At 43.4% G+C, this 144,179-nt stretch overlaps 2 protein-coding genes, 1 non-coding gene and 1 pseudogene across 7 annotated transcripts in view; 2 read left to right on the top strand and 2 right to left on the bottom strand.

Moving 5' to 3' along the window:
* Positions 1–8,884: 8,884 nt before the first annotated feature.
* Positions 8,885–8,939, top strand: LOC116354895 (U7 small nuclear RNA). The gene has a single exon (XR_004204105.1). It is a non-coding gene; the product is annotated as a U7 small nuclear RNA (small nuclear RNA).
* A 50,926-nt stretch (positions 8,940–59,865) lies between these two features.
* Positions 59,866–116,781, bottom strand: LOC109908802 (protein FAM49B-like). Its single transcript, XM_020507503.2, has 12 exons — positions 116,452–116,781; positions 102,124–102,215; positions 83,210–83,292; positions 82,730–82,851; positions 82,381–82,486; positions 72,652–72,791; positions 68,862–68,939; positions 66,591–66,707; positions 66,358–66,437; positions 61,470–61,596; positions 61,306–61,376; positions 59,866–60,661 (listed from the first exon to the last, which is right to left on the bottom strand). Exons 3-12 carry the CDS (start codon positions 83,280–83,282, stop codon positions 60,592–60,594), a joined length of 984 nt encoding a protein of 327 aa, XP_020363092.1. The 5' UTR covers positions 83,283–83,292; positions 102,124–102,215; positions 116,452–116,781; the 3' UTR covers positions 59,866–60,591.
* A 14,551-nt stretch (positions 116,782–131,332) lies between these two features.
* On the top strand, positions 131,333–134,642 carry LOC109909333 (elongation factor 1-alpha-like; annotated as a pseudogene).
* A 397-nt stretch (positions 134,643–135,039) lies between these two features.
* The window catches only part of LOC109908803 (arf-GAP with SH3 domain, ANK repeat and PH domain-containing protein 1-like), a 76,421-nt gene continuing 67,281 nt past the window's right edge, over positions 135,040–144,179 (bottom strand). For 2 of the 5 annotated variants that reach the window (XM_031796205.1, XM_020507504.2), the window contains 7 exons: positions 142,382–142,450; positions 141,273–141,410; positions 138,272–138,350; positions 138,076–138,140; positions 137,441–137,943; positions 137,056–137,178; positions 135,040–136,480 (listed from right to left, as the gene is read on the bottom strand). In XM_031796205.1, coding sequence (XP_031652065.1) covers positions 136,406–136,480; positions 137,056–137,178; positions 137,441–137,943; positions 138,076–138,140; positions 138,272–138,350; positions 141,273–141,410; positions 142,382–142,450 — 1,052 coding nt within the window. In that variant the 3' untranslated portion in view covers positions 135,040–136,405. The remainder of the gene's footprint in view (positions 136,481–137,055; positions 137,179–137,440; positions 137,944–138,075; positions 138,141–138,271; positions 138,351–141,272; positions 141,411–142,381; positions 142,451–144,179) is intronic. The other 3 variants (XM_031796206.1, XM_031796207.1, XM_031796208.1) reach the window with 2 other exon arrangements.

Raw genomic sequence — 144,179 nt, 5'->3', positions numbered from 1 at the left:
GATGAAACGTGGCTGGGTCTTTCAGCATGACAATGATCCCAAACACACCGCCCGGGCAACGAAGGAGTGGCTTCGTAAGAAGCATTTCAAGGTCCTGGAGTGGCCTAGCCAGTCTCCAGATCTCAACCCCATAGAGAATCTTTGGAGGGAGTTGAAAGTCAGTGTTGCCCAGCAACAGCCCAAAAACATCACTACTCTAGAGGAGATCGGCATGGAGGAATGGGCCAAAATACCAGCAACAGTGTGTGAAAACGTTTGACCTCTATCATTGCCAACAAAGGGTATATAACAAAGTATTTAGAAACTTTTGTTATTGACCAAATACTTATTTTCCACCATAATTTGCAAATAAATTCATAAAAAATCCTACAATGTGATTTTCAGGATTTTTTCTCATTTTGTCTGTCATAGTTGAAGTGTACCTGTGATGAAAATTACAGGCCTCTCTCATCTTTTTAAGTGGGAGAACTTGCACAATTGGTGGCTGACTAAATAGTTTTTTGCCCCACTGTGTGTGTGTATATATATATATGTATATATATATATAAGTTGAATCTACATAAAGTTCTTCATACATGAGTTGTCATGCAGTCAATATGCTGTTCTGACCTTGTGTGCAAAGTCAAATGGCACGGACAAATCAATACGAACCAACTTCTGAAGTTGTTGAGTATTGTGAGGTTGACAGTGTTTTGATATGCAGTTGGGTAAACGGTTAACAGCACAAATGTTTTGCATGTTTATCCATGTAATGTATCAGAACAAGTTATCCTGATTATTATATATATATATATATATACAGTGCATTCAGAAAGTATTCAAACCCCTTGACTTTTTCCCCATTTTGTTACATTACAACCGTATTCTACAATGTATTAAATAAAACAATTCCTGATTCATCTACACACCCCACAATGAGAAAGCAAAATCAGTTTTTCAGAAATGTTTGCAAATTTCGAAATAAAATACCTTATTTACATAAGTATTCAGAGCCTTTGCTATGACACTTGAAATTAAGCTCAGGTGCATCCTGTTTCCATTGATCATACATGAGATGTTTCTAAACTTGATTGGAAATTATTTGGAAAAGCACACGCCTGTCTATATAAGGTTCCACAGTTGACAGTGCATGTCAAAAACCCAGCCTTGAGGTCAAAGCAATTGTCTGTAGAGCTTCGAGACAGGATTGTGGGAAGGGTACCAAAACATTTCTGCAGCATTGAAGGTCCCCAAGAACAGAGTGGCCTCCATCATTCTTAAATGGAAGAAGTTTGGAACCACCGAGACTCTGTCCCCAGCCAAACTGAGCAATCAGGGGAGAAGGGCCTTGGTTAGGGAGTTGACCAAGATCCCGATGGCCACTCTAACAGAGCTCAAGACTTCTTCTGTGGAGATGGGAGTGGTTACACGTGGCAACAGCTCTGGTGGACATTCATGCAGTCAGCATGCAAATTGTACGCTCCCTTAAAACTTGAGACATCTGTAGCATTGTGTTGTGTGACAAAACTGCACATTTTAGAATGGCCTTCTATTGTCCCCAGCACAAGGTGCACCTGTGTAATGATCATGCTGTTAACTCGGCTTCTTTATATGCCACACCTGTCTTGGCAAAGGAGAAATGCTCACTAACAAGGATGAGTTTTTTGGGAAAAATAAGATTTTTGTGAGTATTGAAAATGTCTGACATCTTTTATTTAGTCTCATGAAACATGAGACCAACACTTTACATGATGCATTTATATTTTTTTCGGTATATATACACAGTACTATAGGCTACAGTACGATACAAAATACAGTATCCAGTGGCACACTGACTCACCTAACGATGAAGATGAAGCCATGACTGGCCGACTCGCAATAGCATATCTCAAGATGAGCTACTTTGAAAAATAGTACTGCTGTTCGCAAAAAAATGGAAGTTGTAGTGAAATTTTTGGTTCTACAGACAGATTAATCTTCTCTTTTCAGCGGTAGGCATTTTCTTTCCATACTGTACATTTTCCTCGCAATTGTACAGCCGCAACCAACCATAGAAATATAATCCATAGATGGCAGTTCCCATTCAAGTCAGGGCTGGCAGACATTGCCAGTGTACCCATGAGCTTAACACTGAAATTGCCAGCGTAAGAGGTTCCAAAACCATTCTATGGATTATATGTCTATGGCCACGACGCAGCAAGCTCTATGTTTGGTGCACACACTGTCAAATTGTGGCCTTCCCGACTAGGCAAACGGTAACTGCCAAGATTGAGGAAACACTTGAATAAATGAGGGATACAAATTTTATGTTATGGTGTGTGGGGGGGCATTTTCCCGGCATGGTTTAGGTCAACTTGTAGAATCTATGCCAAGGCGCATTGAAGCTGTTCTGGTAGCTCGTGGTGGCCCAAAACCCTTTTAAGACACTTTATGTTGGTGTTTCCTGTATGCATGCACTTGTGATAAAAAATATAATCCAGTCATTTTTTTTAAACTATTGATCCTCTGTGGTTAAATTAAAAACTATTAAATAACAACGTAATTGTTTTTTGTTCATTTTCTGACTCATGGGCCCCCTGTGGGCTTGGACCCAGCCCCCAAAATATGAATCAGTTACCCAATCAAGGGAGGGCCCCCAATTACCCACATGGGTCCCCTGCCTCTTCTCCTCCCCCATCTGACAATTACAGTAGCAGAGCTGCAGCAGTCTGTCTGTCTCTCTCATGAATGTATGTCTCTGTCTGTCTATCTGTCTACCTACCTGCCTGTCTTGTCTGGTTTCTCTAACACTGTCTGTCTGTCTGTCTGGCTATCTGTCTGGCTGGCTGTGAATGTATATGTCTGTCTGTCTGTGAATGTATATGGCTGTCTGTCTGTCTGTGAATGTATATGGCTGTCTGTCTGTCTGTGAATGTATATGGCTGTCTGTCTGTCTGTGAATGTATATGGCTGTCTGTCTGTCTGTGAATGTATATGGCTGTCTGTGAATGTATATGGGTGTCTGTGAATATATATGGCTGGCTGGCTGGCTGGCTGGCTGGCTGGCTGGCTGGCTGGCTGGCTGGCTGGCTGGCTGGCTGGCTGGCTGGCTGGCTGGCTGGCTGGCTGGCTGGCTGGCTGGCTGGCTGGCTGGCTGGCTGGCTGGCTGGCTGGCTGGCTGGCTGGCTGGCTGGCTGGCTGGCTGGCTGGCTGGCTGGCTGGCTGGCTGGCTGGCTGGCTGGCTGGCTGGCTGGCTGGCTGGCTGGCTGGCTGGCTGGCTGGCTGGCTGGCTGGCTGGCTGGCTGGCTGGCCTGGCTGGCTGGCTGGCTGGCTGGCTGGCTGGCTGGCTGGCTGGCTGGCTGGCTGGCTGGCTGGCTGGCTGGCTGGCTGGCTGGCTGGCTGGCTGGCTGGCTGGCTGGCTGGCTGGCTGGCTGGCTGGCTGGCTGGCTGGCTGGCTGGCTGGCTGGCTGGCTGGCTGGCTGCTGGCTGGCTGGCTGGCTGTCTGGCTGTCTGTCTGTCTGTCTGTCTGTCTGTCTGTCTGTCTGTCTGTCTGTCTGTCTGTCTGTCTGTCTGTCTGTCTGTCTGTCTGTCTGTCTGTCTGTCTGTCTGTCTGTCTGTCTGTCTGTCTGTCTGTCTGTCTGTCTGTCTGTCTGTCTGTCTGTCTGTCTGTCTGTCTGTCTGTCTGTCTGTCTGTCTGTCTGTCTGTCTGTCTGTCTGTCTGTCTGTCTGTCTGTCTGTCTGTCTGTCTGTCTGTCTGTCTGTCTGTCTGTCTGTCTGTCTGTCTGTCTGTCTGTCTGTCTGTCTGTCTGTCTGTCTGTCTGTCTGTCTGTCTGTCTGTCTGTCTGTCTGTCTGTCTGTCTGTCTGTCTGTCTGTCTGTCTGTCTGTCTGTCTGTCTGTCTGTCTGTCTGTCTGTCTGTCTGTCTGTCTGTCTGTCTGTCTGTCTGTCTGTCTGTCTGTCTGTCTGTCTGTCTGTCTGTCTGTCTGTCTGTCTGTCTGTCTGTCTGTCTGTCTGTCTGTCTGTCTGTCTGTCTGTCTGTCTGTCTGTCTGTCTGTCTGTCTGTCTGTCTGTCTGTCTGTCTGTCTGTCTGGGAATGTATATGGCTGTCTGTCTGGGAATGTTTATGGCTGTCTGGGAATGTATATGGCTGTCTGTCTGTCTGTCTGGGAATGTATATGGCTGTCTGTCTGTCTGGGAATGTATATGGCTGTCTGTCTGTCTGTCTGTGTGCTAATCCTTAGTCTTGGGCCATGGCAGGAACAGGGTTGTGTGTAGTTTGTGGTAGGGCTGGCTGCTGTGCTGCGTGGCCTGTCAGCTGCCTCCTAATCCCTCTCCAGCACTCTCCTCTCCTCGCAGTCATCCACCCAACCCCTTGACCTCGGCTAGTGAGGTCTAACTAACTAAGCCCTCTCCCCCTGGTACTCTCCTGCCACCTAAAGCACGGAGCCAGAACCAGAGTACCACAGCCTAGGTGGCTGGCATCCCTGCCTTGAACAGCAGCCTGCCCTGAAGGATCACCTCTCCTCCCTGTCGGAATAATAGTGGTGCGGAGTATACGAAAGGTAAACATATCGGCTTTGCGAGTATTCATTTGAGCTACTCTGCCACGTGATGCACGAAGCGCAGTAAAAGTTTTAACACCTCTCATCACTTTTGATGACTTTCCGATGTGTTATTGCCCATTATCATATGATATTATTGTGTTTGCATAGCATTGCATTGCACAACAACACAGAAAATGCACTGCATGGTCTTCCCCTATCGAATACTCCCATGTCGTCGTTGGTTGTTCCTTGAAACCCCTTCTCTCAATTCAAATGCATCGCTCGCCTAATAGGAGCTGTCACTTTATGCGGATATTTACCCGGGACTGTGTGTCGCTATGAGGAGCGTAGGTGTTCACTCTGGGGCCCACATGTAATGAATGCGAAAACAATGAGACACCCAGTGGCTCCCTTTCTCCATGAGCCGACCTGGGTCTGATTCGCCTTAGCAAGTGGGACAGAGACCCAAAACAAAGCTGAATGAGGGGTTCAGAGGTCAGGCACCAAGCCCCGCTAACAGGACCATTTCTCCAGTTTGGGCTTCCGAATAGGAAGAAGACACAGAGGCCCAGAGACAATGGGATAAAAGGGACCCTCTAAAACCATTATGTTCTGAGGAAGTGATGGCCGTGAATGATGACTGAGTGAATAGGGACTGTTGAGGTGGGAGGTTGGTTCCATTAAGGGCCGTGGACACTCCATTATGGCAACACGGGGAGGTGGTATTGAGGTGGGACATTTTCCCTATTAGGCCTCTTTCTTCACAACACTCTGTCCTCTTGGAGATAGGGACGCGTTAGATTCAAGCCCTTCAGATCTCCCCTCGGGACACTTGGAATGTTATTTATATTTTTCATAATTAATAAACAATACTTTCTTTCTAAATGCAGAAAATCCAATGCTTCTATGTCAAACAGTTTTGTTACATTTCAATCTTCTGTGATGTACTTAAAGTGTAATGTTGGGATGCAAACTCAAAATTGAATACATTTTAACTCTATATCTTGGTACAGGGGTCTTCTTTTTTTTAAGCCCATAACCATGTGTGTGAGGTGTATAATTTTGTTTCAAAGTAGATTGGAAACACTCTGTGTGACCCTGTTCTAGCCGTACAATGTTATACAATCTTATTCATTATGATCTAAAAAGAGAAACTGATCAGCACTCCTACTCTGAGATGCTTTTTGAATACAGGGCCCAGAACTCTGAGTTGATACAGTGCCTTGCGAAAGTATTCGGCCCCCTTGAACTTTGCGACCTTTTGCCACATTTCAGGCTTCAAACATAAAGATATAAAACTGTATTTTTTTTGTGAAGGATCAACAACAAGTGGGACACAATCATGAAGTGGAACAACATTTATTGGATATTTCAAACTTTTTTAACAAATCAAAAACTGAAAAATTGGGCGTGCAAAATTATTCAGCCCCCTTTAAGTTAATACTTTGTAGCGCCACCTTTTGCTGCGATTACAGCTGTAAGTCTCTTGGGGTATGTCTCTATCAGTTTTGCACATCGAGAGACTGAAATTTTTTCCCATTCCTCCTTGCAAAACAGCTCGAGCTCAGTGAGGTTGAATGGAGAGCATTTGTGAACAGCAGTTTTCAGTTCTTTCCACAGATTCTCAATTGGATTCAGGTCTGGACTTTGACTTGGCCATTCTAACACCTGGATATGTTTATTTTTGAACCATTCCATTGTAGATTTTGCTTTATGTTTTGGATCATTGTCTTGTTGGAAGACAAATCTCCGTCCCAGTCTCAGGTCTTTTGCAGACTCCATCAGGTGTTCTTCCAGAATGGTCCTGTATTTGGCTCCATCCATCTTCCCATCAATTTGAACCATCTTCCCTGTCCCTGCTGAAGAAAAGCAGGCCCAAACCATGATGCTGCCACCACCATGTTTGACAGTGGGGATAAAGTGTTCAGGGTGATGAGCTGTGTTGCTTTTACGCCAAACATAACGTTTTGCATTGTTGCCAAAAAGTTCAATTTTGGTTTCATCTGACCAGAGCACCTTCTTCCACATGTTTGGTGTGTCTCCCAGGTGGTTTGTGGCAAACTTTAAACAACACTTTTTATGGATATCTTGAAGAAATGGCTTTCTTCTTGCCACTCTTCCATAAAGGCCAGATTTGTGCAATATACGACTGATTGTTGTCCTATGGACAGAGTCTCCCACCTCAGCTGTAGATCTCTGCAGTTCATCCAGAGTGATCATGGGCCTCTTGGCTGCATCTCTGATCAGTCTTCTCCTTGTATGAGCTGAAAGTTTAGAGGGACGGCCAGGTCTTGGTAGATTTGCAGTGGTCTGATACTCCTTCCATTTCAATATTATCGCTTGCACAGTGCTCCTTGGGATGTTTAAAGCTTGGGAAATGTAAACTTTCAACTTCTTCACAACAGTATCTCGGACCTGCCTGGTGTGTTCCTTGTTCTTCATGATGCTCTCTGCGCTTTTAACGGACCTCTGAGACTATCACAGTGCAGGTGCATTTATACGGAGACTTGATTACACACAGGTGGATTGTATTTATCATCATTAGTCATTTAGGTCAACATTGGATCATTCAGAGATCCTCACTGAACTTCTGGAGAGAGTTTGCTGCACTGAAAGTAAAGGGGCTGAATAATTTTGCACGCCCAATTTTTCAGTTTTTGATTTGTTAAAAGTTTGAAATATACAATAAATGTCGTTCCACTTCATGATTGTGTCCCACTTGTGTTGTTGATTCTTCACAAAAACATACAGTTTTATATCTTTATGTTTGAAGCCTGAAATGTGGCAAAAGGTCGCAAAGTTCAAGGGGGCCGAATACTTTCGCAAGGCACTGTAAATGTGATTGTGTGTAATCTTGTCGATTCAGATGGTGTTCCACACAATGTCTAGACCCTAATAGACTGTTTCACTGAACTCCAAAGAAGGTTGCCACATGTTTCGGAGCACTTTAAAGCTACGCTCCACAGCTTGTCTGTGACTCGCTGAGAGTCTTCTATGCGAAGGAAGAAGAGGTCTCTAGATATGCTCAACAGAGTTTCTTCTTTCTTTAACCAAAGAAAATGTGTCCGTCGGGCCCAAAAAAACACACTCCACACTGTGTCATGGGGATTTAGTGATAAAAGGTGATTATATTCACATCAGGGGAATTTAGCGTGTGTCAGCCTATTGTCAGCCTATTTGCAACACACCTCCATGTAATTGCATTTCCATTTTCATGTGTTGCACTTACTTTCAGTAGTGTCTATGAATCACTTGATTATGAAGGCATAAATGTATGAAAGGGGTGTTAACTCTGGTGTCCTGACTAAATTCCCAATCTGGCCTTCATACCATCATGACCATCTAATCATCCCCAGCATCCAATTGTCTTATTCATCCCCCTTCCTCTCCCCTGTAACTATTCCCCAGGTCGTCGCTGTAAATGAGAATGTGTTCTCAGTCAACTTACCCGGTAAAATAAAGGTTGAATAAAAATATTTAAAAAATGTAGTTCTGTCCTTGTGATGTACTTGTCTATTAATGTTATGTATTATATGTTTTATGATTTTTGTGGACCCCAGGAAGAGTAGCTGCTTTAGTTTAGCAGTAGCTAATGAGGAACCGAATACAATAAAAGAAAAAGATACAAATGAACGTGAAAAACTTTAATGTGAAAAAAGATTCATGAGCAATTTCACAATTTTTCAGCAATTTTACTTTCTCACATGTTAAAAGCCTTTGTCGAAATGTTGCATCCCCAATGTTGCCACGTTTCACATAAAGTCATGTGCTCAAATGTGTAGTTTCATATATTCATGTTGAAATGTTGCTTCTCCATGTTGTCACATTTATTTCACATGAGACCATGTTTTCACATGTGTAGTTTCATGTTATCACATGTTGCTTTTACATGTTGTCACGTTATCACATTAACTTCACGTAAGATTATTACATGTGAAATTCATGTTTTTTTTCTGTAAGGAGTATGATATGTTGTTGTCTCTTCACTGTGCAGTGAAAGTGACTTGAAAATGCCATGATGCATTGCGAGCTGTAGTGTGCATAATCTCTCGTAATGTGAGTCTTGTTATACCAATGGCCCTTGCTCCAAGCATGAGAGAGAAATGGAATCACAGTCCACAGCTTCTACACGTTGGAATCAGGATTTATCTAATCAGAGCATCACCATTGAAACTCATCTCCAGGCGAAACACACATTCTGTCTACCAGTCAGCAGAGATTCCTGCTGTTAGCATATTCCAATTTGCGCCACCCATAAGTGAGCGACCTACATGCCAAGTATAGACCATATATTGAGTTCCCTACAGGTTATAGAGAAGAGCAGAAGTGTGGAACTCTCCGCTCAGAACCCAGTCCTACTTACCTACTTACCTACAGTTTATGGAACATTGTCTCTTTTAGTATTTCTCTAGTAGGTTTCCTCAAGGAGAAAGCCGTCCACTTCTACGTCAAAGATTATAAAACAAAGAAATGCACAGTAGAAAATGACAGACAGGAGCAAGTGCTGCTGTTCAGTCAATTGAGTACAACCTCACATTAGAGTAAAATATCAAGGATGTCGGTAGACGTCTAATGCTGCCCTTATTGAAAGCACTATAACTGCCTTTGCTTATTAAATAAATTATTATTTATTTATTGTTTACACTCTCATTAAAGGAGAAGTTAACTTTTTTACAACCAAATTTGTATTTTGGATGTAAACGGTATGTTATTGAAGTGTCCAGACACTTTTTTGCAATTTGACTTGTTTTTCAGAAACTGACTCCAACCAGTGATTGACTTCCTCATCCCCGTTCTGCAGGAATGGGGCTAAAATATAAAAATGAACAAAAGCTCCTGAAACGGCAGGGTAGCCTAGTGGTTAGAGCGTTTGACTAGTAATTGGAACAAGAGCGTACAGGTCACAGTGGTGGGTAATATATGGGGCTTTGGTGACAAAACGGATGGCACTGTGATAGACTGCATCCAATTTGTTGAGTAGGGTGTTATTTTATCGCTGAAGTCAAGGATCGGTAGGGTGGTCAGTTTTACGAGGGTATGTTTGGCAGCATGAGTGAAGGATGCTTTGTTGCGATATAGAAGCCGATTCTAGATTTAATTTTGGATTGGGGATGCTTAATGTGAGCCTGTAAGGAGAGTTTTACAGTCTACCAGACACCTAGGTATTTGTAGTTGTACACATATTCTAAGTCAGAACCGTCCAGAGTAGTGATGCTGGACGAGCGGGCAGGTGCGGGCAGGGATTGGTTGAAGAGCATGCACTTAGTTTTACTTGCATTTAAGAGCAGTTGGAGGCCACAGAAGGAGAGTTGTATGGCATTGAAGCTCGTCTTTAGGTTAGTTAACACAGTGTCCAAAGAAGGGCCAGAAGTATACAGAATTGTGTTGTAGAGGTGGATCAGAGAATCACCAGCAGCGAGAGCGACATCATTGATGTATACAGAGAAGAGAGTTGGCCCGAGAATTGTGGCACCCCCATAGAGACTAGAGGTCCGGACAACAGGCCCTCAGATTTGACACACTGAACTCTATCAGAGAAGTAGTTGCTGAACCAGGCGAGGCAATAATTTGAGAAACCAAGGCTGTTGAGTCTGCTAATAAGAATGTGGTGATTGACAGAGTCGAATGCCTTGGCCAGGTTGATGAATACGGCTGCACAGTAATGTCTTTTATCGATGGCGGTTATGATATTGTTTAGGACCTTGAGCGTAGCTGAGGTGCACCCATGACCAGCTCTGAAACCAGATTGCATAGCGGAGAAGGTACGGTGGGATTCAAAATGGTCGGTAATCTGTTTGTTGACTTGACTATCGAAGACCTTAGAAAGGCAGGGTAGGATAGATACAGGTCTGTAGCAATTTGGGTCTAGAGTGTCTCCCCCTTTGAAGAGGAGGATGACAGCGGCAGCTTTCCAATCAATCTCAGATGATATGAAAGAGAGGTTTAAAAGAGGTTGAAATCATGTCCAACCAATTGGAGGATGATCAAGGATGATCAATGTAAACAGGATGCACCTGAGCTCAATTTTGAATACTTAAGGTATTAAATAAGGTATTTCTAAAAACCTGTTTTCACTTTGTCATTATTGGGTATTGTGTGTAGATTGATGAGTAAAACAAATAGTTTTATGCATTTTAGAGTAAGGCTGTAACAAACAAAGTCAAGGGGTCTGAATACTTTCCGAATGCACTGTATGTATGAACATAAAACTTATATCCTTTAAATTCTGCGATAGTAAACTTGAACAATATCATTTGTATACCATTTTCTTTCTTGATGGCATCCTGGCTTGTGGAGAAATGTCAACGTGTCACATTTCTGGGAGGCTGTTAAGTTGAATTGAGCAACACGGCCTAACCTTTTACCAAAACCATTCACCAATCATCTATTTATAAAGAAGCCCACAAAGGTCAAGTGACAGGGCTAGGGAGAGAGATTATTTGAAATTAAATGAGGATTGGTGGATTCCACTAGCATCACCTTGATTTGTGTCCACTCAGCATCTTGCTCAGAGACTGGGCTGCTTGCCAGTGACGTAATGGGATAACTATGCAGCAAGGCAACAGACCCTCACTGTGTGTATATCTCTACCTGTTCTCCACTGTCTTCAAATCCTGTAATATGTGTGTTTGTGTTTCTCTCTCCGCTAAGACACAGTCAACTTGGAGACCCTCAAGACGACAAATTACACACAAGGAAAAGTGCTCTTCCAACCCAACAGAGACAAGAATTTCCACGTCCACATGTCCTAAAGTAGAATAGTCACCAGAATGTCTATGCATCCCTAGATGCCAGTGGCCAACCGTGACTATTGGACCTAGGACTTCAGTGGGGATAAATAATTACAACAGTGGCACATCAACGTTGACAGGTGTAACGGCGTTCTTCGTTTGTTGAAAGAGAGTCGGACCGAAATGCAGCGTGGTGGTTACTCATGTTTTTAATGAAAAAAAGTGACGGTACATGAAATAACGATAAATACAAAAAAACAACAAACGGAACGTGAAACCTAATACAGCCTATCTGGTGAACACTACACAGAGACAGGAACAATCACCCACAAAAGACAAAGCATAACTCAGGCTACCTAAATACGGTTCCCAATCAGAGGCAACGAGAATCACCTGACAGCTGATTGAGAACCGCCTCAGGCAGCCAAGCCTATACAACACCCCTAATCAGCCGCGATCCCAAATACAACAAACCCCAATACGAAATACAACACGTAAACCCCTGTCACACCCTGGCCTGACCAAATATATAACGAAAACACAAAACACTAAGACCAAGGCGTGACAGAACCCCCCCCCCCCAAGGTGCGGACTCCCGGACGCACCTCAAAACCAAAGGGAGGGTCCGGGTGGGCGTCTGTCATTGGTGGCGGCTCCGGCTCGGGACGTGGACCCCACTTCATTAATGTCCTCGTTCCTCCCCTTCGCGTCCTGGGATAATCCACCCTCGCCGCCGACCATGGCCTAATAGTCCTCACCCACAACCCCATAGAACTAAGGAGCAGCTCGTGACTGAGGGGCATCTCGGGACTGAGGGACAGCTCGGGACTGAGGGGCAGCTCGGGACTGAGGGGCAGCTCGGGACTGAGGGGCAGCTCGGGACTGAGGCAGCTCGGGACTGAGGGGCAGCTCGGGACTGAGAGGCAGCCCGGAACTGAGGGGCAGCCCGGAACTGAGGGGCAGCCCGGAACTGAGGGGCAGCCCGGAACTGAGGGGAAGCCCAGTACTGAGAGGAAGCCCAGTACTGAGAGGAAGCCCAGTACTGAGAGGAAGCCCAGTACTGAGATGAAGTTCATGTAGGTAGTAGGCTCCGGTAAATCCTGGCTGATTGGCGGATCTGGAAGATTCAGGTTGACTAGCAGATCTGGAAGATTCTGGTTGACTGGCGGATCTAGCTGCTCTATGCAGACTGACAGCTCTGACTGCTCCATGCAGGCTGACAGCTCCTTGCAGACTGGCAGCTCCTTGCAGACTGGCAGCTCCTTGCAAACTGGCAGCTCCTTGCAGACTGGCAGCTCCTTGCAGACTGACAGCTCCTTGCAGACTGACAGTTCCCTGCAGACTGGCAGCTCCTTGCAGGCTGACAGCTCCTTGCAGACTGGCAGCTCCTTGCAGACTGGCAGCTCCTTGCAGACTGGCAGCTCCATGCAGACTGACAGCTCCTTGCAGACTGGCAGCTCCTTGCAGACTGGCAGCTCCTTGCAGACTGACAGCTCTGGCTGCTTCATGCAGACTGACAGCTCCTTACAGACTGGCAGCTCCTTGCAGACTGGCAGCTCCTTGCAGACTGACAGCTCCTTGCAGACTGGCAGCTCCTTGCAGACTGACAGCTCCTTGCAGACTGGCAGCTCCTTGCAGACTGACAGCTCTGGCTGCTTCATGCAGACTGACAGCTCCTTGCAGACTGGCAGCTCAGGCTGCTTCAAACAGGCAGGAGCCTCCGGCAGCGCAGGAGAGGAGGAAAACGCTGGCTGCGCTGAACAAGCGGGAGACTCCGACAGCGCAGGAGGGAAGGAAGGCTCTGGCTGTGCTGAACAGGCGGGAGACTCCGACAGAGCAGGAGAGGCGAGGCGCACTGTAGGCCTGATGCGTGGTGCGGGCACTGGTGATACTGGAGCGAGGACACGCACAGGAAGCCTGGTGCGGGGAGCTGCTACCGGAGGACTGGTGTGTGGAGGTGGCACAGGATTGTGCAAGGCTAGGGATGTGCACAGGAGGCCTGGTGCGTGAGGCTGGCACCAACTTCACCAGCCGACTAACACGCACCTCAGGACGAGTATGGAGCGCTAACTCAGGTGCCATCAAATCCCCGACACGATCCGTCGGACGAATATGATATCTATAGCACCAAGCTAGCAACTCCCTCATTACTCTCCACTCCACTTTCCCCATTAACTCCTTCACAGTCTCATCTTCGCTCACCTCTAACACCGGCTCTGGTTCTGGTCTCCTCCTTGGCTCCTCACGATAAACAAGGAGAGTTGGCTCAGGTCTGACACCTGACTCAGCCACTCTCCCTCTGAGCCCCCCCCCCCCCAATACATTTTTGGGGCTGCTTTTCGGGCTTCGCTCTGCGCCGCCGTGTCTTTCTTTTCTCCAACTCCATTCGCATATAGCCTTCTTCGCACTGCTCTAGCGAATCCCATGCGGGCTCCTGCACTCTCTCTGGGTCGGCCGCCCACCTGTCGATTTCCTCCCACGTCGTATACTCCATGCCATCCAATACGTCTTCCCCTGTCCATTCCTCCTTTCGCTTTTCCTGCCGTCGCTGTAACGGCGTTCTTCGTTTGTTGAAAGAGAGTCAGACCGAAATGCAGCGTGGTGGTTACTCATGTTTTTAATGAAAAAAAGTGACGGTACATGAAATAACGATAAATACAAAAAAACAACAAACGGAACGTGAAACCTAATACAGCCTATCTGGTGAACACTACACAGAGACAGGAACAATCACCCACAAAAGACAAAGCGAAACTCAGGCTACCTAAATACGGTTCCCAATCAGAGGCAACGAGAATCACCTGACAGCTGATTGAGAACCGCCTCAGGCAGCCAAGCCTATACAACACCCCTAATCAGCCGCGATCCCAAATACAACAAACCCCAATACGAAATACAACACCTAAACCCCTGTCACACCCTGGCCTGACCAAATATATAACGAAAACACAAAACACTAAGACCAAGGCGTGACAACAGGCTCCTGGTGCTGAAAGGACAGCGACTGTAACGTGCACACGCCGTGTACGAAAGAACAACTATTACTTCCCATTGCAAACATATTTTATCACGTTCAGCACGCAAAGTAACCGGTGATCTAAAGTTTAAATGCAACAATGTTTCACATGCATTATTTTCAAATAGATAGCTAACAACAAGCGAGCTGCAAAAAAAAGGTGTCAGTCATCAAATGATGATCTGAAAATGTACTTATTAATGTTTAAAGCTAATCTTGAAGGACGATGTTAACGAATTAGCAAAAACATCATATGGCTTGCAGTCGCCTCACACTACAACACAAGCTAGCAAGATTGTGGGAAAACTAGGCTTCTGCTCACGCTCTCAGGATTAAGTATGGTAAATAAACGTATTTTACTCAACATATATTAAATTCAATACAAAACAGAGCCCACAATAACGGACCTTCCTACATAGACACAATCACTCACAAACAAATATGGGGGAACAGAAGGTTAAATAATGAACAGGTGATTGGGGGATTGAAACCAGGTGTGTAAGACAAAGACAAGACAAATTGAAAATGAAAAGTGGATCGGCGATGGCTAGGAGGCTGGTGACGTCGACTGCCGAACGCCGCCCGAACAAGGAAAGGGACCGACTTCGGCGGAAGTCGTGACAGTACCCCCTTGACTCGCGGCTCTGGCAGCGTGCCGACACCAACCTCGGGGACGACCCAGAGGACAAGGCGCAGGGCGATCCGGATGGAGACAGTGGAACTCCCACAGCAACAAAGGGTCCAAGACGTCCTCCACCGGCACCCAGCATCTCTCCTCCGGACCGTACCTCTCCCACTCCACAAGGTACTGAAGGCCAGAATATGCCGGGGCCCCCTCGATGTCCAGGGGGGGCGGAGGAACCTCCCGCACCTCACACTCCTGGAGTGGACCAGCCACCACCGGCCTGAGGAGAGACACATGGATTAATACGGTAATCTGGGGGAAGCTGTAACCTTTAGCATACCTCGTTCAGGCTCCTCAGGACTCAGCCCCACAAACCGCGGACCCAGCTTCCGGCAGGGCAGGCGCAGTGGCAGGTTTCGGGTCGAAAGCCAGACCAGGTCCCCCGGTGCGAACACCGGGTCCTCACTGTGGTGGCGGTCGGCGCTTGCCTTCTGCCGCCTCACGGCCCGTTGCAGGTACACATGGGTCGCGTCCCAGGTCTCCTCCAAGTGCTTAAACCATTTGTCCACCGCAGGAGCTTCGATATGGCTCTGATGCCGCGGTGCCAGAACCGGCTGATACCCCAGTACGCATTGGAAAGGAGAGAGGTTAGTGGAGGAGTGGCGGAGTGAGTTTTGGGCCACCTCTGAACGCCGGCCTCTCCCCCGGCCGGTCCTGACAATATGACCGTAGAAACCTACCCACATCCTGATTTACTCTCTCCACCTGCCCGTTACTCTCGGGGTGAAAACCTGAGGTGAGGCTGACCGAGAACCCCAGACGTTCCATGAACGCTCTCCAGACCCTGGACGTGAACTGGGGACCCCGATCAGAGACTATACCCTCAGGCACCCCGTAGTGCCAGAAGACGTGTGTGAACATGTGTGAACAGGGCCTCCACAGTCTCCCCGTAGGGAGATCGGGCAAAGGGAGGAGACGGCAGAACTTTAAAAAACGATCCACAACGACCAGGATTGTGGTGTTGCCCTGTGATGGAGGAAGATCTGTCAGGAAGTCCACCGACAGGTGCGACCACGGCCATGTGGAACGGGTAGGGGTAGTAACTTCCCTCTGGGCAGGTGCCTGGGAGCCTTGCAGTGGGCGCAACCTTGGCCAAGGTGGACTACCAGTACTTCCCAGGGTGACGTGTGGGCCCAATAGATCAAACGGTCGCGGACAGCAGACGGAACGTACAGGCCCCCAGCTGGACACTGGGGGGAATGGACTCTGTGTGTAATGCCCGCTCTATGTCTGCATCCAAATTCCACACCACCGGTGCCACCAGGCAAGAGGCCAGAAGTATGGGAGTGTGATCCATGGACCGCTCCTCTGTGTCATGCATCCGGGACAGTGCGTCTGCCTTAGCGTTCTGGGAACCTGGTCTGTAGGACAGAGTGAAAACAAAATGGGTAAAAACATGGCCCACCTTGCCTGGCGAGGATTTAGTCTCCTCGCTGCCCGGATGTACTCCAGGTTACGGTGGTCAGTCCAGATGAGAAAAGGGTGTTTAGCCCCCCTCAAGCCAATGTCTCCATGCCTTCAGAGCCTTGACAACAGCAAACAGCTCCCGGTCCCCCACATCTTCGAAAAGAAAGCACAGGGGCAGAGCTTTGGTGGCGTGCCCGAGCGCTGAGAGAGCACGGCTCCTATCCCAGCCTCGGACGCGTCCACCTCCACTATGAACGCCAAAGAGGGATCCGGATGAGCAAACACAGGAGCAGAGGTAAACAGAGCCTTCAGGTGACCAAAAGCCCTGTCTGCCACAGCCGACCACTGCAGCCATACCGGTCCCCCTTCAGCAGTGAGGTAATGGGAGCTGGTACCTGACCAAAACCCTGGATAAACCTCCGGTAGTAGTTGGAAAACCCTAGAAACCGCTGCACTTCCTTTTCCGTGGTGGAAGTCGGACAATTACGCACGGCTGAAATGCGGTCACTCTCCATCTCCACCCCTGAAGTGGGAATGCGGTACCCTAGGAAGGAGACGGACTGTTGGAAGAACAGACATTACTCAGCCTTGACGTACAGGTTATGCTCCAACAGTCAACCAAGCACCCTGTGGACCAGGGACACATGCTCGGTGCGTATAGCGGAGCGTATCAGAATGTCGTCGATATATAACACTACACCCTGCCCGTGCAGGTCCCGGAAAATCTTGTCAACAAAGTCCTGGAAGATGGAGCATTCATCAACCAGTACGGCATGACGAGGTACTCATAGTGCCCAGAGGTGGTACTAAATGCTGTCTTCCATTCGTCCCCCTCCCTGATACGCACCTAGTTGTAAGCGCTCCTGAGATCCAGTTTTGTGAAGAAGCGCGCCCTGTGCATTGACTCGATCGATCGCACTGGCGATGAGAGGCAGCGGGTAGCTGTACCTCACAGTGATCTGATTGATACCTCGATAGTCAGTACACAGCGCAGACCCCCATCCTTCTTCTTCACAAAAAATAAACTCGAGAAGGCTAGTGAAGTGGAGGGCCGAATGTATCCCTGCCCCAGGGATTCGGAGACATATGTTTCCATAGCCACCATCTCCTCCTGTGACAGAGGATGCACGTTACTCCTGGGAAGTGCTGCGTCTACCAGGAGATTTATCGCACAATCACCCCGTCGATGAGATGGTAATTCAGTTGCCCCCTTCTAACAGAAGGTGAGAGCCAAATCGGCATATTCTGAGGGGATGCGCACGGTGGAGACCTGGTCTGGACTTTCCACCGTAGTCACACTGATGGAAAACCACACACACCTCCCTGAGCACTCTCGTGACCAGCCCTTGAGAGCCCTCTGTTGCCACTAAATAGTGGGGTCATGACAGGCCAACCAGGGTAGGCCCGGCACCACGGGAAACGCAGGAGAATCAACAAGGAAGAGACTGATTCTCTCCGTATGACCCTCCTGCGTAACCATGTCTAGTGGAGCAGTAGCCTCCCTAATCAGCCCTGACCCTAATGGTCGACTATCTAGAGTGTGCAAAGGGAAGGGCATATATCCACAGGGACAAAGGGGACCCCTAAACTATGGGCAAATGAACGGTCAACGAGCGCCGTATGCTGGAAATCCAGAGAATGAAATAAACACATCATGTGAGCAACAGGGGGCTCTGGGTTAGCCTGGTGTCGACTCACCTGGGGTGACACGATAGTGCCCTGCCTGCTGCCTCGACTCCCTGAGGTACCCCCCCAGCACCCACCAGCAGTGTGCCCTCTGTAGCCACAGATGGTGCAGGGAATGGCCCCTCCTCTGGTCGCCCTAAGTGCAGCACCTCCCAGCTCCATGGGCGTCGGAGTGGAGGTGCTGGGGGATGGATACTGACAGGTCCCGATCCGGACGTCCACGGGACGTCAGCAGGTTGTCCAGCCGGATGGACATGTCCACCAGCTGGTCTAATGTGAGGGTGGTGTCTCGGCAGGCCAATTCACGACGGACGTCCTCTCACAGACTGCACAGGTAGTGATCGATCAGGGCCCTGTCGTTCCATCCCGCGCTGGCAGCCAGGGTCCGGAAGTCCAATGCAAAATCCCGCGCGCTCCTCTTCCCCTGCCTTAGGTGGAACAGTCGTTCACCCTCCGCTCGAACCGCAGGCAGGTGGTCGAAAACTGCCAAAGCGGCAGGTGAACTCTGCGTAATGGTCCAGGTCCAATGGTCAAGGTGTCTCCCTCATTCCATACGGCGTTGGCCCACTCCAGGGCTTTGCCTGAGAGGCAGGAGACGAGGGCGGACACGCTCTCACGTCCCGAAGGAGCCGGGTGGACGGTCGCCAGGTAGAGCTCAAGCTGGAGTAGGAACCCCTGGCATCCAGCAGCCGTCCCATCATACTCCCTCGGGAGCGCGAGCCGGATCCCGCTAGAACCGGGTGAAGGAGGGGTGGACAGTGGGACCTGCTGTAGTGGGGCTGGTGGAGGCGCTGGACGACCTCCTCCTCTCTCCCAACGATCCATCTTCTGCAGCACGCGATCCATGGCAGTGCCCAGATGTTGCAATATGGTTGCGTGCTGCTGGATGCGCTCCTCTATCTCTGAAGGGAGGGCGTCTGCTCTTGCTGACTCCATTCTTTCGGGTGAGTGATTCTGTAAGGAAGTCTGTATGTAGCTGGTGTAAAGGAGTCAGGCACAGGACAGCAGATATGAGTAAATAAACGTATTTTACTCAACATATAATAAATGCAGTCCACAATAACGGACCTTCCAACATAGAAACAGTCACTCACAAACAAACGTGGGGGAACAGAGGGTTAAATAATGAACAGGTAATTGGGGGATTGAAACCAGGTGTGTAATACAAAGACAAAACAAATGGAAAATGAAAAGTGGATCGGTGATGGCTAGAAGGCCAGTGACGTCAACCGGCGAACGCCGCCCGAACAAGGAGAGGGACCGACTTCGGCGGAAGTCGTGACACTGATTGGGCTGCACAACAAGTCGATAAGCTGGCGACCAGTGCACCCCGCATTGTATCGATGTGTTTCCTACTGGGCAGCTGTATCAAGGCAGCTGTATCACGGTCATGTCGCAAACGGTAGCTAGCGTGGGGGACAGTCACAGTACAACGCATGAAGCAACAGTACCACCATCATCAGTACTTTTAATACAAAATCAAAAATGGATCATTTTATAACTGAAAATGTATAAATATTTTTGTAAAACTAACAGTGAAATACAATTCAGACTTATCCTTTTGCTTTAAAACAGAAGTCCAAACTCTCGCAATATGGTAGTTCATTGTACGGTAGTTGCATGGTAAGAAACAAAATCAATCAAAACATCTAACCTATAATAGCAGAGTGCTTTTGACAAAACCACTCCTTTCCACACGCACACGACTACCCCCCTCTCCTCGGGTGTGACATGTCTAGGCCTTTGAGAAGGCGGAAGTAAAAAATACAGTAACAGTCAAAAGTTTGGACACACCTACTCATTCCAGGGTTTTTCTTTATTTGTACTATTTTCTTCATTGTAGAATAATAGTGAAGACATCAAAACTATGAAATAACACATATGGAATCATGTAGTAAAATTTGCAGCGGCCCACGCATCTGAATGCACTTGTCACTCCTACTCCTGCTCCCTCCCCCCAGCGCTTGACCGCTGGTCTACTAACCACCGGTCCTGGCAACCCAAGATTACGCACACCTGGCAACCATCATGCGCTCCCCATCGTTTAGCACCACCCTGATTATTCTCCCTTCATATAGCCCTCGGCAGCCTCAGTCGTTAGGCAGTATTGGTTTTCGTTCAGTATCCTTCTCCTGTTTACTATTTTCTTCATGTTCATTATTATTAAGCTCACCTTCTGTACCTGCTCCCTGACTCCCTGCATATACATTACAGCTCTCATGACTCCATTCTATGGACACCAAAATTATGACCTTGTGAAAGCCTAACACTGTAAGATAGCATTTTATAATTTAGCTAGTCATGTTGGTAATAGAACAAGCTTTCAAATTATGCCCACCTGACTCAGGTGATAATGGACCATTTTTGGATTGCGTAAACAACAACAGTAATTGTGTAAAGGCGTGGATGCAGGGCTGTGTTCTAAACTAACAACTACGTGTGCTTGCTCTAGTTCTTCAATGGCACAGCTACACTCATAGAAAAAAGGTGTGATCCTGAACCTAAAACGTTTTTTTTGACTGTCCCCATAGGAGAACCCTTTGAATAACCCTTTTTGGTTCCAAGTAGTACTGTTTTGGTTCCAGGTAGAACCCTTTTGGGTTCCATGTAGAACTCTTTCCCCAGAGTTGTACATGGAACCCAAAAGAGTTCTACCTGCAACCAAAAAGGTGTCTCCTATGGGGAAAGCCAAAGAACCCTTTTTTTTTGTAAGAGTTTTTTTGCAAGACTCTTTGAGTCATAAAAGTGCATTGAAATTACTTAGGAACTGTGCACACTTTGGAGAGGTATGTGGCTACTTGGAAATACCAATTAGACCTCTCACTTAAACCCTTGTAATTGTTTGATCTTATGTTGCAAGGCCAGACAAGGCCAGCAATACAGGCGGTTTGATGAAAGGCCCCGTGCCTTTCATCAAACCGCCTGTATTGCTGGCCTTGTCTGCTTTTTGGAAAGTCTGAGCCTTGGTCGAAAGGTGGGTACAATGACCTGAAGAACATAGATTGTTCAGCTAAACGGCAAAACAAACGCAGGGAGCATACATATAAATGCCCACATCAGATTCAAGCTTCTGGGGAAAAGCTGCATCGATCACGACGAAGGTCTGCGTATTTAAACTGCGCAACACAACGAGAAAGTGAGAAGAAACAGGGATGTACCTAAAGCGGTTTAGCAACACCACTGCGTTTTGGGGCATGCAAGAAATTGCCTTTAGAGGCCAAGACGAGTGGGAAAGTTCCCGCCAACAAGGGAACTATAAGGAGCTTGCAGAGGTAATTGCACGCCACGATGCTTTACCTGGTGAACATATCGAACTTGCAATTGTCTTTTCTGGGATGTCGAAAACTATTCTGAATGATTTGATAGCTTCCATCGCATCATCCATTAAACGTTTGATTAGTTTTTTAGACATTTTCGCGTGGGCTCAAGTAGGCTTTCCACTTTCCTCCGGTATTTATATAGCCAAGTTGATAACACAATCAATCCGGACAGACACAAGCAAAAACTCAGGCTACAAAAAGGCTAGGCTACACCTGAACATCCCATACAGCATGTCAGAAATCTGACATCTGTATGGGATGAAAACGAGACAGTTGTTCAGTCTGATCAACTGTAGTCTACTAATACGAGAAGCTGCATACAGCCTGTGTGCTGGTCAGGGTAAACTAATTGGTAACATTATGTAATAGTCCATTTGTGTGTCCGGAGAAAATGTGAATGTGATGAAATTTAGTTTATATTCAAAATTGGGCTTGCTAGGCTGCCTATACATTTTTAATCCGAAATGATCAAATGGAATGAATCAATCAACCTAATAGTGATGACAGATGTGAGTAAATGTTTTATAAGGCCTACCGTTGCATACATAGGCCTGCATGATGAAAACATGCATAAAGCCTGCTCAGCCCTGTGAGTTCTATTGTCTGTCAGTTGTTGTCTATGTGCCTCGGTAGAGGAAATCCCCCTCCTAATCTGGTCTAAATATACTTTATAGGAACAAATATAAAGTATATTTAACCCCCCCAGGAGTTAAAAAACCATGTGGCCTGATTAGGAAAAACTGGTCCCATCATAGCCCATTTAAAACCTTCTTACAGTGGATTAATCACTGTCATACCTTTATAGGGTCCACATTTTTCCTGGTTAGGTTAACAGATAAGGAAAACTCTGAGCCCCAGGAGGTAAGAATTGCCCCACCGCTCTAGGGCCTATGGTGGCACCAGTCTGCTTGCAGTTGTCACTTTCTATCGTCAGGTATGTGGATGATCAGGGCTTTATTCAGGAATGTTTCTTGGGCTTTGATGTGTCAAGTGGGCGAGATGTGCAATCGGTTTGACTTTATGAATGTTGAGATGTCTGAGTTTAACTTCGTAGAGAAACTTGTTGTCCAAACCTACAATGGCACAGCTGTAATGGAATGTATCTGCTGTTTGTATTTACAACCAAGTCCCCTTCTGTTCCCTGACTAAGAGGTGATGACCACTCCACTCCCCTTCAACTTTCTCCTCACGTGAACTTATGCCACGTCTCATGTGCCCGCTCATCCACTGGCACTTTGAACATCTCCCCTCCAAGCACTGTGAGTATCCCTCTACACGTTCTCTCATTGCAGTATGTAGAGTCAATCACACACAAACACATTCACATTGTTACACATCAAAGACTGATTTGACTCCTTGCTTGGACTAACTCATTCTTAGCTCTTTTGTCTGTGTATGTAGTGTGTTGTGTTATTGTTTTTTTGTCTTCCAAGTCAAATCCTATCCTGCACTGGTCAAGCCTCTGAACACTTCAATTTATGCCCCATACCCTCATTCAATCGCTGCTGTGACACCTTTCCAACGCTGAGTAAGTAGCCCTCTCATTCCCATTCCCCATTGTTCTATACATGTCTTTATTAAATGCTTTAGGTTACAATCATTTGTATTTGACGATGCGTTCCGCACCTACTCCGTGGGTCTCCCATCCTCCTCAATCTTTCAATTCACCAGCCTCCACTGGTCCTCACCTTTAGTCTAATCATTTTCCCATAATGTCTTTGTAATTGCTACCATGGTTATGCATAATGCTTTCCATATTTATTTTGAAAGAAACATTTCCATATAGCCCTATTCATATAGCCCAATTCCTTTGGAGATGTGTAAGATGTTAAACAAAAACTATAAATCATTTTATAAATCCTTAGGCCTTCTCTGAGGGCATAAAAGGCCCTTGCGGTTCACCACTGCTAGATGCCCATGTTGCGTGTGAATATGGGAGGTGGCTTTGGGAGGTGGCTTGGCTAGTGGGCTTTAGTTTCTATGGGATTCTCAGTAGCTAGTTCTCAGTACTGTAGCTGGCGTGTGTGGACTGACAGATGATTGCCCTGTGGTTTTAATCTTGTTAGGGATTTTTAAAGGTGCTGTGTCCACTCAGATCTGGAGATCGAGCTCTGCTCATCCCTTGTGTGCAAATTCCAACAGTCCATAAAAAAAGCACAAAGGGCCACCTGGTGATATCATTCCCGTGTCAGCACCCACCCAGGGACCCCTCGGGCATGAAGCAGGACGGGAGGGACACACTATGACTATGCACAGGGTCCCAGAGGGTTCTTCTGTATACCCCCAGTCTCTCACTTCTCTACTCTATTCAGTTGCAAAGGGCCTCATAAAGAGCCTCAAGTTCAAGTCTGAAAGCAGAGTTGAGGAGCCAATCTGTACATTCCAACTGCTTTGAAGGAGTCAAGCAGGCTAAATCTATCAATAGCCATTGAAAGCCACACAAAGGATCTATGGATGTCAGAATGTTTCTAGTATAGCGTGACACTCTGACATAACTTCTGCTCATATTCGATTGCCATCAGTACCATGAAACTGCAGCTGCCCTACTGCCCATGTGGACATGTTACATACCTGAATTTCTATATTTAACGGAGCAGTGCGCTTTTTCCATTTCAACACAATTGGCTGTCCATCCACATATTATTCCACACTTTGCTGAGTAGATGAAGCATCTATGTGGATACGATCTACCTCGCCCACACTCGGGTGCAGGGTATTACCATAGCAGAATAACCTCAGCCAATTATACCTATCAGAACAGTAGAAGTATGTATTCATTTTACTTTGATGTTTATCTGATTTATATCAGCTCAAATATGACAGACCGACCTTTACAGTGCCTTGCAAAAGTATTCATCCCCTTTGTGTTTTTCCTATTTTGTTGCATTACAACCTGTCATTTAAATAGATTTTTATTTGGATTTCATGTAATGGACATAAAGAACATAGTCCAAATTGGTGAAGTTAATGTTTTTTTTAAAAGTTACTTATTTAAAAAAATGCACCAAAAAATACAACGGAAAAGTGGTGCATGCGAATGTACAGTTGAAGTTGGAAGTTTACATACACATTAGCCAAATACATTTGTGACGTAGAAGTCCGTCACTGGCCGCGGGCAGCATTTGGTTCTTTAACGCACACACATATTCATCACTCCTCCCTGCGCCATTATACCATAAGTTAACAATGTGGGTCGACACACAATTTAACTTCTGTCTTGGTGCATGCATTTCACACTTGTCAATGTTCATATTTGAGAGATACAATAATTATTATACTTATCAATGTTGTGGATGAGCGCATTGTTTGTTTGTTCTGTTCCTCTCTCTCCATCTCTGTAGCTTCTGGGTATGCTGGAAAAGGACCCGAGCTAAGGGAATTGGGTTGGCTTTATAGTGTCTGTCCCAAATGGCTCATTAATGCATATGGGCATATTGAAAGATATTGTCAGTAGTGATGTAATGTTGTAAATGTTATGTTGTGATATTGTTTAAAACCGTGTTGCAATGTATATCCTTTAGTATGTTTAGTTCATGGAAAATGTAGGTTTGTATTGTTAATTGATTAATTAATTAGGGTTAGTTGTTCTGAGGGGAGGGGCTAGCCCTACAAAAGGAGCCTCTCTCCAGTCTCTAAGGGGGATTTTTTGGATTGAGCTGTGGATGGGGCAGCATTGTTGTTAAGCTGTCCAATAAGGTAGACGTTGATGGCAGTACAGTTTTTTCTGTTCCGGAATCACTTGTAAATAAACACCTTTGCACAGATGAACTATTGCGGTTCCGCCATATTTTTATTTTTATAGAGGTTAGGTTATCCAGTTTAGCCATCTGGCCTACTCTACGTGACAACATTTAAACTCAGTTTTTCACAATTCCTGACATTTAATCCTAGTAAAAATTCCCTTTCTTAGGTCAGTTAGGATCACCACTTTATTTTAAGAAGGTGAGATGTCAGAATAAAAGTAGAGAATGATTTGATTCAGCTTTTAATTCTTTCATCACATTCCTAGTTCGTCAGAAGTTTACGTACACTCAATTAGTATTTGGTAGCATTGCCTTTAAATTGTTTAACTTGGGTCAAACTTTTCAGGTAGCCATCCACAAGCTTCCCACAATACGTTGGGTGAATTTTGGCCCATTCCTCCTGACAGAGCTGGTGTAACTGAGTCAGGTTTGAAGGTCTCCTTGCTTGCACACACTTTTTCAGTTCTGTCCAAAAATGTTCTATAGGATGAGGTCAGGGCTTTGTGATGGCCACTCCAATACCTTGACTTTGTTGTCCTTAAGCCATTTCCCACAACTTTGGTAGTATGCTTGGGATCATTGTCCATTTGGAAGACGCATTTTGACCAAGCTTTAACTTCTTGATACTAACCATCCCGGATCCGGGAGCGTAATCATAGCCTCAAACTAATTAGCATAACGCAGCGGACATAAATCTTCCTTGAACATTTTCCTATTCATGAAAATCACAAATGAAATATATTGAGACACAGCTTAGCCTTTTGTTAATCACACTGTCATCTCAGATTTTTTAAATATGCTTTACAGCCAACGCTAGACAAGCATTTGTGTAAGTTTATCATGGCATAATGCTATGGCTAGGCTCTGCTAGCATCAGGCAACATTTTTACAAAAATAAGAAAAGCAATCAAATTAAATAATTTACCTTTGAAGAACTTTGGTTGTTTTCACTCAGTTTTCACTCATGTTCCTTTTTTCCAAAAATATTATTTTAGTAGCCGAAATGTCTTGTAATGGCCTAGTCAAAGCCCAGACCTCAATCCAATTGAGAATATGTGGTATGACTTATTAAAGATTGCTGTACACCAGCGGAACCCATCCAACTTGAAGGAGCCTTGAAAAATTGGTAAAAATCCCAGTGGCTAGATGTGGCAAGCTTACAGAGACATACCCCAAGAGACTTGCAGCTGAAATTGCTGCAAAAGGTGGCTCTACATAGTATTTACTTTTGGGGGGTGAATAGTTATGCACGCTCACGTTTTCACTTTTCTGTCTTATTTCTTGTTTGTTTCACAATAAAAAATAGTTTGCATCCTCAAAGTGGTAGATATGTTGTGTAAATTATACAACCCCCCCCCAAAAAATACATTTTAATTCTAGGTTGTAAGGCAACAAAATAGGAACAATGCCAAGGGGGGTGAATACTTTCACATGCCACTGTATATTGAAAAACTACCCTGTGTGTACCCCCCCCCCCCCCCCCCCTGGTACTTTTTCATGTAGCAGCATGCAATGTGAGTGGTGTTACGAGGTCAACATTCCCCCATAAACTGCCTCATAAATATCCACTATGTGTGTGAACTCAAACAAATGTGTCCCAAGTTAGCAGGCTTGTTGCCGGTAAAAGTCTGTGTGTGTGATGATGTAGTGCGCGTAAAAATATTCCATCACATTTTCGACTATACTGATGGTTCTATACAACTATACAAAACATGTTGCGTTATATAGGGAATGTGCCCACACTGGTATTTGCACGTGCACTCTAGTCAATAGCTTGCAGATACAGTGTGGTTATAGCCTACATGTTGAGATTATTATGGACATTATTATGGATGGCAGCCAAGCATCGATCAACATGTCACCAGAATATTTACTGGAAAGGAGCATCAAGGTCATCATCTTGCACTTTCACCACCGTGTGAAGTGTATCATAACTTATACTATCTGTAGCCTAATAAACTGTATGCTTTCTGAGTCGTAGTGGGAGGACCACACAACATGTCATCGCTTGACTCCAAGTTTACTTTGATATGATGGTTATTATATCAATATTTAATTTCCAATGCCATTTCTCACATTAAGAATTTTACAGACACAAAAAGGTCCCACCTTGTTTAGTGTATTTTGTTATGTTGACATTTACCGACAAATTAGCTATTTCCATCAGGCCTGTCCTGACATTCTTTTTATTGGACGGTTGGATGGAAACCTGGTTACTGTGATTGTTTTCAACTAAAAAGGTAAATAAGTGTCACGCCCTGGCCTTGGAGATCCTTTCTTCTCTATTTTGGTTAGGTTCGGGTGTGACTAGGGTGGGCATTCTAGTTTATTTATTTCTAGGTTGGCTTGGTATGGTTTCCAATCAGAGGCAGCTGTCTATCGTTGTCTCTGATTGGGGATCATATTTTGGCAGCCATTTCCCCACTGGTTTTTGTGGGATCTTGTCTATGTATAGTTGCCTGCGAGCACTACATTAGAGTCACAGTTCGGTTTGAGCTTGATTGTTTTCTGTGTGTTTCACTTCTAATAAAAGATGATGGAACCAGACAACGCTGCATTTTGGTCCAATTCATATTACGACCATGTTCGTGACAATAAGAAACAAACATAGCTTCTTAGCAAACTGCAATCTCTCAAGCAATGATTTTGCTGGGACTGTCTGGGAGTGATCTGAGTGGGGAGGGGAACATTTTAAATGAGCTGTTATTGGCAGAGAGATTTGGAACTCTTTCTTATTGGTCTATTAACTAATTTACTGCATGGTAATGTCACCAAAACTTCATCCCACCAAAACAGGCAGAAAATGTTCAAACAGCTCTTACACTTAAAGGGTATTATCATAATTTTCACAATTTCATAGTATTATTCCAACCTTATACCATGGAAATGTATATAAAAACACAACATTTTTGACTGCACTAGGTCTTTTAAAGCAGAGCTGTTCCTGACTACTGTAAAGCATTTGTCTGAACCCATAAGCCGCATTCTGTCCCAGACACAACCACAACAACAGACATACATCAGGTCCCACGGAGAGGGAGACACACTCACAGAGAGGGAGACAGGCAGGCCAGACAGTGCGGCGGTAATGTGTTCTGACGGATATTAGACAAGCGTCCTCGGGGTCTGCTGGCCTTGTGTTGTGAGTGACCATGGATGTCTCTTCAGGAGGGCCTCTTTCTGGATAGATGACCCCCTTCAGACAGCCCATAATTCATATCGTCCTGGAGACCACCACGCTGAAGCCTGCAGTCTCACCAGGACAGTGTTACGGGGTTTGGGTGTTGTGAAGGCTAAATATACTGCTCTGTTAGGCTTCTTACTGTGGCCGTTCATGTCGGTATAATGCTTTGCATTGACACCTAATTGTTGTCAATTATAGTGCTCTTCGATGCCTCAGGGGAGGCGATATGTTCCATGATAGCTGTGGTGTTATTCGGGTTAGCTGCTAATTGGCAATTAATTTATCATGTACTGTATACACACCAATTACGGGTACATATTAGCGGTACATTTAGGCTGCTAGGAACTACTGCAGTTAGTTAGTAGCGGCCATAATCATAGTGTGTATAAGGTCATAATTAGTGTACCATTGTGCCCTGTTGACCTTTCTATACGCTTAATCATTATGCAAACAGAACATAACAGACGTACACTGGTTGTAGTACAAACACTGACTTACTGTACTCCAGTGTAGTTACGTCTAATAACCATGCGTGTAGGACATGTTATTCTAACTCAATTATAAAGTACTTCATTACTCCAATCACACACTGTGTTAAAGGGGAGTGGAGAGGAGGACACCGACTTTTAACATGGAAGCAGAATTAGTCATTTTCTGTGCCCTTCAGTCAGATCCTTTCAGAGACTGGGGATACAATCCAAGTGTCATCCTATTCCCTATATATGGCGCACTACTTTTGACCAGGGCCCATAGGGATCTGGTCAAAAATATTGCACTATACAAATAGGGTGCCATTTGGGATGCAGCCATGATCTCGTGTTAGAGTAGAGACAGGAAATGAGAGCTCAGCCAGACTCCAATTCCAGACGATGAGACATCATTTCTGTTGCTTTTCTGTAGGGGCACTAGATTCTCAAAGAGTCCCTGAACACCGATACAGTTAACCTCTGGCCAGATGGAAGCCTGCTCATGTTCAGTGACTACTAAACTACACAGAGAGCTAGGCTGCATGCTGCTGCTGCTGCTGTGTGACGTGGGTTGTGAGACACCACGACCACCTGTAATGGAGTGTTGACAGATGCATCTCTAAGAGGAAGCCAAGGACGGTAAACCACAGCCATGGAGATTTGGCTGCAAATTTACATTGACATTTTAGTCATTTAGCAGACACTACATTTAGTGCTTTCCTCTTAAAGATAGCTAGGTGGGACAACCACATATCACAGGCATAGAAAGTACATTTTCCCTCAGTAAAGTGGCCATCAGTAGAGTCAGAGCTAGAAGGGGGGGGGGGGGGTCAAGTGCAAGTGTATACTTTATTCAATGGGAGGCTCTACTGTTTGAAGAGGTAGGGTTTCAGATGTTTTCAGGTTGGGGTGTAGGGTGTAGGGTTTGAGCATAGCATGAAGGTAGGGAGGGGCAGTTCCTCTTGCTGTTCCGTAGGTATGCACCATGGCCGTGTAGTGGATGCGAGCTCCGACATGAAGCCAGTGGAGTGTGCAGAGGAGCGGGATGACATGAGAGATCTTGGAAAGGTTGAAAACCAGGCGGGCTGCAGCGTTCTGGATAAGTTACAGGGGTTTGATGGCACAAGTGGGGAGCCCAGCCAACAGTGATTTGCAGTTGTCCAGACGGGAGAGGACAAGTGCCTGGATTAGGACCTGCACCGCTTCCTGTGAGAGGTAGAGTCGTACACTACGGATGTTGTAGAGCATGAACCTGCAGGAGCGGGTCACTGCTTTGATGTTGGCAGAGAACGACAGGAGTCACGACAGGGGTCACGACAAGGTTTTTTGCACTCTGAGAGAGCGACACTGTGGAGTTGTCAACCGTGATGGAGAGGTCTTTGAGCAGGCAGGCCTTCCCTGGGAGGAAGAGCAGCTCCGTATTGTCAAGGTTGAGCTTGAGGTGGTGGGCCGACATCCAAGTTGAGATATGTCTGGCTCACAGAGATGTGTGTCGTCAGAAGGGGGCAAAGAGAAAAGTAGTTGAGTGTCATCCACATAGCAATGATAGGAGAGACCATGTGAGGATATGTGACGGACCGGCTCGGTTCAGTCTTATATAGCAAAATTTGAAATTGTGTTTTTTTATATTGGATAAAAGTAGAGACCCAGAGCTAGAAAATTGTATATCATACACTACAGTTGAGAAACAATGGGAAAGTAATTCGGCTTCGAAAGATGATAAACTTGTCACCTCACTTTTGAGAAAATGGCCCTTGAATGTTTTGGTGATATCTTTAAAAAAAGTTGCGTTAAAAAGGATTACCGTAATTGCTGGACTATTAAGCGCACCTGAATATAAACCGCACCCACTGAATTATTAAAAAATATGTATTTTGTACATAAATAAGCCGCACATGTCTATAAGCCGCAGGTGCCTACCGGTACATTGAAACAAATGAACTTGGTCACTATCTTCCTCCTCCTGTGCACTGAAACCACTGAAGTCATCTCCTTCGGTGTCGGAGTTGAATAGCCTCAGAATTGCTTCATCCGATGTTTCATTGTCGCTCTCGTCACTTTCATCTGGAGGCAAATACCCCGCTGAGCTCATGCTGCCCCTTCAACACGCAGCAGTTCAGCCTTTCGATACCCGTTGATGATAGTGGATTTTTTGACAATGCTCCACGCTGTCAGGACCCACTGGCAGACTTGACCATAAGTTGCTCTTCGCATGCAGCCCGTTTTAGTGAAGGATTTCTCCCCACTTGTCATCCAAGCCTCCCACTGAACAAGGAGCGCCACCTTAAATGCACGATTTACACTGATGTCGAGTGGCTGCAAATACTTTGGGCCATCTGCTTTTCTTCCCTCTGAAAGCTTTTGTTGTCTTTTTGCACTGAGTCAGTTCCTCACGCTGCTGTTTCCAACGTCTTATCATCGACTCATTAAGGCCAAGCTCCCGTGCAGCAGCTCTATTTCCTTTTCCAACAGCCAGATCGATCGCCTTCAACTTGAAAGCTGCATCATATGCATTTCTCCGTGTCTTTGCCATGATGAGGGTGACAAAATTACTACCGTAATCAGAATGATGGGAAGTTTGAGCGCGCTCGATTTACGTCACATTATGTGACGATGCTCAGTTTTTTGGCGGCATGAATCTTGTGAAAGCGGGAAAAATCCATAAATTAGCCGCGTCATTGTATAAACCGCGAGGTTCAAAGCGTGGGAATAAAGTAGCGGCTTATAGTCCAGAAATTACGGTACCTACACATACTGACCAGCTAATGTTATAGACAGAAGCATGAAAAATGCCTCTCCGGCTCTCCTGATGCGCCACATAGGACTAGTTTCCTAAAACGAGTCACATATGACGGAGCCAAGTAACTTGGTGTATAGAGAAGAGGAGAGTGCCTAGAGGCCTTGGGGGACACCGGTAGTGAGAGTACGTGGTGCAGACACAGATCCTCTCCACGTCACTTGGTATTAGCTGCCTGCCAGGTAGGATGCAATTCAAGAGTGTGCTTAGCCTGAGAATCCCAGCCCTGACTGAGAGGGTGAAGAGGAAGATCTGATGGTTCACGGTGCCGAAGGAAGTAGATAGATCTAGGAGGATGAGAACAGAGAGAGAGTCAGCTTTGGCAGTGTAGAGAGCCTCCGTGACACAGAGAAGAGCAGACTTGGTTGAGTGACCCATCTTGAAGTTAGGGTCAAGAAGATTGTTCTGAGAGAGATAACGAGAAAGTTTATCAGAGACAGAAAAGATAAGGTTCTGTAGTTTTTTTTATTATTATTTTTAATTTAACCTTTATTTAACTAGGCAAGTCAGTCAAGAACAACTTCTTACGTACAATGGCAGCCTACCAGGGAACAGTGGGTTAACTGCCTTGTTCAGGGGCAGACCAACAGATTTTTAACTTGTCAGCTCGGGGAATTGATTCAGCAAACTTTTGGTTACTGGCCCAATGCTCTAACCACTAGGTTATACCTGCAGCCCCAGATGAGTCAAGTGTTAGTTTCTTGAGGAGTCAGATGGGACGCAGCCAGTGGTCAGTCATGAGTTGATGAGGGAAGATCTCCAGTGATGGTCTGGAGGAGGGGATGGGGCCAAGTGGGCAGGTTGTCGGGCGGCCAGACCTCACTAGTCACAGGATTTCATATAGAGAGAGGGGGGAGAAATAGGTCGAGGCATAGAGTAGTTCTGTGTGAGTGAGACCAGTGGACTCAATAGGCAGAGTGAATGAGTAGCGGATGTCATCAACCTTTTTTTCCAGTGGTTGACAAATTCGTCCTCAGAGAGGGGGAGGGGTGTAGGATTAAGGAGGAAGGAGAAGGTGGAAAATAGTTTCTGAAGGTTAGACGCAGAAGTTTGAAATTTAGAGTGGTAGAAAGTGGCATTAGCAGCGGATACAGAGGAAGAGAAGGTATAGAGGAGGGAGGGAAAGGATGATCGGTTCTCCGGAAGCTTAGTTTTCCTCCATTTTCTCTGAAATTGAAAGCGGTTCACTTCCTGCAAACAGGCGATACAAGTAGTGTCAGGGCCTCTGATCCTGGGCTGATGGTTACAGTACCCTGACTCAGAACCCTAAATGTTTTGCCCACACTGCAGACAGATATATCGGTCTGCTCATACAGGACTATTAAAGGCCCAGTGCACTACTGTCTTTGTATTACATGTATTTTTTGTTCTGATTTTTCAGGCACCCTCAGCACCGCTACTCCCTGCAGCTATGGTGTGAACCATTTAGACAGGGAGGTAGCTGGTAGTGGTAGAACTACTGTATCAGTATTAGTGTATACTCTATCCATCTTCTAGGGTAGTGCATTCTGACTCATTGAAAGCCATAGCTCCATATTAGGACAACCTCAGCAGGAGTTGCCTCAACACTGTTCTTTACTTTTACCTTAGGGACATGGAACCTTTTGGGAGATTTGAAGGTAAACACCCCCCCCCCCAACTTCTTAGCAGTTTATTTAAACACATGCCATTTTTTATTGTTCTCAATTCCAATATTATATTATGTCTTACAAGTCATAAAATAAAACTCTTATTCCTTACTTTAACCATAGCCATTTTGTTTTCCCCCACAGGTATTCCCATACTTCACAATAACACAGCATCCATGGTAACAGGTGGTGTTTAATGTTCTGCTTTCCAAGGTTTCTCTGAACATCTGGACTACATGGTAACATAGTAGCTCAACTGAAATCCCTTAATGACTGCCATGTGACAGCTGTATTGTGAGACCATAATGCTGAGACTTCTGTTTGCAATAAGGACGCAGACTTTCTCGTTTATATTGGAACCGGTGGCTTTGATGTGAATGAACACTAGCTCCACAATGCATTCATTAAAAAGTGAAATGCTTTTTTTCCTCAAAATTCATCATCCAGGGGCTAAGAGCAATCCTAACTAGAACCCCTGTGTTGCACTTTCAGGCTTTACAAAGAGCCCCAACCACCCTTAAAGAGGACAAAGGCCACGTTGTCTCGTAAACACTTGCATTTGGGCCATTTAATGATGCCTGCTCAAATAGCCCCAAACCAAAGTAAATAGCCTTGATTGCTGGTTAATTTATTAGAGACAAATACCACACTGAGATCAAACGGGTCGTGCTCGCACATAGTACATTCAGAGCAATGAATTTGCTGACCCCACAGCCCTCTGCATATTTCCATAAGGGGCCTGGGAGGCCGGAAAGGAGTAGCCCGGAGGAGAAGGGGGTACTGCGTTCACGAGGTTTAGGTTTTCCTCAGAGAAGCCTGTAAATCAACTAGATGCGTGGCCCTCTGTACTGCACTGTGGCTGGGAACAGGATCGCCAGACATGCAGACTGACATCCAGGACAAGAAGGTTACCTATTCCTCATTGCCATGACAACCACCCTTCACATAACACACAACAGTCCCATGGCTTCAGACAGACAGTTGCTGTGGAGGTACAGACATGCATGTACTCTTAAGAATCCAATCATATGACTCACTTATGCATGCGCACACGTGCACACACACACACACACACACACCCTTACAAAAAAAGTCCTGTAGGAATTCAACCCTTTGTGAAGGAATTGTGCAGGTGTGGGTTTGACAAAATCCTGCAGGAAGTCCTTGATGCTCCTGCAGGACTCCTGCAGGAGTATGACTTGTCCTGCACAAATATGGTAATTCCTGCAGGACCAATTTCAGCACGAATCCTGCAGGACTTTTATATTTTATTGAATAGTCAGACTGCTGAAGGAGGATATAAAGTGTATGCTGAGGTGAGTGCACAACATTTGTATATAGCTACCAATTTTGTTATTGCCTGTCCTTTACAATTTACAACAAGAAGACGAACGGTCATGTGACATCTTGCTCACCATAGCATAGCAACGGTTGACAGGCAGTTGAGGAAATGTCTGTTAGGCAGTTTAGCTAGTTTTTCTACAGGTAAGGAGTCAGGGACACATACTAAAACCACAAAAACGTTTATATGAACATGTTTTATATGAACATGTTGTGTTGAACCGACTTGTGCCACTTCTGTTTCTCCCATGACCAAAAGACATTGCTGATCCATCCTTATACTCTGCATTTACCTTAGTGGTTCAGACACATGACTGTCATGAAAGTTGTCAATCAGGATTCGCAGGGAGTCTGTATACGCTTATACTTCACCCATATCACATTTGTCGACATTCAGATTATGTAATGCTCCTGTAATTGTGTGGAGATGTACCTTATGAAATTTTGAATAGACTTTTCCATCAATTGAGGCTGGTCTGAACAACAACAACAAAAAACATGGAAGGGAAATAAAAGGAAAATGCATTTGATTGCACAAGTGCTCCATATGAAGCCTTATAACAGTACAGTGCTGTACAAGCCCCGTAAACCACCCAGTAGCCTGCCCTACAGTATGTATCACGTTCTCTAGATTGTAGTTGGTCAGATTCACAGTGTAGCTCAGACACAACATGCCTTCCGCTCAACCCACCCTCTCGTCAAGCCGATCATATGAAAGTGCAATGCCCCGGAGAGGTATATATTTTGAATGAGAAAAAGCTTTAAAGAGAGTGAGACAATGGCATTCACATCCTTACTGTACTCATAGTGTAATCTACCCTCTTAGAGCCATGGAGCATATGACCGGTAAAACAACACACAGCTTGGGGTATATAGAATAGTGTACTGGGGGTACGCAAAAATGGGACGTCAGGCTCACCCTATAAACCCAACACTAAATGCCAGAAGCAGAAAAAAGATAATATAATAATTAATTCACCATATAATTCACCTGCCTTGGCATCATCCTTGCCCGAGCCAAATCAAACAGCTAGACTGGAGGATTTTAACATTCTCAAAAATATTTTACTGTCATTTTTATGTATCCTTTATTTAACTAGGCAAGTCAGTTAAGAAAAAAGTATTATTTATAATGGCAGCCTACCCCAGGCCTCCCCTACCGGCCAAACCCTCCCTCCCCTAACGACGCTGGGCCAATTGTGCACCGTCCTATGGGACTCCCAATCACGGCCAGTTGTGATACAGCCTGGAATCAAACCAGGGTTTGTAATGACACCTCTAGCACTGAGATGCAGTGCCTTAGACCGCTGCCCTACTCGGGAGCTTTGATGGACCATTGCCCTGAGTGAGGTTAAAGGGATACTTCGGGATTTTGACAATGAGGCCCTGTATCTACTTCCCCAGAGTCAGATGAACTTATGGATACCATTTTTATGTCTCTGTGTCTAGTATGAAGGAAGTTCGTTTTGAGAGCCAATGCTAACTAGCATTAGTGCAATGACTGGAAGTGTATGGGCCTCATTGCCAACATCCTGAAGTATCCCTTTAAGGTATATTGACGTAGACTGCATCCGAAATGGCACAGTGTTCTCTATATAGTGTACTGTGGGTCCTGGTCAAAAGTAGTGCACTAGGGGCCTCCCAGTGCTAGCTGTGCCATCAGAGGCTATGGGTTCGAGCCTAGGCTCTGTCGCGACCGGGAGGTCCATGGGGCGACGCACAATTGGCCTAGCGTCGTTCGGGTTAGGGAGGGTTTGGCCGGTAGGGATATCCTTGTCATGGTGTTTCCTCCGACACATTGGTGCGGCTGGCTTCCGGGTTGGATGCGCGCTGTGTTAAGAAGCAGTGCGGCTTGGTTGGGTTGTGTTTTGGAGGACTCATGGCTTTCGACCTTTGTCTCTCCTGAGCCTGTAAGGGAGTTGTAGCAATGAGACAAGATAGTAACTACTAACAAATGGATACCATGAAAAGGGGGTAAAAGTCACACAAAAAAGTAGTGCACTAAATAGGGTATATGGTGTCATTTGTTCTAGGGAGGAAATTGATTTACTGTACAGTCGGTTCTGACACTTATTCACAGTCTTTAGCGTTTCAAACACTGACCTGACTGAAGGAATGATATCCTCTCAACATATTTTCGACTGGGAAGAAATTGGTCTAAATTACAGGTATGTAAATCAACACATCAGAGGCTTTTAGATGGTTAACTGTGTAAGAGGCAGCTGTTGGATGCAGCTGTTGGATCTCAGCTGAATAATAAACACTAAGGCCAGGGAGATTATCCTAATGCCCCACAAATCCACAGTTATATAATCACAAATGCTTTGATTGTTTTCATTTCTCCCACCTTACCACTTCATGGTCCATCAGATGTATATCTATTTAAAACCTTGGTATCCTAAACAGCCTTGTCTCTTTGTGGGTTTTTCACATGCAATTCCACATGTGACAATGTAAATTAGATTATTACATGTGGAAGTTTTTCAGTGAATCTGCAAATGTCACACGAATCTGCAATTTACATGTGAGGTGATGTTTTCACTGCAAAATATGTTTGTAATGGAAATAATTAAATGGTAAGGGGGTTTTAAGGTAAGTGGTATGCTGGTATGCTGTATGTGGTATGCTGTAAAATAGTGTACAAATCTTTACATGATCACTTAGCACTGACTTTCCAATTTGATGAACTGACAACCTCTAGATTTAGGGTAAACTGATCTTTCTGCTGCACCACAAAGTCTCACAAGTCCCCCTACATATTCATTACCTATAATACACCTCGGAACTTAGCGAAAGCGTGCCATCTGCACTGCTATTTTAGTTATCAGTGAATCTGACTATTCTCTCATCATTTATTGATTTGACTTATTTCAGAAATCTTAGCGTTTTTTGTAGAGTTGTCCAATGATGGTGGGTCATATTATACCGTTTTTAATGTTACTCCTGAATCATTATGATAAATATAATAGTTTTTCTTACAAATGGAGATTTACTTTGAAGTCCAAAGTGTGGAAATACAGGAGAAATCAGTCATTGACACAGACATGGTAGCACAGCAGGAAGATCAGAATGCTGGGAATCAGGAGGTGGTGAGTTCAAATCTGAGATGAGGACATGTTGAATAATTACTGTATAAATTAACACACAAAATCTGTCAAATAAGTAAGCTGTAAACAATGTGACTATTTCGTGAAGTTCTGGAGACACATTGTTAATATTAATGTGTCAATTTGAATTAACATAAAAGGTTATGAAATTCAAATGTGAAGTATTCCAAACCCACATGTGGAATTTTCACATGAAATCTTGTGATTTTCCTCATGTTTTTTTCCCCGAAAGAGTTCACAGTTGGGTTGCCCATGAAATAATTCTGAGTTCATGCTGTGTGTGCCCAAACGTATGGAAGTGCACATCCCTTTAAAGAAAAGCAGTCAGAGTGCAGTATATCTGCTGTTAGGGTACAGTATACTGCCTCCAACATTTGTACTTCTGTAATGTTGTAGTGTAACTGCAATTACAGTGCAGTATAACTGCAGTTCAACTGAAGTAGACTGCAGTTATTCTGTAATTACTGCATCCAAAATATCGCAATCGACTGCAGTTACTGCACTTTTACTGCAGTTTCAAAACTGCAATATTTTTTTGAGGGCCCTACCCGTTGTGCCACGCTATGGCAAGTAGCCTGGGTACCAGATGCGCAACACCTGCACTCATATGCTCTCTGCTATCCTTTCATGCTCTCTGCTATCCTCTCATGCTATCTGCTATCCATAACACATCTGTATCCAAAGAATGACCTGTCATCACCACACAATGAGATGTCAATGTTCTCTTGTGTACAACAGGAAGAAAAAAAACATTTTCATAAATTTAACATGCACGCTGAAACCTACTGTACGATATGCAGATTCATTCTAGTGGCCAGAAATGTGGCATTGGTTTTAGTCTGTGTTTTTCCTGTAGCATTATCCCTGTTTGTGCTGGAGACCAGAACGCAGGTGCTGTGCATCTGATCCAAATTTGAAGCCTGGTACTGTCTCCTAGCAACAGCACCAGTAGAGCAAAGGCCGACCAGTTAGAAGGGCCGGTGTTATTTATCAGATTCTCCTCTGGCTGTGTTTGGCTGTTTGGGGAAAAAGTAGGCCACTGGCACTGGTGCGGTAGCTGAGCTGTTAGCAACAGAGTGGGATAGAGGGAGAGAGGGATGCCAACCAGTGGAGAGGAAGGAGAGAGAGAGAGAGAGAAACAGAAAGAGAGCCACCCTTACAAAAAGATTACCAGTGAAAGTGCGATAACTGCAGTCGACTGTTCTATTTTGGAGGCAGTAATTGCAGAATAGCTGCAGTGTACTGCAGTTGAACTTCCGATATACTACACTGTAACTGCAGTTACACTGCAGAAATTACTGTGATTAACAAAACAGTATTATTTTGGACGCAATATTTGCAGCATATTGCAGTTAGACTGCACTCCAACAGCAGTTATACTGCACTCTGCCTGCAATCTTTTTTCAGAAGGGGAAAGAGAGGGAGTTAAAGAGAGAGGGGGGAGGGGAGAGAGAGGGAGCGCTAGATACCAGCCAGTGGAGAGGGCGAGAGAGAGAAGAAGAAGGATAAAACAGATGGGGTCAGCGCTAGATGCCAGGCAGCCAATGGCGTTCTTCCTTGTGACAGGCAGTTCATTGGGTCACTGGGCTAAGGCTGAGCGAGGCCAGCTTCTCCATTACCACTCTTTTATTGCCTCTCATTGCCCAGCCACGCACTCGCCGCTATGAGATCATCCCATCGGTTGTTTTTCTCAGATGTTGTTTTCATTTTTCTGTGTGCACGTCTTAATGATGAAATGTGCAGAAAAATCATAGGAAGATAAAGCATATAAGGATTCTAATAAGATATAAGGATATTTAGGGAGCCATGTACATTATTTTTTGTTCAAGATAGTGAGCACAGCCTACCTCGGTTCTTTAAGCATAATTTGATGCAGAGGCTTACATGTACTCTGAAATATCATCCTATCAGATATATATTTTGAATCCGTAAATTGCTTTGGCTCTTTTGTGTTTGATAAAGAACATTGGCCCCTTTCTCTTTCTCATTGGGCCCTCTTGCTTTCCCTAGCAGTTGAGATTAGGCCCTTGACTCATGAATGAAGGTGACTAGTCGTGAGAGGTGATCAATCTTTTCTAAATTCTTTCTCCTCCTTGTGAATGAGAAGGGGGTAAATCTGAGAATTCGTGTAATACCATTTGAGCAGTAGAGGAAACTCTTGAATCCACCCCAGCTCAGCAGGCTCCGGGGGGGGGGGGGGGGGGTCTCTTTGACAAACGACATCCCCGAATAGGAAATAGAGCCTGTGGATCAGTGAAAGGCTCTAATAAAGGAGAGAAGGCGTGATCCTATCTGCTGCTGGCATCATAAAGCTTTCACACGCTTTCTGTTAAGCCAAGTCCCTCTGGTACTTCTCTGCTCTGTTGACTGGTCTTTAAATTCCCTGAAAAGCGTAGGTCTGAGAGAACCAGTGACATGCATATACAGTACAGTAGGTCCCTCAGTCTTTATGGGTCTGCATGGGTGTCTAAGTTTAATTTAAATGGGTGTCTGAGGTTGGTTGCCGATTCAGTTAGCGGGAATACTTTTTGGTCTTTGAAGCTGTGAAGTTAAACATATTGTTATAAAAATGTGTCATTGTTCAAATTTGTTTTGATAGATCAGGTCAAACTCAGGGCCATGTGGCCTCGTTTATAAAAATGTTCTTAGATTTATACTTGAACTTACTTGAACGTTAGATTCTAAAACGTTACTGAGCATAAAAAACCTTGCTTACGCAGGTTCTAAGAAGTCCATTTGACTTGTCCATTTGACCTATGATCTATGTATCTCAAATTAACTTAAAATTGACAGCACCTGAACGTACCTTACAACAGCGATTTCCCGTTATAGAATGCTAGCACAAATGAGGATTTGGTTATCAGGATAAGGTAAGACCCAGATGCAGACCGTGTCGAAGTAACAATGTTTATTACAGCAACAGGGGCAAAGGTACAGGACGGCAGGCAGGGTCAGGGGCAGGCAGAGTGGTCAGGCGGGCGGGCTCAGGGTTAGGACAGGCAAAGTGGTCAGGCGGGCGGGTTCAGGGCCTGGACAGGACAGGCAAGGGTCAAAACCAGGAGGACGAGAAAAGAGAGACTGGGGAAAAGCAGGAGCTGATACAAAAAACGTTGATTGATTTGACAAACAAGATGAACTGGCAACAGACAAACAGAGAACACAGGTATAAATACACAGGGAATAATGGGGAAGATGGGTGAAATACAGATGAAAAAGATCAGGGTGTGACGTTAGTCAGGAAGAGCCATGGACCAAAAGAGAAAAGTAAACTTTTAGGAAGACAAGATCACGGCGATGGTAAAGGAGATTGAAGGCAACACATATTACTCGGTGGACTAAATAGTGGGTTGACAAACAAAGCCGAACAGGTAGCTTGGGGGTGTGCTGCCGCTGCAGTGAATGAGGTCAATTTGGATCTTAATTATGACTTCTGCAGAAAACCATGTATAAGTAGTAATTTATAAAACCTTACTTTGACTTGGAAATGATCTTATCTCTACGCACTGTCTAGTCTTGACGTAAGTGATTTTCCTATTCTTTTTATCCCTTGCGGTTTAAGGTCAGAACATTTATTTTTCACATCAGCCACTGTTATGTCTTGCTGCCCACCTCATTCAGTGCAGCGGCAACACGCTTCCAAGCTACCCGTTTGGCTTTGTTTTTCAACCCACTATTTAGTCCACTGAATAATACATGTTGCTCGTCTTCAAAAAAAAAGAAGAAGAATAGCCCTACAAAACCAGCAGGACAATCACGTCAAAGTAAGGTTTTTTAAAGGTTTTATAAATAACTACTTGTACGCGCTTTTCTGCGTAAGTCATACTTAAGATCATAATAGATTGTCAGTCCGTTTTATAAATGAGGCCCCTGGTCATAACCAATAAAGAAACCATTTTTACAATCCTACCAGGTGACCCTCTCAAAGGTCAAACAAACATCAAAAGCCTGTTAAATAACGGAACATGACAAATACCACCCGTGTCACAGGAGGATTAGAATGATAATAGAATAATAATACATGGTATTTATATAGTACTTTTCATGGACCCAACGTCGCTTAACAATTGTATAAAAGGAAAACAAGAAACAAAAAATCGAAAACAAAAACAATACCAGACTAACCATGAAGAAAGATAAACATGAAACACCTTTGGGATGGGGTTTGGGGAGTGCTGGCTGGAGTTTAGCTTTGAGGGGAAACTCTTGGGGGAAGTGAATAACAGTCTGACTTGGCATTGTTCCTTAGGCTGAGTGGAAGCCAGGATCAGAGTCCATGTCTCCAGAGTATACACTGTCTATTATAGTATTGCAACATTGTTAACATAACCCTATACAGTAGCCTTGAGTGCTATTTTCTTTTAACAGGTGTCTGGTTCCGATGGATGACCAATACCTTAGCTGGAAGAAGACATCTTGGTGTTTGTGGTCTATGGTACTGAAGCACTGCATCCTATGGTTCTGGCCCCCTATTCATACACTCTTAAAAAAAAGGTGCTATCTAGAACCAAAAAGGGTTCTTCAGCTGCTCCCATAGGATTAACCTTTGAAGAACCCTTTTTGGTTCCAGGTAGAACCCCTTTGGGTTCAATGTTGAACCCTTTCCACAGAGGGTTCTACATGAAACGCAAAATGTTTCTACCTGGAACCAAAAAGGGTTCTACCTGGAACTAAAAGGGTTCTCCTATGGAGGCAGCCGAAGAACCCTTTTGGAACCTTTTTTTCTGAGAGCGTAGTGTCTCAGAGTAGGAGCGCTGATCTAGGTCCCTCTTATTCACTATTATTTAAAAGGCAAAACTGATCCTTGATCAGCACTCCTACTCTTAAGACTCTTTGTTTACTTCGCTGGTATAGATAGATATCAGGGCCCATATTCACAGAGTTCAAATGTGAAGCCTACGTAGTCTATGTAGATATGCAAGAATACAGGGATGCTCAAAGCACTGAGACATACTTCATACTTGGAATATCAAAGGATGGAGGAGATGCTTGAATGTTCATGCTTTAATTTCAGGTACATTTGAGTTTTGTAAGCCTATGGTGAATGATAGGGACAACTTCATAAACTGTTAGAGCCGAGTGGCAGGCATGTATGATATACAGTATAGCAGAAATATATACAGGACATTTTAATATATGGGTTTGTGGAAAAGGGATGGGCGAGTGCATGAAAAAATGTGTTGAATTCACAGTTCTCTCTATGGTGAAACATACATGAAACGTGTTTTGACAATCACGACTATATCAATTACTTACACTGTATCCGACAGGAAGTGCCTGTCTCTCTCACAGCTGTGTTTTGATGTTCTGTGTACAATAGAGTAGGTTAGTGGTCTGAGTGTAAGGTCTCCCTGGCCTCCCTAGCCTCTCCATCTCGAGCCAATAACTCAATGCCGGTCAAGCAGAGTGCTCAGTGATCTGTTCAGTTACTAGCCCATAGGATGCGTCCCAAATGGCACCCTATTCCCTACATTTGACCAGAGCCTTATGGGGAATACGATGGCATTTGGGACACAACCCTAGTCTCCCACCACACTACATTACTACATGGCCTCTCATTGCCAGGGCCTTTTCCACTGGCTCTTCTTCCGGCAGATAGCTATCTGTGTCAGAACCTGTTTAGTAAACTCTGACGCCCCATGTGCGGTTCCAGTAGCAGATGTTACTCTTCTATGAGGGGCCTCATAGGGTCATACAGTCCACACACATAACTGGTCAGCATGCATCAAAATAACAATGTAATAAGACCATTGCAGTCCATCGTGTACATGTACACTACCATTCAAAAGTTTTGGGGTCACTTAGAAATGTCCTTGTTTTTTAAAGAAAAGCAACAAAAAAATGGTCCATTAAAATAACGTAAAGGGTTTTGTAATGATCAATTAGCCTTTTAAAACGATAAACATGGATTAGCTAACACAACGTGCCATTGGAACACAGGAGTGATGGTTGCTGATAATGGGCCTCTGTACGCCTATGTAAATATTCTCTAAACAATCTGCCGTTAGTCATTTACAACAGTAACAATGTCTACACTGTATTTCTGATTTTAAAAATAATTTTAATGGACAAAAAAAGGTGCTTTTCTTTCAAAAACAAGGGCATTTCTAAGTGACCCCAAACGTTTGAACGGTAGTGTATGAAGCAAGGAATATAACCCTTTTTGGTTCTATCCAGCCTGAGTACAAACTGTGACCAATGATGTTTAGGGTTAGAGAATGGATGTCATTTTGTCCAGTATGGCAGTTGAGCTCAAGTCGTTTTCAAGTAGCACATCATGTCAGTTGTTTATGCAGTGTCATGAATGAGCGACTTGATAGTACATCACAATGCTCAACACCATAACACCTGATAAATTATACATAATAGTAATTCACAAAGCTATGGTCTCATGTAGGCAACTAGTGAGTAATTGAGTTGCTGTCATCACCTGATGGAGGTGCCACCTGTGAGGTGCCATGAGGTGATTCGGAGCATATGATTGGACAGTCAGATAAGGTGATGTATGATTGGACAGTCAGATAAGGAAGAGATAAGGAGCTGTAGCTGTAGCTCCTTATCTCTTCCTGTCAGGGGAAGGCAAACATGTCCTTTACAAACACAGGAGTAAGGTAGACGCAACACCAGACCTGTGTAAACCTGAAAGAAAAGAACATGTGGTTACTCATACTGTACCGGTAGCTACGTGTTCACACTGCAAAAATAGCAGTTGCATTTTAGCCACAAAACATCCCCATTAAGACTACATTTCCTGCCCTGCTTTTCCTGTCCCTATGACATTCACTTTATATACAAACCAAAGCTTTTAACTTGAAGCTCACAGACACTGCATAAGAGATATCCTGTTCTGTGTGAGATGACATTGGTTTCACACACTAACATAAATATTTGTAACCAATTGCCCCCATTCCGTCTGCTTGCTCTCACTAACAGGGAGGCTCAGCTCGAGGATAGGAATCGAGGCAGACACAGATTTGATACACCTGCTGCCTGAGAAAGGGAAGTGATACCTTGTCAGTTGCACAACTGAATGCATTCAACCGAAATGTGTCTTCTGCATTTAACCCAAACCCTCTGAATCATGGAACAGCATTTGTTTTTGCAGTTGTTTTTGGGCTTAAATGCCTTGCTCAAGGGCAGAACGGCAGATTTTTCCACCTTGCCAGCTCAGGGATTGAAACCAGCGACCTTTCAGTTACTGGCCCAACGCTCTTAACCGCTAGGTTACCTGCCGCCAACAGTTGACTCCGCAGATGGCATGTCGGCTGCAACGATCAAGGAGGCACACTGCACTGCATTATTCATGTGTGGTGGTGGGGGAGGGATTTGATGCGGTGGCATGCAGAGTCGCAAGGGCGCAAACGGATTGTAATGTGCAGAGGGGAGCTCCTTCCTTCCCCTCCCTCCCCAGCAACAGGGAGTGGACAGTCATCGCATTACACTGCAGCCACTCGGACTGCATGGGAGCTGCAACACTCTGGCACTGTGTGGAAAGTGTGTGGAAAGTGAGACAGCGTTTTGCTGGGGAAAAATGATATTAGTTTTTTCCAATTCATATTAAAAAATATATCGATATGTTTTATTCGTGACAACACCCTTTTTAATGTATTTTTGACAAGAAATCCAATTGATACCTAGGTCATTGCCATAGTATACTGCAATGTAGAGATGTCCTAAAGTCCAGCCCAGACAGTCTAATACCCAAAGTACATGTATCCTATCCACCCTCAACGAGCTGCACCTGAAAATCAGTACCTTTAATGGATCTCCATAGTTCCATAACACATATTTATGTGAACTTCTTTTAAATGGCTGTTGGTTACTGTAAGTGTGAGTGCAATAGTTTATCAGTGGTAGGGTGGGGAGAGGGTGTTTTCAGCAGTGGTGAAGTTAGCCTTGCCTCGCTAACCCCTAGAGACAGGTTTATCATATGCGCTAAGTAAGTGTTTTCCCAATGCAGCGGAGGGGAGCGGCCAGAGGAAATGTGTTACAGTCAGCACCTCTTCCATTCTGGGTGAGGCCAAATGACTGACATACAGAAGCCAATACTGGTGCTACTGCTCCACCTGCAGGCCCAGGTTACATGCATGGAGTGTAAAGTGTGTGCGTGCGTACATGTGTGTGTATATGCGTGCATGCAAGTGTGTGTTTGAGAGGGAGAGACATGAAGAGAGAGGGGGCGGGATAGGTACAGTAAGAGCACACCTTTCCCTTTTCTCGTCAACTGGGCAAAACAAATAAACTTCCATTACTATATTAATATCACATTATGGGGAAACAACCTTGTGAGGAGTTGTTTTTCATGAGGGATCTTGCATACACGTACAACCAGGCCAAACAATGCTTGCCACTACCCAAGCAAAGAATAGATAGATAGATGCTCTATCATTATGGCCTGGATGCTATCATGACAAGGACAGAGAGTCCCCAATGAATACATTACATGAAAATTGTATTTACCTCCTTACAAAAAACAAGAAGATACTAGAACAGCGTTTTTCCCAACTCCAGTCCTCCAGTAACCCCAACAGCACACATTTCTGTTGTCGCCCCGGACAAGCACATATGATTCAACCTGTCAGCTAATCATCAAACCCTCAATGAGTTGAATCAGGTGAGTTCATCTTGGGCTCCAACAGTGCTGTTGGAGGTACTCGAGGATTGGCGTCGGGAAACGCTGTACTAGAACAACAAGACTAAAACGCCCATCTGTTATTTAAAACTGAAATGCTTCTAGGAGACATACGTACAGTATATGGTTGTTTTTCCCTGGAAAGAGAAGACAGCAGAGGCAGTGGATGAATGGCATGGCAGTGTGACAGCCAGGGTTGAACCAGGCTCCACTCTAACCTAATGAAAGATGAGTCAATGGGAGAAAGAGGAATGGTATTAAGGGTGGACATGAAATTGAACAGCGTGGGCAGTGCTAGATAACTACTGCCATGGGGATTGATTACAGTAATGTGATCAGGGAGGAACAGCTGTGCTGCCCTGAGCTCTCTCTCACTTACTCTTTCACTCACAACAGACCAGAGCAGAGTACCACATGGGTCATTGTCATGGGAGAACTGGCTGTGTCCCCCAAATGGCACCCTATTCCCTTTATAGTGCACTACTTTTGACCAGGGCCCATAGAGCTCTGGTCAAAAGTAGTGCACTGTATAGGGAATAGAGTGCTATTTGGGACATACCCCTGGAAACTCTGAATACAATTTGGAAATAAAGTATGACAAAGTATGAAAATAAAGTTGACCTCAGAAATTGTACAAATGATTTATATAGCAAATGTTGTATTACTAAATGGAACAACTAAGTTAAATAAAAAAATATTTAAATATCACATAAAGTATTCAAGTTATCGTAAATTCACTGACTTCATGTGCTACACTGCCTCGTAAATTGCATTGTTAGATTGTTGGTCTCAATTTAAAACACAGTATAATGGTGCCCTATTTTGTCACACTTTCCCCTTTGTGGTAGCTTGGACTTTCCTGTTTTATCTGAATTTTTCACAGAAACTGTACCAGTACCACAGGTCCTACCAGGACCACCACTGAAACGGAAGGCCAAGGTGAAACATCATCTGATTGGCTGGGAGAGAGCCCATCCTGGGAGATTTCATACACCCAGACATCTCATTCGGATGCTCCATCATACATCTCAGTATTGAGACAGCTGAAGACTAAGCTCCATTTTGGAGACCTCAACCACAGTTGCACAGTCATCAGGGGTCTCACTAGGATTTATGCCTTCCAGACTGACAGTAAACGGTTGCCTCCCCTTCTGAACCATACTCTGAGGAAGTTGGTTTTGCCACTGTAACAGAACAGGGCTGTATCCCAAATGCCATGCTATTCCCTAATATAATACACTACTTTTGATCAGAGCCCTTATGGCTCTAGTCAAAAGTAGTGGACCATATAGGCCAGGGCTATCCAACCCTCCTTCTGGAGATCTTCTGTCCTGTGGGTTTTCAGTCCAACCCTAATTTAACACACCAGATTCTACTTATTAGCTGCTCAACAAGACATTAATTAGCTGAATCAGCTATGCTAAATTAGGGTTGGAATGAAAACCCACAGGACAGTAGATCATTAAGAAGATGGTTAGCACACTCTGCCAACCCTGATGTCCTAGCTATGTCTAAATCCTGGCTCAGGAAGTCCACCAAACATTCTGAGATGTCCATCCCCAACTACAACATTTTCCACCAAGATAGACCTGCCAAAGGGGATGGAGTTGCAATCTGCTGCAGAGATAGTCTGCAGAGTTCTGTCATGCTATCCAGGTCTGTGCCCAAACAGTTAGAGCTTCTACTTTTAAAAATCCACTTTTCCAGAAATAAGTCTCTCACTGTTGCCGCTTCTTATAGACCCCCCCAGCCCCCAGCTGGGCCCTGGACACCATATGTGAATTGATTGCCCACCATTTATCTTTGTGCTGTTAGGTGACCTAAACTGGGATATGCTTAACACCCCGGCTGTCCTACAATCTAAGCTAGATGCCCTCAATCTCACACAAATGATCAAAGAACCTACCAGGTACAACCCTAAATCCGTAAACACTGGCACCCTCATAGATATCGTCCTGCCCAACCTGCCCTCTACACCTCTGCTGTCTTCAATCCAGATCTCAGAGATCACTGCCTCATTGCCTGCGTCCGTAATGGGTCCGCGGTCAAACAACCACCCCTCATCACTGTCAAACGTTCCCTAAAACACTTCAGCGAGCAGGCCTTTCTAATATCCTGGAAGGATATTGACCTCATCCCATCAGTAGAGGATGCCTGGTTAATCTTTAAAAGTGCTTTCCTTGCCATCATAAATAAGCATGGCCCATTCAAAAAATGTTGAACTAAGAACAGATATAGCCCTTGGTTCACTCCAGACTTGACTGCCCTTGACTAGCACAAAAACATACTGTGGCGTACAAAAGAACTCTCAAATGCCCTGAAAACAAAGATTGTTCAACATTATGGTTTAGAGGAAGGCTCCAAAAAGCTATCGCAGAGATTTAAGCTATCAGTGTCCACTGTGAGGAACATAGTGAGGAAATGGAAGACCACAGGCACAGTTCTTGTTAAGGCCAGAAGTGGCAGGCCAAGTAAAATATCGGAGAGGAAAATGCAAAGGACGGTGAGAACGGTCAAAAACAGCCCACAGACTACCTCCAAAGACCTACAACATCTTGCTGCAGATGGTGTCACTGTGCATCGTTCAACAATTCAGCGCACTTTGCACAAGGAGAAGCTGTATGGGAGAGTGATGCGGAAGAAGCCTTTTCTGCACACACGCCACAAACAGAGTCGCTTGAGGTATGCAAACGCACATTTGGACAAGCCAGCTTCATTTTGGAATAAAGTGCTGTGGACTGATGAAACAAAGATTGAGTTATTTGGTCATAACAAGGGACATTATGCATGGCGGCAAAAGAACACAGCGTTCCAAGAAAAACACTTGCTACCCACAGTAAAATTTGGTGGGGGTTCCATCATGCTGTGGAGCTGTGTGGCCAGTGCCGGTACTGGGAATCTTGTGAAAGTTGAGGGTCACATGGATTCCACTCAATATCAGCAGATTCTTGGGAATAATGTTGAAGAATCAGTCACAAAGTTGAAGTTATGCCGGGGATGGATATTTCAACAAGACAACGACCCAAAACACTGCTCAAAATCTAGCCTGGCATTCATGCAGAGGAACAAGTACAATGTTCTGGAATGGCCATCCCAGTCCCCAGATCTGAATATCATTGAGAATCTGTGGGATGATTTGAAGCGGGCTGTCCATGCTCGGCAACCATCAAACCTAACTGAACCGGAGATGTTTTGTAAGGAGGAATTGTGCAAAATACCTTCATCCAGAATCCAGACACTCATTACAGGCTGTTATTTTAGCAAAAGGAGGCTCTACTAAATATTGATGTGATTTTTCTATTGAGGTGCCCAAATTTATGCACCTGTCTAATTTTGTTTTGAAGCATATTGCACATTTTCTGTTAATCCAATAAACCTCATTTCACTACTGAATTATTACTGTGTCCATCAGTTATTTGATAGATAAAAATGAAATTGCTGATCCAAACACCCAATTATTTATAAATGGAAATCATGGAAATTGCCAGGGGTGCCCAAACTTTTTAATACGACTGTATGATATTATTATATTATTGATCGATATTATTGACTATGACTTTTTAAATCACTCAGCAGTGATATTTGCAGAGTTAGCTCCAGGTAAATGTTGCAATTCTTCAGCCATTAACTGAACCTGAGACTAAAAACAAGCTACATATGGATAGTACTAAAACAATTGAGTAATGATTCTGTCTATTCGCAGCAAAATCTGCAAAGCTAGGATGGTTGTATCCCCCATACGGTACATTCGGAAAGTATTCAGACCCCTTCACTTTTTACACATTTTGTTACAGGTTTTTAGAAGTGAAAATGTATTAAAGGTACAAAACTGAAATGTTCCATTTACGTAAGTATTCAGACCCTTTACTCAGTACTTTGTTGAAGCACTTTTGGCAGCGATTACAGCTTCAAGTCTTCTACAGGCTTGGTATACCTGTATTTGGGGAGTTTCTCCCATTATTCTCTGCAGATCCTCTCAAGCTCTGTCAGGTTGGATGGAGAGCATCACTGCACAGCTATTTTCAGGTCTCTCTAGAGATGTTAGATCGGGTTCAAGTCCGGGCTCTGGCTGGGACACTCAAAGACATTCAGAGACTTGTCCTGAAGCCACTCATGCGTTGTCTTGGTGGTGTGCTTAGGGTCGTTGTCCGATTGGAAGGTGAACCGCCGCCCCAGTCTGAGGTCCTGATTGCTCTGGAGCAGGTTTTCATCAAGGATCTCTCTGTACCTTGCTCAGATCATCTTTCCCTCGATCCTGACTAGTCTCCCAGTCCCTGCTGCTGAAAAAGCATTCCAACAGCATGATGCTGCCACCACCGTGCTTCACCGTGGGGATGGTATTGGCCAGGTGCTGAGCGGTGCCTGGTTTCCTCCATACGTGACGCTTGGCATTCAGGCCAAAGAGTTCAATCCTGGTTTCATCAAACCAGAGAATCTCGTTTCTCATGGTCTGAGAGTCCTTATGGGGCCTTTTGGCAAAACCCAAAGCAGGCTGTCATGTGCCTTTTACTGGGGAGTGGTTTCTGTCTGGCCACTCTACCATAAAGGTACCATGGTAGTATGTATAATGAGAAACGCCCAAAGATGCCCTATTGGGATATGAGATACTGTACAGCAGGGGTCAGCAACAGGCGGCCCGCGGGCCAAAACCTCCCCACAGTTTATTTATTTTTTGTTTAAATGTTTTATTTTATTACGTTACTTAGATTGACGGTGTGCCAATTGACTCTAGGGGGATTTATTCACGAAACTTTTTTAGAGAAACAGGTGTACCACCTGTTTGCCCTCTCTCTCCACACAGTGTCTTCTTGCTTAGTTCCAGAGAGTTCATACATGTCTGAACCCAAGCCCTATCTACTTTAATGAACCATGATTACAGCATCTATGGTTAGGGGGTTCGCTGGCATGCACCTGCTCTTCAAAGACCCGTTAAAGATGCAGTCTGGCATCTTAAGCACACAATTCGTAACTTAAAAAAAAAAGGACTGAACGGATCATACGAACTGAATGACGTAGTACACAATTCTGCACAATGTTCTCATTTTGGCTCATGGGCATGGTTATTATTAGTGATGTTACTTTTGATACCGGAGCTCTGAGCCTTGTGTCAAAATCGCTTACTTGCGTCAAAAAGCAACTTACTTCAAAACAGTGTGCCGATACCTGTATCACTTTATACGAAGCACGTGATCAATGACGTCATATTTAATCGTTTGGCTGCTCTAAAATTATTTTAACAAGCAGGTGCCACTAGTGTAAACTGTGTTGATAAAAGCCTCGAGTAATGCGCCTATTTTCGACACAATTGGCTGGGATGCGTCAATGCTTCAGGAAGCTTCGTTTCCCCGTGACTACTTATTATGGAAAACTAAAACGGAAACTAAAACTATCATGAAATGATTCAGTAAACTGAAATAAATAAATAAACAAACCCGTTTGAAAAACTAAAACTATTATATTTGACTCCAAAACTAAGTCAAATAAAATTATTATGTTCATCTGTACAAATAGTATGCAAGTATAAACACCCTGGGACCACACAGCCGTCATACCTCTCAGGAAGGATACGTGTTCTCCTAGAGATGAACATACTTTGGTGTGAAAAGTGCAAATCAATCCCAGAACAACAGCAAAGGACCTAGTGAAGATGCTGGAGGAAACAGGTACATAAGTATCTATATCCACTGTAAAACGAGTCCTATATCGACACAACCTGAAAGGCAGCTCAGCAAGGAAGAAGCCACTGCTCCAAAACCGCCATAAAAAGACAGACTACGGTTTGCAACTGCACATGGGGACAAAGATTGTACTTTTTGGAGAAATTTCCTTTGGTCTGATGAAACAAAAATAGAACTGTTTGGCCATAATGACCATCGTTATGTTTGGAGGAAAAAGGGGCATGCTTGCAAGCCGAAGAACACCATCCCAACCGTTAAGCACGGGGATGGCAGCATCATGTTGTGGGGGTGCTATGCTGCAGGAGGGACTGGTGCACTTCACAAAATATAAGGCATCATGAGAAAAAGAAATTATGTGGATATATTGAAGCAACATCTCAAGACATCAGTCAGGAAGTTAAAGCTTGGTTGCAAATGGGTCTTCCAAATGGACAATGACCCCAAGCATACTTCCAAAGTTGTGGCAAAATGACATAAGGACAACAAAGTCAAGATATTGGAGTGGCCATCACAAAGCCTTGACCTCAATCCTATAGAAAATGTGTGGGCAGACCTGAAAAGGCGTGTACGAGCAAGGAGGCCTACAAACCTGCCTCAGTTACACCTAGCTCTGTCAGGAGGAATGGGCCAAAATTCAAGTGACTTATTGTGGGAATCTTGTGGAAGGCTACCCCAAAACTTTTGACCCAAGTTAAACCATTTAAAGCCAATGCTACCAAATACTAATTGAGTGTATGTAAACTTCTGACACACTGGGAATGTGATGAAAGAAATAAAAGTTGAAATAAATCATTCTCTCTACTACATTTCACATCCTTAAAATAAAGTGTTGATCCTAACTGACCTAAGACAGGGAATTTTTACTAGGATTAAATGTCAGGAATTGTGAAAAACTGAGTTTAAATGTATTTGGCTAAGGTGTATGTAAACGTCCGACTTCAACTGTAGGTATTATACATATCAACTAACCGCGATACTTTGGCGCAACGGATTGAATACAGCTCTAAGTTTGTGTGTGTGGGGTGACGGATGGTCTCGGAGGAGAATCGTTGTCTTTCTTAGAAAAGTGAACCCAACTCTCTAGAGAAACAGATGGGCAATGTGTTAAGAGGTTGTGGTTTACGGATAGAGAGCACTGTTTTTTCTGCTGGGTTTTCACTGAAATGAAGAAGATACACATTACAGAGAAATAACTGACAGCTAGTCCTCTTCAGTTTAGCACATATTATTATCACACTGTCAGCGTCATACCTTGGAAAATAAAGTGAACATTCTCAAAATTCTAATCGTCTGACTTTCTGAGTTGTACGTTTGCTCCCACACCTTGTTGACATAACTGATGGATGCCCCTCGAAACCACATCCCGTATGAAACAGTCGTAGCGTTGTTTAGTGCAGTGGTGGAAAAAGTACCAAATTGTCATACTTGAGTAAAAGTAAACATACCTTAATAGAAAATGACTCAAGTAAAAGTGAAAGTTACCCAGTAAAATAATATTTGAGTAAAAGTATACAAGTATTTGGTTGTAAATATACTTAAGTATCAAAAGTAAATGTCATTGCTAAAATATACTTAAGTATGAAAAGTAAAAGTACAAGTATAAATCATTACAAATTCGGAACCACATTTTTTTGTTACATTTTTTAAAGATAGCCAGAGGCACACTCCAACACTCAGACATCATTTACAAACAAAGCATTTGTTTTTAGTGAGTCAGATCAGAGACAGGAGGGATGACCAGGGATCTTTTCTTGAGACCCTTTTGGACTCTTTTCCTGTCCTGCTAAGCATTCAAAATGTAAAGAGTACTTTTGGGTGTCAGGGAAAATGTATGGAGTAAAAAGTACATTATTTTATTTAGGAATGTAGTGAAGTAAAAGTAAAAGTTGTAAAAAATAAAATAAATAGTAAAGTACAGATACCCCGATAAGGCATGAATGTTAATGAACCTGTTATTTGTTTTTAAGGAATCTGGTGAGGGCCCAAATCAACACTTTATTGATTAGTCACACCAGAAACATCATCTCGCAACTCTCGTTACTCGATTTGACAAGCTTGACAGGACACAGTTACAGCTCCTTCTCAAACACTCAATTGTGTCAGAGGATGTATTGCAAATAGCACCCTATTCCCTAGATAGTGCACTACTTTTGACCAGAGCCATATGGGCACTGTTCAAAAGTAGTGCCCTATATAGGGAACAGGGTGTCATTTGTGATTCACACAGAGATGGACAAGTTGTTATACACCCTCAGAGCTCACACTGTACCAGCTCTTATGAAAGTGGGCAGCAGACAGTTGCAGCTTCTGGTTTACCAGTGTCTTTTTGTGTCACTATTTTGTCCCACATCTCAGATATGAGAATACACTGCACTAAAGACAAAGTGGGTGTCTGTGTTGACAGAGACAGGAAATTCTGAGTATAGAGACCTTCACCCTCAAGGTCGGCATTTCCAACAGGTTTCCGTGTTATACCATAACTACAGTATACATTTACTATAATAACCTGCCCTGATCCAATACCAAAGTGATAGAATGTGATCAAACCCCTTGAAGCCATTTAGGACCAGGAGGAGCCATCACCATCCATGTCATGACATACTGTACATCCTGTGTGTGTACCGTGAAACATTCTCTATCATCTAGTTCCCAGGTCAAACCGTCATCCATCCATCTCGAGACATCCTGCATGATCAGAAAACCTGACAGAAATGGGGCGTTTCAAAATTCCCCTAGATTGACCTCTGTCTGCCCTTTCACTGGCTATCAGCGAAGCCCTATCAGTCACCCTGAAATATAGCCAACCACTACAACTGTATGCCAATCCTTTGCTCAGAGAGCTGTGACAATGCAAGCCACATGGTGACAGACTCCTAAACCCACAATGAATGATAGGGGTTATGTGAAAGAGATGTACAAGACTGTGGGGTGTGACCAACAATATAATTCACTATACCTCTGGGGAGCCCTCATCCAAAGGGAAGCCATGATGACTTGTCCGTCTCTCTGTGTGTCTGCCTCTGTAAGTATGTTCTGTTCGCTTAGCGGGAGACCCTGAAGGTCATCATCTCCTCTGTTATTTTCTGTTCTCTAGTCCATCTGCTTGAGGTGAGGTGGGGAATCCACAATCAGGAGCAGAGTACCCTAAAAACACCAGGGAATTACATGGTACTGTACAGGCTAACCAAAATCGCATTTAAAGGAAATTAGCATTTTGTAATGTAACATCTTGTCAATTATTATCGAATTGTTGAATATTTGCAGCATATTGGTCATGAATGATGCACAACCAAACCAAAAACAGCAGTAAAAGACCGTTAGATCTCGATCTGACTATTTTCCCACTGAGAAAGGGTCTGCAGATATCACAGTGATCCTTTCTACTGTAGCCCCATGGGAGCCTCACGATAACTGATGAGAGACGAGAGGAGAGTGGAGAGGTACTGCATTGTGGGTCACAGTGGGAGAGGGGCCTGAGAAGAAGAAGGTTGCCACGACATGCTGGGAGGTTGTCAGGGTGACGGGGTGCCATTCTAAGGGAGCTGGTTCCACGCCCAACGAGCGTGTCGAACATTTAGCATCTGAACTGACCCGAGGTGCTTTGATACAGTTGCATGGCCAGCCAAAGGCTACACATTCCATTTTCACTACACATCCTAGACTTTCTCTCTCTCCTTTTGATTTTCTCCTTCCCTCAAGGACATCCAAAAAATGCAAGACCTCACCCAACACCAACCTGCTCTCCCTCTCGCTCCCTTCTTTATTCCTTTCCTTGTCCTTCCTCCTCCTCTCCCCTCTTCCCGTCTCTGCCAGTGCAGTGATACTGCAGAGCTGAGGGACACACCCATCAACATGCTCTCCTCTCTCTCTCTCTCTCTCTCTCTCTCTCTCTCTCTCTCTCGCTCTCTCTCTGTCTATCCCTCTCTCTCTGACCCTGAATGTTTCTCTAACATACTGCAGATAATACCGCAGTGCCCACCCAAGGACTAGCCCCCTCTCTCACTCTCTCTTTCTCTCTCCAGCATTGTCATATAAAAGAGAAGCCAGTTTGGAAGAATTTCAGTGTTTCTCCTGTTAGGGTCTTCACATTGTTTTTGCGAGAATGTGAGGAAAAAAAGTGAATGTACAGGGAGGATCCCGAAGGAAGTGAGCAATGTCACTGGAATGCCCTCTACAAGGAGAGGGAGGTATACTGATCATTCTCTCAATATTTTTAGAATGACCCATCAGGAGGAGAGGATTATTAAACAGGAAAGCCAATGAGTCAAACCTGGTGACACATTCTGTGAATGGGCGGACATGGAATTTATTTGATATCCTGTTCATATTTTCAAGGAGAGAAGTAGAGAGCTTGGGAATACAAGGTTCCATCTGCAAAAAGACGATTCTGAGATAATTGGCTTCAAAGTTCCAAACCCGCATTGGTTTGAATGGTGTCAGCAATTTTTTAAATCTTGTATTCTTATGAAGATAACAACATAAATTGTGGGTATATATAGAGTACTATATAGGTCGAGAACATTGAACAGAACAAGGCTACTGTATGTCAATAGCTCAATTTTGACAAGAATGCAGTGCCATGAAAGGGAAATCCAATTTTAAAGTTCAAGAATAAAGCATGATATGAAACCGTTTGTTTATGGCCTCAAATCTCTACTCTCTCTGACCCTAAATGTTTCTCTAACATACTGCAGACAATACCGCAGTGCCCACCCAAGGACTAGCCCCCTCTCTCACTTATTCTCCCTCTCTCTCTGGCCAATGTCATATTAAAGTAAAATATACTTTGGAAGAATTTCAGAGCGTTTATATTGTTAGGGTCGTCACATTGTTTATGAGAGAATGAGAGGAAAAAGGTGAATTTAGAGGGAGGATCCCAAAAGAAGAGAGCAGTGTCACTGAAGTGCCCTCTACAAGGAGAGGGAAGTATACCACAGTTGTTCCATTATATTAACCAGATACTCCATTGGCCACTGAAAAGAAATGTCTTAAAAAATGGAAGGCAGTCAGGAGGAGGCAAGATCAGGTGGGACCATTCTAGCCAATGTGAGAGCAGATACACGTGTGAATAACCTCAATGGTTATCCAGATCCTTGGGACATCTATACCCTCCATTGAAGTTGAAATGTAATGGTTAAGGCACTGTAATGGTTAGGGTACCGGTTTAGAGTATGGAAGTCCCAAGAACAGCACTAATAGGCACAACTTCTAAATAAAGTTGCCGGGTTGTCACGTGTCCTAATTGTCCTAATCAGTACACTAGCATTACACAACTTCTATAAAAATAAATAAACCTCACGTAGCAAATAAGCCATTCCATTTTTTGTTGACAAATTTCGACACTCATTGACCTCCATACAAAAGCTTCTCTCTTGGTGACGCAATTTTTTACATTTTCAATACGCCACCTGTTGCAGAGTTATCCCTCTCGCTTGGCCAGAAAATCAAAATGGTCTTTTTGGTCTTAATTTAAGGTTAGGTTTAGGCATAAGGTTAGCAGTGGGGTTAAGGTTAGGTTTAAAATCAGATTTTAATTAGAGGAATTGTTGAAATGGGCGTAATTTAGCCATAATAGCAACTTTGTGTGTTAACTAGTGACTACTTGATCATTCTCCACATGTTTTTATAATGACCCATATGAGGAAAGGATTATAAAACGGGAAAGTCAATGAGTCAAACATGGTGACACATTCTGTGAATGAATGGGCGGACATGGAATTTGTTTGATATCCTGTTAATATTTTCAAGGAGAGAAGTAGAGAACCTGGGACTACAAGGTTCTATCTGCAAACACATGATTCTGAGGTAATTGGCTTGAAAGTTGAATGGTGTCAGCAATTTGATCTTGTATTCTTTTGAACTTAACACGAACTTGGAATATGTAGAGTACATATAGGTAGAGAACATTGAACAGAACAAGGTTATGTCAATAATTCAAATTTGGTCAAAGAACAAAAAGAGCACACAAAATTAGAACTGTCAACGTTGAACTAAGTGCCATGAAACGTTTTCTCATCAGTGTCCTTCAAAAAATACATGAAGAAATCAAAATGATGGCAAAAAATATAAAATGGCTCCTTTATCTTGGAGCCAGATTCAATAAAACCTGCATTAGCAATGTTTATGAAGCATCTTTCTTGAGACAACTACACCTTGCGCCAACACATATTTTTCAGAACTGGAAGCGTCGACCTGCTGTGAGTAAAATAATGTCACACTACGTCTTATTTATCAAACGTCTCAAAGTATGAGTGCTGATCCAGGTTCAGGTCCCCCCCTATCCATGTAATCATATTCATTGTGATCCACAAGGCAAAACCGATCCTAAATCAGCACTCCTACTCTTAGGCCCCTGGTCTAAGATCATCTAAGATAAAATCAGTTACCAAGAATAGCAACGACCAAACATTGCAGATCCCGAGGACCAGAGTTGCCCAACCATGCCTTATACTGAAGAAATGGTGACCTCTTCTGGCCCTGCCTTCCCATGTGTTGTGTGTGGATAGACTAACTGGTGGGGGCTAATATAGCTTTGACTGACTCATCTGTTGTTTCCCTAGCAGTTTATTGCCGTTCCATTAAACTGGAACCTCCATAAACAAGTCTTTTTGGTGAGTCAAACGTCCCGTAATGGACACTACATGACCAAAAGTATGTGGACACCAGCTCATCGAACATCTCATTCCAAAATCATGGGCATTCAAATGGAGTTGGTCCCCACTTTGCTGCTATTACAGCCTCGACTCTTTTGGGAAGGCTTTCCACTAGATGTTGGAACAATGCTGCGGGGACTAGCTTCCAATCAGCCACAAGAGCATTAGTGAGGTCGGGCACTGATATTGGGCAATTAAACCTGACTCGCAGTCGGCATTCCAATTCATCCCAAAGGTGTTCGATGGGGTTCAGGTCAAGGCTCTGTGTAGGCCAGTCAAGTTCTTCCACACCGGTCTCGACAAACCATTTCTGTATTGACCTCGCTTTGTGCATGGGGGGGGGGGGATTGTCATGCTGAAACAGGAAAGGGCCTTCCCCAAACTGTTCCCACAAAGTTAGAAGCACAGAATCATCTAGAATGTCATTGTATGCTGTGGCATTAAGAGTTCCTTTCACTGGAACTAAGGGGCCTAGCCCATACCATAGAAAACAGCCCCAGACCATTATTCCTCATCCAAAAAACTTTACAGTTGGCACTATGCATTGGGGCAGGTAGCCTGGCATCCGCCAAACCCAGATTTGTCCGTCGTACTGCCAGATGGTGAAGCGTGATTCATCACCCCAAAGAACGCGTTTCCACTGCTAAAGAGTCCATTGGCGGCGAGCTTTACACCACTCCAATCGACACTTGGCTTTGCGCATGGTGATCTTAGGCTTGTGTGCGGCTGTTTGGCCATGGAAACTGACTTTATGAAGTTCCTGACAAACAATTATTGTGCTGACGTTGCTTCCAGAGGCAGTTTGAAACCCGGTAGTGAGTGTTGCAACCAAGGACAGACGATTTGCACTATGTGCTTCAGCACTTGGCGGTCCCGTTCTGTGAGATGTGTGGCCTACCACTTTGTGGCTGTGCCGTTGTTGCTCCTAGACTATTCCATTTCACAATAACAGCACTTACAGTTGACTGGGGAAGCTCTAGCAGGGCATACATTTGACGATCTGACTTGTTAAAAAGGTGGCATCCTATAACTGTGCCATGTTTATAGTCACTGAGCTCTTCAGTAAGGCCATTCTACTGAATGTTGGTCTATGGAGATTGCATTGCTGTGTGCTCAAATTTACACACCTGTCATTAACGGGTGTGCCTGAAATAGCCGAATCCATTAATTTGAAGGGGTGTCCACATACCTTTGTATATATAGTGTATTTCGTTTTCTAGAAAATGTTTTTCTTGCCCTAGCTAAATTTGACTACATGGTGTTTTCTAGAAAAGATGCAGGGTAAGCACAAAGTCATTTGTAGAAAACAAGAGTTCTCTGTTTATTTTTTCCAGCGGCAACATACTGTCAACAACAGTACAGACTCACAACTTTAAATTGATTTGCACACGTCGCAGCTTGAAATGTCCAAATTAAAAATACAACACAACTATGAAAAATGGCATACACTCAAATCACACTCAAAACCTATAAAAAATATAAAACATTAACAGCACTATGTTTTTAATCATCTTAATTCGTACCATTAATTCGTACCATTCAGAGAACAAAACATTGAACACAACTGAGCAGACAAATAAAACTTGAACCATACTTTTTTTAAATAGAAGAAATACGTCATTTCGTCATGCAGAAGATGTAACATTAAATAATAAATCAAAACAAAAAGAATATATATTTCTCTATATAGCTCTCTTTTTAAAATGTTCAAGTCAAAGCACTTCCATCTCTTACACAGGGAAAAACTCAAATCATAAAAAATAAAAAACAGAACCCACAATGCTTTCATAGCTGCCATCTTGTTGTATGGCCTTCATCGAAAACATTTAAATCTCAGCAACATCATTTTGGCACATAAAATATGTGCATAATGGCAGTAGCATTTTGCATTATAAAAAGTGCAGCTCTTTCTCCATTTAAAATCAAACAAAACATTCTGTGCACCGACGTCGTTGGGAGAGGGCATCGATGTCTCCCGAAACCGGCATGAGGCGAGCGGTTGTACCAGGGTTTCAGTCCTACTGCTGCTGCAGCATGCTCTTGATTGTCTTGTTGGTCGATTCGTCATTCAAATGCTTGGTTGTGTACCTGCGAGAGACAGATGAATAGACAGACCAGACAGGGCGATCAGTGCCAGGATCTGTGACCGTAACACGACTGCTCTTGCAGAGAGTGTGAGAAAGCCTTGATGACAGTATCACAGCTCTGAACTTTGATTTCCAGTCTGGCGTTCTCCCCTCAGAGACAGATGTGCAATCCCAGAAAGACAGAAAGAAAGAGAAAAGAGGGCTGGAGGCGTTGACCCAGGAGTGACCTCACGTGACTGGAAGAGAGTGACTGAGCGTGCCCGAAGGACCTGATGATGTGATGTGCAGATGTGGTTAACACGAAAATGACCGTGTCAGCTGCGAACAGCTGCGAGAGCGTGAGCCACTTAGATTTAAGAAGAGAGCAGGGCACCGGGGCTCAAAGAAATGTAATTCTCTCTGATCTTCAATAATCTAAAACTGTGGGATTCCACATTTAACACAAACATATTATTTCAATACCTCTTAACGTGTTGAAAAAAAAACAGAATAATGAAGGAAAAGTGGCCAAATATGGATGTATATAGTAAGTATGCTACTACTGTCTGTTAAAGTGTGAGAAGAAAAAGGTTGCAACAGTATTCTGTAAAACATATTCTCTGTTAAAGAAAAGCATTGTTCAGCTATAGACAAGGTGGGCCTTACCTGAGAGCGTTTAAAAGGCCTTCTACGCTGTTGGGCGGTTGATCTCGGAGGACCTTGATGCACCCTTTCATCTGTGAAGCAGAAAACACCATGTTGAGATGAATCAGTGTTGTGCTTGTGTGTGGCCAATCCTCTGGGACTGGGAGCCTCCACCCTGCACTCACATCAATCTTGGAAGACTTGGAGAAGGCTCCGACAGGATGCACATAGTCATAGAGGATGATGACGCCAACCATGACGCGCAGGCAGAACGAAACCGTCTCCTCACTGGTGAAGCGGCTACGGTACTCCCTGGAAACACAGAAAGGCAATGAGATTGCTGATCAGGGATAATGTTTTCCCTGTCCATATAATAGGAAGTCCAATCAAAAACGCATCTTTTGACCAATGGGTCAAGTAATATGCTAATGGTCCAAACCGCATGTCTCTATCATAATCCGTTCAAAGTTATTTGAGTTTTTACCCTTGTAGGATGTCCAAAATTAGGGTGACTAAATCAATGGAGGCCAGAGAAAGAAAGTGGTTAAAAATCAGGAAAATCATTATGTCAGTTACACTGTGCGAGAATTAAGGTAAGATAGATATTGATTTTGAGACATGACATGTAGTATTTTCATATTTTAGTGTACACTTTCATATTAATGCAAAATTCCTGTTGTTGTTTTGAAGATTTCTCACAAAAACAAGTGTATCTCATTTCGCTATTTACAACCCACAAAAACAACTTTGCAGATGACCACCACAACATGAAAAATCCTAAAGGTTGCTGCTCAGAGCTCTGTGATTATTATCGGATGTATTATGTATTTTATAGATATAATGTTAATGATATGTTAGAGAAAGACGACACTGAACAATTCAGAACATGAACAATCATATTTGTCTAAGTAACATTTATTTTCTAAAATAAAGATGTGAAATTTCATCACCAAAGTACATTTTTCAACCGCTCTGTGCAGAGTGGATGGACACCATACACCAGGGTTCCCCAACTGGCGGGAAATTTTATTTGGCCCCTCAAGTTTTTTGTGGGACATACAATATTGTAAAAACATTAGCAAATCAGCTCGAATCAGGTGTTGGAACCGGTTCAGGGAACAGAACCGAAAAAACGAAAAGTACAACATTTAACATTCTGTTAAAATGGAACATATTTAAAGTTAAACTGTAGTTTGTTTGTATCCTGTTTAGTGAATAATTACTGTGAGTATTAATGGTGTTTGGGCCAAAAAATAGTGTACAGTGCCATGCAAAAGTATTCAACCCCTTGACGTTTTTCCTATTGTGTTGCATTACAACCTGTAAATGGATTTTTATTTGTACTTCATGTAATGTAACAAAATAGTCTAAATTGGTGAAGTGAAATTTAAAAAATTACTTATTTCAAAAAAATAAAAAACGGAAAAGTGGTGCGTGCAGATGTAGTCACCTCCTTTGCTATGAAGCCCCGAAATAAGATCTGGTGCAACCAATTACCTTCAGAAGTCACATAATTAGTTAAATAAAGTCCAACTGTGTGCAATCTAAGTGTCACATGATCTGTCACATAATCTCAGTATATTTTCACCTGTCCTGAAAGGCCCCAGAGTCTGCAACACCACTAAGCAAGGGGCACCACCAAGCAAGCGGCACCATGAAGACCAAGGAGCTCTCCAAACAGGTCAAGGACAAAGTTGTGGAGAAGTACAGATCAGGGTTGGGTTATAAAAAAAGATCAGAAACTTTGAACATCCCACGGAACACCATTAAATCCATTATTAAAAAAATTGAAAGAATATGGCACCACAACAAACCTACCAAGAGAGGGCCGCCCACCAAAACTCACAGACCAGGCAAGGAGGGCATTAATCAGAGAGGCAAAAAAGAGACCAAAGATAACCCTGAAGAGATGCAAAGCTTCACAGCAGAGATTGGAGTACCTGTCCATAGGACCACTTTAAGCCGTACACTCCACAGAGCTGGGCTTTACAGAAGAGTGGCCAGAAGAAAATATGTTTGGTGTTCGCCAAAAGGCATGTGGGAGACTCCCCAAACATATGGAAGAAGGTACTCTGGTCAGATGAGACTAAAATTGAGCTTTTTGGCCATCAAGGAAAACGCTATGTCTGGCACAAACCCAACACCTCTCATCACCCTGAGAACACCATCCCCTGTGGGGATGTTTTTCATTAGCAGGGACTTGGAAACTGGTCAGAATTGAAGGAATGACGGATTCTTGAGGGAAACCTGTTTCAGTCTTCCATAGATTTGAGACTGGGACAGCGGTTCACCTTCCAGCAGGACAATGACCCTAAGTATACTGCTAAAGCAACACTCGAGTACACCAGAAGAAACCCATCCAACTTGAAGGAGCTGGAGCAGTTTTGCCTTGAAGAATGGGCAAAAATCCCAGTGGCTAGATGTGCCAAGCTTATAGAGACATACCCCCAAGAGACTTGCAGCTGTAATTAATGCAAAAAGTGGCTCTACAAAGTGTTGACCTTAGGGGGTGTATAGTTATGCACGTTCAAGTTCTGTTTTTTTGTCTTATTTCTTGTTTGTTTCACAAAATATTTTGCATCTTCAAAGTTGTAGGCATGCTGTGTAAATCAAATAATTACAAACCCCCCCAAATGTTTAAATTCTATTTTAATTCCAGGTTGTAAGGCAACAAAATAGGAAAAATGCCAAGGGAGTGAATACTTTAGCAAGCCACTGTATGATAATTTGGAAAGGTTGACCTAATCAGATAAGAGAACATTTCCTAGGATCAAAGAGCAGAGTCAGGCCCAGAATGAAGATGGACGCGGTGTGATTCTGACATCTGGCTAAACAAAGAGTAGACCAAGGACATTCCACAGCGGGGGATAAAGAAACTCAGTGGGGTCATAAAATGTATAGCTGGGGAGATGACAACTACAAGAGGGTGGTGACCAAAAGAAGGGAAGAGTATAAGATGTGTTGTGAACTTTCTAAATGTATGGACTCAGCTGACGGCATCCTTGGTAATGAACACTTAAAACTTTAGCTTTTGGGTCTCAATTCCTTATTGTAAAGAGGTTGCAATAGCAATTTTCTTTTTGACAATGGGAACTGGTTAATAATGTTATTTAATGTTACGGGATTCTTTTTTTCTTTCCCCTAAGAGGGGCTTTGATAGGCTCTTTTTTGTGTTTTTTTGGTGGAACTGAAAAAAATGTCCGGAACATAAAATAACGTTATTAAAAGGTTCCCATGCTTTGAAAAAAATGGTTCTGTTACAGAACAGTATGGATCACTTTCCTTACCTGTTCTGATTCTGTTCCTAAAAATGTTTTGTTCTTTTACGTTTGTTCCCTAAACCGGTTCCAACCCCTGGCTCCACTTTATTTTCAGCAAACTTAACATGTGTAAATATTTCTATGAACATAAGATTCAACAACTGAGACATAAACTGAACAAGTTCCATAGACATGTGACTAACAGAAATGGACTAACGTGTCTCTGAACAAAGGGGGGGGGGGTCAAAATCAAAAGTAACAGTCAGCATCTGGAATGGCCACCAGCTGCATTAAGTACTGCAGTGCATCTCCTCCTCATGGACTACACCAGATTTGCCTGTGAGATGTTACCCCATTCTTCCACCAAGGTACCTGCAAGTTCCTGGACATTTCTGGGGGGGAATGGCCCTAGCCCTCACCCTCCGATCCAACAGGTCCCAGACGTGCTTAATGGGATTGAGACAGCCATGGCAGAATACTGACATTCCTGTCTTCTAGGAAATCACGCACAGAACAAGCAGTATGGCTGGTGGCATTGTCATGCTGGAGGGTCATGTCAGGATGAGCCTGCAGGAAGGGTACCACGTGAGGGAGGAGGAGGATGTCTTCCCTGTAACGCAGAGCTTTGAGATTGCCTGCAATGACAACAAGCTAAGTCTGATGATGCTGTGACACACCGCCCCAGACCATGACGGACCCTCCACCTCCAAATCGATCCCGCTCCAGAGTACAGGCCTCGGTGTAACGCTCATTCCTTCGACGATAAACGCAAATCCGATCATCACCCCTGGTGAGACAAAACCACGACTCGTCAGTGAAGAGCACTTTTTGCTAGTCCTGTCTGGTCCAGCGACGGTGGGTTTGTGCCCATAGGCGACGTTGTTGCCGGTGATGTCTGGTGAGGACCTGCCTTACAACAGGCCTACAAGCCCTCAGTCCAGCGTCTCTCAGCCTATTGTGGACAGTCTGAGCACTGATGGAGGGATTACGTTCTTGGTGTAACTCAGGCAGTTGTTGCCATCCTGTACCTGTCCCGCAGGTGTGATGTTCGGATGTACCCATCCTGTGCAGGTGTTGTTACATGTGGTCTTCCACTGCGAGGATGATCAGCTGTCCGTCCTGCCTCCCTGTAGCGCTGTCTTATGCGCCCCACAGTACGGACATTGCAATTTATTACCCTGGCCACATCTGCAGTCCTCATGCCTCCTTGCAGCATGCCTAAGGCACGTTCGCGCAGATGAGCATGGACACTGGACATCTTTCTTTTGGTGTTTTTCAGAGTCAGTAGAAAGGCCTCTTTAGGGTCCTATGTTTTCATAACTATGACCTTAATTGCCTACTCTCTGTAAGCTGTTAGTGTCTTTAACGACCGTTCCACAGGTGCATGTTCATTAATTGTTTATGGTTCATTGAACAAGCATGGGAAACAGTGTTTAAACCCATTACAATGAAAATCTGTGAAGTTATTTGGATTTTTACGAATTATCTTTGAAAGACAGGGTCCTGAAAAAGGGACCTTTTTTTATGTGATCGTATACAAATGTGTGATCGTATACAAAAGTTTGTGATCGTATACAAATGTAAGCAAGGTTTGAAATGATTATTTTTTTGTTAAATATTATATTATAATTCAAATTCTTTGTAATTATGTTCCGGTCCCTAACCTATACCATTTTCCTTATGATCTTAAAGGCAAAACTGATCATAGATCAGCACTCCTCCTCTGAGAAACTAAGAATATGGGCCCAGATCCACGAATCCGCAGACATTGACATTGTCTTGATTTAGTGAGGAAGTGGATGGGATCACTTACGGCGTTTCCAACATGACTTTGCACACACTCGCCATCGTGCTTAAGCAGTCTGTCGTGTTCTCGATGGGCAAGTTCTTATTCTAGGCCAACAGAAAGAGAGACGGGATGTTTTTTTTTCTACAGTAAAGCACATTGTTGCATTGGTCACTTCAATTATTGATGGGCAATTGATGTGTCAGATTTTAAGGTTGTTAAGTAAGGAAGCTGTGAAACCACTTTCGATGGGATCTTACCTCTGAGACAAACTTTGTCGTGCCGTCGCTTAACGTCTTCAACATGGGCGTGGCATCGGCGTAGAACAGAGATATCCGATTGGCCAGCTCGTTGTTGACTTCTTTCTCCCCCTCTGTCTGAAAAACCAAGGAACAGTTCATCAATGTTGTCACTTTACAAACATGGAATATTATGGAGAAAGTAGATGCTGGTAGAGAAATACTGTATATTCAGTAACGGTAAGGAGATGATTTTTCTGCCTTAAAGACAGAACCTTTATTCTCTAATGCGGAATAATATGAATAATTCTCTGGGACGTCAAGACGTGTCAAATAAAAAAAAGTATCACATTTGAATAAGAAATAATATCTGTTCTGGTGGAAAATACAAGTGTTGTGTCTTTGTATAAAATGTCTGAGCGATTCCAGTAGACAGTGCCTGAACGCTGAGAATTAAGTAATGCTCCTCTGTACTGCTGGGCTGGAGAAAGTTTTCAGTGCCTGGCTATGGATAGACAGCGTCCCAAATGGGACTCCATTACCTACATAATGCACTTCTTTTGACCAGATCCCCATGGGCCCTGATCAAAAGTAGTGCACTTTATAGGGAATAAAGTTGTGTCATTTGAGACGCAGTGGCTCTAGCAGTGACAGGTCTGGGACCACTTGTTAATGGCAAATTCACGTAGGGGGAATAAAGCTACAGATACATATAGTGAACAAAAATATAAACGCAACATGCAACAATTTAAACGATTTTACGAAGTTACAGTTCATATGAGGAAATCAGTCAATAGAAATAAATTCATTAGGCCTTAATCTATGGATTTCACATGAATGGGCAGGGATGCAGCCAATCAGGAGTTTTCCCCCACAAAAGGGCTTTATTACAGACAGAAATACTCCTTGTCCGGATGTCGTCCTGGTCTGGCATGGTTACACTTGGTCTGGTTGTGAGGCTGGTTGGACGTACTGCCAAATTCTCCAAAACGACATTGGAGGCGGATTATGGTAGAGAAATTAACATTAAATGGCAACAGCTCTGGTGGACATTCCGCAGTCAGCATGACAATTGCACACTCCCTCAACTTGAGACATGTCATTGTGTTGTGTGACAAAAATTCACATTTTAGAGTGGCCTTTTACAGTCCCCAGCACAGGTGCACCTGTGTAATGATCATGCTGTTTAATCTGCTTCTTGATATACCACACCTGTGAGTTGGATGGATTATTTTAGCAAAAGAGAAATACTCACTAACAGGGATGTAAACAAATGTGTGCACAACATTTGAGAGAAATAAGCTTTTTGTGCGTATGGAACATTTGAGATATTTTATTTCAGCGCATGAAACATGGGACCAACATTTTACATGTTGAGTTTATATTTTTGTCCAGTATAGATAAAAAACCCAGGTGCGCGTCTCGAGAACACGGGTAGATTGCGTTTACTTTATTCACTAAAGAACTACTGAAAAAATTTAGACCATTCTCAGATGTCCTTGGTCCTATTGAAAATGGTATACTTGCTGTCATTTTGAAGTAGGGCTGTGAGGAGATAGGAGGCCGAATTGTCCTTTAGCTGCCTGCCATGCTATCGCAAGAAGACATCTCATCTGAATAATACAGCATTTCTAAAATATTCAAATATCAGGAGACAAAATACTGACCCCTGAGGTACATGGGGTTTAGAGATGATACAATTAACTTGTACTGCCTTTAAATGTATTTATGATAGACTTAGTGCAAGATCTACTCGTGAAATAGTAATCATATAGCCCATAATGACCCCATATAGCCTGTAATGTTAATGCAGGATGAACACTTGGCCCCCTCCTGAGCTTAATGAAGCGGGAAGAGGACTGGGGCACAGGGTCTGTCTGGGTGGTTTCCCTTAACACCAGTGTATCCCAGAGGGTCTGTGGTGCAGACCCCAAACTGTTCTCAGATCACGTGCGAACTGTTCCACTGAGGCCTGTGAGTCCCAGAGGGACTGAGGACATGCTACTGATCTCAGATCATGTATATGGTGCATGTCGCTCCGCTCCGCCCCCTGTGCTCCAGTGAGCGCCTCAAACTCCCTTTGAGTCCCCAGTGGCTCAAGTAAACTATTTTCAGACGCGTTGAATCCGCACAAAGGCTGACATATTGTGCGTTTGTTGACGGACAATCATCTTCGTTGTCCAAAAAATGCTGACTTAATCTGTAATTTTCAGACACAAAATATCTGTGGCCATAACCATCAAGGGTAAAGGACCATCAGCCCCTCAGATTAGAGTTCAGTAGCCAGCTCACCGGTGTATTGTTGATCCGCATGCGGCTCAAAGTTCTCCTGTAATAGCTGAAGTCATTCTGGATGGCAGGGTTAGTCATCTGCAACACACGGATTAACATGTACATTACAAACAGAAAACTCTCAGGACTTTGTGTGTGTGTGTGTGTTTCTGAAGTTAGAACAACACACAGCATGCGGCAGCAGATGTCCACAGCTCTCTGAAATAGTCCACCATGACAGGATGTTTAAGCAAACAAGGCAGATACATTACTAGGGACGGAGATGGAATGAAAAGGACATCGATAGGATTGAATCTTCTATTTATTTATATCCCTTCATATTTCCTCACTTGTCCTTTATAATAGGACACATTTATTTTCAACTGTCAATGAATGAAATACTTGTTAGTTCCCTTTGGCAGTGCGGCAGTGGCTCAGTATGTTTGGAAGTATGAAAGAAGTGTCAACAACACTAAGGATGATGAGAGGCTACTGGAGACGCTCTTCTTATACAGATAGTGGAGGTTAGCGATTACAATACTGACATGAGATGGTGCTCCTTACTACTGGGACCACCAGACAAAGGGAGGATAGCGGTCAGAGGTCAGACCATGAGGTGACACTGATATAGGGGGGAGGGAAGGGGTAGCTGGTGCCCCTATGTGATTAGCTATAGAACATTGGTGACATTCTGTGATTTGGCAACAGAACCTCAAATCTTACTTTGTCGAGTAGACACACTCCATCTTAAATCTCTAGAGGCAATCGACGCAAACAAAGAAGCGCGGCTGCCCTGCTTCCTTCTACAAAGACGATCATTAGACCTTGCCTTGAGTGGAGCTTACCTTTAATAAACCACTGGCCAATCAGTGGGCCCCATCCAGCACATCAACCTCCTGCTCCTCCAATGTGCTGAGACGCCTCCCTAATTACCCCTAGCAACACGCTATTAACCCTGGCCAGCACGAGAAGCAGGGTAATCCCATCACAATAGATTGGTACCTAGTGCCAATGTCTAGTGCCATGCCAGCCCATTTCACCAGTGAGTGGCATTAAAAACACGACAGGCGGGTAGGCGGGTGGTTGTTCTAACTAGGTCAATGCCTGTCATCGGCGTATGGGGAGTGAAAAATGTATGAATGGTGCCTGGCATGACACCTTGCACCCCCTTACTTTCACACTTTTAGTGCCCATGCAGGATATGGGGGTACCAGGCAGGAGGGCTAGTTAATTGGGGCATTGTGACGGAGTGCCTGGGGGTGTCAGGATACTAGTTTGAGTAGAAGTGTGTGTGTGTGTGTGTGTGTGTGTGTGTGTGTGTGTGTGTGTGTGTGTGTACATTTCATTCTGACGCCTTGCGAGCTGGATGAAAACTCATTTGATTATATCTGACGTCCATATATTAAGGACTCCCTGACACATTTGCTAGACTACTTGGCCAGGCGATTGTAAGTGGAGGATCTATCTGTGACTCAAACAAATAGGCAATCTGTGGGTTTCTAATAGAGGTCGACCGATTATGATTTTTCAACGCCGATACCGATAATTGGAGGCCCAAAAAAGCTGATACCGATTAATCGGCCAATTTTTTTACTGTATTTATTTGTAATAATGACAATTACAACAATACTGAATTAACACTTATTTTAACTTAATATAATAAATCAATAAAATCAATTTAGCCTCAAATAAATAATGAAACATGTTCAATTTGGTTTAAATAATGCAAACACAAAGTGTTGGAGAAGAAAGTAAAAGTGCAATATGTGCTATGTAAGAAAGCTAACGTTTCAGTTCCTTGCTCAGAACATATGAAAGCTGGTGGTTCCTTTTAACATGAGTCTTCAATATTCTCAGGTAAGAAGTTTTAGGTTGTAGTTATTATAGGAATTATAGGACTATTTCCATCTATACCATTTGTATTTCATTAACCTTTGACTATTAGATGTTCTTATAGGCACTTTAGTATTGCCAGTGTAACAGTATAGCTTCCGTCCCTCTCCTAGCTACCTGGGCTCGAACCAGCAACACAACGACAACAGTCACCATCGAAGTAGCGTTACTCATGCAGAGCAAGGGGAACAACTACTAGAAGGCTCAGAGCGAGTGACGTTTGAAACGCTATTAGCGCGCTAACTAGCTTGCCATTTCACTTCGGTTACACCAGCCTCATCTCGGGAGTTGATAGGCTTGAGTTGATAGGCATAAACAGCACAATGCTTGAAGCACAACGAAGAGCTGCTGGCAAAACGCAAAGAAAGTGCTGTTTGAATGAATGTTTACGTGCCTGCTTCTGCCTACCACCGCTCAGTCAGATACTTAGATACTTGTATGCTTGTATGCTCAGTCAGATTATATGCAACGCAGGACACGCTAGATAATATCTAGTAATATCATCAACCATGTGTAGTTAACTAGTGATTATGATTGATTGATTGTTTTTATAAGATAAGTTTAATGCTAGCTAGCAACTTACCTTGGCTTACTGCATTCGTGTAACAGGGAGTCTCCTTGTGGAGTGCAATGAGAGGCAGGTGGTTAGAGCGTTGGACTAGTTAACTGTAAGGTTGCAAGATTGGGTCCCCCGAGCTGACAAGGTGAAAATCTGTCATTCTGCCCCTGAACAAGGCAGTTAACCCACCGTTCCTAGGCCGTCATTGAAAGTAAGAATGTGTTCTTAACTGACTTTCCTAGTTCAATAAAGATAAAATTAAGGTTAAAAAAAATATATTTAAAAAATCGGTGTCCAAAAATACCGATTTCGGATTGTTATGAAAACTTGAAATCGGCCCGAATTAAATCGGCCATTCCGATTAATCGGTCGACCTCTAGTTTCTACCCGGGATCAACTATAAAGCATGTCTCTATGTGTTGAAGACGGGAGCCCTAGCCAAGCGATGCTTCCCAAATGGCACCCAATTCCTTTTATAGTGCACTAGTTTTGACCAGAACCCTATGGACCCTGGTCAAAAGTAGTGCACTACATAGGGCATAGAGTGCCATTTGGGATGCCAGTAAAAAGCACCAGCCTACTACACTATCCTATTTGTCTTCCCATTCATTCCAGCAGTGTGTATACCGGTGAGTGGTATTCAAAGTCAGGGGGGAAACTGCAATGGGGTCAACCAAAATGCCACATACATATTTTTTTTTAATAAATAAAAATATTTTTTTATATATATAAATAAGAGTACAGATTATTGTATGGGACAATACATAACATTTGAGAAAAATTATTTGAAAAATTCAATGTTATTGAGTAAATGTATTTATTGGTTTCTTTTTATTTTGATAAGAGTTGAAAATTTAATTAGTAATGAGAATGAATTGAATTTGTTCATGTAAAAATGGAAAAGTACCCATTTTAATGTTATCTCATTATAGATGGGGTAGAGTGGGGCCACAAGAAATTGCAAAAACAATTGCAGCCCCAGAAATTCTGTCAGAAAAAATTGGTCTGAAAAAGTTACCACTGGTGAAAATACCACTGGGGTAGACTACAGTATTATAAACCAAGTCCTCCCTGAACAGGATCCAAGTTGTATCATCTGTTCATTGGCTGAGGCTTCATGGTGTACAGCACTAACACCTAAATAACAAGGTATTAACACCTCGTTATGCCAGCGAGAGTTAGCTCGCACGTTATCAGAAGGAATATGTACACTGTGTACATAATAACACCTTAACCATGCCAACAGCACCACACAAAGCTATAGCTTAGGATAACAACAAGGGATGGATGAAATGAGGGAAATGTGGTGACTCTGGGCTAAATTGAGTAAATGGCGAACAGAGATGTCATGGGACGTACTTTGAGCTCGTCGAAGCGCAGTGTGAAGTGCAGGATCTCGGCGAACTGCTTGGCCAGAGCCTGCTCGCGCTCCAGGTTCTGCGTGGGGTTGTCATACGTCTCGCTGGTCAGGGCTCCCAGCAGGCTGTGCAGCGCCGCCTCTTTAACACAAATCAAATCGTATTGGTAAAGGCACAGTCAACTTAGTGGATGTAAACTTCTTACCCACTGGAATTGTGATACAGTGAATTATAAGTGAAATAATCTGTCTGTAAACAATTGTTGGAAAAATTACTTGTGTCATGTACAAAGTAGATATCCTAACCGACCTGCAAAAACTATAGTTTGTTAACAAGAAATGTGTGGAGTGGTAGAAAAATGTGTTTTAATGACTAAACATCAATATTTTGGGCCAGGAAACTCCGCAGAACTCCCAACTTGTGGTCAATCCTCAAGGAGGCCCAGAAGTTAATTGACAGCATGCCAGGACAGATTACAGAGGCCTTGAAAAAGAAGGGTCAACACTGCAAATATTGACTCCTTGCATCAACTTCATGTAATTGTCAATAAAAGCCTTTGACACTTGTAATTATACTTCAGTATTCCATAGTAACATGTGACAAAAATATCTAAAGACACTGAACTTTGTGGAAATTAATATTTGTGTCATTCTCAAAACTTTTGGCCACGACTGTATACAGTTGAAGTCTGAAGTTTACATACACTTAGGTTGGAGTCATTAAAACTTGTTTTTCAACCACTCCACACATTCCTTGTTAACAAACTATAGTTTTGGCAAGTCGGTTAGGACATCTACTTTGTGCATGAGACATGTAATTTTTACAACAATTGTTTACAGTCAGATTATTTCACTTATATTTCACTGTATCACAATTCCAGGGGGTCAGAAGTTTACATACACTAAGTTGACTGTGCCTTTAAACAGCTTGGACAATTCCAGAAAATTATGTCATGGCTTTAGAAGCTTCTGAATAGGCTAATTGACATAATTTGAGTCAATTGGAGGTGTACCTGTGGTTGTATTTCAAGGACTACCTTTAAACTCAGTGCCTCTTTGCTTGACATCATGGGAAAATCTAAATAAATCAGCAAAGACCTCAGATTTTTTTTTTGTAGATCTACACAAGTCTGGTTCATCATTGGGAGCAATTTCCAAACACCTGAAGGTACCACGTTCATCTGTACAAACAATAGTACGCAAGTATAAACACCATGGGACCACACAGCCGTCGTACCACTCAGGAAGGAGATGCATTCTGTTTCCTAGAGATGAACGTACTTTGGTGAGAAAAGTGCAAATCAATCCCAGAACAACAGCAAAGGACCTTGTGAAAATGCTGGAGGAAACAGGTACAAAAGTATCTATATCCACTGTAAAACGAGTCCTATATCGACATAACCTGAAAGGCCACTTAGCAAGGAAGAAGCCACTGCTCCAAAACCGCCATAAAAAAGCCAGACTACGGTTTGCAACTGCACATGGGGACATAGATCGTACTTTTTGGAGAAATGTCCTCTGGTCTGATGAAATAAAAATACAACTATTTGACCATAATGACCATTGTTATGTTTGGAGGAAAAAGGGGAGGCTTGTAATCTGAAGAACACCATCCAACTGTGAAGCACGGGGGTGGCAGCATCATGTTGTGGGGGTGCTTTGCTGCAGGGGGGACTGGTGCACTTCACAAAATAGATGGCATCATGAGGCAGGAACATTATGTGGATATATTGAAGCAACATCTCAAGACATCAGTCAGGAAGTTAAAGCTTGGTCACAATGCTACCAAATACAAATTGAGTGTATGTAAACTTCTGACCAAATGGGAATGTGATGAAAGAAAGAAAAACCTGAAATAAATCACTCTCTACTATTATTCTGATATTTCACATTCTTAAAATAAAAAGTGGTGATCCTAACTGACCTAAGACAGGGACTTTTTACTAGGATTAAATGTCAGGAATTGTGAAAAACTGAGTTTAAATGTATTTGGCTAAGGTGTATGTAAACTTCCGACTTCAACTGTACATATAGACCAGCGATGTCAGAGCGGAACGGACTAAGACACAGTAGAATAGTATAGAATACAGTATAAACATATGAGATGAATAATGGGTAATGCTAGATAAGTAAACATTATTAAGTGACTAAAATACCGTAGAATAGTATATAATACAGTATATACAAATGAGATGAGTAATGCCAGATATGTAAACATTATTAAAGTGACTAGTGTTCCATTCCTTAAAGTGGTCAGTGATTTCTAGTCTATGCCTATAGGCAGCAGCCTCTAATGTGCTAGTGATGGCTGTTTAAGACACGGACAAGGAGAGGGTGTTAGAGACTGTTGTGTGTTGTGAAGGATTAGCTAAATATCGGCCTAATAAATGCAATAATCATGAAGTTCATCATGATTTGAATTTGCTGCTTCTGTAAGCCAGGGACAAGGAGAGGGTGTTAGAGATGAAGAGGGAGGGAGAAAATATACATTTGTGGATTGTTTGTGAGTTGAATTGATAAGCTCAATATCTGCTAAATAAACGTAACGATTGTAAAGTACATCATGTGTGCCAAATAGACTTGCCCTGATGGTAGTAGCTGTACAAAACAAGGACATGCGATTGAGTGATGATGGTGCCCACTGCCCAGGGCCCTATGACAGTCTAGGGGTGGGGTGGGGGTCAAGGGAAGAGCTGTCTCTAGGGGTTGGGGAAGGGGATGGAAAGATCACCTAATCAGATGGAGATGAGATGAGTCTAATTATCTCATTGTAATGTAATGAGAGACGTGGGAGGTGCTCCATTCATCCAGGCTTCCTGCCATTATTTTGACAGTAAGTAAATATGAAGACTTTACATTACTTTAATGGGATAAACCACACAGTTCTGTAGTAACAAGCTAGGTATTGGAAAATATAAAATCACTCCCCCACTAGTATCCTGGCCAGCTGTGCATTTCCCAACATTGCCTTTCTGTAAATGAGGTGAGTGAGCTAACGCAGTAGACACCCAAATGCTTTTCCGTTTGCATTTCCATGTCTCAAGATAGCCAACAAAAGCACCAAGAAATAAACAATGGCAAAACCGCCCATGAGGGAAAATGTAGCTGCAGTCAGAAAGTGAAGAAGCCTTCACAGTCTAGACTCACTAAGACAACCAGATTTAATATAATGACATAACCCGGATGAGCCAAACACACACACAGTGTAATCTGGTTGCACAATTCTCTCTTAAGATAGACACACGGAGATCCGCAGACACACGGAGATCCGCAGACACACGGAGATCCGCAGACACACGGAAATCCGCAGACACACGGAGATCCGCAGACACACGGAGATCCGCAGACACACGGAGATCCGCAGACACACGGAGATCCGCAGACACACGGAGATCCGCAGACACACGGAGATCCGCAGACACACGGAGATCCGCAGACACACGGAGATCCGCAGACACACGGAGATCCGCAGACACACGGAGATCCGCAGACACACGGAGATCCGCAGACACACGGAGATCCGCAGACACGCGGAGATCCGCAGACACACGGAGATCCGCAGACACACAGAGATCCGCAGACACACAGAGATCCGCAGACACAGATCCGCAGACACACAGAGATCCGCAGACACACAGAGATCCGCAGACACACAGAGATCCGCAGACACACAGAGATCCGCAGACACACAGAGATCCGCAGACACACAGAGATCCGCAGACACACAGAGATCCGCAGACACACAGAGATCCGCAGACACACAGAGATCCGCAGACACACAGAGATCCGCAGACACACAGAGATCCGCAGACACACAGAGATCCGCAGACACACAGAGATCCGCAGACACACAGAGATCCGCAGACACACAGAGATCCGCAGACAGAGGTTTTTGCAGAGGCGGACTGCGAGCTGGCAGTGCAGTCCAGTAAATTGAGCATGTTGGCTATTCTGTAATGACCCCCCATCTGCTTGGGACAGCGCATTGCTTCTGCTGCAGCGAGGAGGAGAGGTCTGGAGAGGTCTGGTTAAAAATGGCCTTAGTGATGCAACAGAAGTTGAGATGGGGCTGCTTTTAGGACTTGTATCTGAATCGAGGCACTCTACCATGTCTGGAATCTGGAGGATTGGGGGGGGGGGGGGGGGGGGGGGGGGCGCGTCTGATCCTTCAGGTCACGGCAGAGCAGGCGAGCGGAATGTGGGCACGTAGACTAGGCAGGCGCTGCTCAGCTCTGTTCACATTGGGAGAGGAGGGGATGGGTGGGAGGGTCAGAGGTTTGGCAGGTATTCACTCCAACCCTGCCGTCAAAGGACTCCTGTCCTGAACACTTCTATTGGTGGAAGCTTAACATTTATTGAGTAATTAATCTACATCGTGCACTATTTAAAGTGCTTAAACCTGAATGATGAGTGACACAGTTACAATATTGTGGAAGGTAGTTTCTAATGTTCGGGAACATACATTTCTGGGGGGGTAATAACACAGAGAGGTCTGATAAAGCCATCTCTCAGCCAGCAGCCGACCTCTCTGTCTGCAGCCGAGCCGGCCTGTCAGGCAGGAGGCAGCTGAGGCAAAGGTGGCCCCCGGAGTCAGAGCAGTGGGGCGGATGGAAGGATGTGTGGGGAGACGACCTACTTCATTATATAACACACACACAGACACACACACAACATGGCCTTAGTGGGCTGTTGCCCACTGTGTTCATTAACTGACTGCACTCACAGCCATTCGCCACTGTGATTAAGGGGTTAAGTTCGGCGAAGCAGCAATGGACAGACTGCTGGTCACCGGTAAGCAGACAGCACTAGGCTAGGCTAGCATCCCCTCTCTCGCTCTCTCTCTCTCAAATCAAATTGTATTAGTCACATGCGCCGAATATTCGCCGTGTAGACCTTACAGTGAAATGCTTACTTACGAGCCCCTAACCAACAATGCTGTTCAAATTTTGGGGGGATAAGAATAAGAGATAAAAGTAACAAGTGCTTAAAGGGCAGCAGTAAAATAACAATAGCGAGACTATATACAGGGGGGGTACCAATACAGAATGTATGGGGGCACCGGTAAATTGAGGTAGTATGTACATGTAGGTAGAGTTATTAAAGTGACCATGCGATAACAACAGAGAGTAGGAGTGGTGTAAAGAGGTGGTGGGGGGGGGGGGCTGCAAATAGTCTGGGTAGCCATTTGACTAGTTGTTCAGGAGTCTTATGGCTTGGGGGTAGAAGCTGATAAGAAGCCTCTAGGCAGAGGCTAGCAGAGAGAACAGTCTACGACTAGGGTAGCTGGAGTCTTTGACAATTTTTCTGGCCTTCCTCTGACACCGCCTGGTATAGAGGTCCTGGATGGCAGGAAGCTTGGCCCCAGTCATATACTGGGCCATTCGCACTACCCTCTGTAGTGGCTTTCCGTCTGAGGACCTATGCCAAATCTTTTCAGTCTCCTGAGGGGGAATAGATTTTGTCGTGCCCTCTTCCCGACTGTCTTGGTGAGCTTGGACCATGTTAGTTTGTTGGTGATGTGGACAGCAAGGAACTTGAAGCTCTCAACCTACTCCACTGCTGCCCTGCCGATGAGAATGGGGGTGTGCTCGGTCCTCCTTTTACTGTAGTCCACAATCATCTCCTTTGTCTTGATCACGTTGAGAGAGAGGTTGTTGTCCTGGCACCAAATGTCCTCCCTATAGGCTGTCTCATTGTTGTTGATGATCAAGCCTACCACTGTTGTGTCATTATCAAATTTAATGATGGTGTGCCTGGCCGTACAGTCATGAGTGAACAGGGAGTACAGGAGAAGACTGAGCACGCACCCCTGAGGGGCACCCGGGTTGAAGATCAGCGTGGCGGATGTGTTACCTTTTCTTACCACCTGGGGCAGCCCGTCGGGAAGTCCAGGATTCAGTTGCAAAGGGAGGTGTTCAGTCCCAGGGTCCCAGGGTCCTTATTCATGAGCATTGAGGGCACTATTGTGTTGAACGCTGAGCTGTAGTCAATGAATAGCAATCTCACAAAGGTGTTCCTTTTGTGGGAAAGGGCAGTGTGGAGTGCAATAGAGATTCTATCATCTGTGGATTTTTTGGGGTGGTATGCAAATTGGAGTGGACCTAGGGTTTCTGGGATGATGGTGTTGATGTGAGCCATTCAAAACATTTCATGGATACAGATGTGAGTGCTACGGGTCAGTAGTCATTTAGGCAGGTTACTTTAATGCTCTTGGGCACAGGGACTATGGTGGTCTGCTTCAATGTTGGTATTATACAGACTCAGACAGGGAGATGTTGGCTCGTGTCACAGGGCAGCTCTCCTGGCTGTGCTTCCCTTTGTAGTCTGTAATGGTTTGCAAACTCTTGCCACATCCGACGAGCGTCAGAGCCGATGTAGTACGATTCGATCTTAGTCCTGTATTGATGCTTTGCCTGTTTGATGGTTCGTCGGAGGGCATAGAGGGATTTCTTATAAGCCCGAGCCTTTAGCTCAGTGCGGATGCTGCCTGTAATCCATGGCTTCTGGTTGGGGTATGTACGTACGGTCTCTGTGGGGACGATGTCATCGATGCACTTATTGATGAAGCATACGACTGATGTGGTGTACTCCTCAATGCCATCGGAGGAATCCCGGAACATATTCCAGTCTGTGCTAGCAAAACAGTCCTGTAGCTTAGCATCTGCTTCCTGTGACCACTTATTTATTGATCTAGTCACTGGTGCTTCCTGCTTTAGCTTTTGCTTGTAAGCAGGAATCAGGAGGATAGAATTATGGTCATATTTGCCAAATGGAGGGCGAGGGAGAGCTTTGTATGCGTCTCTGTGTGTGGAGTAAAGGTGGTCCAGAGTTATTTTTCTTCTGGTTGCACATTTAACATGCTGATAGAAATTTGGTAAAACGGATTTACAGTGGGGCAAAAAAGTATTTAGTCAGCCACCAATTGTGCAAGTTCTCCCACTTAAAAAGATGAGAGGCCTGTAATTTTCATCATAGGTACACTTCAACTATGACAGACAAAATGAGAAAAAAAATCCAGAAAATCACATTGTAGGATTTTTTATGAATTTATTTGCAAATTATGGTGGAAAATAAGTATTTGGTCACCTACAAACAAGCAAGATTTCTGGCTCTCACAGACCTGTAACTTCTTCTTTAAGAGGCTCCTCTGTCCTCCACTCGTTACCTGTATTAATGGCACCTGTTTGAACTTGTTATCAGTATAAAAGACACCTGTCCACAACCTCAAACAGTCACACTCCAAACTCCACTATGGCCAAGACCAAAGAGCTGTCAAAGGACACCAGAAACAACATTGTAGACCTGCACCTGGCTGGGAAGACTGAATCTGCAATAGGTAAGCAGCTTGGTTTGAAGAAATCAACTGTGGGAGCAATTATTAGGAAATGGAAGACATACAAGGCCACTGATAATCTCCCTCGATCTGGGGCTCCACGCAAGATCTCACCCCGTGGGGTCAAAATGATCACAAGGACGGTGAGCAAAAATCCCAGAACCACACGGGGGGGACCTAGTGAATGACCTGCAGAGAGCTGGGACCAAAGTAACAAAGCTTACCATCAGTAACACACTATGCCGCCAGGGACTCAAATCCTGCAGTGCCAGACGTGTCCTCCTGCTTAAGCCAAGTTTGCTAGAGAGCATTTGGATGATCCAGAAGAAGATTGGGAGAATGTCATATGGTCAGATGAAACCAAAATATAACTTTTTGGTAAAAACTCAACTCGTCGTGTTTGGAGGACAAAGAATGCTGAGTTGCATCCAAAGAACACCATACCTACTGTGTAGCATGGGGGTGGAAACATCATGCTTTGGGGCTGTTTTTCTGCAAAGGGACCAGGACGACTGATCCGTGTAAAGGAAAGATTGAATGGGGTCATGTATCGTGAGATTTTGAATGAAAACCTCCTTCCATCAGCAAGGGCATTGAAGATGAAATGTGGCTGGGTCTTTCAGCATGACAATGATCCCAAACACACCGCCTGGGCAACGAAGGAGTGGCTTCGTAAAGAAGCATTTCAATGTCCTGGAGTGGCCTACCCAGTCTCCAGATCTCAACCCCATAGAAAATCTTTGGAGGGAGTTGAAAGTCTGTGTTGCCCAGCAACAGCCCCAAAACATCACTGCTCTAGAGGACATCTGCATGGAGGAATGGGCCAAAAGACCAGCAACAGTGTGTAAAAACCTTGTGAAGACTTACAGAAAGGGTATATAACAAAGTATTGAGATAAACTTTTGTTATTGACCAAATACTTATTTTCCACCATATTTTGCAAATAAATTCATTAAAAATCTGGATTTTTTTTCTCATTTTGTCTGTCATAGTTGAAGTGTACCTATGATGAAAATTACAGGCCTCTCTCATATTTTTAAGTGGGAGAACTTGCACAATTGGTGGCTGACTAAATACTTTTTTGCCCCACTAAGTTTCCCTGCATTAAAGTGCCGGCTACTAGGAGCACCGCCTCTGGGTGAGCTTTTTCTTGTTTGCTTATGTCGGAATACAGCTCATTCAATGCTTTTCTTAGTGCCAGCCTCTGACTATGGTCGTATGTAAACGGCTACAAAGAATACAGATAAACACTCTCGGTAGGTAGTGTGGTCTACAGCTTATCATGAGATACTCTACCTCAGGCGAGCAAAATATATAGACCGCCGCCCCTTGTCTTACCATACGCCGCTGTTCTATCCTGCCGGTACATCGTATAACCAGCCAGCTGTATGTTGATATTGTCGTCGTTCAGCCACGACTTCGTGAAGCATAAGATGTTACAGTTTTTAATGTCCCGTTGGTAGTTTAATCTTCCATGTAACTCGTCAATTTTATTCTCCAAAGATTGCACGTTTGCTAGCAAACGAATGGAGGGAAATGGGGGTTTATTCGATCGCCTACTAATTCTCAGAAGGCAGTCTGACATTCGGCCCCTCTTTCTTCACCTTCTCTTCACGCAGATCACGGGGATCGGGGCCTGTTCCCGAGGAAGCAGTATATCCTTCGCATTGGGCTCGTCAGAGTCATGAAAGAAAGGATTTTGCTAGTCCGTAGTGAGTAATCACAGTCCTGTGTGTTAAGAAGTTATTATTGAACATAAGAAACGGTAGCGGCAACATTATGTACAAAATAAGTCTAAAAATAAGTTACAAACAACGCAAATAAGCAAACAAAAAAACACAATCGGCTGGGGGCTTCTAAAAACGTAAGCCTTCTTCTCAGGCGCCATCTTACATTCCTTTCCATGGTAATGAGGAGTCCTCAGCTCTGGGAGGGGGTGGGTATCACATCTAGCCAGAGTGCAACGCAAGCAAGCATCCCATTGATTATGGCTAGGAGTGTGTGCACTGTGCATGTTTGTGTGTGGTTATGCATGTTAATTTCTGCAGTTCAGCAGCTGATATCGCTGATGTGATTGCGCATACAGGCGGTTAAGGTCATGAGAGGAGTGTGTGTATCTTACATATAACCACTAGAGAAGCTGTAGCTAGTGAACCTCTAGTGCAGGCGTGTATCTGACCTTTTACACAAAGCTCTGAAGGACACATCACTAGTCTCAGGCAGGTGTGGGTGTTGTTTTGTAGGGCTACATATCTAACCTGAGGCTCAGAACAGGGGCTGTATGCATCAAGCATCTAGGAGTGCTGATCTAGGACCAGGTCGCCCTGTCCATGTCATCTTTATTAATTGTGATCTTATAAGGAGAAACTGATCCTAAAATCAGGCCCCGGATACTTACCTAATCTCTGGGAGAACTGGTAGAACTTCTTGAGTTTCCCCACCAGGGGGACCACGGCCACCCACGCTGCCTTCTGTAACGCCTCGTCGTTGGGGTTCTGGATTGCCTGGGGGAGAGGAAAGACAAAATGTTGAATAAAGTCTGAAGTTAGTTAATCCTGAGTTAGTTGTTGATCTAGTTAGTAGCGTCTCAGAGTAGGACTGCCGATTTAGGATCAGTTTGGCCTTTTAGATCACAATGACAACAATTACATGGACATGGGCAGGATCTGATCCACCATTCCTACTCTGAGACTCATGGCCCGCTCCCTTGTATGAATGAAGGTTTGGTGATGCTTTTAGTATTTTACCTCTCTGATCTCTTGACCCGCTCCCTTGTATGCTTGCAGTTCGTCCAGGATTCCCCTAGCATCCTTCAGCACCAGGTCCACCTTCTCCCACACTTCTCGTTCTGCGTCTGTGGGCTGGGCATCTAGTGGACACAGGAAGACAATCAAGTGGGTATTTCTATGTCTGGTAGGGAGTCTACAGATATAAGTGAAGAGGTTATAGGCTAGTAGGCTAGGCTAAATCCTAATTGCTATTGCAATGCAGAAATTCAGTGTTGTGGAAGGTAGTTTCTAATGTAATATCATGTTCGGAACACCCAATCCTACCATAACAGCATAGCTAAGAGAAGAGCTGATGATGCAAATGGGAAAGAGATTAGGTTCTGTAGCCTCTGTGGGTGAGAAGAGGTAAGAAGGGGGAGGGCTAAAATAAGTATGATTGGAAGTTCACGTGTGTAGATAGGGATTGTAATAAATAAGCCCTCCCCTGCAAAAACATACTTTCAAAATCGAGGAAGAAATTGGGCTCCTGTTCCAGATCTGTGCAAGTCAGGACTTTTAGCAGGTTCCCCATGTTACGATACCTGTTGAGACAAAAGGAGAAAACACAATCATATGGTTTAACATGAGTGGAGGCAAGTACACAAAATATATGGGTTTGTTAGTAGTGGGAAGTAGCAAGTGTTGTGGTATTGAGGGGGCTGGCAGCCCTGGTTCCTCCTATGTGCCCCGATGGGCCCTCTGAGACACTGTGTGGTTTTCCTGTACCGAGCGCTGGCCCACCAGATGTCCCGAAAAAGCCCACCTCTCCTAAAATAGAGGAAAATTTACAGGAATCACTCTGCCTCGCAGACCAAGTCCAACTGAGTGTGACTTCTCCGCTTTACTCAATTCCCTGCAGATACGCATTTACATCTAGCGTTTACTAACAGCCGTTATATGCAAACTGGTCTGTTAAATTAGCTTTTTTGTTCTGTCACACATACCCTGTACATGCACATGGATAAATTCAGATGTGAACCTAACAGGGTTCAGAGTTCAGATCCTGACCAATGACTGTCCTCACTATAGCAAATGACTCGATCTGATGATCATGATCTGATTCCCAGCGCAAAAGTGAGCCATTGTGGTATGCCAGCATCATATCCCACTGCTGGCTTGCTTCTGAAGCTAAGCAGAGTTGGTCCTGGTCGGTCTCTAGATGGGAGATCATATGCTGCTGGAAGTGGTGTTGGAGGGCCAGTAGGAGGCACTCTTTCCTCTGGTCATAAAAATAAAAAATATCCCAATGCTCCAGGGCAGTGATTGGGGACATTGCCCTGTGTAGCGTGCCGTCTTTCGGATGGGATTTTAAACAGGTGTCCTGACTCTCTGTGGTCACTAAAGACCCCATGGCACTTAGTGTAAGAGTAGGGGTGTTAACCCTGGGGTCCTAGCTAAATTCCCAATCTGGCCCTCTCACGGTCACCTAATCAAATTGTATTTGTCACATGTGCCGAATACAATAGACCTTACAGTGAAATGCTTACTTACAAGCCCTTAACCAACCATGCAGTTTTAAGAAAATACCCCCCAAAAAAGTAAGAGATAAGAATAACAAATAATTAAAGAGCAGCAGTAAATAACAATAGCGGGGCTATATACAGGGGGTACCGGTATAGAGTCAATGTGCGGGGGCACCGGTGTCTAGGTAATATGTACATGTAGGTAGAGTTATTAAAGTGACTATGCATAGATAGTAACAGAGAATCAGCAGCGTGGGAGGTGGCAATGCAAATAGTCTGGGTAGCCATTTGATTAGCTGTTCAGGAGTTTTATGGCTTTGGGGTAGAAGCTTTTTAGAAGCCTCTTGGACCTAGACTTGGTGCTCTGGTACCGCTTGCTGTGTGGTAGCAGAGAGAACAGTCTATGACTAGTGTGGCTGGAGTATTTGACCATTTTTAGGGCCTTCCTCAGACACCGCCTGGTATAGAGGTCCTGGATGGCAGGAAGCTTGGCCCCGGTGATGTACTGGGCCCTTGCAGTCGGAGGTCGAGCAGTTGCCATACCAGGCAGTGATGCAACCGGTCAGGATGCTCTCGATGGTGCAGCTGTAAAACCTTTTGAGGATCTGAGGTCCCATGCCAAATCTTTTCAGTATCCTGAGGGGGAATACGTTTTGTCGTGCCCTCTTCACGACTGTCTTGGTGTGCTTGGACCATGTTAGTTTGTTGGTGATGTGGATGCCAAGGAACTTGAAGCTCTCAACCTGCTCCACTACAGCCCCGTTGATGAGAATGGGGGCGTGCTCGGTCCTCCTTTTCCTGTAGTCCACAATCATCTCATTTGTCTTGATCACATTGAGAGAGAGGCTGTTGTCCTGGCACCACACGGTCAGGTCTCTGACCTCCTCCCTATAGGCCGTCTCATCGTTGTCGATACCACTGTTGTGTCATTAGCAAACTTAATGATGGTGTTGGAGTCGTGCCTGGCAGTCATGAGTGAACAGGGAGTACAGGAGGGGACTGAGCATGCACCCGAGGGGCCCCCGTGTTGAGGATCAGCGTGGCGGATGTGTTGTTACCTAACCTTACCACCTATGGAGCGGCTCATCAGGAAGTCCAGGATCCAGTTGCAGAGGGAGGTGTTGAGTCCCAGGGTCCTTAGCTTAGTGATGCGCTTTGAGTACTATGGTGTTGAACGCTGAGCTGTGGTCAATGAACAGCATTCTCATTGTTGTTGATGATCAAGCCTACCACTGTTGTGTCATTATCAACTTTAATGATGGTGTGCCTGGCCGTACAGTCATGAGTGAACAGGGAGTACAGGAGAAGACTGAGCACGCACCCCTGAGGGGCACCCGGGTTGAGGATCAGCGTGGCGGATGTGTTACCTTTTCTTACCACCTGAAGTCCAGGATTCAGTTGCAAAGGGAGGTGTTCAGTCCCAGGGTCCTTAGCTTATTGATGAGCATTGAGGGCACTATTGTGTTGAACGCTGAGCTGTAGTCAATGAATAGCAATCTCACATAGGTGTTCCTTTTGTCCAGGTGTGAAAGGGCAGTGTGGATTGCAATAGAGATTGCATCATCTGTGGATCTGTTGGTGCGGTATGCAAATTGGAGTGGGTGTAGGGTTTCTGGGATAATGGTGTTGGATGTGAGCCATGACCAGCCTTTCAAAGCATTTCATGACTACAGACGTGAGTGCTTCGGGTCGGTAGTCATTTAGGCAGGTTACCTTAGTGTTCTTGGTCAGCTTGCAATTGGCTCATTCATCCCCCCTCCTCTCTCCTGTAGCTATTCCCCAGGCCGTTGCAGTAAATGTGAATGTGTTCTCAGTCAACTAACCTGGTAAAATAAGGGTAAAAATGTAATATATTGTTCTGTTTATGAATGCCAAGTGAACAAAAAAAACAGAATTTCAATCTCTGGTTGTTTGCAACCAGTCAGATTTCCTGGAAGCGAGGCAGTTGATTCCGAGAAGCAGAGGGGTGTGTGGGGAGGGGAGATAATCTCACCTCAGAAGGAGTAGTGTGAGAACTAAGCCCACTATCCTTCCCCAGGCCCTCTCACTAGTGCCAATATGAGGCACACAGATTCACCCAGTACCTGGAAAAACCACAGTTAAAACCAACCCCCAAACCGAGCAGAGGGAAACAACTGTTGTAGAGTTCTGGGAGAGGGAACCCCTGCTGTACACACTGTCGGGTAAGAGGCTCCCATGTTTTGTATGCACACACACACACACCTTATGGATGTTCCTAATACAGTTAATCCCTAGCCAGTGACTCATATTTAGGGCAGAATTAGAGTATGGTACTGTATGCGCTACTGTATGCGCTACTGTACAACACAAAACTTTCCAGTCCCGAGGTGCACTTAGACTGTCTGTCACAGCACTGAGTCATTCCCTAGAAAGCCATGTTGAGGAAATAGAATAAATATGGAAAATATGGACCAGACAAGCATGTACAGTTCTGCAGAATCGGACAAACTGAAGCATTCACACTGCCCAGACTCAGGAGCTAAAGAAGTCTATGATTGCCCCTAAGGTATTTGGTCTGCTCCTTTTATGACTGTAGTCTATTGGCGATATTTAGAAAGCATCTCAGTGCAGGAGTGCTGATCTATGATCAGCAGAGAGCCACGCGCCAGGCAGCCAGTGGGATATAGGTCATTCTGACTCCCTGTCTGGGGTTGTGTGTTGTGTAAATCAGGAGTGACAGCCTGGCAAGACAACACCTTCTCTCCACAACTAGAAAGCACAGAGGCCTGTTGGGTTTGTACTGTACTGAGAGACAAAGTTCAAATGGCATTGGATCAGGGGTAGAGTGAAGATGAGATGAGAAAAACTTTATTGTCCCTGAAGGTACATTTTCTTGGGCATTTAAGTGCTGTTGCTGGCTAGTCGTGACACTGAGCTAGACTGGCGACACCTTGTGACAAGGTGGAGATGGCTGAGAGATTCAACCTTGGTGACAGGGTGAATACTCTGATTACTGGTGGCAGGTTAAAACAAACTCCGTGGCTGAGTGAGTGCTGGTAAACCCGAGTAAGCTGATTAAGGTTAAAGTCTAGGTAAAGCTTAGTGACAGAGTGAAGCTCAGTGACAAGTTGATTGTGATTATGAATGAGCGCAGAAGCAAGGTTATTGACAAGTGATGACTAGAGACAAGATAAAGTTATAGGCTAGTCACTACATTTTTTCAGTCCTTGTGGTTGAATAACTCATGATGAATAAATATAAGTATTATCCTTTTAACAACAAGTCTTGGTGTAATCATTTGAAGGAGGCATCGAGGACACATTTGTCTTCGCCTGTACACTAGTACCCCCTGCAACTTTCATTAATGATCTCTCCCTCTCCCTAGCACTCGCTGAACCGGTTTCCATGTTACCCACTGCCCACCTGGGGCACACCCACCTGCCACGCCTGGCTCTTTCATAACACTCTCCGTTAACGTGACCTGAATGATGCTGCTACACCTCACTGGCTACCTTCCTACTACCTTATACGGGTGGTAGCCACATAGCGGAAAGACAGGAGAGATGACAGCGTTGGAAGGGAAAAGAACAGAGGCATTGTTTCAAGTCTTATTAGTTGTATGTACGGGATATGCATGGTGCACATCGTCCAACGAAATGCTTACTTGCAGGTTACTTCGACAATGCGGCAACAATAAGAAATAGTAAAAAAATAAGAATACAAAGAAAGTAAATGACAATAGAATGGAATAAACATTTTAGCATGAGTGTAATACAGGAATGCATCATTTATAGTCCAATAGTTACACGTGTATTGGGAAGGGGGGGCGGGATGATGGGCAAATGTATAAATTGAGCAGTACAATAAGAATCTGGTAGCAGCGGTTGTGATGTGTGCTATGGTGAGGAGAATCAGAGCATGTGGTCAGTACAGTTTAAGTGTTCAGCAATCTGATTGCTTGGAGATAGAAATGGTCTCTGAGCCTGTTGGTATCAGACCTCATGTACCTCAATGCTGAACTGTAGTCAATGAACAGCATTCTCACGTAGGTGTTCTTCTTGTCCAAATGTGTTACGGCCATGTGAATAGCGATGGAAATGGCATCTTCCGGGAATCTGTTGGAGCGGTAGGCTAATTGGAGTGGGTCCAGTGTGGTCCATGACCAACCTCTCAAATAGAGGTGAGTGTGACGGGGCGATAGTCATTTAGGCATGTCCCCTTGTTTTTCTTGGGCACTGGGACGATGGCGGTCTCCTTAAAGCAGGTGGGGACTACAGAGACCGTTTGAAGATGTCAGCTGGTATTCACTCTTTAGAGAGTTTCCCCACGCCAGCCTCGGAGAGCGAAAACACCTGGTCGTCAGGAGCAACGAGAGTCTTCCTGGAGCGGCTCGGTACTGTTGAGGGGAAGACAAGGGAGGAATCACCTCGTTGATTATCCCCAGAAGGAGGGGAAGGGGTGAAGTCACATCACCATGTTGTTGAATGACTAGGCCTTCCCAATGCCTCTCCCCTAGTCCTCTACTGCCCCCTCTCAGAGAGGCTGAGTGACTGAGCTGAGTAGTATGAGGCATGGTGCCACTACCAGGCTCAGAGAGTTAAACACAGCTCCCCTCGCTCTCGCTCAGTCTACATTGAGGTCATTTTAAGGACGGGGATTTGCGGTAGCTTCGGCTCCGCATTTCAAAGTCCAAGAGAAGATCCTCCAGCTTATGGAAAACCTAATGAGAGATGAAATGAGGACAGGCTTTCTTTCTTTCGCTTTTTTGCCGCGCCAGCAGAAATCATTTTGGTGAATGGTTGAATTACAGACCCCCAGGTTCTCATTCAAACAAAATTAAAAGCTAAACCTATTTATGATAACTAAAAAAAGCTATATATATATATATATATATATATATATAAACTTTTTCTCGTATATTGCAAATGTTTCTATTTTGAGCAAAAGTGTATGTACCAGTGACAAATGGGAAATGGTTTTCAAATCAAATCAAAGTTTATTGGTTTGCAGATTTTAATGTGAGTGTAGCGAAATGCTTGTGTTTCTAGTCCGACAGTGCAGAAATATCTAACAAGTAATCTAACAATTCCACAACTACTACTTAATACACACAGATCTAGGTAAAGGGATGGAATAAGAATATGTACATATAAATGTATGGATGAGCGATGACCGAACGGCATTGGCAAAATGCAGTAGATGGTAATAGAATGCAGTATATACAGATGAGATGAGTAGACATGTAAACATTATTAGTGACTAGTGATCCATTTATTAAAGTGGCCAATGATTTAAAGTCTGTATGTAGGCCTCTCTGTGTTAATGATGGCTGTTTAACAGTCTGATGGCCTTGAGATAGAAGCTGTTTTTCAGTCTCTCGGTCCCAGCTTTGATGCACCTGTACTGACCTCGCCTTCTGGATGGTAGCGGGGTCCCCGGTAATGCGCTGTGCAGACCGCACCACCCTCTGGCGAGCCTTGCAATTGTGGGCTGTGCAGTTGCCGTACCTGGCAGTCATACAGCCCGACAGGATTCTCTTAATTGTGCATCTGTTGAAGTTTGTGAGGGTTTTAGGTGACAAGCCCAATTTCTTCAGCCTCCCGAGGTTGAAGAGGCACTAAACTATTGCGCCTTCTTCACCACACGGTCTGTGTAGGTGGACCATTTCAGTTTGTCCGTGAAGTGTACGCCAAGGAACTTAAAAAAATCGTCCACCTTCTCCACTGCTGTCCCGTCGATGTGGACAGGGGGGTGCTCCCTCTGCTGTTTCCTGAAGTCCACGATTATCTCTTTTGTTTTGTTGATGTTGAGTGAGAGGTTGTTTTCCTGACACCACACTCCGAGTGCCCTCAGTCTACCGAGAGGAGGTGTCTCGTCACTTTTGGTAAATGGTTTGTGGTAATGATCCATTGCTCTAAATCATGTGAGATGAAGAGGTGTAGAACATTCAGTGCAGTGCTGAGAGTAGAGGAATGCAAGAGAAGAGACAGGAAGGGGGTGGTTTTGCGCCCATTCATTGGTATTGGAGGTTCTGATGTCAGTGGGAGTGACAGGGTGTGGTTGTTTTTGTATTGGACCCCCCACTGGGCGATCGTGTGCTCACAGAGAGGGGGGGGGGGGGGTTCGTCTAGGGCCAGGGTGCCCTGCTTTACAACCGCGAGCCCAACAACGCTCTCCAATTGGCTAAGCCACACTGCCCCACCATGCGCTGTATCCATGGACTCAAAAAAAGCTGGTGCCATTGAAAACAAGCAACCAGCCTATCAGAGGCGAGCTTGGAGAGAGATGGTACAGTGGTGGTAAGACTTGAAAGCACATGAATATATTAATACAGATGAGGTCCTGCGCCAAAAAACTGCAGATTAGGAGGGGAGCGAGGGGATCTGGTGAACAGGCAGTGAAGGAATGTTTTTTCCAGCTTCCAGCACTAAGTGAATAATTTCCCTGAGCAAAATGCAACTTGGTTTTTGCCAAATTGCTGTCATGTTCTGAAATAAAATAAAAACTAAATGACAACTCAATTATTTATACTGACAATATTCCTGTATAAAAAATATATACTTTATTTTTTATTTGAGAGCGGACTTACACAGCCTAGGAGAATGAAACAGTGGAGGAATAACAATAACAACATGAGTGAGGAGATCTCGATGTCAGCCCTGAAGATCCTAATATTCAGTGCCACTTTTTTTTTTTTTTTAACATTGAACATGGTGACCCCCCCTACATTTTGCTAATTTATTAAAAGTACAAAACTGAAACACCACATTTACAAAAGTACTCAGATCCTTTACTCAGTACTTTGTTGAGGCACCTTTGGCAGCAATTACAGCCTTGAGTCTTCTTGGGTGTGACGCTACAAGCTTGGCACAGCTGTATTTGGAGGAGTTTCTCCCATTCTTCACTGCAGATCCTCTCAAGCTCTTGTCAGGTTGGATGGGGAGCTTCGGTGCACAGCTATTTTCAGGTCTCTCCAGAGATGGTCTCTCAGGTTCAAGTCCGGCCTCTGGCTGGGCCACTCAAGGACATTGAGACTTGTCCCAAAGCCCCTCCTGCGTTGTCTTGACTGTGTGCTTAGTGTTGTTGTCCTGTTGGAAGTTAAACCTTCACCCCAGTCTGAGGTCCTGATCGCTCTGAAGCAGGTTTTCATCAAGGTCAAGATCAAGATCTCTCTGTACTTTGTTCTGTTCATCTTTCCCTTGATCCTGACTAGTCTCCCAGTCCCTGCCGCTGAAAAACATCCCCACAGCATGATGCTGCCACCACCATGCTTCACCGTAGGGATGGTGCCAGGTTTCCTCAGACGTGACACTTGGCATTTAGGCAATCTTGATTTCATCAGACCAGAGAGATAATCTGGTTTCTCATGGTCTGAGAGTCTTTAGGTGACGTTTGGCAAACTCCAAGCTGGTTTTTGCTGTGACATCCACTGTCAACTGTGGAAAATGATATAGACATGTGTGTGCCTCTACAAATCATGTCCAATCAATTAAATTTATCACAGGTAAGGATCTCAAGGATGAATAATGGAAACAGGATGCACCTGAGCTCAATATAGAGTCTCATAGCAAAAGGTCTGAATACTTATGTAAATAAGGTATTTTTGTTTTTTATTTTTCATAAATGTGAGAAAATGGGGTCATTATGGGGTATTGTGTGTAGATAGATAAGAAGAAAATAAGAAAATATCTGGAAACGTAACAAAGTATTGAAAAAGTCAAAGGGTTTGAATACTTTCCAAATGCACTGTATATTTGATGGAAATGCAAAAAAAAAAAAAATATTTAGATAAGGATGTAGGATGTATACAATATGTGACTATGCTATGTGGGGGTGTATTTGAGGGGGGGGGGGGTACTGCAGTGGTGGGAGCAGAGCAAAGAGGGAGGCAGCTTTAAACTTGACCTAGATTCTCAGGGTGACAAGCCACATGGCATTAGCCCAGTCGACCAGGACCAGATCCACCGGAGCTCGCTGCTCTCTGATACTGGCCCGATACGACAGGCAGAAAATGGGGGAGCACTTCCCAAAATGGGGATGGCACGCAATTCTCCCCATGATGAGAATTACTGCAGTCAATGCACATGTTTTATCTCCCGTTTTGCATCAACGTAGCCTAGTACTTTCACATTTCAACACTCATCAGATTATTGAGGCAAACTACAATTCATCCTTATAGCTGCATAGTTGAAGATAAAAAATAAACCTTTGAAATCCAAAGCGACCAACCAAAGCAGCAGAAATCACAGAGAGAGAACTGGGGGATGAAACCAGGAGATTCAGCTAAGCCCTACTCTATGGACTGTACCTGATCAAAGCCAGAAACCATGGAAACAACTACAGTCGGCTACACATACACACACACGCTCACACGCTCGCTCACACACACGCGCTCGCTCACACACGCTCGCTCACACACACACAGGGAGTACAGGAGGGGACTGAGCACGCACCCCTGAGAGGCCCCCGTGTTGAGCATCAGCGTGGCGGATGTGTTATTACCTACCCTTACTACCTGTAGGCGGCCTGTCAGAAAGTCTAGGATCCAGTTGCAGAGGGAGGCGTTTGGTCCCATGGTCCTTTGCTTAGTGCTGAGCTTTGAGGGCACTATGGTGTTGAACGCTGAGCTGTAGTCAATGAACAGCATTCTCACATATTTGTTCCTTTTGTCCAGGTGGGAAAGGGCAGTGTGGAGTGCAATTTAGATTGCGTCATCTGTGGATCTGTTGGGGCGGTATGCGAATTGGAGAGGGTCTAGGGTTTCCGGGATGATGGTGTTGATGTGAGTCATTGGTTTTTCCTTCGTTCAAGTATATGCCTTTTGAACCCAGCACCCAAATACTTGTTGTTACTACAAACACTTGAGCTGAGCACACCAATTTCTCTTTCTATGACCTCTCCATGCAGACAGCTATAACATAGGGTGTAATGGGGCAGAGTGCAGAACTTCCCCACAGCCCCATACCCTGTGGGGTGGTAGTTAGTGAGGGGTGGGTGGGTGAGGGTGAAGGGGGGCGCAGTCTGCATATCGTAGGTCACATGTCGCAGGCCCCAAACCATCATTACACAAATAACCTTTTGACTGTGTTTGAGTCATGGACGCAACACAGCATACTGTATCACACTTTATAGTCGACAGAATATAGGCCTATATATCAGCATCTCTTGGAGACTGTGTATGACATTTTATATGAGAAGTACATACACTGCACATGTAAGTAACATAGATTCAGTATTATTTATTTTTTTGCTTTTTTGAACCCTCACAAGATTAAGGGTGGGGCACAGTGGAGCTTGCTGAGATTTGGGGAGATGACGGTTATCAGTACAGACGTGCTGGTATCTCGATTTAGAATGCATTGAGCGCCCTCTGGAGGTGATGAACAGAACTGCATAGAAGACCTTGAGGAGGAAGAGCGACCACTCCCAAATTCTGAGCCATGCTAGAGGTATTACACATGCCAGCTTCAGCTACAAATCCTTTAGGTACTACAACAAACAAAGATGAATAAATATCTCAAATGAAAACATTCTAAAATCATAACACATGCACCTACCCTGAATTTGAAATGTTACCATAGAATTTACATGCATAATGTGGACTAACTTTCTAGTAAAACCACTTTGAATTAATTAGCATAACCTGTTGGATATAAAAATGTGTTATATGCCAGTTAGCTGACACTTTTATCAGCTCTCAAACACTGCAGCAACTCCTCAGATTAGCAGACATCTTGCCATGTACTGCATCAAGGGTTAAGGGCGGCTAGTGTTTAAATAATTGGATTAGGGCGCCACCTTGTGCCATGTTGAGCTACAGGAAGAATGCAACATTAATTTGGGCAGTGGCACTAACAGTGATATTGTAATTTATATGGCCTGTCCTACAGAACAGACAGACGTATGCTAGATCAATTGAGGAGATGCGCAGAGAGAGAGAGAGAGAGAGAGAGAGAGAGAGAGAGAGAGAGAGAGAGAGAAAAAGAGAGAGAGAGAGAGAGAGAAAAAGAGAGAGAGAGAGAGAGAGAGAAAGAGAGAGAGAGAGAAAAAGAGAGAGAGAGAGAGAGAGAGAGAAAAAGAGAGAGAGAGAGAGAGAGAGAGAGAGAAAAAGAGAGAGAGAGAGAGAGAGAAAAAGAGAGAGAGAGAGAGAGAGAAAAAGAGAGAGAGAGAGAGAAAAAGAGAGAGAGAGAGAGAAAAAGAGAGAGAGAGAGAGAGAGAGAGAGAGAGAGAGAGAGAGAGAGAGAGAGAGAGCACAGACAGAGAGAGAGAGAGAGAGAGGAGATGCAGAGAGAGAGAGAAAGAGAGAGAGAGGAGATGCAGAGAGAGAGAGAAAGACACAGACAGAGAGGAGATGCAGAGGGAGAGAGAGAGACAGAGACAGCGAGATAGACACAGAGACAAAAAGATACAGAGACAGAGACAGAAAGACACAGAGACAGAAAGATACAGAGACAGAGAGAGACACCGAGACAGAGAGAGACACCGAGACAGAGAGAGACACCGAGACAGAGAGAGACACCGAGACAGAGAGAGACACAGAAAGACACAGAGACAGAAAACAGAGACAGAGTCTCTTAGAGAGTTCAGTCAGTCCACTGACACCCCAATCAGATCTGCCTTTGGACTAAAGAGCAGAAACCTGGACTTCACCAAAGAAATCAGAAATACAGACATTGTCATCCTTCAAGAAACACACCTACCAGGTGTGAAACAGGGAAGGGCTCAGGGGGTATGCTAATTTGGTATGGAGCAGAAAAAGAAAAAAAAATGAAGACAGCTTCTCCATCCTGGAGGGGGAAATCAATCATTTCCAGGCCCAGCGACATGTACTAGTCTGTGGCGACCTAAATGCCAGAACCGGACAAGAACCTGACACCCTCAGCACACAGGGGGATTTACATAGTCAATGGTAGGCTTCGAGGGGACTCCTATGGTAGGTACACCTATAGCTCATCTTTGGCAGTAGTACTGTAGACTACTTTATCACTGACCTCAACCCAGAGTCTCTTAGAGAGTTCAGTCAGTCCACTGACACCCCAATCAGATCACAGAAAAATCACACTCTACTTGGAACAGAGCAAAACTCAAACTTGAGGCAGCAAAGCAAAAGGAACTGAATAATATTAAGAAATGCTGTAGAATGTAGTGTGGAAACCTACCAAAAAAACTGTTAGGCAACAACAAATTCCTTTTAGACAACTTCCTGGACAAAACATTCCACTGTAATAGTGAAGGTGTAAACTTGGCAGTAGAAAGTCTAAACAGCATATTTGACCTCTCAGCTTCCCTATCAAATAAAATAAAAATCTAACAGAAAACCAAAGACAATGAACAACAATGACAAATGGTTTGATGAAGAATGCAAAAAAACTAAGAAAGAAATTGAGAAACCTGTCCAACCAAAAACATAGAGAGAGACCCAGAAAACCTGAGTCTAGACCTTCACTATGGTGAATCACTAAGACAATACAGAAATACACCACAGAAAAAGAAGGAACAGCACTTCAGAAATCAGCTCAATGTAATTGATGAATCCATAGACTCTAACCACTGGGAAAATTGGAAAACGCTGTATGGGTAATGTATGGGTAAACCACTACTCCAATCTTTTTGGCCCTTTAACAAAGAACAAAAACATATACATGATCAAATACAAATCTTAGAATCAACTATTAAAGACCACCAGAACCCACTGGATTCTCCAATTAAATTGAATGAACTACAGGACAAAATAAAAACCATCCAACCCAAAAAGGCCTGTGGTGTTGATGGTATCCTCAATGAAATTATGAAATATACAGACAACAAATTCCAATTGGCTATACTTAAAAACTCTTTAAAATCATCATTAGCTTTAGCATCTTCCCCAATATTTTCAACAGCAACCTTGGGAAAATCCTCTGCATTATCATTAAACAGCAGACTCATACATTTCCTCAGTAAAAACAATGTACTAAGCAAAGGTCAAATTGTCTTTTCCAAAATCACTGTACAACAGACGATGTATTCACCCCGCACACCCTAATTGACAAACAAAACAAAACAAAAGGCAAAGTCGTTGTTGATTTCAAAAAAGCCTTTATCATCTTCCATTACCTATGTATGGAGATGTGGGGCCATATGTTTGCAGGAAAATAAAGTTATTTATATTTTTTCCATGGAAAATGCCTTCAGGTACTGTTCTCATCAAATACAAATATATATATATATATATATATATATATATATATATATATATATATAATCTCCTTCATCAAGACAATCCACAAGTCAGCTTTGAATAAATATTTGCTATGTAGTGTTGTCTACAATGCTTCCAAAAGATTCCAAGGCCAAAGAGCCGTAATCGACAGAGACTGCTGAACTACACTGAGCAAATAAAATACGCCTAAACCATGGAGCCAGTAAGCACAGCTTCAATACTAGTTAGGGATAAAGCATGTTCAACATATTCATAAACCTATTTGTACAAACTATTCAAATGCAGATCTCAAGATCTTTAAATGTAGGTTATACCTTATATTCTCCATCACCACCTGGTGGCACTATTGCCTAGTTGTATTTATTTTTTTGTATAAAAAGCTTTACCTCAGGCTATACCTCTTACGCCTTGATCCGACCGACAGTGTCATTGCGTTTTGGTCTACCAGAAGTACATTCATTTCCATTGGAATGCTGCGTTTACCTTGCAGCATTGAGTTGCAGAGGCAGTTGCAGTTTATTCTGTGTGGTGCATATGTTGGACTTATCCAATGTATGCATCAAATTGTATGTGTAGACTTGACAGAAATAGTAGCAAAAGGTGAATGTTGAACTTTCCACTAAAAATGTTGGACTACATAATAAAAAAAATTTGACTGCAGAATTTATTAACCAGCATTGATGCCATCACGCTGTCGGTCTGATTGAGGCGTAACGTGGCGCCGAATGTCATGCATTTGAAATGGGGACATCCACAATGGACTGGAATCACAACGCTCCCTTGAAGGCTCGGTTGTGAGACGGACACCGGATACCTTACAATTTTCCAAACTTTGTGTCTCCTTCAGCCCAGCCAGAGTCTGTCAAAGAACAGGAAGTTACCAAACCACAGAAAAATATGAAAATATGCAGTTTTCGATAGCTTTATGGGATATTTAACAACTACCCAATTACCCATTCCAAATACACATTGACTGTTATGCCGATAATATTGTATGACTGTTGCCTCCTGTTGAAATGTATTGTGATGGTAATGACGTTTGGTTTTGATGATAATTATTAGGTGGAGGTAGCTAGCTAATTGTATCTTCAACCTAGCTTTGCTTTTAGCTAGCTAGCTGCTCTGTAGTGCAAGCTAGATTGACTTGCTATAAAGTTAGAGAAAAAAGTTAAGTAACTAAACAAAACATGTTTTATTATCACCTGAAACAAGATATTTATCCTGTCTTGAATGAAAAGGTCACATTTTGCAATCTCAAAAAAGAAATGCGATCTCTGACGAGAGAAAGGCTTTTTTCCATCTTGCGTTACAAACACAAGACTTGTCCAAAGACAGCATGAAGATAGGCAGTGGTGTAAAGTACTTAAGTAAAAAATAGTTTAAAGCACTACTTAAGTAGTTTGTTGGGGTATCTGTACTTTACTATTGAAAACTTTTACTTTTTCTAATGAAAATAATGTACTTTTTACTCTATTCATTTTCCCTGCCACCCGAAAGTACTTGTTACATTTTGAATGCTTAGCAGGACAGGCAAATGGTCCAATTCATGCACTTATCTAGAGAAACATTCCTGATCATCCCTACTGCCTCTGATCTGGCAGACTCACTAAACACAAATGCTTTGTGCCGAAAATTGTGCAGTCTGGTTTGCTTAATATAAAGAATTTGAAATGATTTTTACTTTTACTTTTGATACATATTTTTAAATATATTTCAGCAATTACATTTACTTTTGATTCTTAAGTATATTTAAAACCAAAAACTTTCAACACTTTTACTCAAGTAGAATTTTACTGGATGACTTTCACTTTTACTTTACATTTTCTATTAAAAGGCATCTTTACTTTTACTCAAGTATGACAATTGAGTACTTTTCCAATCACTGAAGATAGATGAAAACTGTTTCTCCAATAGAAATCCCTTATCACACTTGTAGGCGATGTCATGGCGAAGGTTGACAAGCTAAGCTCAGGCACAGAAATACGTCACCGGGTCTAATGTCATCTCACGCCGAACTGTGCATGTGCAGGCCATCAAATCAAAAGGCACTCTTTTGATATGAAGCTGTTTTGGAAGAAAATGAAAATGTCAGTTTGTCACTTTCACGAGATTGGAGTAATAACATGTTCAACTACTTAAGACACTAGCTCGAATCTAGACTTTCGATTTCGAGAAATACACTGCTCAAAAAAATAAAGGGAACACTTAAACAACACAATGTAACTCCAAGTCAATCACTCTTCTGTGAAATCAAACTGTCCACTTAGGAAGCAACACTGATTGACAATATATTTCACATGCTGTTGTGCAAATGGAATAGAAAGCAGGTGGAAATTATAGGCAATTAGCAAGACGCCCCCAATAAAGGAGTGGTTCTGCAGGTGGTGACCACAGACCACTTCTCAGTTCCTATGCTTCCTGGCTGATGTTTTGGTCACTTTTGAATGCTGGCGGTGCTTTCACTCTAGTGGTAGCATGAGACAGAGTCTACAACCCACACAAGTGGCTCAGGTAGTGCAGCTCGTCCAGGATGGCACATCAATGCGAGTTGTGGCAAGAAGGTTTGCTGTGTCTGTCAGCGTAGTGTCCAGAGCATGGAGGCGCTACCAGGAGACAGGCCAGTACATCAGGAGATGTGGAGGAGGCCGTAGGAGGGCAACAACCCAGCAGCAGGACCGCTACCTCTGCCTTTGTGCAAGGAGGAGCAGGAGGAGCACTGCCAGAGCCCTGCAAAATGACCTCCAGCAGGCCACAAATGTGCATGTGTTTGCTCAAACGGTCAGAAACAGACTCCATGAGGGTGGTATGAGGGCCCGACGTCCACAGGTGGGGGTTGTGCTTACAGCCCAACACCGTGCAGGACGTTTGGCATTTGCCAGAGAACACCAAGATTGGCAAATTCGCCACTGGCGCCCTGTGCTCTTCACAGATGAAAGCAGGTTCACACTGAGCACATGTGACAGACGTGACAGTCTGGAGACGCCGTGGAGAACGTTCTGCTGCCTGCAACATCCTCCAGCATGACCAGTTTAGCGGTGGGTCAGTCTTGGTGTGGGGTGGCATTTCTTTCGGGGGGGCCGCACAGCCCTCCATGTGCTCGCCAGAGGTAGCCTGACTGCCATTAGGTACCGAGATGAGATCCTCAGACCCCTTGTGAGACCATATGCTGGTGCGGTTGGCCCTGGGTTCCTCCTAATGCAAGACAATGCTAGCCCTCATGTGGCTGGAGTGTGTCAGCAGTTCCTGCAAGAGGAAGGCATTGATGCTATGGACTGGCCCGCCCGTTCCCCAGACCTGAATCCAATTGAGCACATCTGGGACATCATGTCTCGCTCCATCCACCAACGCCACGTTGCACCACAGACTGTCCAGGAGTTGGAGGATGCTTTAGTCCAGGTCTGGGAGGAGATCCCTCAGGAGACCATCCGCCACCTCATCAGGAGCATGCCCAGGCGTTGTAGGGAGGTCATACAGGCACGTGGAGGCCACACACACTACTGAGCCTCATTTTTACTTGTTTTAAGGACATTACATCAAAGTTGGATCAGCCTGTAGTGTGGTTTTCCACTTTCATTTTGAGTGTGACTCCAAATCCAGACCTCCATGGGTTGATGAATTTGATTTCCATTGATAATTTTGTGTGATTTTGTTGTCAGCACATTCAACTATGTAAAGAAAAAAGTATTTAATAAGAATATTTCATTAATTCAGATCTAGGATGTGTTATTTTAGTGTTCCCTTTATTTTTTTGAGCAGTGTATAACAACTAAGGAAGAACTTTTCACTTCTCTCATTGACTTCTCAAACACCAAACCCCGTCCTTGTCTGTTTGGTCTGTTCCCGGAAGTATTTCGATGTTGCACCTCGAAAAGTGTGTGGTAATACCAGTGACATGGAATTGAAAGACAGCTGAGCTATGTCCTATAAATATTTGTTTATATGTAGTATATTTTCTTTCATTATGGAAAAAAAAATTTTTACTCAAAATGTCACTAAACCACGTCTCAAAATGTCACTAAACCACGTCTCAAAATGTCACTAAACCATGACTCAAGCCAATTTCAATTTCATGGTACTGACAGTGTTCTACAATGTATATATATATATTTTTTTAAATGGTTTGCAATATAAAATGTCTTAGATATGTTTTATTAACAATAAAACACTTCAATTAAAACAAAACTGTGTCATTATCTGACATGTTTAAGTGTTTTTCTTGGTGGTTAAGGGCGTCATAGAATGACCCACCACACAGAACATATTAAATTACATTTGCTTATTAAGTCCTAGACTGCTTGCCATGGATTGTCTGCAGCTTTATCAGGAAGCTATGGTGAGTGGGTGAGGTGGGCAGGTGACGTCACAGCGTCCTATGACACCTCTGATTAGGCCCAAGAATGACAGCTCCGCCACTGAGCCATCGTAACGGTCTCCAAGGAGACTAGAGGGAAAATATAAAAAGGGGTGGGAAAATGCCACATGCAGGAATGAATAAAGACAGGAGTGATGTTGTCACTCAGTCATAGACACCCATTTCTAATGCTGACTGTACCAGTGTCTCTGAGATGTGGAAGATTCTAGGCTTAGATATGGTTAGGGCTAGTTGCGTAGCTGTGGAAGATTCTAGGCTTAGATGTGGCTAGAGCTTGTTGTGTAGGTGAGGAAACAAGGAAACAACAGTGAAATCCTCCATCTGGATACAGCCAGATTCGCACACAACAGACACATAAGCCTCCAAATCAGAACAGTTTACCTTGAATATAAAATCCTGAATGTGTAACGGGTCAGGAACCAAGTGAAAGTGTTGCTTCCGTCCAACCTGAGCTTGAACCAGGGACGCTTTGAACACATTGACAAATGTCACCCACAAAAGCATCGTTATCCGTCACTCCACAAAAGCCGCGGCAACTACAAAAGCTGCAACAACTACTTTGTCTCAGAGCGGGCGACGTCACCAACTGAGCACTACTAGAGCACAACAAGTTAGTCATTTCACATCGACTAGACTAGCATAACAAAAATAAACAGTTTAATCACAAATGTTCAGACAGAAACCCAGACAAACACTCTCTATTAATCAGACAGAAAAACATTGAGACCTAAGCCCCCTGTATTAAGCTCGTTTGTGGTCGAGAAACACGTTCAAACACTTGGCTGTCAGCTTCACTTCTATGAGGTCAGACAATCGCCGGTGACCCTGTGACGACCCTAGTTAGATAAGTAGCACCGCCACCCTGCCTTGGAGAATAGAGCAGGAAGTTGAGGCACTCGCATTACTCAGACCCATTCCACGGCCCACAATGCACTTCATTTCCGTACCAGCATTACACAAACAGCGTACACATCGTGACCCTGATGGGGAAAAAGTGCAACACAAGCATTCCCAACAGGAACTTGAAGGAACTTAAAATGAAGAGGAAAAACAATGCTTAAGAGTGACCAAAGTTCAAAAGACAATGTTTGTCTTAGAGCTGAAGTTCCACTAAGTTATTTTACACTTGAGGTATAAAGAATCAGATAGAAAGGCCTTGTAGCAGATAGCAATTTTGCTGTGGTCTTGCAGTTGAAACCTCAGGTTAGATGAGTCAGGACATGACAGCGGTAGGTGTTGATAGCTCCGGGGTGAAGTTTCCCCTAGGCACAGAACTACAGTAGAATCAGCTTCCCCCTCCTATTAACCATTAGTGTTGAAAATGCTAAACTGACCCAAGATCAGCGTCTACAGGCAACTTTGTGGTGATACTAACCTGCAGAAGAAGCTCTGGAGGTGTCAGTCAGGAGGAAGGAGGCCCAGCCTGGCAGGTGGCCAAGTTCACAGTCCTCCAGCGGAGATCAGGTCCTGAAAACACAGGTTCATTGAGTCTCAAAACAGATACTATAAAGTCCATCATCTAATTTCCTTGTTCCTTCAAATTCAAAACCTTTTGGCGACAGAACTTAACCTGAACAATATTCAAAGCTAGTTATTCCTCTCGGTCTATCTCTAGTCCAATCATCATGTAAGCAGGTCCAGCAATTCACATGACCACAACACACATTTCCAACCTCTAGGACCTTGTTTATCGATCATGCATCGCACTGATCCATAGATTTACCGAACACTTTTGACCCTCGAGGTCACATGAATACAATGTTACCAGAGGTTGAGAATTTGTTGGACAGCAACTGTGGCTAGTTAGTCACAAGTGCAGGCCTTCGTGATTCTCTTGCAGACTGGTTTTTTTGAGGGCAACGTCGCAGCAGTCTGATAGAAACTGGGAGGCACAGCGGCTACAGACACACACCACTTCCTTTTGTGCAACACTTCCTCTCATTTAGCGTGCACTTCGGATTTTCCACTAGACTCCCTGGTCCATACCTCCTGTGAGGCTACAATCGACAGAACATCCTTAGTGTTAGTTCAACCAAGACTCGTGTTCACTGCAATCAACTCAGCCAATGGTTTGAGGTACAAGATGGGGGGAAACAATCCTCATTGTCACAACCCTAGAAATATAAATTCTAGTTCTATGGTCACAACAAACGTTTTTTGCATAAAGAATCACTGGTAAAGGAGAACCCTCATGGCAATAAAAACATTTTTTAACCATTTTGGTTTTGAAAGGTTACTTGAAATAAACCACAACCACACTCCCCTTTGAGTTCTCTGGCCCTTTTCAGCTTTTCAGAACGTGGTTGAGTGCAGGTTCAGTAGACTGTGAGACGATTAGGACGCTGTACTATCCACTATACACCAGCCTGCATACAAATAGGCTGCAAACAAATGGCCTTCCATAACGGACTAGCGGTGGTCATGCAGAAATGTGATCGGACTTCTAGCTCTGAGACTTTCGCCTATAACAACCGAGCTAGTCGCTCTAAGATTGAGCTGTAGAGACAAACCGTCAACATCAATTATATCTAGGCTTTGAGATGGCTGGGGTAAAAATACCTGCATAGTACTACTCTGGTGGCTATGGGTTATCAAACCCCATCTCAGATCGGCCTTATGTTTCAATGTGGAACCTTAATACCCTTCTTCTACCATTCTTTTAACCATTTGTTTGTGATACACTGTAGGTTTTAAAGAGGAGCGTATCAACATTGTAAGGGGCTGTAGGTCTCACCGGAGAGGTCTTAAACATGTCTCGAGACATCTTCATTTATATGTCTTAAGAGGTCTCAAGACTCAAAATGGCTGGGTATGAAATTTGAAGATGGTAAGTACAAGACAAAGTAATGTTGCGTATTAGAGAGGAACAACAGCAGTGGCAGCTTCCCTCTCCCTCATCATGCTGGATAAGAATAATTCACTCGTGAGCAGAAAGAGACGATTCTGTCAGAGTAGTAAAAATGACAAAAAGGCAAGCCAAACAACAACCATACAAAATAATGTAACGTCTATGTATTTCATAAATTTCCTTCAATTTGCAAAAGGCTGAATGCACAGTATCTCACCGGAGAATGCATCCGGGCGATCGAAACAGCGCCCCTGTCTCAGAATATGTAGCGTATCTATCTGATGCTGTCTGGAAAAAAATAAAAAATAAACTTTTTTTTTTAAAGAGTATGGCATCGTTGCCGCCTGTAGCATTGAATGAAAGGGTAGCCAGAGAGCATTTGGCCTCCCTTGATACATTTTTAAAAATAAAATAATAGCCAATCAGCATTGAGCTAAACTGAGTGAGCTCAGCTGTGAATGGTCCTGGTGCCCCCCCCCCGAAAAAGTATGAATGGAAGCCAGTTTGGATTTGGCTTCAGACCAATCACAAAAGCCAAATGTCATTGACAGAAAAAAACTATTGAATTGTTACATCTCGTTGTGTCGTTGTCCTCCGGTGGCTAGCTAGCTAGCTAAAATCGTCCCTTTCCAAAATTAGACATGGGGAGGTGATCGGGATTTGGACTTGTGGTTTTACTTAATTCTCCATACTGGCAAATGATTATAACGGTGATTCTTATCCAACCATTAATTCATACATCGTGCCCCTGGCCTGAGAAGGTGGAAGTTTAACATGTAGCTAGATGTGGTATGCTAATGTTAACTAGCTGGCCTGGCGCATCGTTGCCCACGAAAGGAAGTTAAGCTAGCGAGCAAACATTTTAGCCAGCTAGCCTGGGACAACAAAAACTAAAAGTGTGTATTGTATGACAGAGTCATAGACCGTTTTGGTAAGATGAAACAGGGTGGCATTGGTGTTTCTCTACTAGTAGGGTGAGTCAACATATTTTTCTACTTGCATGCACACACACACACAGAAATCAGTAACATGGACAGCCACATCATATTTAGCTTACCTTGATTGGACTAAATCGTTTTTGGTATCTTTTAGTTGTCACTGTATAAGACTTAGCATAAGTAATTAGATGACGTTGAAATGTTGAAGTTTAAATGGTGCTGGAATAGTGGAGGCAGCTCCTGTTTTCTTTGTGACTTGCAGTAACTCGCCTTGGTTCTAAATAAATAGTTGTTCAGTAGACCGAAAATGTCAGACACATGACCATGCTGTAGGTCATGTAACAGTTTGTTATGTGTAATATGTTTTGTGGACTTCACCAGACAGATGTTGCTCTTTGGTTCTGTAATGAAACAAATGTGTGGTTGAATTAATTATGCCACTATGTCTTATTGTCTCGGCCTTAAGGCCTATACATCCCGGTGTCAAGGCATATGAACTAACAGGTTCTCGAGCAAACAATGCAATTATCACAACACATAGGTTGTAATATGGCTTTCTTTTCTGGCTTGGCTTCCCCAGTCATTTTACCCACGCACCGCTACTGAAGACATGACTCGTTTGTGAATTTTGTCTGTGGTATATGCCTGCTCGCTCGCACACACACACACACACACACACACACACACACACACACCAGCTTGTTATGTGAATGGAGACTACTAAGGCGGCCTCAGAGCTTCAATTCTTCTCCACAGTGCCCAATTTGTTTTCATATATTTAGTTGAATTGTCACATCCATGCATATAGATCTGCCTCAGTTTCCGTCCTTAGTTGAAATAAGCTGTGTTTTGTCTTATTTAGGGCTTATTTAACAGGCTCTAGTTTCAATATCTTCATCTTCATTCCCCTGTATAAAAGCGTGAGTCAGTTTTCCTCAGCTCTAAGCCCCATCCATCTCACTGGCAACAAGGAATTGGAAGATGTTGTCATGGTAACAACCCGTAATAAAGTTTCCATTTGAGGATTTATCCACCATGCTTGCTAAAAATATTTTTCTGAATATTCTAAAATCTCAGGATATAAAATGTATGTGGGGGAAAAAGAAAAGAAATAATGGCAATAGGAAAAATTATAATTCATGATCTACAGCAAACCTTTAAGTTGACCACAAAAAATATCAAATCCTTTGGATGTTTAATAAGTGAAAACAACTAAACAAATGTATGAAGATAACTATATCCTGTTACTCAACAATATGAAAACCGATTCAACTAAATGGAACAATCTTGTTACAGGTAGAATAAATCTCTTCAGAATGGCATTGCTCCCAAAGTATTGATATATACAACGCCAGTCAAAAGTTTGGACACACCTACTCATTCAAGGGTTTTTCTTTATTTTTACTGTTTTCTACATCGTCAAATAATAGTGAAGACATCAAAACTATGAAATAAACAGATATGGAATCATGTAGTAACTAAAAAAAGTGTTGAACAAATCAAAATATGTTATATTTGAGATTCTTCAAAGTAGCTACCATTTGCCTTGATGACAGCTTTGCACACGCTTGGCATTCTCTCAACCAGCTCCATGAGGTGGTCACCTGGAATGAATTTCAATTAACAAGTGTGCCTTGCTAAAAGTTAATTTGTTGCATTTCACATTTTGGTCTGGTACTGTATTTTCGGTAATACCCATCACCCCACCAAATACATCCTTTAAAAAAGTATACTCAGTCATAACAGACTTTACAAAGAAAAATACAACTCAGAATATAAAGGAAGGTTTTACATCTTCCTAAGTCTGATGGGGGTTTTAACCTTCCAGACTAGGAATGGTATCAACTCGTCACCCACGGATTTAAATTGTTCCATATAGGTAAATGCAACAGCAGGTACATATTGAAGATGTGCATGCTCATCCCCAGAATCTTGATCTTTATTTCTTTATTTCCAAAGGATAAAGCTAAGAACAATAACAATGTCATAAACATTATAACAATATGGAATCAAATTAAATCTATGCTACAAGAACCAATATCACTCCCTAAACACAACCCTATGGAACAATCCTTGGAAAGCTTTTCAGAATTCACTGATAAAAATTGGTCCACATGGAAAAATACAGGCATAGAATTAAAAAGCCATTTTGACCCGACTAATGTAGATATTTTCACAAAGTTTTTATTTGAACTCTTTTAGACATCAGAGCAATCTTGAGGGAATCCTAATTGAGTCAGAAACAGATGTTCAGATGATAGGAAAGATAGAAAAAAATATATAAACTATTGGAACAAAGACTTAAAAATAACTGAGCTAATAACTGTGCTAAAAACTTAGCACAAGATAGAGGGAATGTTGGAACATAACTAACGCAAGAGGATGAAAATGGGGAGAGACTAGCTGAACTTTTCCAATAAATCTTGTTTCGATGCAAAACTAATGAATACACTCAGTTCTCGCTTCGAGGCAAGCAACACTGAACCATGCACCATCTGGTCCGGACGTCTGTGTGATCTCGCTCTCCATAGCCGATGTGAGTAAAACCTGCAAGTAGGTTAACATTCACAAGGCCGAGGGGCCAAACGGATTACCAGGACACATACTCAGAGCATGTGCTGACCTGTGAAGTGTCTTCACTGACATTTTCAAACTCTCCCTGACCCCGTTTTTAATACCAACATGTTTCAAGCAGACCAACATAATCCCTGTGCCCAAAAATGCCAAGGTAACCTGTCTAAATTACTCTCGCCGCGTAACACGCACATCTGTAGCCATGAAATGCTTAGAAAGGTTGGTCATGGCTCACATCAACACCATCATCCCAGACACCCTGGACCCACTCCAATTCTCATAATGCCCCAACAGATCCACAGATGACACAATCTCTATTGCACTCTAAACTGCCCTCTCCCACCTGGACAAGAGGAACACCTACTTGAGAATGCTGTTCATTGACTAAAGCTCATTGAAAGAAAGGCATGTTCTTTTATGCGTTGTATGTCTGTCAGATAGCGCCAACATTTACAAGAGACAGAACGTGTCTGGCAAAAAACCCTCTACACTCAACAACTAGGCTCTATTTTTTATATATATATTTTTTAGGCTCTATTCAAATATCCTTTTCTTGAGGTAGTCACTGATAATTAAAGTGAGTGAATTCCTCCCCATTGGTTAAAGGCAGGCAATCTTACTATGTCAGATGAGCTAATAAGGAGGCATATTTTTTACTATTTAAAATGGCCATACTGCAGCGTTTTCTTTCTCTTCCCAGAGGTCAATGATGATGTCACTTGCAACTACACATCTCAAGCAGCTTTGCTGTTCCATGAAGCAACTCAAATGTGATTCAAATTGCATGCAAAATTCACAGCAACTTCCAGGCAACTAACTGCCACTAAGTTAATGTGAAATGCACAGTAACCTCTTAACAGTGCAGCTCTTAATTGTCACATTCTCTTAAAATATTACAGAACTGACCGTGTTAAAATAGGTGCTCAACCTTTGACAACATAACCATCAACCACTTAAACTGTTACAACACTTCCACTGATGGTTGGCACAAATAATCAGAATTCAGTAACTTGTTGTTTACCGTATTTTCACTGCAACCAGTAGCCTGTAGTGTACCGTAAAATTACAGGCACATAAAACCCCCTAAGGTTGATGTTCGTGCCCCGTGGACATCTAATTAGCATAATAATAAGGATGGCGCAGTGGTCTAGGGCACTGCATCGCAGCGCTAGCTGTGCCACCAGAGACTCTGGGTTCGCGCCCAGGCTCTGTCGCAGCCGGCCGCGACCGGGAGGTCCGTGGGGCAACGCACAATTGGCATAGCGTCGTCCGGGTTAGAGAGGATTTGGCCGGTAGGGATATCCTTGTCTCATCGTGCACCAGCGACTCCTGTGGCGGGCCCGGGCGCAGTGCGCGCTAACCAAGGTGGCCAGGTGCACGGTGTTTCCTCCGACACATTGGTGCGGCTGGCTTCCGGGTTGGAGGCACGCTGTGTTAAGAAGCAGTGCGGGTTGTGTTGTGTTTCGGAGGACGCATGGCTTTCGACCTCTCCCGAATCCGTACGATGAGACAAGATAGTAATTACTAACAATTGGGTAGAAAAGGGGGTAAAAATATATATGTATATAAAAAATAAAAATAAATGTCAGTTTAAGCTATATATTTTTTTTTGCATTGGATGCATCTCAATCCACCGCATCTGCCTATGTAACAATTTCACATTATATGTCAGTTGAAAAAAGTAAAGGACGTATATATGGAGACTGTTTAATGACAAAAAATAAGGGGTAAAATATATATATATTTTTATATAATAATAATAATCCTTTAGATTTGGGGGGGGACTATATGTTGTTCCATGTAGTGAATATGTTATTCAATGCATTTGTATGGGCTAACAGGCCAAACAAACATTTTGATAAAATATTTTTTTTAAATACTTTTGATACTTCAAGGGTTCTTAAAATTCAAAATCAAGTAGCAAAATTATCCTTGCCAAAAATAACCTGGAGGGGGGGGGGGGAAATATATGTTTCCTGATCTTTCGTATATTTCTCAGATATAGCACAGACATTTCAGAACAAACATCCTTCGTATTTTTGGGGGGGGGGGACTTTCTGTTATTCAATGCGTTTGTCTTAGAGGTCGACCGATCAATCGGAATGGACGATTAATTAGGGCCGATTTCAAGTTTTCATAACAATCGGTAATCTGCATTTTTGGACACCGATTACATTGCACTCCACGAGGAGACTCCGTGGCAGGCTACCTACCTGTTATGTGAGTGCAGCAAGGAGCTAAGGTAAGGTGCTAGCTAGAATTAAATGTATCTTATAAAAAAAACAATTGATGTTAACATAATCACTAGTTAACTACACATGGTTGACGATATTACTAGTTTATCTAGCTTGTTCTGCATTGCATATAATTGATGTGGTGCCTGTTAATTTATCATTGAATCACAGCCTACTTCGCCAAACGGGTGATTTAACAAGCGCATTCGCAAAAAAAGCGCTGTTGTTGCACCAATGTGTACCTAACCATAAACATCAATGCCTTTCTTAAAATCAATACAAGTATACATTTTTAAACCTGCATATTTAGTTAATATTGCCTGCTAACATGAATTTCTTTTAACTAGTGAAATTGTGTCACTTCTCTTGCGTTCTGTGCAACAGAGTCAGGGTATATGCAGCAGTTTGGGCCACCTGGCTCGTTGCGAACTGTGTGAAGACCATTTCTTCCTAACAAAGACAGCCAACTTTGCCAAACGGGGGATGATTTAACAAAAGCGCATTTGCGAAAAAAGCACAATCATTGCAGTAATGTACCTAACCATAAACATCTATGCCTTTTTTTAAATCAATACACAGAAGAATATTTTTTTAAACCTGCATATTTAGTTAAAATAAATGTTATCAGTAGATGTAGGTAGAGGTATTAAAGTGACTATGCATAGATAATAACAGAGTAGCAGCAGCGTAAAAGGGGGAGGCAATGCAAATAGTCTGGGTAGCCATTTGTTTAGATGTTCAGGAGTCTTATGGCTTAGGGGTAGAAGCTGTTTAGAAGCCTCTTGGACCTAGACTTTGGCGCTGCGGTACCGCTTGCCGTGTGGTAGCAGAGAGAACAGTCTATGATTAGGGTGGCTGGAGCCTGTGACAATTTTTAGGGCCTTCCTCTGACACCGACTGGTATAGAGGTCCTGGATGGCAGGAAGCTTGGCCCCAGTGATGTACTGGGCCATACGCACTACCCGCTGTAGTGCCTTGCGGTCGGAGGCCGAGCAGTTGCCATACAAGGCAGTGATGCAATCCGTCAGGATGCTCTCAATGGTGCAGCTGTAGAACCTTTTGAGGATCTGAGGACCCATGCCAAATGTTTTCAATCTCCTGAGGGGGAAAAGGTTTTGCCGTGCCCTCTTCACAACTGTCTTGGTGTGTTTGGACCATGTTAGTTTGTTGGTGATGTGGACGCCAAGGAACTTGAAGCTCTCAACCTGCTCCACTACAGCCCAGTCGATGATCGGGACATTCTCGGTCCTCCTTTTCCCGCAGTCCACAATCATCTCCTTTATCTTGATCATGTTGAGGGAGAGGTTGTTGACCTTGCACCACACGGTCAGGTCACTGACCTCCTCCCTATATGCTCGTCATTGTGGGTGATCAGGCCTACCACTGTTGTCATCAGCAAACTTAATGATGGTGTTGGAGTCATGCCTGGCCATGAGTGAACAGGGAGTACAGGAGGGGACTGAGTACACACCCGAGGGGCCCCTGTGTTGAGGATCAGTGTGGCGGATGTGTTGTTACCTACGCTTACCACCTGGAGACAGCCCATCAGGAAGTCCATGATCCAGTTGCAGAGGGAGGTGTTTAGTCCCAGGGTCCTTAGCTTAGTGATGAACATTGAGGGCACTATGGTGTTGAACGCTGAGCTGTAGTCAATGAATAGCATTCTCACATAGGTGTTCCTTTTGTCCAGGTGTGAAAGGGCAGTGTGGAGTGCAATAGAGATTGCATCAAATGTGGATCTGTTGGGGCGGTATGCAAATTGGAGTGGGTCTAGGGTTTCTGGGAAAATTGTGTTGATGTGAGCCATAACCAGCCTTTCAAAGCACTTCATGGCTACAGACGTGAGTGCTACGGGTCGGTAGTCATTTAGGCAGGTTACCTTAGTGTTCTTGGGCACAGGGACTATGGTGATCTGCTTGAAACATGTTGGTATTACAGACTCAGACAGAGGGAGGTTGAAAATGTCAGTGAAGATACCTGCCTGTTGGTCAGCGCATGCTCTGAGTACACGTCCTGGTAATCCATCTGGCCCTGCGGCCTTGTGAATGTTGACTCTGTTTAAAAGGTCTTATTCACATAGGTTGCGGAAAGCGTGATCACACAGTTGTCCTGAACAGCTGTTGCGCTCATGCATGTTTTAGTATTAATTTCCTCGGAGCGAGCATAGAAGCAATTTAGCTCATCTTGTAGGCTCGTGTCACTGGGCAGCTCTCGGCTGTGCTTCCCTTTGTAGTCTGTAAAAGTTTGCAAGCCCTACCACATCTGACGAGTGTCGGAGCCAGTGTAGTACGATTCGATCTTAGTGTTGTATTGATGCTTTGCCTGTTTGATGGTTTGTCAGAGGGCATAGCGGGATTTCTTATAAACTTCCGGGTTAGAGTTCTGCTCCTTGAAAGCAGCAGCTCTATCCTTTAGCTCAGTGTGGATGTTGTCTGTAATTCATGGCTTCTGATTGGGGTATATACGTACAGTCACTCTGGGAACGATGTCATCGATGCACTTATTGATGAAGCCAATGACTGATGTGGTGTACTGCTCAATGCCATCAGAAGAATCACGGAACATATTCCAGTCTGTGCTAGCAAAACAGTCCTGTAGCTTAGCATCTGCTTCATCTGACCAATTTTTCTATTGACAGAGTCACTGATGCTTCCTGCTTTAATTTTAGTTTGTAAACAGGAATTAAGAGGATAGAATTATGGTCAGATTTGCCAAATGGAGGAGGGCAAGAGCTTTGTACGCATCTCTGTGTGTGGAGTAAAGGTGGTCTAGAGTTTTTTTCCCTTCTGGTTGCACATTTAACATGCTGGTTGAAATGAGGTAAAACGGATTTAAGTTTCCCTGCATTAAAGTCCCCGGCCACTAGGAGCGCCACCTCTGGATGAGCTTTCTTGTTTGCTTATGTCCATATACAGCTTGGTAAATCATGACATACTCTCCCTCAGGCGAGCAAAACCTTGAGACTTCCTTAGGTATCATGCACCGGCTGTTGCTTACAAATATACACCGACCGCCACCCCTTACCAGAGTCTGCTGTTCTATCCTGCCGATACAGTGTATAACCTGCAACCTGAATGATATTCATGTCGTCGTTCAGCCACGACTCGGTGAAACATAAGATATTATGTTGGTAGGATATACATGTACGTCCACTTTATTATCCAGTGATTGTACGTTAGCCAATAGTACCGATGGCAAAGGCAGATTAGCCACTCGTCGCCGGATCCTCACAAGGCACCCCGATCTTCCATCCACGAAATCTCCCTCTCTTTCTCTTACGATTAACGGGGATGAGGGCATGTTCAGGTGTCTGGAGTAAATCCCTCTCATCTGACTCCTTAAAGAACAATTATTCGTCCAATTCAAGGTGAGTAATCGCTGTTCTGATGTCCAGAAGCTCTTTTCGGTCATTAGAGACGGTAGCAGTAACAATATGTACAAAATAAGTTAAACAATGTGAAAAAACTAAGAAAATAGCACGGTTTGTTAAGAACCAATAAAACGGCAGCCATCCCCTCCGGCGCCATTCCAGTATAGCTTAGTAGTGGTTGAGGGAGTGGATGGAAAATGGGTTTACAGCCTGCGAATCCAAGCTGAAGTCAAAGACAAAGTAGTGTACAGCTGTTAAAAAAATCAAAAATAAAAACAGTAGCCTACAGTAATAAAGATATGTGCACATACATCTAAATGTAAAAATAACTGCAACTCAGGTATGATATAGTTATAGAGGTCTAACATATTTGTCTTGGAATGCTATGATTCCTGGGATTACTGTATATTGTGGTGTTATTATAAAGTAATACAATGATTTGTCAGATAAACAAATAATGAATTAAATTACCTACAGTGCTTTCAGAAAGTATTCACACCCCTTTACTTTCTCAACATTTTGTTGTGTTACAGCCTGAATTTAAAATAGTTCAAATTGAGATTTTGTGTCACTGATCTACACACAACACCACATAATGTCAAAGTGGATTTTTTTTAAATGTATTGTTTTTAATTAAAGCTGGAATGTCTTGAGTCAATAAATATTCAACCCCTTTGTTATGTCAAGCCTAAATCGGTTCAGGAGTAAAAATGTGCTTAACAAATCGCATAATAAGTTGCATTGACTGATTATGTGTTCAATAATAGTGGTTAACATTTTTTTATGACTATCCCATCTCTGTACCACACATATATCTGCAAGGTCCCTCAATCGGGTATTGAATTTCAAGCACAGATTCAACCACAAAGACCATGGAGGGTTTTCAGTGTCTCGCAAAGAAGGGCACTGGTAGGTATATGTGTAAAACAAAAAGCAGACAGTGAATATCCCTTTGAGCATGGTGAACTTAAGTAATACTGCAAAAAAAACGTGACAAATACATTTTATTTTTGTCCTGAATACGAAGTGTTATTTTTTGGGCAAATCCAACACCACACATCACCAAGTATCAGTCTTCATATTTTCAAGCATGGTGGTGGCTGCAACATTGTCACGACTTCTGCCGAAGTCGTTGCCTCTCCTTGTTCGGGCGGTACTCGGCGTTCGACGTCACCGGTCTTCTAGCCATCATTGATCCATTTTTCATTTTCCATTGGTTTTGTCTTGTCTTCCCACACACCTGTTTTCAATCCCATTCATTACCTGTTGTGTATTTAACCCTCTGTTTCCCCTCATGTCTTTGTCAGAGATTGTTTATTGTCAGTGTAGTGTTTTTTGTATAGGTACGCGACGGGTCATTTTTCTATTTAGTGTTATGGAGCATGTTACTTGGACATTTATTAAAAGACTCCATTTTACACTCCGTTTGACTCTCCTGCGCCTGACTTCCCTGCCACCTATACACATATCTCTGACAAACATGTTATTGGTATGCTTGTCATCGGCAAGGACTATGGAGATTTTTGGGGATAAAAATAAACGGAATCCAGCCATAAGCACAGGCAAAATCGTAGAGGAAAACCTGGTTCAGTATGCTTTCCAACAGAGAATTTGGGAGGTGAATTCACCTTTCAGCAGGACAATAACCTAAAACACAAGGGCGAATTTTCACTGGAGTTGCTTACCAGGACAACATTAAATGTTCCCGAGTGGCCTAGTTACAGTTTTGACTCAAATCGGCTTGGAAATCTATAGCAAAACTTGAAAATTGCTGTTAAGCAATGATCAACAATCAACTTGACAGAGCTTGAAGAATATTTTAAGAATAATGGGCAAATATTGTACAATACAGGTGTGCAAATCTCTTAGAGGCTTACACCAAAAGATTCACAGCTGTAATCAGCGCCAAAGGTGCTTCTCGAAACTATTGACTCAGGAGTGTGAATACTTATGTACATTTGGCAACATTTCTAAAAACATGTTTTCACTTTGTTATTATGGGGTATTGTGTGTAGACAGGTAAGAAGAAAAAAAATGATTCATTCAAATTTGAATTCAGGCTGTAACAACAAAATGGAGAATAAATCAAGGACTAATGAATCGTTTTTGAATGTTATGTATACTGGGAATACAGCACATGTAGATGAGCCTATACTGTGTACCTTCTCAAAAGAAATCACTGAAATGATGCTCCAGAATTGATTGAGACTAAACTGAAAAGCATTGCCGTCACATAGATATGAGTCATCATGCCATACAGGATGAGTAGATTGATATTCATGTGAGAGAATTTACTGGGTCAACTCCACTGAGCTCCCACTGCAGAGAGGCTTTCATGGTGATTTCACATAAAGGAGACAAACCCGGCCAGGCTGAGCAACACACACCATTGTTACTTAACGGTGGGCCTGGCTGCATATTGGTCTTATGGGATTCATCTAAAATGATCTTTCTCTGGGTTAATGACCCATTCAATTACAGCTATGTGATAACTCATTCACAGGGTTCCCACATAGAGGAACAACTCCCGCTTTGTAACTTTAGATTCAACTGCCTGAAAATGAAAGTAAGATTAGGGCTATATGTCTCTCAGTAGTAACAGAAGTACTAACACATGGCTGACACAACAAAGCACAGCGAGAATTCCTTTATTTACAGCATCTGTTCCTACAATGGACAGGCAGTGGTGTGTTTGCCCCATACAAGCGCCATGCTGGCAAAGCCTGTTTACCTCTCGTATGCCATGGAGGTGACGTCTTAAAATGGACCACAGTGTCCCTCTCTTTAGGCTACGCTATCACAGTGGCATTCCTAAGTGAAAGGAATAATGTGGTTGTTGAGTTGTGCTAGTAACTTATAATAACACTCCATTGTGGGTCTCTGTAGACTACATCTCAGATCTGTATAATATTTGGGGGAAAGTATGCTATTATAAGTAATATCACCATAGCCTACATACAGAGCACTGAGATTAAGCATGTGGTATTTGTACAGCAGATGTTGCACTCAACATCATGGCAATATACCACAGCCTAGTCACATTACCAGCATGACATTATTACACTAACTTACTGAACATGAGACTGCAAAGGCATGGAAGGGGTTAAGAAAGGATGGAAATTATTTACAATTCTTGCTCTTCATATTCAATATCAATGCTTATCACATCATATCCAGGTATTGGCACTTAGATCATAAACCCAGCCATAAGGTTATATTTTAGCACTGTAGCTAGTCTACAATGCACTATGACGAATGGTCTGTCATCAAGATGAAGCAGCATCTGCACACAAAACGTGATATGCTACATACAGGGGAAAATAACGGAAACACGAGTAAATGTGGGATACAAAGTCTATTGAAAGCAGGTGCTTCCACATATAAGTTTCGTTCATGGAGCAAAACAGCCTACGCTTAAGGTCAGGGGGTTGAATTAATTTAGAGGAAGGAAGTTATCGATGCACTTAAACTGATCACCACAAACAGACACACACTAAAATGTGTAGCCATATTACATGAAACAAAATGCTTATATATTTTTTGCAATGTTCTGGCAATGCCTTTCACACACAACGGCGAGAAAGAGAATAACACAGACCCCAATGAATGTTACTCCTGCTGTTGGCTACTCTGTCTGCTCCTATCACAGCAGCACAATTACTTGGCCGACATACATAATAATAAAACAGTATTGTGTTGGAGACTACCTAAACAAATAACATTTAAAAAAAGGTTTTACCTTGATGCTCGAAGTACGAGAAAGGGGAGTCGCCGTACACCTGGTTGCACGATAGCAGCTCAAAGAATAACGAGTTGCTTCAGCTGTCTGCTATTTCCCGGTTGGTCGAACGTCATGGAAAAATCTAAACGGGATCCTTGGGACGTCCCAACTCTGACGTCACCACATTGAAATTGACATTTTAAAACGATTAAGGCAAGGATGATTTAGTATGACGATATGTAGAAACTGCTTCCCCAATAGAAATTCCCGATCACGCTTGTAGACGATGTCATGGCGACATTGAGTAACTTCAGAGCTCGCCAACACAGAGTTTCTAAAGCCAGATGCGCAACATCACAAGACTTCCGGTGACGGTTTTGAAGCACACCAAGCAGACCAAGCTGAGGTTAGGGGTTAGAGAAGTCAATGAGAGAAGTGAAACATTCTTCCTTAGTTGTTATATGTCAAAAAATCTAAAGATAAAACCTAGATTTGGGCTAATTTCATAAGTAGTTGAATAATGTTGTTACTCCAACTGCATGAAAGTGACAAACTGACACGTTTTCATTTTCGTCAAAAACAACTTTATATCGAAGGTTTGCCTTTGAGTTGCTGGCCTGCACTTGCGCAGCTCGGGGCGAGATGTCTGCGCATGCGTTTCGCTGGCCAATGACGCCATGACATCGCCTACAGGCTGATTGTGGATTTCAGTGGACACCTCATAGTACCCATAAAACCTAGCGGTCAAACTCGAATTTTTTTAGCATAGTGAGGCTTAACTTGGCGTGATGTTTTGATAATATATTCGCCTATATTTACAAAAAATAAAAAATAAATAGTTAGCAGGAGCAGTAAATCAAAAAAGTGATTTGTATTACTTGTTTGTATAGTATGTTGACTTTGGTGTCTATTTCAAACCTTATGGCATTTTTCAAGGATGAGCATAAGAGCATTAAAAGGGGAGAAGTCCACTATAACTCTGGCCATGTGGAGAAGTGCAGGGGCAATTTGTTTAGTCTGGGCCAGCATGAGGGATAAAGTTTTTCCTGTGTCGTGAGTATAGCTATTAAGTTAAGTTTAGGCATCTTAGCAATACAATGTGTTCTATAGAGCTGTCAACATTCTACAAGGAAATAGACACTTAATCAATTATAACATCCTTAACCGATTACCCCAGATTTCAGATTTACAGTTGAAGTCGGAAATTGACATACACATAGGTTGGAGTCATTAAAGCTCGTTTTTCAACCACTCCACAAATTTCTTGTTAACAAACTATAGTTTTGGCAAGTCAGTTATGACATCTACTTTGTGCATGACACAAGTCATTTTTCCAGCAATTGTTTACAGACAGATTATTTCACTTATAATGTATCACAATTCCAGTGGGTCAGAAGTTTACATCCACTAAGTTGACTGTGCCTTTAAACAGCTTGGAAAATTCCAGAAAATGATGTTGTGGCTTTAGAAGCTTCTGATAGGCTAATTGACATCATTTGAGTCAATTGGAGGTGTACCTGTGGATGTATTTCAAGGCCTACCTTCAAACTTAGTGCCTCTTTGCTTTACATCATGGAAAATCAGCCAAGACCTCAGAAAAAAAAATTGTAGACCTCCACAAGTCTGGTTCATCCTTGGGAGCAATTTCCAAATGCCTGAAGGTACCATGTTTATCTGTACAAACAATAGTATGCAAGTATAAAGACCATGGGACCACGCAGCCATCATACCACTCAGGAAGGAGACGTGTTCTGTCTCCTAGAGATGAATGTACTTTGATGTGAAAAGTGCAAATCAATCCCAGAACAATATAGCAGAAGACCTTGTGAAGATGCTGGAAGAAACAGGTACAAAATGATCTATAGCCACAGTAAAAACGAGTCCTATATCGACATAACCTGAAAGGCCGCTCAGCAAGGAAGAAGCCACTGCTCCAAAACCGCCATAAAGAAAGCCAGACAACAGTTTGCAACTGCAAATGTCCTCTGGTCTGATGAAACAAAAATAAAACTGTTTGGCCATAATGACCATCGTTATGTTTGGAGGAAAAAGGGGAAGTCTTGCAAGCCGAAGAACACCATCCCAACCGTGAAGCACAGGGGTGGCAGCATCATGTTGTGGGGTTGCTTTGCTGCAGGAGGGACTGGTGCACTTCACAAAATAGATGGCATCATGAGGTAGGAACATTATGTGGATATATTGAAGCAACATCTCAAGACATCAGTCAGGAAGTTAAAGCTTGGTCACAAATGGGTCTTCCAAATGGACAATGACCCCCAAGCATACTCCAAAGTTGTGGAAAATGGCTTATGGACAACAGACTCAAGGTATTGGAGTGGCCATCACAAATCCCTGGCCTCAATCCTATAGAAAATGTGTGGGCAGAACTGAAAAAGAGTGTGCGAGCAAGGAGGCTTACAAACCTGACTCAGTTACACCAGCTCTGTCATGAGGAATGGGCCAGAATTCACCCAACCTATTGTGGGAAGCTTGTGGAAGGCTACCTGAAATGTTTGACCCAAGTTAAACAATTTATAGGCAATCCTACCAACACTAATTGAGTGTTTGTAAACTTCTGACTCACTGGGAATGTGATGAAAGAAATAAAAGCTGAAATAAATCATTCTCTCTACTATTATTCTGACATTTCACATTCTTAAAATAAAGTTGTGATCCTAATTGACCTAAGTAAGACAGGGAATTTTTACTACGATTAAATGTCAGGAATTATGAAAAACTGAGTTTAAATGTACGTGGCTAAGGTGTATGTAAACTTCCGACTTCAACTGTTGATGAGTAATACAGTAACTTAGTTCTAGAATGTTGTCATTCATGAGAATGAATCTAAAAATCTATTGACATTCAGAATTGACTTTGCTTATACATCCAGTCTGTATTGTAGTTGCATGACCAGAGACAAATCTTAAAAGGCACAGTGTTTATTTATTATGAGTGGTACAGTCTTGATTTATAGGATTATTCCCACTGTATGATTAATACAGTATGTCACGTGATAAAATCCCAAGTTATCAATTAAAAGTTTACGGAAAAACTGCACTTGTCCTCATGAAAATTACTGTTTATTAAATATTCTACAGCAGTAATGTCATTAATTAAATCAAACTTTATTTATACAACACATTTCTTACAACAAATGCAGTTCATGGCGTTCAAAGTCATGCATTGAAAGGCACGTGGCACTTAAAATCCTTCCTCTTGGCATTTCTCTATTGGTGACCAGGCGATTCTATCTACCACATGTGAATGCTGCCGTGGAGCTCATAAGTGTAGCCATGTGGCTGCATTAGCTATTTTTGCTGTTATTGTCTGTACGTATGTGGAATGCGAGTAGAGAAAGCCAGTCGTGCCCAACCAGGTGCAGTCAGTGGAGGACCTGTACCCGGCAGAAGACTTACAGCCCTCTGTCCCGAGAGCCAACAGAGGAGGATCTTCAGTGGCTAAGGAACAGCCTCTGGTGCAGGTTCAGTGGAATGGCATGGGTCCATGAACCTGAGCCATAAGAACCTGTCTGTACCGGACATTGTTAAAAAGAAGGGCACATAGGGCATGCAGGCATCTTGGCTGGCATGGCGCTGCCGGTGGAGCAGCAGGAGGCTATACAGCAGGCAACTGTTTGACAGAGCACCAACCTCAACTGGCACACCATGAGGAGAGGAGGTTGACGGCAAGCAATTTGTAGTAGTTAGGACTAAGAGCGTTACTTTGTCGCTGCTATAAAAAAAAGGGTCCTTCAATCACAGTCGTTGGATGGGGTGTTGTCTGTAAAGTGGGGCACAGATAAGGAAGATGAGGGTATCAAGGCATTCAAAATGGCTACAGGAATGGATGTGCAGGAGTCAGGGCTTTGGGACACAGGCTATGGGATCCTGGGTATCTCACCGGATTGTTTGGTGGGCACCACAGCAGTGGTGGAGGTAAAGTGTCCGTATGGTGCAAGAGAATTTACCATTGAAGACGCAGTGAAGTTGAAGGATTTCTATATCCATGAGGAGTGAGGGTATTAACGCCTCCGTGAACACTATCTTTACTGGCACCAGGTCCAAGGGCATCTCCACTGGAAGGGACAGTTGCTTCTTTGTTGAGTGGACCACCATAGCCTCCATCACCATCCCCATCCAGCGTGACGACCTTTGGCAGACTCATATTGCTGGACTAGAGGAGTTTTTCAAGGACCACATGCTCCCAAAGTTGTCACTGCAACAGTGAACATCTGTAAATATCTTATAAATAGTTTTTGCATACAGATGAGTTTTTGTTCCTACCTTGAGGTTTTATTCCAATCAGTTTTTTTGATGGGGGGGCACTGGATCAGCGTTTTTGTCGCGCCTCCTGTCAGTACCTGTTTTCAGGGAAGCCTATGGTCCAAAAATATTTCACATAGTTCACACACACTAGGCTCCCAGAATAGGTTACATTACATACAAGTTTTGCTCAAAGCAGCCAACTAAAGTCATGTATTTAATGTACGTTCAATCACAATGGCTGGTCTGAGAACTTATACCTGTGATGTTTAAATTATTTTGTACCCCCTTTGCCATGTGGAGCTTCCTTTTCTGTTAAATGCAGGGCAATTTGGAACATTTGGAATAATGCAATAATTAAAGTAGTAAGCAGATATTTCCATTTAGCTCATTTTGCTGTTAAACCAGCCCATTTAAAAATGTATCATTACAGCATCATGTCACTCCTCAAACTATAATTTAGCCAGGTGAATTTGTAGATATATCTGCACAGTATGTTCATTTGTCAGCTAATTATCCAGCCAGTTTAAGTGGAATGATTAACTGACAATACTTAAATGAATGGTCAGTGGTGGGTCTTTTTCAAAACTGTATCACCAACTTCATCTGGACAGAAAACACATTGTTTATCGTAACACAAACCCACCTTGGACAATGTGACAAGTAGTCCCTCAACACCCAATCATAAGTCATGAGAACCATAGACAAACATGACAAACATACTGTACAGATATATCTTCAAATGTACTGTGGTACACAATATTGTATCACATTTGATGAGCTACTGATCTGTCCGTCCACAAGCTCGATCTGCTGTAGTCTACAACTGGACTCTTGCGTTCGGATCACACTGGCACAGGTTATCCATGTACCGGAAGGCCTGAGGGATGCACTCTGTTGAACTGGAAAACAAAGAGAGTGGTCAGTGGATCTTTTTCAATGCTAAAACACCATCTTTATCTGGACAGAAAACACATTCTTTATTATAACACAAAACCACCTTGGACAATGTGACATGTGGTCCCTCAACACCTAATCCTCACGCCTCATTGTTTGTTCTTGTTTCCCAAACAACAGTCCGGATCTTCCTCTTCTGCCATGGTGGACGAGCACCTTTTCTGGTAAATACAGGGCCCTTTCTCTTTCCCGCAGGAAAATGGCACCTGCAGACCCAAGTGTTGTCACTGGGTTTCCGGTCCACCCATCTGAAGAAAAAAATACCTTTACTAGCTAGCTAATAACTAAAATGGTAACATACTGTATATACAGTGAGGGGGGAAAGTATTTGATCCCCTGCTGATTTTGTACGTTTGCCCACTGACAAAGAAATTATCTGTAACGATTGTCATAGGTGGAAGAAGGTCAGGACCAAGGTGCAGCGTGGTACGTGTTCGGCATTTTATTAAATATAACTGAACACTAGATAACAAAGTAACAAAATGCACAACCGAAACAGCTCCGTCATGTGCAACACACACTAAACAGAAAATAACTACCCACCAATCATAGTGGGAAAACAGGCTGCCTAAGTATGGTTCTCAATCAGAGACAACGACAGACAGCTGTCCCTGGTTGAGAACCATACCCGGCCAAAAACAAAGAAATACAAAAACATAGAAAAAATAACATAGGATGCCCACCCTAGTCACACCCTGGCCTAATCAAAATAGAGAATAAAAAGCCTCTCTATGGCCAGGGCATGACATGATCAGTACATGACTTAGTACTTGGTGGCAAAACCGTTGTTGGAAATCACAGAGATCAGACGTTTCTTGTAGTTGGCCACCAGGTTTGCACACATCTCAGGAGGGATTTTGTCCCACTCATTAAGGTTTCAAAGCTGACATTTGGCAACTCGAATCTTCAGCTCCCTCCACAGATTTACTATGGGATTAAGGTCTGGAGACTGGCTAGGCCACTCCAGGACCTTAATGTGCTTCTTCTTGAGCCACTCCTTTGTTGCCTTGGTCGTGTGTTTTGAGTCATTGTCATGCTGGAATACCCATCCACGACCCATTTTCAATGCCCTGGCTGAGGGAAGGAGGTTCTCACCCAAGATTTGACGGTACATGGCCCCGTCCATCGTCCCTTTGAAGCGGTGAAGTTGTCCTGTCCGATTAGCAGAAAAACCCCCAAAGCATAATGTTTCCACCTCCATGTTTGACGGTGGGGATGGGGTTCTTGGGTTCATAGGCAGCATTCCTCCTCCTCCAAACACGGCGAGTTGAGTTGATGCCAAAGAGCTACATTTTAGTCTCATCTGACCCCAACACTTTCACCCAGTTGTCCTCTGAATCATTCAAATGTTCATTGCCAAACTTCAGACGGGCATGTATATGTGCTTTCTTGAACAGGGGGACCTTGCGGGCACTGCAGGATTTCAGTCCTTCACGGCGTAGTGTGTTACCAATTGTTTTCTTGGTGACTATGGTCCCAGCTGCCTTGAGATCATTGACAAGATCCTCCCGTGTAGTTCTGGGCTGATTCCTCACCGTTCTCATGATCATTGCAACTCCACAAGGTGAGATCTTGCATGGAGCCCCAGGCCGAGGGAGATTGACCGTTCTTTTGTGTTTCTTCCATTTGCGAATAATTGCACCAACTGTTGTCACCTTCTCACCAAGCTGCTTGGCGATGGTCTTGTAGCCCATTCCAGCCTTGTGTAGGTCTACAAGCTTGTCCCTGACATCCTTAGAGAGCTCTTCGGTCTTGGCCATGGTGGAGAGTTTGGAATCTGATTGATTGATTGCTTCTGTGGACAGGTGTCTTTTATACAGGTAACAAGCTGAGATTAGGAGCACTCCCTTTAAGAGTGTGCTCCTAATCTCAGCTCGTTACCTGTATAAAAGACACCTGGGAGCCAGAAATCTTTCTGATTGAGAGGGGGTCAAATACTTATTTCTTTCATTAAAATGCGTTTTTCTGGATTTTGTTGTTGTTATTCTGTCTCTCACTGTTCAAATAAACCTACCATTAAAGTTATAGACTGATCATTTCTTTGTCAGTGGGCAAACGTACAAAATCAGCAGGGGATCAAATACTTTTTTCCCTTGCTGTATTAAAATACTTTAATCCACAGACTTGACTATAGTCATGGTAAAATAGACTGGTCTTTGGTCTATTTGCACATCTTTGGTCTATTTGCATTACAAAAGCATGTGACAAATAAAAACACTGATTTGTTTGACCCACGCGAATGTGACCAAAGACGACTGAAACAGAACCAACTTGCCACCAGACCATCCGGTGGCCAGTTTATTAGGTACACCCATCTAGTACATCCAGAATAGCCTGAATTATTTGGGGTATGGACACTTTGCTCAATTGTTATCAAGGGACCTAACATGTGCCAGGAAAACATTCCCTAAACCATTACACCACTGCCACCAGTCTGTACCATTGACACCAGGAAGGATGGAGCCATGGACTCATGTACCAACGATCATACCATTCTCAAAATCGCTTAGGTCACTCGAATTGCCCATTCTAACTTTCAATCGAACAGTAACTGAATGCCTCAAAGCCTCTCTGCCTGCTTTATATAACCAGCCACAGCCGCGTACCTAATAAACTGTCCACTGAGTGTATACAAATTAATGTGATATTTGATGCTCCCTCTCACTAGTTGATTCTACAATGTAGGCCTACACACATGATTTAAGTTTCTGTGATTGTGTAATATGGTGGTTGGTGACATGTTTATTCGACATTATAAACAAACCTTACTGTTACTGTCCGACGTTCTGTCACAGATGCATTAAAATGCGTTTTTCTGGATTTTGTTGTTGTTATTCTGTCTCTCACTGTTCAAATAAACCTACCATTAAAGTTATAGACTGATCATTTCTTTGTCAGTGGGCAAACGTACAAAATCAGCAGGGGATCAAATACTTTTTTCCCTTGCTGTATTAAAATACTTTAATCCACAGACTTGACTATAGTCATGGTAAAATAGACTGGTCTTTGGTCTATTTGCACATCTAAAATCCTACTATGTGGACGAGACATTTCTGCTGGGATGGAGGAATTATCTGGAATGCTCAACTAGATGATCAGGACAGTCTAGGGTACTATTTCCCAGAAGAGGTGAAGTATTGCAATGAGCTATATGACTGTACTTCTGATTCTAATTCTCAAGAGGGAAGTTAAAACCCTCAGCTATGAGGTCACTGAGGAGAACCAACAATGATAGGGGGATCGTCTGAAAGGGACTGATATGCAGGGATGGAACATAAGGATTTTGGGCACTGGCCAGCAGACCATGATTTCTACCAGCCCTGGTAACATTCAGGTCCTAAATCTGTGGGATGCAATGTTTGTAAAGGCAAAATTTCACTGCTATGTCAGGTTAGTTTTGCACATTGTCTACTAGCCCAGTCTGAAAAGTACTTGCCTCGGGTGAGCTTAATTTCTATTCCTGCTGTCATGTACAGTGCATTCGGAAAGTGTTCAGATCCCTTGACTTTTTTCTGTTATGTTACAGCCTTATTCTAAAATGGACTAAATCATTTTTCCCCCTCATCAATATACACACAAAAAAATAGCCCATAATGACAAAGCAAAAACATTTTTTTATAAACTCCATGGTTCATTGGACAAAGCATATTTTTCTTTTGGCATGCTCCTCACTCAATACTCAAAAACATCTAATACTCAGTTCCCAATACATACTCTGTCCCAACCGAAATAAATTGTGCTTTTGTAGAGTTTTTGGGATAAACGCCGAAAATGAAGTCTGTGGGAAACACAGGCTTAGGAGATCTTTTTGTTTTGTTCTATGAAATAATCTTCATCAGCTTTTTGTGAATTTTAAAGCATTTAGGGAGTGACATTTTTTTATAATAAAGGTTACATGGAGAAAATCAGACCTCTCCAAAATGAAAATGTAAATGGATGGCCCTCCCTTAAAAAAAAAATATTTGACCTAAACCCTCCCTGAACGCTTGAAAAAACAAACATGTGACCCTCCCTTATCCCAATTTAGTGGATAACAGTTTACCCTCACTTCTTGGACAGACCAGAGCCTTAGATACACAGTTGTAGAAACTGTTCTTCATCCTGTAAGCATTACAAAAGCATGTGACAAATAAAAACACTGATTTGTTTGACCCACGCGAATGTGACCAAAGACGACTGAAACAGAACCAACTTGCCACCAGACCATCCGGTGGCCAGTTTATTAGGTACACCCATCTAGTACATCCAGAATAGCCTGAATTATTTGGGGTATGGACACTTTGCTCAATTGTTATCAAGGGACCTAACATGTGCCAGGAAAACATTCCCTAAACCATTACACCACTGCCACCAGTCTGTACCATTGACACCAGGAAGGATGGAGCCATGGACTCATGTACCAACGATCATACCATTCTCAAAATCGCTTAGGTCACTCGAATTGCCCATTCTAACTTTCAATCGAACAGTAACTGAATGCCTCAAAGCCTCTCTGCCTGCTTTATATAACCAGCCACAGCCGCGTACCTAATAAACTGTCCACTGAGTGTATACAAATTAATGTGATATTTGATGCTCCCTCTCACTAGTTGATTCTACAATGTAGGCCTACACACATGATTTAAGTTTCTGTGATTGTGTAATATGGTGGTTGGTGACATGTTTATTCGACATTATAAACAAACCTTACTGTTACTGTCCGACGTTCTGTCACAGATGCACCTCCCCCAACTTTCTTCAACACAGTTGGTTGCTTTCGCCTTACCATTCAAACGTGAAGTTGGAATAATAACATGTTCAGCTACTTAAGATGTTGGCTCAAATCTAGGTTGTGCCTTTAGATTTAAAGGAAATGAACTAAGGAAGAATTGTTCACTTCTCTCATTGACTTCTCAAACCCCGGTCTGAGACTTCCTAAAAACGCCACTTGATACAGCTACTACCGGAAGTGACTTTTAGCAGCAGATTAGAAGAGCATTTTCGCAAACACTAACCCTTTTCCTAACCTTAACCTTATATCCTTACCTGCTATGTTAATTAACCAGGTGTCTGGTTAGACTGTAAACTCTCCTTCCAGACTCACATTAAGCATCTCCAATCAAAATTTAAATCTAGAATCGGCATCCTATTTCTCAACAAAGCATCCTTCACTCATGCTGCCAAACATACCCTCGTGAAACTGACTATCCTACCGAACCTTGACTTCGGCGATGTCATTTACAAAATAGCCTCCAACACTCTACTCAGCAAATTGGATGCAGTCTATCACAGTGCCATCCGTTTTGTCACCAAAGCACCATATACTACCCACCACTGTGACCTGTATGTTCTCGTTGGCTGGCCCTCACTACATATTCGTCGCGAAACCCACTGGCTCCAGGTCATCTATAAGTCTTTGCCAGGCAAAGCCCCACCTTATCTCAGCTCACTGGTCACCATAGCAACAACCACTCGTAGCACGTGCTCCAGCAGGTATATTTCACTGGTCACCCCCAAAGCCAATTCCTACTTTGTCCGCCTTTCCTTCCAGTTCTCTGCTGCCAATGACTGGAACGAATTGAAAAAAAATCACTGAAGCTGGAGACTCATATCTCCCTCACTAACGTTAAGCATCAGCTGTCAGAGCAGCTCACAGATCACTGCACCTGTACATAGCCCATCCAACTACCTCATCCCCATACTGTTATTTATTTTTTTGCTCCTTTGCACCACAGTATTTAAAAAAAATATATATATATTTTACCTTTATTTAACCAGGCAAGTCAGTTCAGAACAAATTCTTATTTTCAATGACGGCCTAGGAACAGTGGGTTAACTGCCTGTTCAGGGGCAGAACGACAGATTTGTACCTTGTCAGCTCGGGGGTTTGAACTTGCAACCTTCCGGCTACTACGCTCTAACCACTAGGCTACCCTGCCGTATCTCTACTTGCACATTCATTTTCTGCGCATCTATCACTCCAGTGTTTAATTGCTATATTGTAATTATTTTTGCCACTATGGCCTATTTATTGCCTTGCCTCCCTTATCTTAACTCATTTGCACACACTGTATATAGACTTTTTTTCTATTGTGTTATTGACTGTATGTTTGTTTATTCCATGTGTAACTCTGTGTTGTTGTTTGTGTTACACTGCTTTGCTTTATCTTGGCCAGGTCGCAGTTGTAAATGAGAACTTGTTCTCAACTAGCCTACCTGTTAAATAAAGGTGAAATAAAAAAAACATGCATAATCTATATGAGCAGAATTGCTGTCTTATCGCAATTTGGAACGAAATCCTTAATTATTTTTCTGGAAGCTGTGTTGTGACATTGTCCCTACATTTCCCACCATTTGACTGACAGCTAGCAAGAGGCACATCATGCACACACAGCAGAGCAATGATGTGGTGCACATACAGTGGCTTGCGAAAGTACCCCCTTGGCATTTTTCCTATTTTGTTGCCTTACAACCTGGAATTAAAATGGATGTTTGGGGGGGTTGTATCATTTGATTAATACAACATGCCAACCACTCTGAAGATGCAAAATATGTTTTATTGTGAAAGAAACAAGAAATAAGACCAAAAAAGTCAGAAAACAAAACTGCTCCAGCTCATTCAAGTTGGATGGGTTCCACTAATGTACAGCAATCTTTAAGTCATACCACAGATTCTCAATTGGATTGAGGTCTAGGCTTTGACTAGGCCATTCCAAGACATTTAAATGTTTCCCCTTAATCCACTCAAGTGTTGCTTTAGCAGTATGCTTAGGGTCATTGTCCTGCTGAAAGGTGAACCTCTGTCCCAGTCTCAAATCTCTGGAAGACTGAAACAGGTTTCCCTCAAGACTTTCTCTGTATTTAGCGCAATCCATCATTCCTTCAATTCTGGCCAGTTTCCCAGTCCCTGCCGATGAAAAACATCCCCACCTCATGATGCTGCCACCACCATGCTTCACTGTGGGGATGGTAACTCGGGGTGATGAGAGGTGTTGGGTTTGCGCCAGACATAGTGTCTTCCTTGTTGGCCAAAAAGCTCAATTTTAGTCTCATCTGACCTCCTGGACTCTGATCTGGTTTTGACCATTTGCCTATCCACGACCATTCTCTTGACTACTCCTTTTGGACGAATAAACATTCTATGACTCCAACCATCTTCCTCCTGTGGCTGCATCTGGGTCTCGCCTTGTGTCATGATACTTCCATATGTTTGGGGAGTCTCCTACATGCCTTTTGGCGAACACCAAACATGTGTGCTTATTTTTTTCTGGCCACACTTCCGTAAAGCCCAGCTCTGTGTAGTGTATGGCTTAAAGTGGTCCTATGGACAGATACTCTGATCTTTGCAGCTCCACAGGGAAATCCATGCTATCATGGCTCTGTATCGTAATGTACGTTGCCTTGAATTTATTCTGGACCTCGGGACTGTAAAAAGAGCCCTGGTGGCTTGTCTCATAGGGTAAGTGTATGTGTCAGTGCTGTGTGTAAGTTGACTATGCAAACAATTTGGAATTTCCAACACATTACTGTTTCTTATTAAAAAAACAAGAAGCGATGTAGTCAGTCTTTCCTCAACTGTTAGTCAAGAGGGACTGGCATGCATAGTATTGATATTAGCCTCCTGATTATAATGAAGATAAAAAACAGGCTGGTCTGTTCTGGACCAGCTGCAGCTTAACTCGGTCCTTCTTTGACCATATGACTGGACAATAATCAAGATAAGGGCCTACTAGGGCCTGCAGCATTGTTGTATTTAGTCAAACACAATTTTTTCCAACAGTTTTCTATGAGCTGGCCTGAGGACAAACACTTTCCTTTAAGTTCAGATTAAAGATATGACAGATAGAAAGCTACTGAGGATGTTAGCTGACTCTATCTACAATAACTCAGCAATGCCAGAACGTTTGTCATTATTGATAGATAACAATAATTTCCCCACCTCTTCACAAAATCCACAAAATTCAAAATTAATGTATTTCTTTCATTATAAGATGTTTGATGCATGAAGATGATGGCTCACTGTTCGTGGTTGGCATTTCCTTCCTAAGTTTGCCCACTTTGCCAATGAAGTAATCATTAAAATAATATAATAACAATATCAAATGCTCGGCCTGAACATCGCTTGTGGTACAGTTTCATATCAGTGAGAAATAATTTTCAAAAACAAAATGTTTAAATGATACAAATCTTACAGTGTTAGGGTTCCCACACGGACATGCTAATTGTAAAGACTGGAATTGAATTAATGGAACGGTATCAAACATATGTGTGACTACGTTCCATTTATTCCATTCCAGCCATTACAATGAGTGAATCCTGCTATAGCGCCTCCCACCAGCATCCTATGGTGTACATACAGTAAGTGTTTAGTTTGCATTTGTGAAATAATTTTTATGTGATATGAATGTATAGGAATTTATGTTTCTAGAACCGTACCACAATTGAGAATTGATTCATGTTTAGATGGAGTATTTGGCTGTTTTGGCTTCCAGAGCCTATTCGCCTTTAAACAGACCATGTAAGGTCCTTGGACTATAAGGAGTAACGTTAGGGCCTCTAGTCCATTATTGGGCTAGATGAAATGTAATGATTTCTGTTTGACAATGTAGAGATCTCTGTTTGAAGGGGCTGTTTGTTTATGTCTGTTGTCATGGTAATCACATTCCCTAAGGCTGCCTGCTAGCAAGGAATCTCTTGATCGTGTTCCGCTGCTCAGATGTTGCATGCATCACGCATCAACCAATGGGTGCGTGCCACGTTATCGACTGTCATCGACTGACAAAAGTTTGGGGTCACTTAGAAATGTCCTTGTTTATGAAAGAAAAGCATTTTTTTGTACATTAAAATAACATCAAATTTATCAGAAATACAGTGTAGACATTGTTAATGTTGTAAATGACTATTATAGCCAGAAATGGCAGATGTTTTATGGAATATCTACATAGGCGTACAGAGGCCCATTATCAGCAACCATCATTCCTGTGTTCCAATGGCACGTTGTGTTAGCTAATCCAAGTTCATCATTTTAAAAGGCTAATTGATCATTAGAAAACCATTTTGCAATTGTTAGCACAGATGAAAACAGTGGTTCTGATTAAAGAAGCAATAAAACTGGACTTCTTCAGACTAGTTGAGTATCTGGAGCATCAGCATGTGTAGGTTCGATTACAGGCTCAAAATGGCCAGAAACAAAGACCTTTCTTCTGAAACTCATCAGTCTATTCTTGTTCTGCAAAATTAAGGCTATTCTATGTGAGACATTGCCAAGAAACTGAAGATCTCGTACAATACTATGTACCACTCCCTTCACAGAACAGTGCAAACTGGCCCTAACCAGAATAGAAAGAGGAGTGGGAGGCCCCAGTTTACAACTGAGCAAGAGGACAATTACATTAGTGTCTAGTTTGAGAAACAGACGCCTCACAAGTCCTCAACCTGCAGCGTCATTAAATAGTACCCACAAAACACCAGTCTTAATGTCAAGAGTGAAGCACACAACTCCGGGATGCTGGCCTCCAAAGCTATTGCACATGCGCACTTCAGAGTAGTGCGCATGTGCATTAACTTTGAACTTTGTAGTGTTGTACGAGAAGACTGCAGCCCAGGTAAGGAACAAATAGCAAGCAAACTAATTGGAGCAACATCAGTTACATTTCCTTGAGCAACTGCAATTGTGGCTGATTTAATTTATCCTCCTACAGATGGGTAATAGCTCTTTCAAACATGCCTGGGAGAGGGAGTGAGGAATAACTATTGACATTTTATTGTTGAAATTCAACGCCCACAAATACACCGCTATGATAATTGATGCTCCAGGCCATCGCGATTTCATCAAGAACATGATCACTGGGTCATCACAGGTAAGCTGTCCATGGTAGCCTATCTGCCTATGGGGGTTTGCAGTTTAGGCTAGGGATGGGGATACTCCAGTCCTCGGGAGCTGGTGTGGTTTCACACTTTTTCCCATCCCTAGCAAACATAGCTGGTTGAAGTAATTGCGTTCTAAACTGAAGATGTTGATTATTGGAGTCGGGTGTGTTGGCTGGGGCAAAAGTGACACCAATCTGTCCCCATAGGACTAGTTGTCCATCACTAGTTTAGGCCAATGCGAATGATTGGTCTTGGTGGTAACCTAATCTTGTGCCTTTGTTCACCATTCATTTCAGGCTGATGTTGCCCTTCTGGTGGTGTCTGCTGCCAGAGGGGAGTTCGAGGCCGGTTTGGCCAGACCAGGGAACATGCCTGGCTCGCCTACACGCTCAGTGTCAAACAAAACACTTTGATGAAGTTATGCAAAGCGTGAGCATTTTCCTCAAGAATCAGCTATGATCCCACTGCTGTGTAATTCGTTCCAATCTCGGCTGGACCGGGGTCAAGCATATTCTCCCATCTCAGAAAGTGAGAGAATTTTGATTTAATTTATAAAGATGTCTGCTGTGTACATGTCACTGTTCAAAGGCTGGAAAGTCAGGAGACTGGAGGGGCATGCAAATGGGAGAACTCTACTGGGGGGGGGGGGGGGGGGGGGAGTAGTTGTCTCTTCTTTCTGTGCTGCAGGTGTGGGCACGGTTCCAGTGTGGAAGATCAAGACTGGGATTCTGAAGCCTAGCATGATCCTGTCGTTCTCCCCTGCAAAGCTTACTGCAGAGGTCAAGTCCATTTAGATGCACCACCAGGGTCTGGAGCTGTCTGGGCCTGGTCACAACGTGGGCTTCAACATCAAGAACATAGCTGTGAAGAACTTCTGCTGCGAAGACGTGGCTGAGAACTTTGTACTGTGCTCATTTAGTTCTGTATTACTTCCCACAGCTCATAATCTGAACCATCCTGGCAAAATCAAGGCGGGCTACTCTCCTGTGCTGGACTGCCACATCACCCACGTGACCTGCCGCTTTGCAGAGCTGAAGGAGAAGCTTGACCGTCGCACAGGAAAGATGCTAGAGGACTTTCCCCAGACCCTGGAGTCTGGAGATGCTGCCACTGTCAAGATGCTCCCCAACAGAACCGCCTGAGAGCTTTTCCACCTACCCTCCTTGAGGTACACTACACTTCTCACCATTTTTTCAGGGTACTGGCAGTGAGCTTAGAAATTGTAGCTGTTACTGCATAACATTTTCTAGAGGACCAAAAAATGCCAATACTGATTAATCGGCCAATTTATAAAATGTAAAAAAAAAAAACATGTATTTGTAATAAGGACAATTACAACAATACTGAATGACACTTATTTTAACTTAATATAATACCTAAATAAAATCAATTTAGCCTCAAATAAACAATGAAACATGTTCAATTTGGTTTAAATAATGCAAAAACAAAGTGTTGGAGAAGAAATTAAAAGTGCAATATGTGTCATGTAAGAAAGCTAACGTTTAAGTTACTTGCTCAGAACATGAAAGCTGGTGGTTCCTTTTAACATGGGTCTTCAATATTCCCAGGTAAGAAGTTTTAGGTTGTAGTTATTATAGCAATTATAGGACTATTTCTCTCTATACGATTTGTATTTCATATACCTTTGACTATTGGATGTTCTTATAGGCACTTTAGTATTGCCAGTGTAACAGTATAGCTTCCATCCCTCTCCTCGCCGCTACCTGGGCTCGAACCAGGAACACATCGACAACAGCCACCCTTGAAGCAGCGTTACCCATCGCTCCGCAAAAGCCGCGGCCCTTGCAGAGCAAGGGGAACAACTACTTCAAGTCTCAGAGCAAGTGATGTTTGAAACGCTATTAGCGCGCACCCTGCTAACTAGCTAGCCATTTCACATCGGTTACACCAGCCTAATCTCGGGAATTGATAGGCTTGAAGTCATAAACAGCGCAATGCTTGAAGCATTGCAAAGAGCTGCTGGCAAAACACACAAAAGTGCTGTTTGAATTAATGCTTACGAGCCTGCAGCTGCCTACCATCGCTCAGTCAGACTGCTCTATCAAATATCAAATCATAGACTTAATTATAACATAATAACACACAGAAATAAGAGCCTTAGGTCATTAATATGGTCGAATCCGGAAACTATCATTTCGAAAACAAAATGTTTATTCTTTCAGGGAAATACGGAACCGTTTCATATTTCATCTAACGTCTAAATATTCTGTTACATTGCACAACCTTCAATGTTATGTCATAATTACGTAAAATTCTGGCAAATGAGTTGCATATACCCTGACTCTGCGTGCAATGAACGCAAGAGACGTGACACAATTTCACCTGGTTAATATTGCCTGCTAGCCTTTCTATTAGCTAAATATGCAGGTTTAAAAATATATACTTCTGTGTATTGATTTTAAGAAAGGCATTGATGTTTATGGTTAGGTACACGTTGGAGCAACGACAGTCCTTTTTTGCGAATGCGCACCGCATCGATTATATGCAACGCAGGACACGCTATATAAACTAGTAATGTCATCAACTATGTGTAGTTATAACGAGTGATTATGATTGATTGATTGTTTTTTATAAGATAAGTTTAATGCTAGCTAGCAACTTACCTTGGCTTCTTACTGCATTCGCGTAACAAGCAGGCTCTTCGTGAGGTAGGTGGATAGAGCGTTGGACTAGTTAAGATTGAAGATTGAATCCCTGAGCTGACAAGGTAAAAATCTGTCGTTCTGCCCCTGAACAAGGCAGTTAACCCACCGTTCCTAGGCCGTCATTGAAAATAAGAATGTGTTCTTAACTGACTAGCCTAGTTAAATAAAGTTGAATAAATACATTTTAAAAAAAATGCTTTTTTTAAATCGGCAAAATCGGCGCCCAAAAATACCGATTTTAATTGTTATGAAAACTTGAAATCGGCCCTAATTAATCGGCCATTCCGATTAATCGGTCGACCTCTGATCTAGACTATGGCTGACTTCGGTTTTTACAATACATGACAATACTGTGTTCCTTCCTTCAGTTCGGTTTGCAGCAAGGTGCTTGAAGCAGATGTTTGCTGTGGGGGTCATCAAGTCAGTGGATAAGGATCAAAGAAGCACGCACAGAAAGGCCATGTCTCAAAATTAATGAATTTTAGTTTACCAGTTCTGTTATAAAAAGAGCTTGAAGCATCAAGTTGACTGTGTGTGTGTGGGTGTTGCAACACAAGGCACTGTTTTTGAATGTGAAGTTGCTTTTACATTTGACTCCTCTGGAATGACTTAAGAAATTGAATGGCCTGTTGCATTTTAGACTGCAATGTTTAAATGTGCAAAAAGCTTCAGACTGAAATAAGTATTTTACTTTCCCTGAAGTTCTGTACATTTGTAGCAAATCTTGTACAACTAGTCCTTTTTCTTTAGAAGTGACTACAAGTGTTAGTTTCTGTACATGCTGTTCTCGTTTTGCATTAGTAAAATTAAGGCAGCTGGGTTGGTGACACTTATTCTTACTATTGGAATATAAAAAAGGCAAATGATTCAAATCCATTACAACAAAACACTTTAATACAATGGAATGATTGGGGTTGATATTCCTTTACATGGAGTGTAAAACCAGAGGAATTAGTCAATGGGGAGGTAAGGACACATCTATCAGTTCCATCTGGTTGCAATGACCTGTCCAAAAAGCACTCAGCATTCTAAGGATAACACTGGGCTAGGTAAACTTTATTTCTGCTCGACTGCCTCTTTCTGGATGAGTTTGAATGTCCACACCGGCTACATCTTAGTTTGTCTAAACAGTGGCACTTGTGACTCTTGTCCCATGTATAAATCCTGATTTACCTAACCCTGTATGGGTTTGAAGTGTCAATGGACATTTGTTCAAATCTCTCCCTAGGCCATCTGAGAATTCTCCCCAATTATTGCTTCGACTGACCTCATTGACCTTCCCATGTCGTCATGAGTGTTAGTAGCGATCAGAAGTGGTTCTTCAAACCCTGAGTGGCTTTTTTTTTAAATAGCACTGCTCAATTCCAGTCATGTTTCTACCATGCACAGAAAGGTCTACATAGTAGGGTGGAGATGACGGATCACACAGTGAAACGGTGTTAAGAGGAGAGAACTACTGGTGACCTGTGAGGTTCCACAGGGGCTTCTGATATCCCACCGTACAGTAGCAGCAGGTGTGATACTGAAACAATCCTAATACATGTGCACCACAAAGCGAGCAACGACAAGGAACACACTGAATGAAGACGTATTTCATCATGAGTTATCATGGTACGCTTCAGTCGGAGACATGAGAATCTCTTCAGTCTAATGGGGGTGTAGGATGACGAAATGGTGTGACATGGGTGACATGGTTTCTTTCGTATTTGTCCTTCTCCAGAAATGCAAGCAATGATATCAGTGATGCCCACCAGTAAAATGATTACAGATAATATTTAAACACGGCTGCCCTGTTATCTGGCAGGCAGAGAGCACATGTATGATTGTACATGGTTGTACAATAAAACATGTATATACACACACACGCACAGAAATATATATATATACATACACATATATATATATATATATATATATATATATATATATATATATATATATATATATGTACACACAGTAACAGCATGAACATAGACTTTAGGGTAAGTGCTAGGTTTTGAGAGTGGCTATGGCAGTCATAGGCCGTGCTCTAAGGTTAAGATAATACTGGTAAGAATACTTGTTTTATTTACAACATGGATGTGCTCAGCATCCAGTGGCTAGTTGAGCTTACTTCGGTTTCTTGTGTGTTTTTTCTTTAGCACACTGGTTTCATATGTTGTTACAGTAGCTATTTACAGAACAGGGATACTACTAGGGGTGAGGGCGGGGGTTTATAGTGCAAGCTTCATCTGGCTGTCATTCACTTAGGATGTGGACAAAGGACATTGGGAATGCCCCTTTCCTTTCCGTCTGCCCTTCAATGTGGCCGATCTGAAAGGAAACAGAGAGAGAGAGAGAGAGAGAGAGAGAGAGAGAGCGATAACGTGTTAGGTGAGGGCAACCGCACTGAACAGTGTTCCTGTTCAATGTTTAGCCTGCTATAAGGTCTGTTTGGCTGTGAGTATGGCAAAGTGGTAACTTGTTAAGGTAACACCAGTGAGCCTGCTAGGTTGGGACTAGGTTAAGGTAACACCAGGGAGCCTGCTAGGTTGGGACTAGGTTAAGGTAACACCAGTGAGCCTGCTAGGTTGGGACTAGGTTAAGGTAACACCAGGGAGCCTGCTAGGTTGGGACTAGGTTAAGGTAACACCAGTGAGCCTGCTAGGTTGGGACTAGGTTAAGGTAACACCAGTGAGCCTGCTAGGTTGGGACTAGGTTAAGGTAACACCAGGGAGCCTGCTAGGTTGGGACTAGGTTAAGGTAACACCAGTGAGCCTGCTAGGTTGGGACTAGGTTAAGGTAACACCAGTGAGCCTGTTAGGCTGAAAAGGGTTTAGGGTAACACCAGTAATGGTGTAACAGTTTAAGTGTAGCACCAGTGAGCCTTCTAGGGGGACGTTACTCACCCACCACTCCCCGTCCTCCTCTCCTGTCACTATGATCACCTCTCCCTCCACAAACGTCAGCTCGTCATCGTTGTCAGCCTGACAGTCATAGATTGTCTTCACCCGCCGAGATTTGGTCTTCCCCTAAACACACACATGAACATTACCAAAATGTCACTAGAGACAAGTCAATAGTATGTGGACTGGTCTGGTTGCCAAAACATTCTGTGTTGTGACCCACCAATTAACAATGCCACCACAACCCTGTCTGTGGCCTCAACCCAAGAGGAACTGGCCACAACCCACCAGTGGGAACCCACTACTATTTGCAGAACTACCTAGATATTATTCAATAATACCAGAAAAGTGCTATGGTTTCTGCTGTGTGTCCTTGAGTGAACTTTACCGTGTTGATCTTTCGGGGCAAGGGCACTGGTGTCTCTGGAGCACATGCTGGGCTCCCATTGGTGTCCTCGCTGCCCTGGGGGGATGGGCTCTCCGTCTCTGGCTGTTGATTAGCCACCGGGGAGTCGGGGGGCTGGGGCTTCGGCGCAAGCTCTCCAGGGGGTGGTCTCGGATTGGGCAGATCTGCTGCTCCTGGTTTCGGATGGCCGTCTTGGGAGAGCTGAGGCTTGGGGGGTAGGTCTTTGAGCTGGGGTTTGGGCGGTAGGTCCCCTAACTGGGGTTTGGGAGGGAGGTTGGCGAGCTGGGGCTTGGGGGGCAGTTCTCCAGGTTTAGGGGGCAGTTCAGAGAGCTGGGGTTTGGGGAGAAGGTCCCCTAGTTGGGGCTTGTCGGGAAGGATGGCTTTTGTTAGGCATTCAGGTCCTGGAGGGGATTTCTGGAGCACCTCCGGAGGCAGGCCAGGTTTGTCCATAGATGGGTGTATGGTGTCGATCTTACGCAGTGCCACTAAGAGAAGAACCAGGACACAGGTACTATATTAAACATATGCTGACTCTAATGCTGGGTCATATGCCGCAAATAATGTGCTCAGTTATCAGGTTATCAGTTATAGGCATTGCTAATCCCATTTCAACGTACCTTTCTGAGGTAGTTTGGGTAGAACCCTTGGACCAAGTGTAGACTTTGTGTTGCTAGAAGTAGTGCTAAAAAAACAGATGGTTATTTGAAGTTAATGAAACATGATCAGATCAGAACTCTCAATCTGGCTATCATACGTAAACAATATTCTGGAAAATATTCTAAATGCCTGCATCCAAAATGGATGTCTATGTACCTTTGCTGCTGTGGAATGCCCTCAAACTTGTTGGACAAAGGTGACATCTTGTTCGCAGGAGGAGGGGTGGAGTCACTTCCTGAAATATCGAGATGGTTGTGAAAGATGGAAATATGCTGCTCTGTGTCTATACATAATTATGTATAGACACTAATAATATATTCAGCCCTATATTTCCCAAAGTCCCAAATTGGTCACCTAAATAAGCACAGCTTGTATGTTTGATTTAATTCTCCTGATTCAATTATTATTATTATAATTCATAATAATTCCTTATGTAAAAAATATTTGAAGTTCATCTATACATAACATATTGATATATAGTACATTCGGAAAGTATTCAGGCCCCTTCAGTTTTTCCACATTCTGTTACGTTACAACCTTATTCTAAAATTGATCAAATTAGATTTTTTTCCCTCATCAATCTACACACAATACCCCATAATGACGAAGCAAAAACAGGTTTTATGAAATGTTGGCAAATGTATAAAAATCTAAAAAACATTTACATAAGTATTCAGACCCTTTATTCAGTATTTTGTTGAAGCACGTTTGGCAGCAATTACAACCTCGAGTCTTCTTGGGTATGACGCTACAAGCTTGGCACACTAGTATTTGGGGCGTTTCTCCCATTCTTCTCTGCAGATCCTCTCAAGCTCTATCAGGTTGGATGGGGAGCGTCGCTGCACAGCTACTTTCTTTTGATCGGGTTCAAGTCCAGGCTCTTGCTGGGCCACTCAGTACCTTCAGAGACTTGTCCTGAAGCCCCTTCTGCATAGTCTTTGCTGTATGCTTAGGGTCGTTGTCCTGTTGGAAGGTGAACCTTCGCCCCAGTCTGAGGTCCTGAGCACTCTGGAGCAGGTTTTCATCAAGGATCTCTCTGTACTGTGCTCCGTTCATATTTTCCTTGATCCTGACTAGTCTCTCAGTCCCTGCCGCTGAAAAACATGATGCTGCCACCACCATGCTTCACCGTAGGGATGGTACCTGGTTTCCTGCAGACGTGACGCTTGGCATTCAGGCAAAAGAGTTCAATCTTGGTTTCATCAGACCAGAGAGTCTTGTTTCTCATGGTTTGAGAGTCCTTTACGTGCCTTTTGGCAAACTCCAAGTGGACTCTTATGTCCTTTAGGTGCCTTTTACTGAGAAGTGGCTTCCGTCTGGCCACTCTACCATAAAGGCCTGGTTGGTGGAGTGCTGCAGAGATGATTGTCCTTCTGGAAGTTTCTCCCATGTCCAAAGTGGAACTCTATCAGAGTGAACATTGGGTTCTTGGTCACCTCCCTGACCAAGGTTCTCCACCGATTACTCAGTTTGGCTGGGCGGCCAGCTCTAGGAAGAGTCTTGGTGGTACCAAACTTCTTACATTTAAGAATGATGGAGGCCACTGTGCTCTTGGGGACCTTCAATGCTGCAGAAATGTTTTGGTACCCTTTCCCATATCTGTGCCTCGACACAATCCTGTTTCAGAGCTCTACAGCTCGATAGCCATCACTAACACAGAGAGGCTGCTGCCTACATACAGACTCAAATCATTAGCCACTGTAATAAACGGATCACTAGTCACTTTAAAAAATGCCACTTTAATAATGTTTACATATCCTACATTACTCATCTCATATGCATATACTGTATTTTATACCATCTATTCCATCTTGCCTATGCTGCTCAGCCTTCGCTCAGCAATATGTACATATTCCATCCCTTTACATTTCTGTGTATTAGGTAGTTGTTTTGAAATTGTTAGATTACTTGTTAGATATTACTGCATTGTCGGGAACTAGAAGCACAAGCATTTCGCTACACTCGCATTAATATCTGCTAACCGTGTGTATGTGACCAATAAGATTTGATATGACAATTCCTTCAACCTCATTGCTTGATTTTTGCTCTGACATGCACTCTCAACTGTGGGACCTTATATAGACAGGTGTGTGCCTTTCCAAATCATGTCCAATCATTTGAATTTACCACAGCTGGACTCCAATAATGTTGTAGAAACATCTTAAGAATGGTCAATGGAAACAGGATGGCAAAGGGTCTGAATACTTATGTAAATACATTTGCAAACATAAAAAAAAAAAATGTTTTTCTCTTTGTCATTAGGAAAGGGGAAAGGGAAAGGGGGATACCTAGTCAGTTATACAACTGAATGCCTTCAACTGAAATGTGTCTTCCGCATTTAACCCAACCCCTCTGAATCCCCTCTAAAGCCTTAATCGACATCCACATCTTCGGCGCCTGGGCTAATGTGCGCAGTTTGATGCGAGAAAATTATAATTCAATCCATTTTAGGCTGTAACGTAACAAAATGTGGAGAAAGTGAAGGGGTCTGAATACTTTCCGAATGTACTGTACTATAACTGGTATACAAATACAAATATATTGCTGTACCCCAACATGCAATTTTTATAGTAGAAGAGGTGGGGGCTGAGCTTTCCATTAGCTACCATTATGGACTATTATGAGGTACAGAAGCTGTACGCTAGTGATCTGGTATTCCTCAGGTAATAATCAGCATTTTCTTCCATACTAATGATGTTTGAGGGCGTTGTCTCACAGTAAGAGGAGACTGTAATATGCTGTTTGTATTTCACATGACAGACAAGACAACAAAAACATAAAAATAAAATAATGATCTGACATCTAACACATACATTAAACAGGATTGCCATCACACAACAAAATGATCAGGCTGTGTCTGTGTCATTTATAAACAGCACTGAAACATTCTGGTCATGGGGAGAATATGGTTGGAAACCTCAATACTAGGCCAGATATGAGTAACTCTGGTCCTGTAGGGCCTCAGTGTGGGTATGCAATTAGATTGACCTTAGTTCAATCATGTGTGTTAGTGCTGGGCTGGACCAAAGGCCTGCACACACTAAGACTCTCCAGGACCAGAGAGTTGAATGTATTATAGATCATGTCCTTCTAATAAAGACGACCAAGCAGTATTCAGATGTGCCTGCTTGGGTCTGGCCACAGAGGGAGGACTCACCCCCGGATAAGCCCCCTCTACTGTGAGAGAGCGGGCTGGGCGGGTCAGACAGGGTGCGTTTGTGCCCAGGGGGAGGGGGCGGAGGCTTCTTCTTTGACAGGGTGGAGCTGCCTCCAGGGGTGAGGGTGGAGGGAGGAGCTGGAGGGGTGACAACATACAAACTCATGCAGTGAAGGGACAGGCGATGGACAGGTGTCATTCATTCGGTCACCTGGGTTACCAACAGGAAGGTGAGGGGCTGGGGAAGGTAGTTTGAGAGGGAGGTGTCTTGCCATCAGGACAGGGTTCAACAAAGTTGCTGGACAACGTGGGGGAGATATGTTAACACAACATCAATGCAGGTAAAAAAAAACAGCATACTGGTGAACAGAAAAATCCTGGATGGGAATACAGAGAAGATGAACAGAGAACAATGTATAGTGTGTGTGTGTGTGTCGTTTCGTCCTATCTTTGTAGGTGGGTGTACACCACAAGAGGTGGGTGGCCTCTTAATTGGGGAGGAAGGAAGGGCTCGTGGTAATGGCTGGAGCAGAATAGGAACGGTATCAAATACACCAAAGGCACGGTTTCCATGTGTTTGGTGCAATTCCATTTACTCCATTCCAGCCCTTATTATGAGCCGTCCTCCCCTCAGCAGCATCCTACGATGTACACACTCCTGAGATTTTAAGACCTACATACAGTAAGTTCTCCCGAAGCATCTAGTCCCATTCCCAGCAGTGTGTAAGCCTGGAAACAGACGCTAGAAGAACGTGGCTAATAGAGAACTCAGCCGGTCAGAGAGGAAAGTCAATCTGCATCCCAAATGGAACCCTATATCCTACCTGTGTAGTGCACTACTTTTAGACCCCATAGGGCTCTGATCAAAAGTAGAGCACTACGTAGGGAATATGATGTCATTGCGTCAGCTATGATAACACTTTACAGCTCAGGGGTGACGACATGTCACAAAATGTCATGAGACTGTGGGTAAGCAAATAATACCGAACCACACTGCTACAGTGCCATTGTTACAAGTTGAAGTTTTTACTGGGATGTAAAGTGCTACTAGTACAACTGGGCAGCAGATCTATACACAGCAGGACAAAATGTAAAAACGGGATATTCACTGATGTATGGTCGAGTGCCAGCCAGAGTGGCGTAGTGCGAGTGAGAGCCGAGGAATGCCAAATGGGGCGCTGAAAGAGAAAGAAAGGATAAAAACAGAGAGAGAGAGAGAGAGAGAGAGAGACAGGGATGAAGAGTGTGGGAGAGAATCTATGTCAGAGCTTCTCCCACACACTGGTTTGCATTTGAAAGTACACCCTATTCCCTATGTAGTGCATTACCTTTGACCAGAGTCCTTTGTAGACATTGGTCAAAAGTAGTGCACTAATATAGGGAATAGGGTGCCTTTTGGGACGTCGACAATATAATGCAGAAGAGTAAAATCTTATCAGTGACAAGCAAAGCAAAAGAGGAGAAATTGCACCAGCAAATGCCTAAGCAAGCTACTCCAATGACCACTTAAAAAGAGACCTGCGGGTAAAATCTCTTGTGGGTAAAAAGCAGTTGCTGGTTTTCTTCACTCCACTCAACGGATTGGGGTTGGCATCAACAATGTAGCCCACTGTATTGTAACAAGCATATAGTAGTTTGTATTGGCTTCAACAATGTTCTGTATTGTAACAAGGATATAGTAGTTTGTATTGGCTTCAACAATGTTCTGTATTGTAACAAGGATATAGTAGTTTGTATTGGCATCAACAATGTTCTGTATTGTAACAAGGATATAGTAGTTTGTATTGGCTTCAACAATGTTCTGTATTGTAACAAGGATATAGTAGTTTGTATTGGCTTCAACAATGTACTGTATTGTAACAAGGATATAGTAGTTTGTATTGGCTTCAACAATGTTCTGTATTGTAACAAGGATATAGTAGTTTGTATTGGCTTCAACAATGTTCTGTATTGTAACAAGGATATAGTAGTTTGTATTGGCATCAACAATGTTCTGTATTGTAACAAGGATATAGTAGTTTGTATTGGCTTCAACAATGTTCTGTATTGTAACAAGGATATAGTAGTTTGTATTGGCTTCAACAATGTACTGTATTGTAACAAGGATATAGTAGTTTGTATTGGCTTCAACAATGTACTGTATTGTAACAAGGATATAGTAGTTTGTATTGGCTTCAACAATGTTCTGTATTGTAACAAGGATATAGTAGTTTGTATTGGCTTCAACAATGTTCTGTATTGTAACAAGGATATAGTAGTTTGTATTGGCTTCAACAATGTTCTGTATTGTAACAAGGATATAGTAGTTTGTATTGGCATCAACAATGTTCTGTATTGTAACAAGGATATAGTAGTTTGTATTGGCTTCAACAATGTTCTGTATTGTAACAAGGATAGTGAAGAGTAAACTGTGGTGTGAGTGTTGGTGTTCTAACTCCTGTCCTCAGGGAGGGATGTTATGGTTCATTATAATTGTGCTGACTGCTGGTTGCCTCCAGGAGTCTGTTTGTATATGGTCAGATAGTGTTGATGATAAGGAAGTGTTCTGGTCTTCGTCCCAAATGGCACCCTATTCCCTATACAGTGCACTGTTTGACCAGGGCCCATAGGGAATCACATAGGGCTATGGTCAAAAGTAATGCACTATGTAGGGCATAAGGTGCCATTTGGGACGCATCCCCTGGATTCCCATAATGAAGCATTCAAAAGACCAGCCGGGTGTATTATCCTATCTGGCTGTGTGCATATCCACTTTCCCTTTCACTCCCGCCTCGCCTGCAGCCATCATTTCCCGGGAGGTGCCTTGCTTGTGTAAGCAGTCTATATGACAGCCGCTTCCCACCCTGATTGACAAATTACATTCCTCTCAAGGGTGTGTGTGTGTGTGTGTGTATGTGTGTGTGAGAG

The sequence above is a fragment of the Oncorhynchus kisutch genome, linkage group LG18, assembly GCF_002021735.2.
Source record: "Oncorhynchus kisutch isolate 150728-3 linkage group LG18, Okis_V2, whole genome shotgun sequence".
Classification (NCBI taxonomy): domain Eukaryota; kingdom Metazoa; phylum Chordata; class Actinopteri; order Salmoniformes; family Salmonidae; genus Oncorhynchus; species Oncorhynchus kisutch.
Note: the sequence above shows the minus strand (reverse complement) of the source record. Positions and strands in the feature narration are given on the sequence as shown.

Bases quoted from the DNA above. Each gene is read 5' to 3' on its own strand.
- LOC109908802 (XM_020507503.2), bottom strand. From the start codon at position 83,282: ATGGGGAACCTGCTAAAAGTCCTGACTTGCACAGATCTGGAACAGGAG. The intron at 82,487-82,729 runs GTAAAATACTAA...CCTCTCCCCCAG, and splicing joins CGGGTCAAGAGATCAGAGAG to GCAATCCAGAACCCCAACGA. The intron at 66,438-66,590 runs GTAAGATCCCAT...CTGTTGGCCTAG, and splicing joins CGACAAAGTTTGTCTCAGAG to AATAAGAACTTGCCCATCGA.